Here is a 144179-nt window from a genome sequence, read left to right as displayed (position 1 = left end):
CTCTGACAGGCGACATGTTCGTAAGCATCCTGTCTGATCACCTGCATCCATTTATGTCAATTGTGCATTTCGACGGACTTGGGCAATTCCGGCAGGACAATGCGATACCCCCAACCGGCCGGCGTGGCCGTGCGGTTCTGGGCGCTTCAGTCTGGAACCGCGCGATCGCTACGGTCGCAGGTTCGAATCCTGCCTCGGGCATGGATGTGTATGATGTCCTTAGGTTAGTTAGGTTTCAGTAGTTCTAGGGGACTGATGACCTCCGATGTCAAGTCTCACAGCGCTCAGAGCCATTTGAACCATTTGCGATACCTCATACTTCCACAATAGTTACACAGTGGCTCCAGGAACAATCTTCTGAGCTTACACACTTCCACTCGCCACCAAACTCCCCAGACATGAACATTATTGAGCTTATTTTGGATGCCTTACAACGTTCCATTCAAAAGAGTTCTGCAGCCTCTCGTACTCTAACGGGTTTATGGACAGCCCTGCACGATTCATGGTGTCAGTTCCCTCCAGCACTTCTTCAGACATTAATCCAGTCTATCGTTGTGATGCGGCACTTCTGCATGTTCGCGGGCGGCCTACATGATATTAAGCAGGTGTACGAGTTTCTTTGGCTCTTCAGTGTATTTTTTTCTGTTAATGATACACCCTATGTCACAAAAAGCCGACGCATGATGAAAGAATTATCCGAGTGGGACGGAGAAGATGTATTGACGCCATAACAGCAGATGTGATTTACATGTACAGCAAAAAAAGGATATTACAATTTCAGAAAAATTGCATGATTTACTCGAGAGAAAGAACTTGACCAATTGAGCAAGTCAATAACGCGATGGACCACCTCTGGGCCTTACGTAAGCAATTATTCGACTTGTCATTGAATGGTACATTTGTTGCATGTGCTCCCAAGGAATATATCGTGCCAGACTCTGTACAACTGGCGCGTTAGATCGTCACGTTTTCGGTGGTCAACGGGGCTCACTTCGAAGCGGGACTCTTCACTAAAACCAATTCAACATCAGTCAATGAGAATCCAGGCAGAAGACTTGTCTTGAGACGTCTCGGACAGTGGTGGGATACCAGCCCGACTGTCGGCCACCATACGACCCGACAAACAGGAGTAATGATCTGGGTCCCTTTTTTTTCCTTAGCAGGACCGCATTGGTTGTCACCCGCAACACTCTTCCAGCAGAGCGGTACGTCGACGATATTGTATGCCCCGGTTTTGCTGCCCTTAATGACAAGCCACCCTGAGCTTACATTTCAGCAAGATAATGCACGCCCGCATACGCTGAGAGTTTCCAACACTTGTCTTCGTGCTTGCCAAACACTACTTTGGCCAGTTAAGCCTTCCAATGTCTCCCCAACTGAAAAAGTTTGGCGCATTATGGGGACGCCATTGCAACCATCTCGGAATTTTTGACGACGCGTCGCGCCAAATGGACAGAATCTGGAATGATGTGCCTCAGGACGTCCAGCGACTATATCGATCGCTGCCAAGCCAAATAACTGATTAGATAAGGGCCAGAGTTGGATCAACGCCTTACCGACTTGCCCAACTTGTGAAGCGTTTTATCTTGAATATACCGTCTAGTTTATCTGAAACTGTATCACTTGTTTGCCTGTACATGTACATTACATCTACCGATCTCCGTCCCATTCGGATAATTCCGTCGTGTTCAGTGGTATTTTAGTCTTCATGGTGCAATATAAATGTAAATACCATGATCTTAACACTACGTGTTATCACAAATTATTTCTTTACATGTCATTTGACAGAAAATAAATGAAGCTACTAACAGTGGTGAATCTTCAATAAAATGTGTTAAATAAGAAAAAATAGTGTTTCCATAGTCATGGACACTGCAAGAAGAAAAATCAGTACATAGTTTTAGAGGTTTCCAATTCACTGAAGATTTATTGTTGCAATAGGGCACATGAAGTTCATGAAATGGTTACACTTACAGATCAATAGCACAAGTGATTCTGAGGTACCAGGTAACGACCCCTACTGAAACCCCCCACATTAGTATGCCTCCACAGGCGGTAATGCAGATGCTGACTCAGGAATCAAGTCGATCTACAGATGGCGAACACTGTCCTGGGATACTTTATGCCACGCCTGCTCGACCTGTTCACGTTATTCTTTAAGAGGTGTTGGCTGACAAGTCACTTCCCCATCACATTCCATACATGGTCGATTGGAGGCAAGTTCGAAGAACGTACTGAATGTCTTGTACACCACATTGAGTTTCACGGGCAGTGTGTAGGTTAGCATTATCCTGTTGGAACAACACATCACTTTCCTGCTGCAAGAACGGCAAAAGAACGTGTTTAACAGCATCCTGCACGTACCGAGTGCTGGTTAGCGTCTCCTCCAGAAACAACAAAGGGGAACGAGAGTAGTAGCTTATCGCACACCACACCACACGGCCTGTGGTGGGGACAGTGTGTCTCGGAGGAATGCCCTCTGCAAGACATCGCTCACCAAGTCTAAGTAGTATGCGCAAACGACCATCACTTTCATGCAGGCAGAAACTGCTCTCATCGCTGAAGACCACGGCGCGCCATCCCATCTTCGAAATGACCCTCTCACAGCACCAGTTGAGCCGTGCAAGTCGATGCTGTGTGACATGTGTGGGAGACGGGCTAGCGGTGTGCGTGTCCACAGTCCCCAGCTAATGACCGGTTCGCAACAGTTCTTGTTGACACGCGAGGGCCCACGAGGCCTCTCACCTGGTCTGGGGTTGCTGCGCCATATGCCACTGCTGCCCTTACAATACGACGACCCTGGCGTGCGTCTGTGCTGCGTGCGCGTCCGGAACCTCCTCTACAGGTGTGACAATCTTGACTTGGCCATTGATACCACCATCGTTCCACAACTGACGCAGCACGTCCAACTTGTGTGACAGTTCCTCGAAAGGACCATCCCACCACTCCGAAGGGCACAATTTAACCACCTGCAATGTCACTGATTTGACTGTAGGAAGCACGGGTATCTCTCCGAGCCATGTTTGCCTGCTTGCTTCACACGTTCGCATCATGTTGAGCCTTCTGGCTGCGAGCATTCCGTATTAAAGGGCAGACACCGACGGCGCTCTGGTAGCTGTGCCACTAGACTACCTGTTGGACGATGGCGTTGAAACTGTTATTAGTACTTTACTATTGCCCACGTGGCGTATACTGCCGTCGGATCAATATCGTTGTCGTCTTCCCAGGTGTACTATTTTTTTTCGGCAGTGTATTACGAAGCTATCATGGACCAAAGTGAGCTTCAGCCAAAACAGTGGGGCTTCTGCTGTAATTTACTGAAGTTCCGCATATCAGCATCAATGAAACGGTTTCTTTCCCTTATTTGCTGCACACATTTATAGTGAAACAATGTTCCTTAAGGAGAATGAATCTCCAGAGATTGGAACTCCAAGAATGAAGTTTGCGGCCTCTGAAATTTGTTTTTGAACTATATTTCGCTCATGAATACATAGCACAATTCCCATTTTGGCTGTGTATTCGCAATGAGTATTTTTACCTATAAATAAACTTACTATAAATCAGTAATTTTCTCTTAAGAACAGTTTTAATGATGCACTGTAATAACAGAAGGTATGATTAGGTTCAAATCTCTGTCAAGACCTATATTTTATTCGGAGTTGGAATATTTGTCTTTTGCTCCCTATGTTTTTATTTGATTTTGTACTTAAATGGATTCATGACAATTTTGCGTCATTGTCATATGTCAAGAGAAGCTTAAAAGTGCATAAGCAGTCAATACCTTGCGATACTGTTCCTGTCGATGTTTCTGTCCTGAAATTACCGAGCTATAGATATAATTTTATATACTGGTATCGGTACCAAATATCGCGTCGAATCTATACTCAAACGCCCCTAAATACACCCATTTTTTCGAATTTCAGCCTCGTGGTCATTGCACACGATATAAGATGCCAGAACTGCTGTATTTCCTCCCTTGTCTAGAAAAGTGGACTTTTGGATTTTTGGGATTGCGGCTCTTCGCGGCACACAGTGCCTCTCTTGTAGCGCTTCTCAGTGGAGTCTGTTGAACGTCTCTGTCTCAACACAGTCATACCGAAACGTGCAGGTTCTCCAATTCTTCTGTCAATCCAAGTTTTCTTAACTTACGAACGATACTGAAGAGCTGTTGAACCGAGCATTTCATAAGCGACCTCAAATGTGAGTGTATTAATGCTCCTTCTGTTCTTCTGATTTAGTCTGTCTGGCATGTGCCTTGCTCACGACTGACTTCTACAATCGATAGTAACTTATCGTCGCTGGGTTGTGAATAATGACGCTTCACAGTGTAGCCCCACGCTTTTCTCTTCAACCGTGTGTAAATGCGAGATGACATCTACAGTATACACAAGACACACAACTCGACACTGTCGGAATACAATGTAAGTAGAAAACATCTGGAGCCTATCATATAATGTAAACGCCTAGGAGTAGCTCTATGAAATGGATCCAAGACATGACAGTATCTTTTAAGGGAGGATACAGGGCGCTTTAAGTTTCGTGTACTTAATGCTAAACAGAGCAACACACTTCAGACCAATGATTATCACTAGCAATCGCAAGCTACGCGCTTTTCCTTGGAATTACTAACTCCATCAATTTTAACGTCATTTTGTAGGATTTTACATGTCGCAAGGCCACAGATATTCTTGAGCACGGCACCCATGCAAGTTTACGTTATTTCCTTTGTACAAAAAGCATTTGGTACATGCGGGATATTAAGAGTCTTAGTGACGCCATTCTTTCTGGGATATCAGCTGCTGGGTCGTTGAAGCAAACTGTTGTCAACCAAATTTATGTTAGCAGAAACTGTATGAAGTACGCCCCTTTAAATAATTTTTATGTATTGGCACAAACACGCTCCAACGTAGAGCCATAAAACAAGGTGGACTAAGAGTTGTCACATGCTATTATGAGTAGCAAGTAATACTCGCTATCTGATTGGCCAGTAATATGCAATTTCTTATGGCTTAGTAAAAGCCTTTGTTATGCCTCCAGTCAGAATTCTGCGTCAATACCCGCAAGTAGGCAACAAATGGGACTGTATGAAATATTACTGTTTCAGTGTGCTAGTTTTTACACGATCATCATCCGATGAGCTTTTTATCGAACAAATGTCAGTAACAGGGAACGTTAAATGAACAATGAATAAATATCTTCTCGGTTTTTCAAGCCACGTCACTTCGGCTAAGACCTCCGCAATTTCGACTGCTGTGTCCGATATCGTCATCAGGAATAACTACTGACTCAATGAACAATGATTTCATTATTTATTAAAACAGTCATGCTAAATTGTGAACTTTTTTGAAAGGACGTAATTCAAGCAGTAAGTCAACTGTAAGAAATTATTACTTCGGTACGTCACAGTTGGTATAAAGCATGACTGGCGTTCGCATATCTGTCCGAATTTCTGGCGGGACGGTTCCTCTGAAAAAGGACACTCTTAACTCATAGTTGTACTCTTCTGTCTCTAATAACCCGGTTGTGCACTGAACTGAACTCTAATCTCCCTTTCTCACGTCTGTGACAGAGACCCCGCTTTTAATGTTTATTACACGAGAAGGAAATACTTCGCAACGAATGTCATCAGAACTGTGTTTAGAAACGAGCGTTGTTGGAATGTCATGATCAAACCTCAGAGATTAATGAAGAGTTACGGCTCAAAAGCAAACTGAGAGCCGCGCTATAAATTACATCGCGAGTAACCGTGCACGCATAATTACGACCAGCAGGTTCCGGAGAAGAAATACTGACGGCGCAACAGCAGTCCGCAAAACTGAGTGATGAGACAAGAGTGGCCAGGTGAAAGGAGAAGGAGCGATGAGGTTCCGCTTCGCGATTCGATACCAGTCCTAAGACCATGAATGGAATCATTGCCTCGCATTATCTTGTCTCTGACTGAAGTAACGCAGGAGAACTATGACGATAAAAATAGGCCATGGAGGGTGGGAATACGGTGGAGACCCCGAATACGCTGGCAATTTGCCACAGTTGTCTATATTCAATGAAGAAGAAATTATTTTCGAATCTTTGTCAGCAACTGTTGAATATTCAAGAAACGTGCTGTCAGTCATACGACATGCCTGATCATCTAACAATAACACTGAGCGTTTTCTTCAAGTCTTCAGCTGCTCAGCACTTCGGGCTTAACCAGACGCCATAACATGGCTAGCTTCAGTTTGCCTCCCACGGACCGTGTAGATTGCACTCAAATTTTTCTGAGTGATCTAGTGAGTCGTGACACAGGGTGACAGTTGTTCATCTAAATGAAATAAAAACGTCATAACTTCTCGAAAGTTTGCGTTCGAACGTTCAAACTGCACGGTTGGCCGCGGGGCATTTTGGCAATTAGTCTGCGCACGTATGTAATGCCGGCCGCGGTGGTCTCGCGGTTCTAGGCGCGCAGTCCGGAACCGTGCGACTGCTACGGTCGCAAGTTCGAATCCTGCCTCGGGCATGGATGTGCGTGATGTCCTTAGGTTAGTTAGGTTTAAGTAGCTCTAAGTTCTAGGGGACTAATGACCACAGCAGTTGAGTCCCATAGTGCTCAGAGCCATCTGAACCGCACGTATGGTTTGGTAGCGACGAAGGCCACTTTCATTTGGATGGTTTCGTCAATAAGCAAAACTGGCCCTTTTGGGGGAGTGAGTATCCACATTTCTTGACCAGGAAGTGTCTTCACCCTCAACGGGTGACTGTATGGTGTGCAGTGTCCAATCACGGAATAATCGGTGCGATATTCCTTGACGGCAAGATGACTACCGAACGGTACGTGAAGGTTTTGGAAGGTGATTTCATCCAAATTATCCAAAGTGACTCTAATTTTGATATTATGTGATTCATGCAAGACGAAGCTCCACACCATCGAAGCAGGAGAGGGTTTGATGTCCTGGAGGAGCACCACATTCTGGCTCTGGTGCACCCAGAGGTCACTGGCTTGAGCCTCGATTGGCTGCCTTATTCTCCGGATCTAGACACACGCGACTCCTTTTTGTGGGGGCTATATTAAAGACAAGATGTACAGCAATAACATCAAAACCATTGCTGAGCTCAAAACAGAACCGAAAACCGAATATCAGTAGTGACATTTAGATATTGAATAAAGAATGTGCATACCGAAGTTTGTAAATAATTTACGTTTTTTTCATATACTTCAATAATTGTGACGCTTCCTTTTTTACTAGGTTGGCCACACATACCGCAGCCGGTCTTTGGCTTCGCCAATCAGCCTCACCCATCTTATTCAGTCCATGTTTTCTCCAGCCAGTCCCATTGTTCTCACATCCTCAATGGTCCCGTCAATCCACCTCAGGCACGGTCTTACACTTCGTGTGTTAGCTCTCAAGACTTCTTCCACCACTTGCCTCGTCATCTGGCCCTCTTGTCGCATTACGTGTCCACACCACTTTCAATGTTCTCTCTTTAACCACAGCCACAACGTCCAGCGACTTGTACAACTCTGCAATTCGCGGTTTACCTTTATGTCCAGTCGTTTCGAACACTCAACTAGTCCAAAACTCTGTCTCAGAAACGTCAGGAGTTCTCTTTCTATCTTTTGGGTCAGAGGCCAAGTCTCTGCTCCGTATGCGATCATTGGCTGTGTTATAGTCCTGTAGATCCTAATCTTCGTAGATCTCGATAGAAACCAGGACTTGAGCTTTCCGAGTGCAGACCTCCATCTGTTTCCCGAACGAATTTTCGCCATTATTTCCTGGTGTATCTTATTCCTTTCACTGAATACTGCCTCCAGGATATCTGAACCCTTTTACCCTGTCACAGATTTTACCGTCCACATCTAAAGGTCTGCCATCGCTCTCTCTCCTCAATACCAGGTATTTGGTATTACCCACATTCATCTTCAAGTCTGCTTTCATTACGCCATCAATTAACACTCTTGCCACCTGAACCGTATCTCGCTCATTCTGTGCCATTAAACCTACACTACCAGTCAAAAGTTTTCGATCACATATCACAACACTGGTTTAGTGATTAAAAGAGGGATTTCGTTTCGAATACTGTATCATACCCTCGTTCTGATAATAATACAGGTTTAAACGTGTAAAGGCTAAGCAGCTCTGTTGCGTATCTCACTGGTTTTTCGCACAGAGGAGCGCTGATGGGTATCCACAACAACACTGACGTGCCTTTACCAAAGACGGTTGCACTCTAATATGCCCCATCCCTTCAGCAGCTTGTGTAGCAATCAGTTCTCATTAGTTCACACCACGCTGTCTGCATCTAGCAGTGTGTTTGTGTACCTTATCAGGAACTGAAGAATGTCCTGTAACTGTAGCTCTACACCAGGAAGGGTACACTAGTAGGACGATAGTAACGAATGTTGGCATAGCCCGTTCTACAGGCGGTTCATAGCCCAGTCTACAGGAGGTTCATAGCCCAGTCTACATGCGGTTCATAGCCCAGTCTACAGGCGGTTCATAGCTCAGTCTACAGGCGGTTCATAGCCCAGTCTACAGGCGGTTCCAGCAAACTGGTGCCAATGTAAGTGTGTCGCAATCCGAGTAACATCGTACAGGGAAGATCAGTCCACAGAGTAACACTAGAGGACACGCATAGCACTTGAAATTCGCGAGGAAATAAATAGTTGGCGAGCAGCTGCAATCTCTGTCTCAACAGTGCAACGCTGTCTTCGTGAACGGGGTTTAAAGAGGCACATAGCAACCAAATAAACATAACAATGCAAACAAAATAAGACGAAAAGATTGCAATGGGCACAGCAACATAGAAACTGGAGCGTGAGGCAGTGCTCCAAGGCCTAAGTCTGAATTATCTGGAAGCCGTCGTCGAATGTTTGTTCGTCGAGTTCGTCAAGAAAGTATGGAATGTGTGACGCCAATGGTGAAGCATGGTGGAGCGCCGATCATGGTGTGTGAATGTTTTGCGGGTGGTGAAAGCGGTGATCTAGTGAGAGTTAATTGAACATTAAAGGAGGAATGGTATCACGCGACATTGATCAACAATGCAGCTTCACCTGGCAAGAGAATTATTGGTTGTGGGTTTGTTCTGCAGCAGGACAACGATCCTAAGATGCTTCTGACTTGTGCAGGGGTATGTCAATAAAAAAGGGAAATGGGGGAATGAAGAACATGATTCGGCCAGGTCAGTCACCTGGCTTAAATCCCATCACTCCGTAGGGATGAACTTGACAGGCAGGTCAGAAAACGGAGGTCATCTAATGTTGACGATCTATGGAATAATTGGCAGACGTATTGGACTGCAATACCTGCAAGAACACTACAACATCTTGTTTCCAGTTTGTGCAGATGTTCTGAGGGGAAAGACTGGATACTTTGAACAGGCTAAAATCTAAACCATATTGTATTGTACCCAATGACAGAGAGAGGAAGTATTTATTTTTTCGGTTTGTAGTTTTTATGATGTGTTCGTACCTTAAAATATAAATTATATTATTTTTACCATGTGAGATAGAAAGCTTTTGACTGTTAGAGTACAAAATTCGCGTAGGCCATCTACCCAGCTGAATTCCTGTTTCCAGGCGTGTTACCTTTCTCACTGCTCTTTTTAGAATCAAATTAAATAAAAGTCTCCCTATCGCACTCCGGTGCCCATCAACAAGTTCATCTACATCCACATCATACTCCGCAAGCCACCTAATGCTGTGTGGCGAAGGGTACTTTCAGATCCCTTCAACCCTGTTACACTCGCGGATCGCGCAGGGGAAGAATGATTGTCGGTAAGCCTCTGTATTGGCTCTAATTCCTCGAATTTTCTCTTCGTGGTCAATACGCGAGATGTATGTGGGGGGAAGTAATACGTTGTCCGACTCCTCCTCAAAAGTGCTGTCCCGAAATTTCAGTAGTAAATCTCTCCGTGATGCACAACGCCTTTCTTGTAACGTTAGCCAGTGGAGTTTGTTTAGCATCTCCATAACGCTCTCTCGCCAGCTAAACGGTCCCGTAACGAAATGTGCCGCTCTCCGTTGGGTCTTCTCTATCTCCCCTATCAGTCCTATCTGATAGGGATCCCAGATAGATGAACAATACTCAAGAATCGGACGAACACGCACCTTATAAGCTACTTCTTTTGTGGATGAGTTACATTTCCTTAAGATTCTTCCGACGAATCTGAATCTTGTGCCTGCTTTTCCCACTGTCTGCTTTATGTGATCATTCCACTTAACGTCGCTCTGGATAGTTACGCCTAGATATTTTACGGCAGACGCTGTATCCAACTGTTTGTCATCAATAATGTAGCTGTACAGTAGTGAATTTCTTTTCCTATGTATGCGCAATATGTTACATATATTTACGATCGGGGTCAACTGCCACAGCCTTCACCATTCACCAATTCTCTGCAGGTCGTTCTACAAGTTCTTACTACGTTCTGGCGATGCTACTTTCGTATACACAACTGCATCATCTGCGAATAGCCTTAAAGAGTACCCGACTCTTTCTACTAGCTCATTTATAAATATTGTAAACAACAACGGTCGTATCACACTTCCCTGTGGTACTCCGGGTATTAGTCGGCCACCGTGGCCGAGCGGTTCTAGGCGCCTCAGTCCGGAACCGCGCTGCTGCTACGGTCGCAGGTTCGAATCCTGCCTCGGGCACGGATGTGTGTGACGTCCTTAGGTTAGTTAGGTTACCTTTACGTCTGTCGATTTAGTTCCGTTAAGAGCGACGAGTTCTATCTGCAAGAAAGTCTTGAATGCAGTCGCCGGTCCGCTCCAGTACTCCGTAAGCTCGTATTTTTTTCATTGATCAGCAATGCGGGACTGTGTCAAATGCCTTACTGAAATCAAGGAACACGGCATCAACCTGAGCTGCGGGTCTCATGGAGGAACAGAACGAGCTGAGTTTCGCATGATCTCTGTTTGCGGAATCTATGTTGATTTTTATAGAGGAGATGTTCATTTTCCAAGTTTGTCGTAATTCTTCAGCATAAAAATGTTCCATAATTCTACAACAGACAACAGATAGATGTCAACGATATAGGTCTATAACTCTGTGGATTTGTCATACGGCCTTTCTTAAAAATCTGGAATGACCTGAGATTTTTTGCAGTGATTAGGTACCTTTCGTTGCTCAAGCGATCTACGATAAATTACTGCTAGAAAGGGAGCAAGTTCTTCCTCATAATCTTTATAGAATCTTATAGGTATCTCATCTAGTCCTGAAGCCTTTCCGCTACTAAGCGATTATAGCTGCTTCTCAATTCCGCAATCGATTATCTCAATATCTGCCATTTCGATGTTAGTACGACGATTGAAAGGAGGGACAGTGTTATGATCTTCCGCGGTGAAACAACTTCGAAAGACCGAATCCAGCATTTCGTCCTTCTCTCTGTTTTCTTCCGTTTCGGTGTCGGTGTGGTCGCTGAGAGAACGAATAGATGATTTTGACCCATTTGCTGATTTTACGTACGACCAAAATCTCTTAGGGTTTCTACTCAGGTCGGTTGACAACGTATTACTTTCAAAATCATTGAACGCTTCTCTCACTGCTCTCCTAACGCTCATTTTCGCTTCGTTCAGCTTTTGTTTAGCAGCTGGATTTTACTTCTCTTGAATCTAAGATGAAGTGCTCTTTGTTTACGTAGAGCTTTTCTAACACGTCAACTTCTCTCACATCTTTCCATTCACTTCCACCGTGCATGTTGTCTCTTGTGTACATGCCTCTGTTAGCTCTATTTCTTTTCTGAGAATCTGCGCCCGTTCCAGTTTTTTCCATATTTTTTGCCTGTTCAGACTATCTGTCCACAAAAAGACAGTGAACGCCTCTGCGAAATTCCAGCTCTTTAATAGCATATACCGTATTACATGTAGTTGGACTACGGTTGATTTTCCCTTTCTAAACACACTTAGAATATAAAAATAAGCAATGTCCCTGGCGTACCGCAGCAAACTTCTTCAGCGAGGATAGGCGCAGACCTCGAGACAAGGATACTGAACTCGTATTCGCCACCGAGAGAAGCGGCACGGTGTTCAGAAATGTGACCTGCATATGTGAGGAAGAAAATTTAAATACCCTCCACGCTGCCCAGGTTTCCGTTCTGCTTGGTCGCCCTAAATTCGCTTAAGGCGAACGCCACAATGAATCTCTCGAAAGGGCCCGGCTGATTTCCGTCCTCACCTTTTATCAGTCCATCAGTGCTTAACACTCATATACAACCACTCTCTCAACGAAAGATCCATATCTAAGGCCGGTATTACACTATCAAATTTATTTGTCCAATATCTTTGTCAAATATCTTAAAGAAATTTGATGGTGTAATAGGGAACTTTGTCACATGTCGTCAAATATTTGGTCAAATCTAGGGCCTCGCTGCAGATATGATCAAAGAAGCCGCTTGTCTTCTGTTCACTGCAATGTGACATGTAACCACGTGGAGCGCTAGCATCGCTGAAGCGTTCTGTCATCTGTAGTGTTTTTATAAACATTGCGGGTAAATACAATTGGTGTGAACCGACAATTACAAAATTAATAGAGATGTATGAGGCTGATGAGGCGGTTTACAACGTGAGGCTCCCTGAATACAAAAATAGATTAAGAGGATTGGTTGGAGACCTGACCTGACCTAACCTCACCTAACGTAACCTAACTCTCTCCTGTAGCAATGAATCGGAGTGTTACAGTGAGACTGTCTTATGCCGATATAGCAGTTCTTAAGTGAGTATTGTGCTCTGTGATATGAGAGGATACACTCCATTGAGCACATACAGAAATGTATGCCTATCCATTCTTAAGTAATTGATGTACGACTTAACATCCTCCACTATAAGCTCACGTAACAAGTTTTGTTGAATACTTTTATCGTGACGTCGTGAAACCCACGGCTTCACCCAGGTACGTTTTCTTCTTCTTTTTTTTGCCCGCTTGTCTTCCGCATGTGCACACAGTGCAATTGTGGTACATGCATCTGCTGCGATTAATAAATTGTTGTTGTCGGCCATCTTGAACTTTGACGAAAAATATGACAGTCTAATGCCCCCTTTAAAGCGCCACGTCAAAGATCTTTGTCAAATATATTTGGCGAATATTTTATCACATCGTTGATCAAATCTTTGACAAAGAAATTTGATAGTGTAATACCGGCCTAAGGACTGGAAAATGGATAAGTCACACTAATACCCAAAAATGGAAGTAAGAGTAATTCGATGAATTACGGACCCATATCGCTCACGTCGAATTCCAGTAGAATTATGGAACATACACTGTGTTCGAACATTATGAATTATCTCGAGGAAAATGATCTGTTGATTCAGTCAGCACGGATTCACTAAATATCGTTCTTGTGACAACACAACTAACTCTTTATTCGCACGAAGTATTGAGTGCTGTTGACAAGAGATGTCATATTGATTCCAAATTTTTAGGTTTACGAAAAGCTTTTCGTGCCGTTCCTCACAAGCGGCTTCTAATCAAATTGCGTGCTTATGGAGTGTCTTCTCAGTTATACGAAGGGATTCAGGAAAGTCACAGTTCGTAGCAACTGACGGAAAGTCATCGAGTAAAACAGAAGTGATATCTAGGCTTCCCCAATGAACTGCCATATGCCCTCTGCTGGTCATGGTCTATAGAAACAATTTAGAAGACAATCAGAGCAATGTTAGATTGTTTGCAGATGATGCTGTCATATACAGTCTTGTAAAGTCATCGGATGATCAAAACGAATTGCAAAATGATTTGGAGAACATATTTGTATGGTGTGGAAAATGGCAATTGACCTAAATGATACAATGTCTGACCTCATCCACATGGGTACTAAAAGGAATCCGTTAAATTTCGGCTACGTGGTGTATCTCGCAAATCTAAATGTTGTCGATTCAGCTAAATACCTAGGAATGACAGTTATGAATAACTTAAATTGAAACTATTACAGAGATAATGTTCTGGGGAATGCAAACCAACAACTACGTTTTATAGGCAGAACACTTACGAGATGCAACACGTCTACTAAACACACTGCCTACACTAAAACTGTCGGTCCTCTGCTAGAGTACTGCTATGCAGTTTATGTGATCCTTACGAGATTGGATTAGCGGAGGACACGATAAAGTTCTAAGCAGGGCAGCTCGTTCTGTAGTACCGCGAAGTAGGGGAGAGAATGTCAGAGACATGATACGCGCATTGGGCTGGGAGTCGTTAAAACAAATGTATTTTTCGTTCTGTAGAGATCTTTACGCGAAATTTCGATATCCAGCGTTCTCCTCCAGTGTGAAAATAATTTGTCGATGTCTACCTATACAGGGAGAAGTGATCATTGTAATAACATAAGAGAAATCACGGCTCACAAGAAGAGATAGAAGAACTCGTTTTTCGCACGTACTATTAGATAGTGGAACGGTAGGAAAATAGTGTGAAACTGGTTCGATGAACCCTCCGTCAAGCACTTAAGTGTGAGTTGCAGAGTACTTATGTAAATGCAGTGCAGATGTAGACTTCGCCTTCGATGGGCCGAAAAATCACAATTTTACTTCCCTTTTTTTCTGCATTCCGGAAGAGCTTCTTTGACCTTCCACGTTTAGGTTTCGCTTGCTCTCTTCAGATCGGTTAAGGTTGGTGCGTTCCGGATTGGATCCTTTGAAAACGACACGGCCAAATTTCTTCTCGTAAGCTTACCCTGCGCCAGAGTGTGCTCCGACTGTAGCGACTTTGACGACGATGGAAAGTTTTAAACCTAATCCCCAATTTGCAGGCCTATCCAGCATTGAATACGATTCCACATCACGTACAAGGTGGACTCGTTTAGTGTAAAAACTGAAGAGAGCAGGCAAAAAGCTGAAATATTAAATGCCGTATTTAAAAGTGGATTTTTGCAGGAAGATACTATCTCACCAATGTTTGCCCGCAGATGATAGATGCTGATATTAGCACTCCCGTTGTAGAAAATCAGTTAAGGCGAAGAAGGCACGAAGGGCTGATGCAACTCCATCTAAACGTTACACTGAATACGCTACGAAGGTAACTCCTATTTTAGCTGATTCTTCTTGCAAATCCATTGCCTAGCTACAAGTTCCGCGTGACCGCAATAGGCATGTCACTCTCATTTACAAAATGGATAAAAAATCGTAGTATACACTTGTTGCAGACCAACAGCGCTGACGTCCATCTGTTTCAGGCTCATAGAGCATATTAAAATCTCAGAAGGAACACAATTTTTTCGAAAAAAATCAGCTTGGTTTCAAGAAACACCACTTGCATGACGCACTGCTCGGTCTACAAAATTGTAGAGGCTTGCACGCTCACTTTTTGACGTACTGCCTAGAAAAAAGCCTCAGAGTAAACGGATCCTGAATTTCCGTCCTGAAGCGAACAAACGCTGCAGGTGTCAGGAGAATAACTACAGCAGTACCGATCTTACTTTTGCGTTCCAACAAAAAATGTATGGGACTACGAGTAACGACGGGTGAGACGTGACAGTCAACATCCCCTCAACTTGGTAGTTCTACGGGATCCTAGTTATCGATGAGCAGCTCAAGAAACAGCTTGGCTCTCTTCCTCTCCGAAACAAAGCCATTATCAAGGTTGGGTGTGATGTATTGCGGTAACTGTTCGTTTATATGGTATGTGCACTATGTATATCACATATATACTATCTGAGCAGAAGTATATGGACAACTACAAGTGGATATTATTACGGGGTGTGTCCACCCTTCGCCTTTATGATAGTTTGCACTCTACTGGCGACACTTTCAATGACGTGTCTGAATGTCCGTGGATATGTGGCAGCCCAGTCTTCCTCAAGACCGAAACGCATAGGGTACAGTCATGCTGTACGCTGGGATCTGGAGCGAAGTCGATCTGTAACGCATCGCAAAGGAGCTGCATTGGTTCGACATCGGTACTTTGTGCAAAATGGTTCAAATGGCACTGAGCACTATGGGACTTAACATCTGAGGTCATCAGTCCCCTAGACTTAGGACTACTTAAACCTAAGGACATCACTCACATCCATGCCGCGTGGTTCCGGGCTGAAGCGCCTAGAACCGCTCGGTCACAACAGCCGGCGGCTCTTCGTGCAGGCCAGTCTACTTCAGCAATACCATTGTGCACAACTATTGCCTGAGAGACGCTGCACTGTCACACTGATACAAGCAGTCGTCGTTTCTGAACAGTTGTTGTACTGAAATGGAATGCCGCGCGGCTAAGGCCTCCCGTCGGGTAGGCCGGTCGTGTGGTGCAAGTCATTTTAGTTGACGCCACTTTGGCGACTTGCGTGTCGATGGGGATGATTTGATGATGAGGACAATACAGCTCCCAGTCCCTGTGATGAGAAATTCTCCGACCCAGCCGGGAATCGAACCCGGGCCCCATGCATGGCAATCTGCCGCGCTGGCCACTCAGCTATCGAGGTGGACAGTTCTTGTACAGTATTCAGTTCACGATGCTGTAAAATGCTTCCGTAACCATCTGCATTTAGCGTCTTCTTAAGTGTGATAACAGAACCATACCCTAACCAAGAAAAACACTCCCATACCGTAACGCCACGTCTCCTGTTCAGCATTTTACTTTTGACACTACACATGATGACGGGTAACGTTCTCCATGCACTCCCCAAACTAAAATACTTGCATCGGATTGTCAAAGAGTACAGCTTGAATCATATCTCGAAACAACTCGTTTCTAGCCATCCAAAGTCTACTGGCGTCGGTCTTTACATCACCTGAAGCGCGGCCTAGGAATGGCCACTGTAGTGATGTGTGGCTTATGACGGGCTGCTCCGTCGTTACACCCCTTATGACGGGCTGCAACCCATTTTTTTTAACTCCCCAGGCGCAGTCAGTGTGCTACCTGGACTGTTGGTGGCACACTGGAACTCACTAGTGATTCCTTCCGCCGATTTGAGAAGTTGGTTCGATGAACCCTCTGCCAGGCACTTAAATGTGATTTTCAGAGTATTCATGTAGATGTAGATTTGAGGAGTCTTTTTTAGGCTCACTCTCCGCAACGCCCGACAATCCTTGTCCGTCAGTACGTGAGGTATGCCTCGTCTTTGTTCCTTCTCTTTCCCATTTCGCAATCACCTCTTCGGCAGTGGACTTGAGCAATTGTAGAAGGCTTGTAACGTCCCTGATGGATCTGTTACTCAGGTGACAAGGCTACTTCACGTTCCAAGTGACTCGACCCTCCTGACTGACTCATTCTGCTGTCACTACTTTGGCACCGACAACACAGAACTCGCCGTGTCCTCTTATACTGACGGGTCGACCTCTCGTGACACGTAGTGGTCACTTCCTCACTACATACGGTGTGCGGGTCAGATAGTGTAACTTGTAACGGAAGATCCTCCTCTAGTATTAGTTTTCCTCAAGAGTAGTTGTCGATACCAGTATTATTATTTGAATTTTGGACAGGTCAGCCGGCTGTTATGGCCGAGCGGTTCTAGGCGCTTCAGTCCGGAACCGCGCTGCTGCTAAGGTCGCAGGCTCGAATCCTGCCTCGGGCATGGCTGTGTGTGATGTCCTTAGGTTCGTTAGGTTTAAGTAGTTCTATGTTCTAGGGGACTGATGACCTCCGATGTTAAGTCCCATAGTGTTCAGAGCCATTTAAACCATTTGGACAGCTCAATATTATCTCAGCTCCTTTTCTGAAACATTTAATATAATTTTATACACGGTATGTTATATTTGAAGCTAAAATTCATGAAAAGGAATTACTTTATTTTTGATGTTATAAGCGATAAGTACTAGTTCTGAATGAAGAGTTTACAAACATTTGAAAATACAGTTTATTTGACAATGTTATAATTTCTATTACCAATTACGCAATATAGTACTGTTTATTAAGTTTATTTCTGGATTCATTACCGAGCGAGGTGGCGCAATGGTTAGACACTGGACTCGCGTCCGGGAGGACGACGGTTCAATCCCGCGTCCGGCCTTCCTGATTTAGGTTCTCCGTGATTTTCCTAAATCGATCCAGGCAAATGTCGGTGTGGTTCCTTTCAAAGAGCACGGCCGACATCCTTCCCCATCGTTCCCTAATCCGATGAGACCGATGACCTCGCAGTCTGGTCTCCTTCCCCAAAACAGCCCACCTCTGGATTCATTTATGAAATTATAATCAAAAGTAATAATGTAACAGAAACTCGTAGCAATTCATTTGTTATGAAAAATGGTAAATTCTTTGGAATATGGTTATTTCCACAGAGAGAGAGTGTCGTAATCATGCCTCTGATGTGATCGGACGTATTTTCGTATTTTGTGCAAACAATGTATTTTCGGCTTTGTTAATGTGAAAAATCAAAAGACTGTACGATATTCTAAAACGAGGCAAAATATATTAACGTAACAACAAAAATTCTGCAACAACAATCTTCAAATTTATTTAGATCAGTTCGGTCGTTAGGACCTAAAATGTGAGAATTACAGCTTCAAGAATCAGGTGCCTAGACAAGCACTCGAGGGAACTCTAGGTGAAGAGATAAGTGAAGTAGAAAGTTTATTGTGATCTTCGCTCTCCTCATATCTTCATAAAAGACTAATGCGGCCAGCAGCTGCAAGCGGGACGGGGCGGGCAGATTACAAACAGCAGGCAGCAGTGAGCTCCGCCAGCGGGTCACCTGATCCCCTCCTCAGCTTTCGCCGTGCTGGCTGTTTCCTCGGCCTACGGGACGACCCTCCCGGTGTTCCCGCCGGCCGTCCACGCCTTGGCCTCCAGTACAGCCACAGTCAGCGGCGCCAGCCTTGCATGGCGTGGAAGATCCGGGCGGCCGCGTGGCAACAGCTGAGGGTCTGCCGAGGCGTGGCGGGCACCCGGCTTAAAAATACCCCGGCACGGCGAGGCGAGGCGAGGCGAAGCGGAGCGTGGCTTTGTTTTAAAGGAGTTCAGTGTCAGGGCTGGAACGCACGGCACAAACACTCTCACTGCCCTCCTAGCGCAGGCGAGCCGACTAACGGCCGACGGCCTGCTCCAGTCGCGCCCTCCCCACCTACTCCGCGGTCACTTACCTTACCAAAGATACGACCTCCCCGTACACCTGCACTGTGTGTTACACAAACACTGGTGGAAATGAAAAACGTTATCCGTGAAATCCCAGTCCAATACTCATCAAAGTCTGTGGAGGCATTAAGACACTACTGGCCATTAAAATCGCTACACCACGAAGACGACGTGCTACAGACGCGAAATTTAACCGACAGGAAGAAGATGCTGTGATATACAAATGATTAGCTTTTCAGAGCATTCACACAAGGTTGGCGCCGGTAGCTACAACTACAATGTGCTCACATGAGGAAAGTTTCCAACTGATTTCTCACACGCAAACAGCAGTTGACCAGCGTTACCTGGTGAAACGTTGTTGTGATGCCTCGTGTAAGGAGGAGAAATGCGTACCATCACGTTTCCGACTTTGATAAAAGTCGGATTATAGCCTATCGCGATTGCGGTTTATCGTATCGCGACATTGCTGCTCGCGTTGGTCCTGAACCAATGGCTGTCAGCAGAATATGGAATCGGTGGGTTCAGGAGGGTAATACGGAACGCCGTGCTGGATCCCAACGGCCCCGTATCACTAGCAGTCGAGATGACAGGCATCTTATTCGCATGGCTGTAACGGATCGTGCAGCCACGTCTCGATCCCTGAGTCAGCAGATGGGGACGTTTCCAACACAACAACCACCTGCATGAACAGTTCGACGACGTTTGCAGCAGCATGCACTATCAGCTCGGAGACCATGGCTGCGGTTACCCTTGACGCTGCATCATAGACAGGAGCGGCTACGATGGTGTACTCAACGACGAATCTGGGTGCACGAATGGCAAAACGTCATTTTTTCGCATGAATCCAGGTTCTGTTTACAGCATCATGATGGTCCCATCCGTGTTTGGCGACATCGCGATGAACGCACATTGGAAGCTTGTATTCGTCATCGCGATACTGATGTATCACCCCGTATGATGGTATGAGGTGCCATTGGTTACACGTCTCGGTCACCTCTTGTTCGCATTGACGGCACTTTTAACAGTGGACAATACATTCCAGATGTGTCACGGCCTGTGGCTCTACCCTTGATTCGATCCCTGGGAAACCCTACATTTCAGCAGGATAATGCACGACCGCATGTTGCAGGTCCTCTACGGCCCTTTCTGAATACAGAAAATGTTCGACTGCTGCCATGGCCAGCATATTCTCCAGATCTCTCACCAACTAAAAACGTCTCGTCAATGATGGCCGAGCAACTGGCTCGTCACAATACGCCAGTCACTACTGTTGATGAACTGTGGTATCGTGTTGAAGCTGCATGGGCAGCTTTACCTGTACACGCCATCCAAGCTGTGTTTGACCCAATGCCCAGGCGTATGAAGGCCGTTATTACGGCCAGAGGTACTTGTTCTGGGTACTGATTTCTCAGGATCTATGTACCCAAATTGAGTGAAAATGTAATGACATGTCAGTTCTAGTATAATTTATTTGTCCAATGAATACTCGTTTATCATCTGCACTTCTTGTTGGTGTAGCAGTTTTAACGGCCATTACTGTCACATAAAGTATATTAAATGGACAAACATTCCACTCGGGACTGGTGAACGTCAGCAACAACAGTATGTGGTAACCAACAAGGTTAGCAACAGGCTCTTAAATTCTTATTGGAGCCCCGTCGTAGAGCGGCACCTGTGAGGAACTGGTACGTCGACAGTGATATTTACGAATGGACTGCTCTGTTCAGAGTCCCGATCTGGACCCAGTAGAAGACATTCGCGATGAGTAACCCTGTCGAGCTCGCTCCAGACCGCAGCGCCAAACATCACTTACCTTCTCTGCTTTTGCTCTTGAGGACGACTCGGCTGCCACTCCTCCACAGACGTTCACATGCCTCACTCAAATCGTTCACCACAGAACTCAAGCCGTCATAAAAGCAAAGGGTCAAAACACATTAATGTCCATTAACAGGTGTTGTGAAAGTATTTGTATGCAGTGTAGCGATGTATGGAAGTGAAACGTGGACGATACATAGTTTAGACAAGAAGAGAATAGAAGCTTTTAAAACGTGGTGCTACAGAAGAATGCTGAAGATTATATAGGTAGACCACATAACTAATAAGGAGGTATTGATTGGATTGGGGAGGAGTTTGTGGCACAACTTGACTAGAAGAAGCGATCGGTTGGTAGTACATGTTCTGAGGCATCAAGGGATCACCAATTTGGTACTCGAGGGCAGCGTGGAGGGTAAAAATCGTAGAGGGAGACCTAGAGATTAATACACTAAGCAGATTCAGAAGGATGTAGGTTGCAGTAGGTACTGGGAGATGAAGAAGCTTGCACAGGATAGAGTAGCATGGAGAGCTGCATCAAACCAGTCTCAGGACTGAAGACCACAACAACAACAACAAATGTGCGGATACTTTCGATCAGTGCATGCACACACACACACACACACACACACACACACACACACACATACACACATACACAGGCGAGCGCGCGCACGCATAGTATGAAACTCGTGAAGGTAGCTTATTTTGGGTTTCTGTGTTACGTATCACACACTGTGAATCCTGGGGCGCCGGTTTTGTACCCCAATACAAAAGAAAGCAGCTACTATTAGGTGCGAATATTACCTAAGTAACAATTTAATAGCTCATGATTTCAAAATGCTAAAGTCAATTCTTTACAGAACAAAATGCTAAGGTAAATTCTTTACAGAAGTATGGGAAAACTGGTAGAAGCCGACCTCGTGAAAGATCAATCTGGATTCAGGTGAAATGTAGGAACACACAAGGCTATACTGACCCTACAACTTCTCTTACAGGACAGGTTAAGGGAAGGCAAAATTACGTTTACAGTATTTCGAAACTTAAGAGAAAGTTTTCAACAAAGCTGGCTGCAGAACTCTGTTCGAAATTCTGAAGGTATCAGCGTTAAAATACCGAGAGCGAAAGGCTATTTACAACTTGTACAGAAACCGAACCGTAGCTCTAACAGTCGAGGGGCATGAAAGGTAAGCAGTGGTTCAGAAACGACTGAGATAGGGTTGTAGCCTATCCCTGATGCTATTCAATCTGTACAGTAAGCAAGCAGTAAAAGAAACAAAAGAAACATTTGGATTAGGAATTTAAGTCCTGGGAGGAAGAAATAAATACTTTGAGGTTAACCAAGGACACGATAATTCTGTAAGAACAGCAAAGGACTTTGAACACCTGCTGAACGGAATGGACAGCGCCTTGATAGGGGGATAAAAGATAAACATCAATGAATTCAAAACGAGGATAATGGAATGTAGTCGAATTAAATTATGTAATGCTCAGGAAATTAGATTAGGAAACGAGATACCAAAAGTAATAGATGCGTTTTGCTGTTTAGCCAGCAAAATAACTGATGATGGCCGAAGAAGAGAGGACATAAAACGCAGACTGGCAATTCCAAGAAAATGGTTCCTATAGATGATAAATTTATTAACATATGATACAAATTTGATTGGAAAGTCTCTTCTGAAAGTATTTGTAAGGAGTGTAGCCTCGTATGTAAATGAAACATGGACGATAGGCAGTTCAGACAAGAAGGGAATAGAAGCTTTTGAAATGTGGTGCTACAGAAGAATGGTTAAGATTAGATGGGAGGATCGAGTAACTAACGACGAGGTAGTGAATGCAACTGGGGAGAAAAGGAATTTGTTAAACAACCTGACTAGAAGAAGAAGTCGGTTGATGGGACACATTGTGAGACATCAAGGGATCATCAGTTTAGTAATGCAGGGACGTGTGTGTGTGTGTGTGTGTGTGTGTCTGTGTGTGTGTGTGTGTGTGTGTGTGAGTGAGAGAGAGAGAGAGAGAGAGACAGAGAGAGAGTGTGTGTGTTTGCGGGGGGTTCAAATGGTTAAAATGTCTCTGAGCATTATGGGACTTAACATCTGAGGTCATCAGTCCCCTAGAACTTAGAACTAATTAAACCTAACTAACCTAAGGACATCACACACATCCATGCCCGAGGCAGGATTCGAACCTGCGACCGTAGCGGTCGCTCGGTTCCAGACTGTAGCGCCTAGAACCGCAAGGCCACTCCGGCCGGCTGTGTGTGTGTGTGTGGAGAGGGGGGGGGGGGGTAAATTTCGTAGACGGAGAGCAAGAGATGGATACAGCAAGCAGGTTCAGAAGGATGTAGGTTGCAGTAGGTACTGGGAGATGGAGAAGCATACACAGGATAGAGCAGCACGGAGTGCTGCAGCAAACCAGTCCTCGGGATGAAGACCACAGTAACATAACGCCCAACTATGTCTTGTGAGATTTGCTGATCTCTAACTACTCAAAAATTTCCTAAAGTGAATTACAACGTAATGTTGTTGGCGGCTTGAAAGCTTTCTTGTGGGAAACCTGTAATCTGTAACGACGAACTGTTAGCGCACGGCTCCCCTCTCCACCCTCCCGTTATTCCGCGCGCTCCACCGCACTGCCTGCGAAAGCAGTGAGCTACCAGCCCGTCCCTCCCTCTCTCTTTTCTCTCGCCACAGACTGCTAAGTAAGAGGCAGCCGCACACAGTTACATCAGTGCCGGCGCTCTCCACTCTTACAACACAATCACTTTCGCCCCACTTAACTTCGGCAGACCCCCCACAATTACGTTCGTTTTTTATAGCCTACTTTCCGCCTTTACGTTACAGTTAACTAGGTGAAGGTAACTTGGTCATCGATACTTGCATGATCAAGTTACCGTTCAGATGCACTTCTGCTCACAAACTATTCTTCCGAGCCCACAGTACCTAGAAGTAAGATTTTGCTCTAATCCTTAATTTTTCTGCATGGAATTAGAAATCAGGTTAACTGGTAGTATTTCACGGACGTGTAAGGCATGGTCAACTTCGACTACAAGAGCAGACTCGCGGCCGACTCATGAGGAAATCCGTAAGCTACATCTACACTGCGCAGGACGGCCTATACGAACGATTTGCGAGACAATCTGAGCAGCCGCCTTAGGTTTTTTGCAGACGACGCTGTCGTTTATCGACTAGTAAAGTTATCAGGAGACCAAAACAAACTGCAAAACTATTTAGAGGAAATAGCGGAATGGTGCGAAAAGTGGCAGCTGACCTTACACGATAAATCAGTCCAATCTAAAAGCCGTAAATTCTACTAAATACCTAGGTACTACGATTGCGAAGAACTTAAATTAGAAGGAACACACTGAAAATGTTGACGGAAAGGCTAACCGAAGACTGCGTTTTATTGGCAGGACGCTTAGAAAATGTAACAGACCTACTAAGAAGACTGCCTACACTACGCTCGCCCGTCCTCTTGTAGAATACTGGTGCGCGGTGTGGGATCCTTACCAGATAGGAGTGACGGAGTACATCGAAAAAGTTCAAAGAAGGGTAGCACGTTTTGTATTATCGCGAAATATGGAGGAGAGTGTCCCTGAATTGATACAGGATTTGAGCTGGACATCATTGAAGGAAAGGCGTTTTTCGTTGCGGTGGAACCTTGTCACGAAATTCCAAACACCAACTTTCTCCTCCGAATGCGGAAATACGAGATTTGGTTGACAGCAACCTACATAGGAAGGGACGATCACCACGATAAAATAAAGGAAATCAGAGCTCGTACGGAAAGATATAGGTGTTCGTTCGTTCCGCGCGCTATAAGAGATTGGAATAATAGAGAATTGTGAAGGTGGTTCGATGAACTCTCTGCCAGTCACTTAAATGTGATTTGCAGAGTATCCATGTACATGTAGTTGTGGTAGAGGGTACTTCAGAGTTTTTGTATCAGCTCTAATTTCTCTGATTGTCTTGTTGCGGACATATCGCGAGATGTTTGTGCGAGGACGTAATACAAATATACTGACCGACCATTCCTGACTCGTATGTTCTCCGAATTCCAACAGCAAATCTATTCGTTCTCCGTGACGTCTGATACCTGTCTTCTATTGTCTCTCACTGGAGTTTGCTGATCATTCCCGTATCGCTCCCGCACCTACTAAACGACCCCGTGACGAAACACGCCGCTCTTCTTTCGATGTTGTCCGTCTCTTCTATTAAGCCAAAACGTTAAGGGTACCAGGCTGATGAGCAATGCCTAAGATCAGATGGAACGAAAGTTTTCTAAGCCACTTCTTTCCTAAGTGAATCTCATTTCCATTCTTACATTGAATCGCAGCCTGGCATCTGCTTCTCCTACAACTTATTTTAAATGTTTGTCTCACTTTAGGAGCCTCTGGACGGCTCCTCCTGGGTATTTTACAGATGTTATTTCTAACGATTCATCACCAATAGCGTAATCGAACAGAAACGGTTCTCTCCGCCAATTTATTCGCAATACGTTACACATATTTAAGTTCATCGTCAACTGCCAGTCAGTGGACCTAACGTCGATCGCCAGGCAGATCCTGTTACATTTCGCTACAGTCTTCTGCTGCTGTCACTTTTCTACAGATAACAGCATCGTTCGCATACAGGCCCACGGGGCTTTGGACGTTGCCCACTTACGTCATTATAACGCCCTCACTAGAGGCAGCTTTGAAATTTTGTCGGCCACATTCCATCAAGACCAACGTGTTTAGTTCTACCTGCTGACAAGTCCTGAATCCAGTCACAAGTATGCTGGCATGTTCTGTAAGCTCGAAAGGGACATACGACGAGGTTATTAGAGGAAAAGCGTTTTCGAAAAGGGAGTGGAATTTAAGTACAAAAATAGGAGCTAGAGTTTATCCATTACACTGTGTTTTGTCAGAGATGAGGAAGGACCTGTAACTGCAGTTGAAGAGAATGGATAGTGTCTTGACACGAGGTTATGAACATCAGCGAAAACAGAACAAGCTTAATGAAGTGTCGTCGAATTAAATCAGTCTATCCAGAGTAAATTAGACTACGAGATGAGGGATTAAGAGTAGTAAATGAGTTTTGTTATTCAGGCAGGATAATAGCTAATGACGGCAGAAGTAAAGCGGATGGTAGACTGCCATTACCGGGATAAACTTACATGTAAAACAGACAGACGTTTTAGATCAAATATAAATTTGTGTAAGAAAATTTTTCTAAGGCTATTTGATTTGCATGTATCCTTGTATTGAAATGAAACATTGAAGATAAATAATAGAAGAAGAGAATAGCTTTTGAAACGTGATTGTATATAAAAACGCTAAGGATTTGAACCTTAATCATATAACTTAAGCTTAATATATGAAGCTTGATCATATAACTAACTATAGCCCCCATGAACCATGGACCTTGCCGTTGGTGGGGAGGCTTGCGTGCCTCAGCGATACAGATAGCCGTACCGTAGGTGCAACCACAACGGAGGGGTATCTGTTGAGAGGCCAGACAAACGTGTGGTTCCTGAAGAGGGCAGCAGCCTTTTCAGTAGTTGCAGGGGCAACAGTCTGGATGATAGACTGATCTGGCCTTGTAAAAATAACCAAAACGGCCTTGCTGTGCTGGTACTGCGAACGGCTGAAAGCAAGGGGAAACTACAGCCGTAATTTTTCCAGAGGGCATGCAGTTTTACTGTATGGTTAAATGACGATGGCGTCCTCTTGGGTAAAATATTCCGGAGGTAAAATAGTCCCCCATTTGGATCTCCGGGCGGGGACTACTCAAGAGGACGTCGTTTTCAGGAGAAAGAAAACTGCCGTTCTACGGATCGGAGCGTGGAATGTCAGATCCCTTATAGGGAAGGTAGGTTAGAAAATTTGAAAAGGGAAATGGATAGGTTAAAGTTAGATATAGTGGGAATTAGTGAAGTTCGGTGGCAGCAGGAACAAGACTTCTGGTCAGGTGACTACAGGGTTATAAACACAAAATCAAATAGGGGTAATGCAGGAGTAGGTTTAATAATGAATAGGAAAATAGGAATGTGGGTAAGCTACTACAAACAGCATAGTGAACGCATTATTGTGGCCAAGATAGATACGAAGCCCACACCTACTACAGTAGTACAAGTTTATATGCCAACTAGCTCTGCAGATGACGAAGAAATTGAAGAAATGTATGATGAAATAAAAGAAATTATTCAGATAGTGAAGGGAGACGAAAATTTAATAGTCATGGGTGACTGGAATTCGAGAGTAGGAAAAGGGAGAGAAGGAAACATAGTGGGTGAATATGGAATGGGTGTAAGGAATGAAAGAGGAAGCCGCCTGGTAGAATTTTGCACAGAGCATAACTTAATCATAGCTAACACTTTGTTCAAGAACCATAAAAGAAGGTTGTATACATGGAAGAATCCTAGATATACTAGAAGGTATCAGATAGATTATATAATGGTAAGACAGAGATTTAGGAACCAGGCTTTAAATTGTAAGACATTTCCAGAGGCAGATGTGGACTCTGACCACAATCTATTGGTTATGACCTGTAGATTAAAACTGAAGAAACTGCAAAAAGGAGGGAATTTAAGGAGATGGGACCTGGATAAACTGACTAAACCAGAGGTTATACAGAATTTCAGGGAGAGCATAACGGAAAAATTGACAGTAATGGGGGAAAGAAATACAGTAGAAGAAGAACGGGTAGCTTTGAGGGATGAAGTAGTGAAGCCAGCTGAGGATCAAGTAGGTACAAAGACGAGGGCTAGTAGAACTCCTTGGGTAACAGAACAAATATTGAATTTAATTGATGAAAGAAGAAAATATAAAAATGCAGTAAATGAAGCAGGCAAAAAGGAATACAAACGTCTCAAAAATGAGATCGACAGGAAGTGCAAAATGCCTAAGCAGTGATGGCTAGAGGACAAATGTAAGGATGTAGAGGCTTATCTCACTAGGGGTAAGATAGATACTGCTTACAGGAAAAATTAAAGAGACCTTTGGAGATAAGAGAACCACTTGTATGGATATCAAGAGCTCAGATGGAAACCCAGTTCTAAGCAAAGAAGGGAAAGCAGAAAGGTGGAACGAGTATATAGAGGGTCTATACAAGGGCGATGTACTTGAGGACAATATTATGGAAGTGGAAGAGGATTTAGATGAAGATCAAATGGGAGATAGGATACTGCGTGAGGAGTTTGACAGAGTACTGAAAGACCTGAGTCGAAACAAGGCCCCCGAAGTAGACAACATTCCATTGGAACTATTGACAGCCTTGGGAGAGCCAGCCCTGACAGAACTCTACCATCTGGTGAGGAAGATGTATGAGACAGGCGAAATACCCTCAGACTTCAAGAAGAATATAATTCCAATCCCAAAGAAAGCAGGTGTTGACAGATGTGAACTATCAGTATAATAAATCACAGCTGCAAAATACTTACGCGAATTCTTTACAGACGAATGGAAAAACTGGTAGAAGCCGACCTCGGCGAAGATCAGTGTGGATTCCGCAAAAATGTTGGAACACGTGAGGCAATACTGACCTTACGACTTATTTAGAAAATAGATTAAGGAAAGGCAAACCTACGTTTCTAGCATTTGTAGACTTAGAGAAAGCTTTTGACAATGTTGATTGGAATACTCTCTTTCAAATTCTAAAGGTGGTAGGGGTAAAATACAGGGAGCGAAAGGCTATTTACAATTTGTACAGAAGCCAGCTGGCAGTTATAAGAGTCGAGGGGCATGAAAGGGAAGCAGTGGTTGGGTAGGGAGTGAGATAGAGTTGTAGCCTCTCCCCGATGTTATTTAATCTGTATATTGAGCAAACAGAAAAGAAAACAAAAGAAAAATTCGGAGTAGGTATTAAAGTCCATGGCGAAGAAATAAAAACTTTAAGGTTCGCCGATGACATTGTAATTCTGTCAGAGACAAAAGGACTTGGAAGAGCAGTTGAACGGAATGGTTCAAATGGCTCTGAGCACTATGGGACTTAACATCTATGGTCATCAGTCTCCTAGAACTTAGAACTACTTAAACCTAACTAACCTAAGGACAGCACAGAACAGCCAGTCATCACGAGGCAGAGAAAATCCCTGGCCCCGCCGGGAATCGAATCCTGGACCCCGTGAACGGAATGGACAGTGTCTTGAAAGGAGGATAGAAGATGAACATCAACAAAAGCAAAATGAGGATAATGGAATGTAGTCGAGTCAACTCTGGTGATGCTGAGGGAATTAGATTAGGGAATGAGACACTTAAAGTAGTAAATGAGTTTTGCTATTTGGGGAGCAAAATAACTGATGATGGTCGAAGTAGAGAGGATATAAAAAGTAGACTGGCAATGGCAAGGAAAGCGTTTCTGAAGAAGAAAAATTTGTTAACATCGAGTGTAGATTTAAGTGTCAGGAAGTCGTTTCTGAATGTATTTGTATGGAGTGTAGCCATGTATGGAAGTGAAACATGGACGATAAATAGTTTAGACAAGAAGAGAATAGAATAGAGAAGAGAACAGAAGCTTTCGAAATGTGGTGCTACAGAAGAATGCTGAAGATTAGATGGGTAGACCACATAACTAATGAGGAGGTATTGAATAGAATTGGGGAGAAGAGGAGCTTGTGGCACAACTTGACTAGAAAAAGGGATCGGTTGGTAGGACATGTTCTGAGACATCGAGGGATCACCAATTTAGTACTGGAGGGCAGCGTGGAGGGTAAAAATCGTAGAGGGAGACCAAGAGATGAATACACCAAGCAGGTTCAGAAGGATGTAGGTTGCAGTAAGTACTGGGAGATGAAGGAGCTTGCACAGGATAGAGTAACATGGAGAGCTGCATCAAACCAGTCTCAGGACAGAAGACAACAACAACAACAGAAACAACAACAAATGAGGAGGTACTCATTGGAACAGAGGATAAGGGAGTTATACGCCAGAACTTCATTAAAAGAGGAGATAATTCGATAGAAAACGTTGCCAGACGTAAGGGAATAAATGTCTATATGCAGTACAAACGGAAGTCAACTTACATATTAAGTACCTCTGTGTCGGAATAATGGTCTGGAAATGAAACATTTTACACGCAAGTCATGGTGTCAACGAGATGTCTTTTGACAAATACTTAGAAGCTGCATAGCACCAAGCATACAAGACTGCCTCCTCCGTTTCGGTTTTAGTTAGGGGAGTCACTGTAGGAACGTTAAGTGTGACGCACGGCATGGTCTCCGCTTTGCCGTAATTTCGTCTCACCGACACGGCAGCTGTTAGTTGCCTTTTTAAAACCGTGTATTCCGGATGCTCTAATTTGTCCGCGGGGTCTAAGGCACCTTGCCAAAGTTCCCGCGGCTCCCCACGTTCGAGGTTCGGGTTCTCGCTCGGTCTTAGGTGTGCGTGTTGTCCTTAGCGTAATTTAGATTAAGTAGTGTGTAAGCCTAGGGACTGATGACGTAAACAATTTGGTCCCATAGGAACTTCCCACAAATTTCCAATTTTTTTTCATTTGTCGGCATACCCCCGAGGGATGGCTTTGAGGAGGTGTTCGTAGTATTAGCATATTCCCGCAGGAGTTTCTGTGTGGACCTATATGTACGTTACTTTTCCATACCTTGTCTGAAAAATTTCCTGAACTTCAGGATATACGTAATAGAAATGAGAGACTGTGTCAGTAGGGAGCAGCTAGTATAGCAGATCATCTTTAACACGTCTGTAACCAATCATCTGTAACACCAGCCCTGGCTGCCTGAAATCAGGAACGTGAAACAGTCGTCGGCGAATGTTCTGGACTCGCTGAAGTGGTACAACGGACATAAGTTTGTCGCGTCGTGGAATGAGGAACCGAGGAATACGTATGCATGTTGCAGACACGATTTTCAAATTGCAGTGTAGTGAGTTGGCTGAGCCGTGTGATGAGTTTTGAAGGCACGCCTGTTAGGTTGTAGGGCAGTAAAGAGCTGGAGGAGGCGCTGATCAAAAGTGGAAGAGGGAATGGTGATTAGTATTTAACACCCCGTCAAAGAAAATATCTCGGCATTCACCTGATAGGTGACTGAGGAAATCAAGATGAGAGAGCCTCTAGAATGCCAATTGATTTCCTGATGCACTGTGTCAACTCGTTCGATTCCTGAAGTGGAACTAAACTGTATTGTTGCCTTATAGACCAACGAGTTTTGATTCTGTCCTCTACACTAAGACTACTTTTTCTAGTTCCAGAGCCGTTGCGAGGAATTAGTTGTGAGGTTAAGTGGCGACTATTAACTGTGTATAATTTTGCTGTTCAGTAGTCTGAGACACGGTGAGACAACCAGAACGCGCACAGAGCAGCGTGCCGGCCGATTAACGTTGTACGAGTGTCGCAGGACAGAGTGAGGCTGACGACAATGCTTACAACGCTCTACAAGAGACGAGACATTGTTTCGCCTTCTACATTTTTTCTTTATCGGTCATGTACTAATTACGGATCGTGATCGAACTGTGCGACCGACGACAGTAGAGTTCTTCAGACTTGGCGGAAGAAGGACGGAGCTTAACACCGTTAAAACGTACATCTGAGCTCCGCGCCACGGAAATCTCACGTCCGTGACCGCAACGCGGACGCCACGGCCGTGTGTGTGTGTGTGTGTGTGTGTGTGTGTGTGTGTGTGTGTGTGTGTGTGTGTGTCGCGAGCATATCGCGGCATCGCTGGCGGCTCTCCAAGCCTTGCGTGCGGGCTGCACACGAGCAGTCCGCTCTCTGACAAATTGCCATTTCTTAAGCGCTCTGCGTGACGAAGTCGGCCGCGGCAAGACAGACCATTTGATCCGCTGTCGCGAACGGAACGTTTTGCCGCCGTACTTGAGTGATCGTGTGCGCCAATTCCACCTTTCATCTGCGTGTAACAGGACGCGAATTTCGCGATTTTGATGTGCAGTTGCGCCACAGTAGAGCATACAGCTTCGGCGAGCCTGTGAACGAGGGTAATGCGGAAAGATTTCGCTGAACCAAGTAAAGAAGGAAGAGGGATTAGGGTTGACCACCCCGTCGAAGACGATGTGAAAAATATGGAGCACTAGCTGGAATCAGGAAAGGATAGAGAAGGAAATGGGCTAAGTCCTCTTCAAAGCTACCATTCCGGCGTTCGCCTCCAGAGTAAACGCAAACGACAGGGAACTCACACTTGTGCGGCTGGAGGCGTATTGTAATGGCCGTCCTGCCGACCGCGAGTCCAGCACCGGTTCATTCGTCTGTCCAGCACATCAGTTGCAGTGGCCTTTCTGACAGACGTACATAAATCCGGAGAAGTCGTGACGAGATACGCAGCTGGAACGGGTCTCTCGGAGGGAAGGCACCAGCTGGCCGCATACGGCGGACCGCCTGTGGACCCCCCCGGTCTGCGGAAACCCTTCCCCGGTGCGGAAGCCCTTCCCTGGAGGTGAGCCTCGTAAACGGCCGCTGCCTGTAGCTGAAGCGCCCCTTTGTCGCAACGCAGACATTTGAGACTCGCCGCTCCACGCTGGTCGCTCGCTCTCGTCTCGGTACGCGTTGCGCAAGCGAGTGGCCGAGCCATGCCGTGTCCTGCAGCTGAGTCCCAACCAACACACTGAGGTAGACCAGTAGCAGAGCCGTAAATAAACTCCTTGTCTTACGCGAATTTCGCCTTCCTGCAGTTCACCCAATACTCGTGTTGAATGAGGACGAAGGCTGCAAATGATCTAATTTCGCTGTCTTCTTTAACGGTCACTACCTATTTAAATTACAACTGATATTCTGTCGTGGCCTAGGGGTATTTCCCACAAAAATCTGTAATCTGTGTGGCCAATGCCCACAAGCGATTATGTATTGGATTTACGCCGCGTCTCACACATACTACAACTGATTCTTCCTTGCACTGCCACCTCCATTGACCAAAGTACGGTATAATTCATTCTGACAAGTGCGGCTACCTAGTGACTATAGCATGCACAAAAAAAAAATTGGATAAGCATTTGAAGACGATTTGGTGGATTATGTACTCATGCAGTTCTTCAACAGTTTTATGGCTGCACTGATCACAATTATAAAATTTTAAAAAATTTGAAATCGGCCTCTGCACATGTTTAGAGACGAACACTCTCGCTTTCTTTCCAGACAATAATCCTCAAACTCGTTCCACATGCGAACTCGTAACTCGACACACACACACACACACACACACACACACACACACACACACACGCATGCAGATGTAGCGATACAGGGTGAATAAAGTTCCGCCACAAAATGTTTCCCATAATTTCGGACAGTAAAAAGCAGTTCAGTTTCCCTGCCGGAATGGCATGCAATGAAAAATATTTAAGGCATTACAGTGTTCCGCTAGCCAATTCGAAATTTAAAAATTTTTAAGAAATACATTTGCTGCAGCTCTTCATGCTAATCAATCTTGTGAACTCCGCTTCGCCTCTGGTTGACTAATGCAACCTGCTTACTGTATCAATATCTCTACCCCCCCCCCCCCCTCCCACATATATATGATATACTGAATGCTGTTGCCAGGATCTCTGGTGTCACTGCATGGATTTCACAAATGAAGCTCTGTTGTAAATCTTCGAAGCTGTTGTGTGAGTTGTGTGGTTTGTTTGTGTGACCTTGCCGTTTATACTACCCTAGAGAAAAAAAGTCAGGTGGTGTTAAATCAGGTGACCTCGGAGCCCATAGTCGTTTCGAAATCACTCTGCCGGGGAAAGGCGATTCGACTCCAGCCATGGTCGCTCGAGACGTGTGGCATGTGGCGCCATCCTGTTGGTACCAGCCGAGGGTAAGTTCTTCATCGTCCAGTTGGTTCACAAATTCCCGAATCATTTCGATGTAAACTGCACTTGTCTCAATAGACTCGAAAAAACCTGGTGTGATGATGTGAGACTGTGATACTACACAGAACATGCCAGTCTTTCGTCAATGCAGCAGATGACCGACCAATGCATGTGGATCTTCATTACACCACAAACGTGTATTCTGAGAGTTTACATAGCCAGACAGGAGGAACCACGCCTCATCACTTAACCACGTGTACTGCCCCTGAGCAATAAATGGTTGAAACTAAGGGCAAAATGTAACCCGTTTGTCTTTGTCATTGACATTCAGTTCCTGAACAACCCTGAATCTGTATGGATACATGCCACCTTTCTTCACAGCTTCGCGACATTCCACATTCCTGAGATTTCGTAGGAGAGGCCAACAATCGTTGTTTCACGTCAGTCACTTATTCTTCCGATAATGACAGCCCACCCCGGACATGAACATCCAGAATCGTTCCGCTGCTCTCCAAACTATTCGACAAACATTCGCTGACATGTCTTAATGGAACCAGTAATCCAATATTGTTTCACAAGAAACACGCGCTCATGGACAGAATAGCGATACATTGTCACTAAACACTGGACACTGGACTCCAGCCACGGCACAACGACGCGCGGAAACACACTGTTGCGTGAAACGATGTTATAGAGTGCACTGTTGCCACGTCAATTTCTGCGGATTTGCTACACATGTTCGTGGGCAGGAGCGGTGGCAGGGGGGGGGGTGGAGCTATAGCCCCCCCCCCCTCCCCATGGAGTATCGTATTACAGTGGATAAAATTACTTCAGAAATCAGCGAATATATTACTTGAAGAGAGTCAATCTTTTTTTTATAATTATGCATCAATATAGGTTGTAATATGTTTCAAACACATTTTAACAAAAGAATAATAGCGGCAAATAGCCCACTGTCTAAACCAATAAATATCATTCAACATAAAATGGGCGTCTTATTATTCATTAATATACATTGTATGTATATTAATATACCATTTACAATGATCAAGAAAGCTAAATACGCCGGCTACGCCTACAAACACTTAAAATTGCTGACCCAAGACAAAAACTTCGAAATCGCCCAGCACCTGGGTCAAATCGTATTATTCTCCCGGGCACTCACATTCTGAAGACGCGTTCCAGTGCTGGCAACGCCCAAGATTTCCTCACCATCTTATCACTTGAAGGTCTTACTCCAGCATACTGTTTAAAACACAGTGAGGATGAACTGATCCAGGCATCCGAGAAATATGAACAGTGTTTGTGGAGTTCTCCACTTTTAATGAAAGGAGGGCTGAAACTATGGAAGAAAAAGTAGATTGATGAAAGTAAGGGACCTGAAACAGCAACTGAAGCTTTAAAGAACTGTGACAAGCAGTTTTTCCCAAATGTATATGTTCTACTTCAAATATTTTAGACTATTCCTGTCACCACAAGCACTCCTGAACGAAGCTTCTCTACATTGATACGAATAAAGACTTATTTGTGTAACACAATGGGGCAGGTGAGACTAAGTAGGTTGGCTCTTGGCAAATATCCATAAAGAAAGAGAGATGCACATTGAAAATATCATTGACATATTCAGTAAAAAGAAACACAGACGAATAAGCATGACAAATTAGGCAGAGGACGGAAATATCGAGTGAATTTTGTTACATAATTTTTTTTATCCATCTAAAGTACAAGTTTTTTTTAATTCATATCATCTTCTGTATCTAGAAAATTAATGAAAATTTATTTGTTGTGAGTCGGCCTTTTTATGGTTTATGTAATATATAAAATCTCCCATGTTAAAATAGCTTTCTTTCACCCTAAACTCCAAAACAGTTACCAAAAACTACTTTAAGCAATACCAAATTTTACCAATTTGTTGGTGGAGGACCCCAACTCTCCTTTTGCTAAGCGATATTCCATTCCCCCCCCCCCCCCCCCCCCCCCCATGACCGACTTTTAGAATCGCGCCTACTTGTGGGGCCCCTTTCCATTGGGAGACGCTGTGTAACATCCCTTCAACGATGGACATAAACATAAGTAGGATTTCTTTGCCAGTATAGACAATTTTTGCTATATCAATACGCAAATGTCCCAGAAATCTTGTTAGTTTTTCTTTCTTTTTTTAATGACTCATCCTTAAAGAGGTAGCTTTTCCTCAGGAGATTCATAGATGCCTGATGAAATGAATAAAAACACACAATCCTCAAGCGTAACTGGAATCACTCAGAACCGCCATATGTCACATCCAACCAGACTAAATTAAGACGAAACGACCACATAAGCGGAGCTGTAGGGAGCCACATGTCCGAAAATTTGTTGGGAAATTCCTAAGCACTAATTAACCCTCGAAGAAGCTCGTTACAAAGAAGAGAAAATAAAACTTGTGAGATAGATTCATTAGTATTGTCTGTTCGTCTGCAAGAAATATAATTACGAAAATTTCCCATTTGTTAGTGGTTTGTTCAGCTCGAACGACAGAGAACTGGAGATGCTGAAAAGAACGAGAAGTGCGAAGTGCACTACATAAATGCGGCCGCTTCCGGCGGCGGAGGTTCCAAAACGAGTCAATGTAAGAGCTACTTCGTCCCACATTTCGTACAAGGATTGTGACGGCAAAATTAGAAACCCTTGCGCTTATTCGGTGACGTACTGCCATTCAATCTCTCACATACATCTCGGGAAATGACCACAAAAAGATAATCAAAGAAATCAGAGCTCATGCAAAAACTTTCACGTACCATTCGCGAATGGTACAAGGACGGGGGAAAATGACAGCGATACGAAAAGTACCCTCCAAGACAAACCGTAAGGCGCCTTGCGTAGTGTACATATAGATTGTGACTTCCTCATGATGTGACCACGAATTTGCTTTCTAGTCAAAGTTGGGCATATCTTACACGTCCGTGAAATACTAATAGTTTCTTATAGTTACGTTCAAGAAAATGAAGGCTTAGAACAATATCTGCCTGCTAGATACTGTGGACGCGGGAGAAAAGAGTGGTAGCAGTGTGTCAGCCAAAGTGCATCTGAACGTTAAGATGACCAGGCAGTTGGCGATGAACTCGAATTCAATATGCAGCGGGTACAGCGATACTGTCTTGTATAGTCCAGATGAAGATCTGTTATTCGGGGAGGCTCTTCTGTGAACCTGTCGTTTACAGCATAGGTATGGAACTGTTTTCGAGTGCCGGTGAACGTACTGAGCGGCTGTGTGGCGTGTTTTCCTTCTGCTTCTGTAAATTAGTACGAGACCGGAGAAGAGGAGAGTGTTAAACCAGCACCACATGGGACACCGAAGTCACTGTCCCTCTGTCAGAATCTGGTCCCCATCAACAGAACATCTCGTAAAAAACAGAGAGATTTAACGCATGGGACGAAGACAGAATTTCGACAAATGTAAACACTGTATTGCAAACGCATTTCGATTAAATAACATCCCCATTTCGTTACCTGGTGTAATCTGAAGCTGGCAACCTGTTTATACAGTGGTGAAACTGGGCTAAGAGTGACGCCCGGCGTAAACTTACGACTCTGCTCCACCCCCACCAGCCGACAACTCGTTTGGTTTTGTTAAATCCTTATCGCTATTTAGTGTTTAGCTTGTTCATTCGTTTAGCGCGTTCACCACGAACTTAAAAGTAGGTAAATGGTACGTTGCACTTCGACAAGTACGTTACGCATGGTGTCCCACCGTAAGATTGAGCAACAAATTGGCGCACTGTCAGAAGACAGTACATCTTCATGGGTTCCTGCAGGCAGAGTTTTGCTGTGGTGTTAACATGTGCATCATAGCTTGGTTGGTCCACTGGGGACCGAACCGCACAATAGCGCTGGGTTCGGTGTGGGGCGGCCGTGGGGTGAGTGGACTGCTGTAGCCTGTTGTGGGGTTGTGAACCCCTAATGGCTACGGCGGGGAGGAAGCCTCTCCGTCGTTTCTAGGTCCACAGTTGCGTACAGTACAAGCTTAGGATTCCGCGGCCGTTGCCACAGTCAATAAAATTCTTACGGGTATATGACCGCATTGTCAGTGTGTCAAATTTTCCGACGTTTCAGCCACTGTTTTAAATGTTCATGCTAAACGTCCTGAGAAATGCCGATTGCAACAGTGGCCGAAACGTCGGAGAATTTTACACACTGACAATGTGGTGATGTATCCAGAGGAATTTTATTGTTAGAAGACTTATGTTGAAAAGTGGTATCATAAAACTTCTTGGAAGAGTAAAACTGTGTGCCCGACCGAGACTCGAACTCGATATCTTTGTGTTTCGAAGAGAAGCGCTCTACCGACTGAGCTAACCAAGTACGACTCACGACCCTCCTCAGAGCTTCTATTCTACCAGTACCTGGTATCCTACCTCCAGAACTTCACAGAAGCTCTCCTGCGAACCTTGCAGAAGTAGCACTCCTGGAAGAAAGGGATGCTCAGAGGTACTGTGACCGTTCTTGGTGTAGTATAGTAGTTAACATTCGCACCAGCGCTTCCTTTCTTCCGGGAGTGCTAGTTTTGAAAGGTTCGGAGTAGAGGTTCTGTGAAGTTTGGAAGGTAGGAGGCGGGGCGCTGGAAGAACTGAAGCTGTGAGGACGGGTCGAGAGTAGTTCAGCCGGTAGTTCGGTCCGAGACAACGAACTTCAGTGGACGTCATGTGACGTCCGCTACGACAAAATGCGACGAACAAAATGACAAAAAAGAAAAAAAAAGTCGGTACAGCATTTGCCTGAGAAAGGCAAAGGTCCCGAGTTCGATTGTCGGTCCGGGACAAAGTTTTAATCTAAAAAATGGTTCAAATGGCTCTGAGCACTGTGGGACTTAACATCGATGGTCAGCAGTCCCCTAGAACTTAGAACTACTTAAACCTAACTAACCTAAGGACATCACACAACACCCAGCCATGACGAGGCAGAGAAAATCCCTGACCCCGCCGGGAACCGAACCCGGGAACCCGGGCGTGGGAAGCGAGAACGCTACCGCACGACCACGAGATGCGGGCAAAGTTTTAATCTGTCAGGAAGTTTCATATCACCGCACACTCCGCTGCAGAGAGAAAGTTTCATTCTGGAAACTGGTATCATGTTTCTGCGTCATTGTGGAATGTAGTGAAGTATTAAATAAATGCTACGTGGCTTGTCATAATACGTTGTAGCTTGAAGTCTGCTCGCACGATTCCAAAATGTCGAATTTTTCGCTGTGTCATTGGCGATCAATGCAAAGAGGTAAGAAAGAGTACTGCTCACATTTACGATGCGCCAACTCGCTTTCAATAACAAAAGTGGTTTCGTTAAGCAGATAAAAATATAGAACAATCGTCTCCGTATCAAGGTGTGGTACGTGTTATGGAACTGTTGCTAAAGCACGGGCCAATGTGAATCTCAAGTCTCCCTTTGATATAGCTCCGCGCCCTTCCGTTGTTAGTATCCTCAATCTAATTCCCTCTTCTTCTTTTTCTTCGTACCGAGCGAGGCAGGAGGGTGGTTGGCACAGTAGACTCGCTTTCTGTAGGACGACAATTGCAATCCTCGACCTCCTGCGATTTCCCTACATCGATAAAAGCGAGTGGCAGGATTTCCTTCCCCAATCCCAGCTTGTGTTCCGTCTCTAATGACCCCCTCGTAGACAGGATGCTAAACTGTAAATCTTCCCTCCTCCTCCTCCTCCTTCTTCTTCGCCCTTTCATTTTGCTCTCCCTCATCCTCTTTTCTTTTCTCTCGCCTGTCGCGGATCTACGCCCCAAAGGAAACACCGCTCAGAGCTCTCGCCCCGGCTGCCACACGCTGTCGTAGTTACGGCACTGCCTTTACAATGATTACTGTTACTTCTGAAGTGTCGACGCGAACGTTAACTACTACACCAAGAAAGGTCACGGTACCTCCGAGCATTCGGTGTCGCATTCGTCCAAACGTGCAACGATGCGAGGATCGCATTGCAAGCGTTACAGCGGCAGATTATACGACAACCGCGAGTATACGAGTCCACGGCGACCGTGAACTAGATACCGTTTGCGGCAACAGAAGCAATGCGAACAGAATCACCTGAGGAAAGTAACACACTGACGTAACCTTTCGCGTCCTTCACAGGAACTGCTCGCAGTGTTTTCACGCATACATTACACTCGCCATTAGAATGTTTGCATTTCTGGCACACTTCGCTACCCATACACGACAATGGCCATTGTTCAGACTGCTGCTGAGAGTCCCGGAGTGCTGAACGCTTTGTCATGGACGTTAGGCGAACGGAACCGTGCAGTTTATCAGTGCTGGCGGTGATGTGTAACAGACCGACGAGCGCACAATAACGTTACGGGCGAAGCCAATAGCCAGTCTTGATTCGCCGACGCCCTTCATGCTTTAGGGTGAATACTGGGGCTCGCATGTAACCTTCTCCTCTCGGAAAGCACAAAGGGCTAAGCTTTCTTTTCCTGTGGAAGGAACAGTATGTAAACTGTCCTACACCGTAACGCTCTAGCACGCTGTGGGACGTCTTGGACTGGAACCTGTTACAGAGTCACGCCACCCAATGATCAATAGCTGTACGATGCCACAGTTCTTCCCTCTACCTACATCTACATACAAGCCGTGCAAGCCACCGTACGGTGCGTGACGGAGGGCACCCTACGAACTATTAGCCACTTCCTTTCCTGTTCCACTGGCTAACAGAGCTTCATATAAGCCATAATTTCTCGTATCTCACCTTCGTGGTACTTACGAGCGATGTACGTTGGCGGCAGTAGAATCGTTCTGCAGTTAGCTTTAAACGCCGGTTTTCTAATTTTCTGAATAGTGTTCATCGAAAATAGCGTCGCATTCCCTTCAGGGATTAATATTAGAGTCCCCGAGTCATCTCCGAACACTTGTATTCTGATCGAACCTACCGGTTGAAAGGTCTCTATTGGATTCCTTTCATGCTAATTTTTTAAAACTGTTGTCATTTTCGGCATACATTCCACTGCTAAATTTACTGTGGTGTTTCTGACTATCTGGGAGGAGACTGAGCAGTGGAACGTGTTACTTTTACACATAATCAAGAACGATCTGTCACACTACTACACTTTAAAAAACAGTTTATAGGTAATTCATGTCACACAGTCTCATACGGAACCATAGGGAGCTGCCTCTCTGGTCACTTCCGTTTGTATCTGTTAAGCACCCTCGCTAGGGGCCCAGGCAGTCTGTCCCCGGCGAGCGTCTGAAGTGGTAATATCTCCGGCCAGCGCGCTCTGCTAAGTCCGTAGGACAATAGATTTCTTAAGTTCAGCCTAACTGAAAATTTAATCACCTTTACTTCATGTTTAGATCTAAAATATCTAATGTTATCTTAAACTGCAACGCAGTGTAATTCGAGTGTGAAGTTCAGAATATCTTCCAGAAGTTGCTTTGTCCATACTTTGTGAGTAAAGTGGAACCACGTGTGGATGACCCGTAACTCTAAATAAGATCATGTATCTTAAACGCGAATGTGCGTGAGATTATAACGTCTCGTCTTGACAATATTTTTCAATATAGCAATTTTTCTTTATGTTCAACCCATATGGGGTGTACTTTGTGAGACCAGTACCACGTGCTTATACAATTCTTTGACCCATCAGGTTAATAGTAAGACGATAGTAACCAGTTCGAGGTTTTTCTTTTATAAATTGCGTTCCGATGTAATTTATTTTAACTATCAAAATTATTGTGGAGTTACACTCTTTGTGTAAACCAAGTTGACCACGTGAAGCATGTAGTGTAATCATCAAAGTAGCCCTTAGCTATTCTTTTCGGGAAAATTTCACAGAGAGTTAGTATGAATTTAGTATACCAGTGTGTGGTAATTTCATGACGGACAGAATTGCGCTACGAACGTAACTTCTTTGGGTAAATATTGAATCGGTTGGTTGTGGTTGATTTCCTCTTGCATATGTTTCAACGTTCTTCGTGTGTTATTTTATGAATGCAGTGTTGTATGCAGTCTCCCAATCTTGGCTCCATATTTGATGTGTTCCGTAAGATTACAAACTCACATTTTCACAATCCTAAATAAGGCACCAGTTTAGTTATGAATTAAGTTTAATATGCTGAAATTTTAACGGAACAATGATCAATGTTAAAATAAATGTCCAAATATAAACTGATTTATTTCTTTTTATTTAAATTGTCTTTTCATATATATATCACCGGTTATCGTAAGATGACTACTAACAGATTATAATTAATGTTAGTCTGGTTGGGAATTTGGCAAGCTAGACTGGATACCTGGTGAAACAGTTGCTCAGTAATGCAAGGTTAACTTCCCCAGATAGCTCACAGCTTTTAACCCGCTTTTATTGTTTTGAAAATCAGCACCGCTTTCAGAACAAATTAATGCATCAACATTACACGGTTGCAAATCTAGCAGTCCGCCTCTGAATTGTTTCGATGTCTTCTTCTTTAATCCTGCTTCGTACGGATCCCAAACACTCTAGCACTAATCGAGAATGGGTCACACTTACGTCCTATACGTACGCCCTATATGCGGGCTCCTTTACAGACGAACCACACTTTCTCAAAATTTTCCCAATAAACCGAAGTTGACGATTCACCTTCCCTGCCACAATCCTCACATGCTCATTACATTTAAACAACTTCACAAAAGAAGACGAAGTAAATATTCCAGAAGTCGATCGAGAACAGCTGCCAACATGAGTAACGTGGTAGTGAATCATCTTAAATCACTTAATAAAAGCGACCGATGACCATAGCAGTCTGGTCCCTTCAATCACACAAACAACCACTTAATAAAAGCAAGTCTTCTGGTCCAGACTGTATACCAATTAGGTTCCTTTCGGAGTATGCTGATGCATTAGCTCCATATTTAACAACCATATACAACCGTTCGCTCAACGAAAGATCCGTACTCAAAGATTTGAAAGTTGCACAGGTCACACCGATATTCAAGAAAGGTAGTAGGAGTAATACACTAAATTGCAGGCCCATATCGTTAACGTCGATATTCAGCAGGATTTAGGAATATATATTGTGTTCGAACATTATGAATTACCTCGAAGAAAACTGTCTATTGACACACAGTCAACATGGGTTTAGAAAACATCGTTCCTGTGGAACAAAACTATTTCTTTATTCACATGAAGTGTTGACTGATATTAACAAGGGATTTCGGTTCGATTCCGTATTACTGGAAGGCTTTTGACACTGTACTACAGAAGCGGCTCGTAGTGAAATTACGTGCTTATGGAATATCGTCTCAGTTATGTGACTGGATTTGTGATTTCCTGTCAGAGAGGTCACAGTTCGTAGTAACAGAAGAAAAGTCATCGAGTAAAAAAGAAGTGATTTCTGGCGTTACCCATAATAGTGTTATAGGCCCTTGGCTGTTCCTTATCTATAGAAACGATTTTGGAGGCAATCTGAGCAGCCGTCTTCGGTTGTTTGTAATGACGTTATAGTTTACCGACTAATAAAGTCATCAGAAGACCAAACCAAACTGCAAACCGATTTAGAAAAAAATATCTGAAAGCTGGGAAAAGTGGCACTTGACCCCAAATAACGAAAATTGTGAGGTCATCCACATGAGTGCTAAAAGTAACTCGTTAAACTTTGGTTACACGATAAACCAGTCTAATCTAAATGCCGTAAATTCAACTATATGCCTAGGTATTACAATTACGAACAACTTAAATTGGAAGGGGCACATAGACAACATAGTGGGGAAGGGTAACCAAAGACCGCTTTATTGGCAGGACACTTAGAAAATGTAACAGATCTACTAAGGAGACTGCCTACACTACGCTTGTCCGTCCTTTTGTAGAATACTGCTACGCGGTGTGGGGTCCTTATCAGATAGTATTGACGGAGTACATCGAAAAAGTTCAAAGAAATGCAGCACGTTTTGTATTATCGCGAAATATGGGAGAGAGTGTCACAGAAATGACACAGGATTTGGGCTGGACATCATTAAAAGAAATGCGTTTTTTTGTTGCGACGGAATCTTCTCACGAAATTCCAATCACCAACTTTCTCCTCCGAATGCGAAAATATTTTGTTGACAGCGACCTACCTAGGAAGGAACGATCACCAAGATTAACTAAAGGAAATCAGAGCTCGTAAGGAAAGATACAGGTGTTCGTTCTTTCCGCGTGTTATACGAGATTGGAATAATAGAGAATTGTGGAGATGTTTCGATGAACTCTCTGCCAGGCACTTGAATGTGATTTGCAGAGTATCCATTAAGATGTATGTGTAGAAGTGTGACGATTAGGTGTGGCCTGCCATTCACTAAGAGCGCCATTGGCAGTAGTCTTCCATCAACCCAGTCATCCAGAGGCAACTTGAATTTGGACTGTCGAATGTCGTTCCACAATAGTGACATTGATTGTCCTGTGACGTCCAAAACAGGACGGCAACATAAACCGGAAAGAGCATTTTCGTCGCCCTGGAAAGACAGTCGTATAGTTGGATTTTTTCAACTGTTTCAAAGTGACACAGCCTATTAGCCAACTGGTACTCGCCATAGAATCTTAAGCACTACCACCAAAATTGTTCATACTTTAACGAGGCGCCAATGGAAGGATCGTTCATACTTTCGTGACTAGCAGAGAGCGTTATTTACTAAGACAAGTCGTTTATCTTCGGTTCTGACTCGGGTACATATGATTGATTGCATGTGCAGTACTATGGGGCGATGGACGTACGTGTAAGAACGAATTCACGCCAAACTCGATTTATGGACATATTAGACGAAAGATAGCTTCCAGCGTGCTTAGCCGAGTTGTTGATTCCATTTTGTGTAGAATATTCCAATGACCGAACCAGCTGTCTTCTTCGGGTGCTGCGAGAGATGTAGCTATGTACCCGTATATTCCTTGCCGCGACTGCAGTAATGGTTCAGTCTGCTTGGAGTCCAGTCAACAAGCACACGCAACAACACTACTCGTAACACAAGAAAAACAGAACTAGTGTGCAAAAGCACACCGTTAATTCACAAGTGCATGGAAACGGTCCAACAAGCTGCTAGTAGGGGATGGGACTACCAGCAGTAACTGGAAGACGGAAGGGTCTACTGAGAGTGATACGGGGGACCAGATGACGGAGCACGTGATAGACTGTCCACTGTCACGTAATGGATGCGCACTTGGCACTCGTTAACACCAGCAGAGATTATCATCATGATTTCTAACACAATCCGTCTTTTATTTCCTCCTTCTTGGTCAATTTTCCTGAGACTGTGTGTGGCTGATGGAAGAAGGCGTTGGTACGAAATTGCAAGGGAACCTATAAAAATATAAATAACACAAAATCTGAAAAATGGAAACAGTAACGTGAAAATGAAATATTTGCGAATTATTTAAAAATTAACAAATTTTTCTGTGAGAAAATTGTATAAAAAATAAAAGGAGTATGCCACAATTCGAAAATATGTGGTATAAAACTCATTATCTAAATGTTACTGCAAAGCTACTAATAATAGAACCAGCAGAACAGTGATAAAGGTCAAGGCGGTGTATCTAAGTGAAAAACATTTATCCGTCGAGTGTTCGATGACTAATGCAGTTTATTTTGAGTGACAACAACGAACTCCATGGAGGAGGACACGTCCAGGGATGGCAGAGCTGGAATTACGAGACGCTTGAAGAACAGCCTGCTCGACTTAGCGCGCTGACACCGCAGATCATATCTGCCCTTCCGTTTTATTCTGAGCCAAGATGACTTCTTGTACGTGCCCACAACATTGTCGTACATCAGTACTCCGCAAACAACTTTAAAGTGCATGGCAGAGGTTGCTTGCCTGCATGCATCTGTGTGCAAAATTAAGGACGAAAGTAACTGTACCAAGATGTGTCACTGCCAAGTAACGTAGCTCGGTGAAACACACAGTAAAAAAAGTGCTACAGTACAGAGGACAAAGTATCGAAGAAATACGCTATGGGATGAATAAAAATGACGTTTCTGTTCAAGGGCAGTAATTATACAGGGTGAGCACAAAGTTTTTCCCTGATTATAAAAATTTATAACAGAATAATCGTTTGACATAATAAGTTACATTTGATGCCATTACATAGGTTAGTGTTACTAGTTTTTGTGACCAATAGATGGCGCTAGTGCTCCACGACACCGACGCGGCCTGTTAGGTGACGTTAGTTGCTGACGAAATGGCGTCGGAGCAGGAGAAAGCGCAATGTGTGCTTTGGTTTCACGAAACGAAATCGCCCATCAGTGTTCAGCGTAAATTTCGGGCTTCTTATGGACGCAGCCCCGCTGACGTTAAATCAATAAAGCGATGGCATGCAAAGTTTAACAAAACAGGCGGCGCTGAAGATCGTCCTCGAAGTGGCAGGCCTCGTGTGAGCGATGCAACAGTTGATCGTGTTCGGCAATTGTTTCACCGGAGTCCGTCTAAATCAACTCGCCAAGCATCACGTGAACTTCAAATACCGCAAGCAGGAGTGGCGAAGATTCGTCATGAAAGGCTTAGGTTGCATGCTTACAAAGTGCAAATCGTGCAGGCTTGCAAGCGAATGATTTGCTGACACGTGCTGAATTTGCAACTGAGATTCTCAACAGGATTGCTCGCGCTAACGATTACTTAAATCGCATATGCTTTACCGATGAATCGACCTTTCATATCAGTGGAATGGTAAATAGGCATAATGTCCCTATATGGGGTTCAGAGTCTCCACATACCACTGTAGAGTTGCAGCTAGAAAGCGAAAAAGTGAATGTTTGGTGAGGCCTCATGCATAACAAGGTTTTTCGACCGTTTTTCTTCGTGAAAAAAAAAATCCATTACCGCTAATATTTATGAGATGTTTTGCAACAGTTCATTGCCCCACAGTTAGAAGAATATCAGCCATGGAGCAAGATGGAACACCCCCCCCCCTCCCCCACTGGGCTTTGGTAGTGTGTGAGTTCCTGGATGAAATATTTCCGGATCGGTGGACTGGAAGAAACGGCCCGATACCCTGGCCACCCCACTGGTTGGTCCAAATGGCTCTGAGCACTATGGGACTTAACATCTAAGGTCATCAGTCCCCTAGACTTAGAACTATTTAAACCTAACTAACTTAACGACGACACACACATCCATGCCAGAGACAGGATTCGAACCTGCGACCGTAGCAGCAGTCCGGTTTCCGGACTGAAGCGCCCAGAACCGCACGGCCACAACGGCCGTTGCCACCCCACTTTCCAGACATTACTCCCTTTGACCTTTTTTTTCTGGGGCTATATCAAGGACAGAGTCTTCGTCACACCAGTTGCTGACGTCGACGAACTGAAGGGTAGGATACAAGCTGCTATGGGTACTGTGACAAAACACATGTTACGAAACACCTGGCGGGCACTGGAATACCGTCTCGGCATTCTCCGAGCTACCGAGGGGGCACATTTGAGGCTTACTAACGTAAGTGGTCTTAAAAATACTACAACACTAACCTATGTATCGGCATCAAATGTAAATTATTATGTCAAACGGTTATTCTGTAATAAATTGTTATAATCAGGGCAAGACCTTGTGCTCACCCTGTACTTAAGTCACCGTGATTCGTGGTGGTCCCTGGACATTAGAAAAGGCGGGGCATGGTTCTAAAAAGGGTGTGTGATCACCAAGAAGGGCGACGCGTGCTCTGCAGCTTGGTCCCATGCTCGCCACAATGTTGGGTACGCATTTCTTGCAGCAGTGCCTTCCGTTCCGCCTCCACCGCGGTTGACAAGTGCTGCAGTTCGTTGGTGCGTGTTGACGTCTTCCCAACGAGCCCCACGTGTGCACCAGGCAGGCCAGTCAAGTCACCGAATATCCTCTCGTTCCAAAAGCTCCTCCTCCACCTCGTCCTCCTGCGCAAATCGATGCAGCTGCGCACTGCCATCCAACCAAATGACGTCGGGACGGAATGCACCTCTGAAAAGACGTACATGGGGCAGTAGCACATTGTCACAATAACACTGATCGGCGAGTGTGCCGTGTTCAAACGCTTGTAGGTCAGTGCGCCTACGCAACGCTATGCTTACCACACCATAACACCAGTGCCAACAAAACCATCACGTTCGACAATGCTCCTGGGTGCATTACCTGCTCCTACCTCTCTCTGCACGAGGGTAACGTAATGTCGAGTCTGTGTCGCACAATAAAAACCTTACCGACATATTCCATAGCTTAGTACGAAACTTAAAAATACGATAAATATTAATGAGCTGAAAGCATATGTAACCACATGGTAGAATACACAACTTACGAATTACCCCCATTTCTGTCCCAATAGCTTGGCAAGACTGTGCGATTTTTATCTTTGTGACACTTTACGACGGAAAAGCGTGTTGTCATAGTGAAAATTTGTTACTAGTGTGGCTAATATTGTGCAGAGAATTTTCGCAAACTCCGAGGAACGGCCAGCGTAATGCACCGATAAGCCGACAGTGATGAGACTGATAGCAAAATTTGAAAAAGCCGTTTAGACTTTGATACCCCTCGAGACGCCTTCGTTTCACTCGGTGTGCGCAAAACATCGCCATCGTTGAGAGACAATGTTGCTCTAAGTCCGCTGGAGTCTGTTCGCCGACGTTCACAAATATTGGATATCCCAAGAACTAGCATGCAACGAATTCTGAAACAAGATCTGCACATTTTGACCGATGAGATCCGACTGACACAGGAACTGAATCGAAATGATCACGAAAAGAGCCGAGCATTTGCCCGCTGGGCGCTTGAAAAACGAAGAGCGCACAACAATTTCGTTAAGAAAATAATGTGTAGTGAAGAGACGCACTTTCTGTTGAATGTCTTCGCGAAAAAGCAAAACTGCAGGGCTTGGGGCACATTAAACGCTCGAGTAATCATGGAGAAGCCACTACATCCACAACGAGTTAGTGTGTGGTGTGGCATTGGGGCTGAGGGCGTAACTGGAGCGTACTTCTACGGAGACTGTGCCACAACGCATTAAAAGTGGACGGCAAACGCAACCGCAATATGCTGAGACACTTTTTGTGGTCTGAACTGGATCGTGTGAATTCTCAGGAGGTCTGGTTTCAAGAAAGCGGCGGAACCTCTCACACATCGATTGCAACAATGAAGTTGTTACGAGAGAGATTCCTTGGCCGGGCGATTTCTCACAACGGGGACGTGAACTGGCCACCCAGATCTTAATGATATGGCACCTTGCGGTCTCGTTCTGCGGAGGTATATGAAATCTCTTGCGTGCGCCAACAAACCGCAATTACTTCCATATCTCATGGCAGAGACTCAGCGCGTAGTTTCAGAAGTAGAGGGGCAAGTATGCTGGAAACTTACGAAAAACTTCGTCGAAAGAACGAGGCAGTGCCTGCACGGTCGTGGAGGGCACTTGAGTCGTGGGCGAGAGCTGCCAAAATTGCACCACTTTTGAGATTTTTATTTCTTTCACCATAAACAGTCTGTTATGAAATTATTTAAATAACGCCTTATTTTACCTTATTTTACCATTTGGTGCATGAATTGTACCACCGTTACAAAACTATGTCCATGAGTTAAGAGATATATAAGTCTAAGGAAATTGATCTTTTAATTCTTACATCACTATTTGCAGCATTGTAACGTAACGTTTTCATTGCTTTCGCCATCCCTGCACACTTTGCGTGAATCCACATTTTGCATTTCACGCATCTGATCATCTATTCCATTCGATTTTCCTCCCGCATCTCGCAGCAGCATGCCTATGTTTCACGCATGAGTTTCTGTGGTAGGTTCCCCGCAGAGTTTCAAAAACACTTTCTTTTCACAATGGGAGCCGTGGTTCCAGATTTCATCTGCGTTGCTTCAGTTAGGTTTGTTTTTACATTACGTTGTATTAATAATTCTGAGAGCCCTTTTTAAAGCTCACTACGCGACCATCTTTCTTACATGGTACCGGTACAATATCGGAAACTTACATCGGCACATTATAGGCAACGCCGCCACTGTGGCAGTTTCTTGCAAATGAATCATAATGAATAGAGATTCATGACAGTCTGAAAACTGAGGTTACTACATGTATATTCGCCTATAAATAAAACATTATGTTGGCACTTAAAACAGTAATTCTCTTCGCTACGTACATGAAAAGCTACACTCTAAGACAAAGAAAACGACGCACCTCTAAAGAGTTATCCGAACGGGAGGAAAATCGTTAGATGCGATGTAAATGTAAAATCAAACAAATGATTACAATTTCAGAAAAACCGAATGATTTATTCAAGACAAAGAGCTTCACAAATTGAGCAAGTCAAGAACGTGTTGGTCCATGTCTGGTCCTTATGCAAACAGTTATCAGCTTGAAACTTCCTGGCAGATTAAAACTGTGTGCCGGACCGAGACTCGAACTCGGGACCTTTGCCTTTCGCGGGCAAGTGCTCTACCATATGAGCTACCCAAGCACGAATCACGACCCGTCCTCACAGCTTTACTTCCTCCAGTACCTCGTCTCCTACTTTCAAAACTTCACAGAAGCTCTCCTTGCACTCCTGGAAGGATGGAGATTGTGGAGACATGGCTTAGCCACAGCCTGGGGAATATGATATGATATGAAACATATCAGTGCACACTCCGTTGCAGAGTGAAAATCTCATTCTGGAGTTATAAGCTTGCTACTAACTGACAAAGCTATTGGAAGTCCTGCTGAAGATATCGCGCCAAATTCTGTTCAACTGGCGGGTTTGATCGTCAAAATCCCGACGCAGTCGGAGGGCCGTGCCCGTAGCGCTCCAACTGTTCTCAATTTCGGAGACATCCGGCGACCTTACTGCCCAAGGTAGAGATTGTGGCGTAGAATATCGTCGACCTAGCGCTGCGATGTAAGGGTGTCGCGCATGACAACCAAAGGGTTTCTGCTGTGAACAGAAATGGCACCTGAGACCGTCACTCCTGGCCGACGGGCCATATGGCAGGCGACAGTCTGACTGGTATCCCACCACTGCCTGGTCCGCGTCCAGATGGTCATCGGGACTCAATTCGAAGCGGAACTCGAGACAAATCTACTCCAGTCAATGAGATTCTACGTCGAAGACGTGTCTGGAGAAGCCCCAGGCATTGACTGTCGCACGCCATACGGCCCGGCAACCTGGAGTCATGGACTGGGGTGCCATTGTACTTCATTTCATAGCAGAACCCCTTTGGCTGTCACCCGCGGCATCCCTTACAGCACAGAAGTATATCGACGATATTCTACGCTTTGTTGCCCTTCATGGCAAACCATACAGGGCTTACATACCAGCAAGGTAATGCCCTCCTACACACACTCAGCGAGAGTTACTACTGCTTGTATTCGGGCTTGGGCAGCGAGATCGGCAGATCTCTCCGTAATTGAGGACGTTTGGACCTTTATGGGTATTCTACGATCTGAAGCGCCAATTGGGCAGAATTGGACAGGAGGACATAGAGCAACTCTATCAATCGTTGCAAAGCCGAATAACCTGCTTGCATAAGGACCGTATGTGGATCAACAAGTTACTGACTTGCTCAATTCGTAAAGCTCTTTCTTTCGAACAAATGAGTCAGTTTTTTTGAAACAGTAATCGTTTGTTTTTCTGCGCATGTACGTCAAATCTACCGATTTCCGTCCGATCCGGATAATTCCTTCGCGTTGCGTCTTTCAGTGATTTGTGTCGGTGAAGGAGATGTCTATGCCGGGAGTGCCAAAGATGGCGGACTTTGTCAAACCTTAATGGCAGACATTTCACAGTTCGTATAGAAATTAATAGTAGCCAGAGGAATCTTGATACCTTAAAAAGAAACATGTACATTACCATTATTTGCATGACGATTCTGATAGTGTAATCAGATTTTCAATATCTTTATTAGTTTAAAGTTTAGTATCTGACTGTAAATTATACAAGAAGGCCTGACAGCCAGCAACGAATTTCCAAAATCTAAATGGTTCATCCGATTCTGTCGATCGACGTGTCCTTAGAAAGCTATTACTGTAAATCTAAATTGGTATGACTTACAGGCATGTAACTTAAGTAGTACATGAGTTATTGGAGGTCAAAGTGGGCGATTACTATCGATCGCATCAGGCCATAAGTACTCCATAGTTACACGAAAAAACGATAGCAGCATGCTTATAAATATATTGATTCCTCTGTGTCTTTGTTAATATCCGATATATGTTATTCATGAAGAAACTGGTCAATTATTTACTGTGTTTTAGAAAGCACAGAGACATTAGGCTCGTGGCCTGCCTTTTGCTTCTTTTCTTTTGATATATGTTTATTTAATTTGTTTATGTGTTCAATAATGTGTGTTAGAGCTTGTTTATGGTCCATCCGTAGGAATATTTATTTAATTTCAACTGTTTACATGTAATTCCAGTATTTCGTATATGTTTCATTATGTTGTGAGTGTGCATTGGTTTGAAGAGCGCTCTAGCCAATCACAGCGCTCGTGGATGGGGAGACTGGATCGAAGGCGGAAAAGAGCATCGTTTGGAGAGAGGACACGTGGCAGTTCTGGACGACACGGGGGCAGACAGTACAGCGCGACCGACGCACAGTCGGCTGAAACACTTGGACAGCGGAGAGTTAGCGCGTGGTCGCGGAGGATAGAAATATTTCGGAGTGCCGACCAGTGCTGTTGTGTGATTTCCGTGGCTTCTGCAGTGAAGATGCAGTGTGCGTTTAGAGGTGAATATCTCGCGAGCTGTGTTGTTGATCATAATTAATTATGTGCTGTTGGAATCTATTGTTTCCCTGTTGTTCAGCGAATATTTTATTTAATTGCTGGACCATCGACAACAATAAGTGTTTTGCAGAAATATAGCGCTTTCTCAAAAGTACTTCTACTATTGTTACTCATCTTTTAAAGCCGCAAAGAGAGTACCTGCAGATTTTATTTACTTGCAATCTTTTATTTATAAAATTCGCAATTTCCGAGTGATAGGAACCTTTGACCATTCGATTCATGTGTCTATTCATATTGTATACTGTAGACGCAGCAGTATTTGGCTTGTAATGCGGCAACTACGTATCCCAGCCCCTAGACAACGAAACCAGCCAAAACTTTTAATATTTCAACTCTTGAGTCGGAGGGTGTAGTTATTTTTGAAAGCCCGAATACTTCATACGCAATCGCAAGTAACACACTCTGTACTTGTGCGTATATTATTTAATTTGTATGTTATTATGAGCCCAAATGTTGCTTTCTTTGTGGGACATACTTTGTTACGGCAGCATGGAGCCGCTACCTCTACATGAGGAGTCTTCTGTCAGAATATGGCACCAGCTGGAGGGCTCCCGTGCGGCACTCACGTGAGCGTCAGCTCCGCAACTTGTCCACCTACTGTCCATTCGCCGTCCTCTTCGTAAACAGAGCCCAGCAATGACGGGCCACTCGGTCCCACCACGACACGGTGGCACGATCGAGACTCGGTTGGAGACGCGTGCCGAATCCCTCTGTCTAACCAGCCAGTTTCTACATTTTATTTGTGACCGCGGAATTGCTTCACGCCTGAAGGCAGTCACGAAGCGAGAGCTGAAACAATGCCTCGCCGCGCACCCGAGGGCACGCACCTAATTTACACGGCCTGGCGCCCCAAGTACAGGGGGACAGGACATGATAACAGATAAATGTCGCAGTATTACCTATTTATGTGACTCTATAAAGAACCGCACTCCCACTGCAGCCGCCCGCAAAATCTATTGCATACAGCTGTTCGAGAGCGAGGCAAGGACTCGTGGTGGCGAATTCCGCGTTTTATTTTCTCATTGTCAGCGGTTACGCAAGGCGCAGCACGTATTAACTGGCCGCAGGAGCGGATATCCGTGTCTGGCTGGGGTCTCCGCAGCCTTGTTCTGTGGTTTCGCAAGGCTCGAATCTCACTGGAGAAACAAACTTCTCAATTATACAGCAGTAATTGTTGTATACTGCAGGGAACCATAAGCGTGTTACGAAACGAGACGGCCGTGGACGTCAGAAACCGCGGCGTGGTGCCGGGACACGTGTCTCCGTGATAAATGACGCTCGTTATTGCAGGACAAGCACACAATCGCGCTAGGTGCATTGCATCCGGAAACGCCAAATGCGTAGCAGGTAGTCATAAATGTAGAATGACGCTTCTCTTGGTATAATAACACAACGTATACAGGGTGGTCCATTGATAGTGCCCGGGCCAAATATCTCACGAAATATGGATCAGACGAAAAAACTACAAAGAACGAAACTCGTCTAGCTTGAAGGGGGAAACCAGATGGCGCTATTGCTGACCCGCTAGATGGCGCTGCCATAGGTCAAACGGATATATACTGCGTTTTTAAAATAGGAATACCCATTTTTATTACATATTCGTGTAGTACGTAAAGAAATATGAATATTTTAGTTGGACCACTTGTTTCGCTTTGTGACAGATGGCGCTGTAATAGTCACAAACTCATAAGTACGTGGTATCACGTAACATTGCGCCAGTGCGGACTTCGTGATACATTACCCGTGTTAAAATGGACTGTTTACAAATTGCGGAAAAGGTCGATATCGTGTTGGTGTTTGCCTATTGTGATCAAAATGCCCAACGGGAGTGTGCTATATATGCTGCTCGGTATCCGGGACGACATCATCCAAGTGTCCGGACGGTTCGCCAAATAGTTACGTTATTTAAGGAAACAGGGAGTGTTCACCCACATGTCAAACGTCAACCACGACATGCAGCAAATGATGATGCCCAAGTAGGTGTTTTAGCTGCTGTCGCGGCCAATTCGCACATCAGTAGCAGACAAATTGCGCGAGAATCTGAAAAACTTCGATGCTGAGAATGCTACATCAACATCGATTGCACCCTTACCATAATTCTATGCAGCAGGAACTGCATGGCGGCGACTTTGAACGTCGTGCACAGTCTGTCACTTGGCACAAGAGAAATTACGGGACGATGACAGATTTTTTGCACGTGTTCTGTTTACCGACGAAGCGTCATTTACCAACAGCGGTAACGTAAACCGGCATAATATGCACTATTGGACAACGGAATATCCATTATGGTTGCGACAAGTGGAACATCAGCGACCTTCGCGGGTTAATGCCTGGTGCGGCATTATGGGAGGAACGATTATGGCCCCCATTATATCGATGGCAATATAAATGGTGCAATGTATGCTGATTTCCTACGGAATATTCTACCGATGTTACTACAAGATGTTTCACTGCATGACAGAATGGCGATGTAATTCCAACATGATGGATGTCCGGCACATAGCTCGCGTGCGGTTGAAGCAGTATTGAATAGCATATTTCATGACAGGTGGATTGTCGAAGCACCATACCATGACCCGCACGTTCAGCGGATCTGACGTCCCCGGATTTCTTTCTGTGGAGAATGCTGAAGGATATTTGCTATCGTGATCCACTGATAACGGCTGACAATATGCATTAAAGCATTGTCAATGCATGTGCGAACATTACGGAAGGCGAACTATTCGCTGTTGAGAGAAATGTCGTTACACGTATTGCCAAACGCACTGAGGTTGACGGACATCATTTTGAGCATTTATTGCATTAATGTGGTATTTACAGATAATCACGCCTCAGAAATGATAAGTTCACAGAGGTACATGTATCACATTGGAACAACCTAAATAAAATGTTCAAACGTACCTACGTTCTGTATTATCATTCAAAAAACCTACCTGTTACCAACTGTTCGTCTAAAATTGTGAGCCATATGTTTGTGACTATTACAGCGCCATCTATCGCAAAGCAAAAAAAGTGGTTCAACTAAAACATTCATATTTCTTTACGTACTACACGAATATGTAATAAAAAATGGGGATTCCTATTTTAAAAAAACGCAGTTCATATCCGTTTGCCCTCTGGAAGCGCCATCTAGCGAGCCAACCATAGCGTCATCTGGTTTCCCTCTTCAAGCTAGACAAGTTTAGTTCTTTGTAGTTTTTTCGTTTGACGCTTATTTCGTGAGATACTTGGCCCGGTCACGATCAATAGACCACCCTGTAAAAGTACAACTACATTCATATGACTACTCTGCAATACACAATTAATTGCTTGGCAGAGCGTTCATCAAACCACCTTCAAGCTATATCTCCTTCGTTCCATCCTCAAACAGCGTACGAGAATAATGAAGATGTAAATCTTGCCATGAAAGCTCTGATTTCTCTCATTTTATTACAGTCATCACTTCCCCCTATGTAGGTGGGCCACAAAATGATATTTTCGCTTTCGGAGGAGAAATCTGGTGAAATTGCATAACAAGATGCTGCCGCAACGAAAAACTCCTTTGTTTTAATAATTCCCACCCCAATTCGCACATCATATTCGTGACACACTGTTCCCTATTTCGCGAAAGTACAAAACGGCTGCCATTCTTTGACTTTTTTAATGTCCTCGTCAGTTCTATCTGGCGCGAATCCCATACTGCGCAGCAATATCCCAGAAGAGCAGGGACAAGCGTAGTGTAGACGGTCTCTTTAGTGGACCTGTAGCATTTTCTTAGTGTTCCGCCAACATCAGAGGTCATCAGTCCCCTAGAACTTAGAACTACTAAAACCAAACTAACCTAAGGACATCACACACGTACATGCACGAGGTGGGATTCGAACCCGCGACGGTAGCAGCAGCGTGGTTCCGGACTGAAGCGTCTGGAACGGCTCTACCACAGCCACCGGCTACTGAATTTAAAGCTCTTAGATTTGTGTGATTTATCGTGAGAACGAAATCTAGCGGATTCCTTTTAGTAATCAAGTGGACGACTTCACACTTTTCCTTATTTAGAGTCAAATGCCAGACAGATAGCTGCTGTGATACTCTTGTAAATCGTTTATACAGATCAACAACGATATAGCGTCTGTAACACTTCTCTGGGGAACCCCAGATCTTCTCTTTCCCATAATTCTTGCAAACTGTAACCTTTCTGACAGGAAATCTTGAATGCTGCCTCACAACTGAGACGATCCTCCGGAGGTAGTGGTACGATACTCTTTAGGCACGCAGATTTTGTAATAAGATTGCAGCGACACACAAGGCATAAATGTTTCTTATTGACACAATACTTCATTATTTTTTAAGGAGGTAAATTCAGTAAAACTAATGAGCAAAATACACAGACACTGACTTTCACTGCCTACAATTTAATGGTAATTTTTCATCGAGAATTCAAACAGAAATTTGCTATAATTTTTTTCTTCACTGTTACCAGGAGTACCAACGGACCAGTCTGGAGTTTATGGCTAACTGTAACTATCTCCTAAAGTAAAAGTCCGACTGCTTTGTATATTTATGGTGACCAAAGTATATCTGGCTCATATCTTCAGTCTCATAACAATCGCAGTGAGACGACAACATAGTATGATTGCTACGGAAAAGGAGACGGGAGTAACTACGGTTGAGTTTCAATCTGGCTGTTGTGATCACAATCAGTCTACTGACCAGAATGAGATTTTCACTCTGCAGCGGAGTGTGCGCTGATATGAAACTTTGTGGCACATTAAAACTGTGTGCCCGACCGAGACTCGAACTCGGGACCTTTGCCTTTCGCGGGCAAGTGCTCTACCATCTGAGCTACCGAAGCACGACTCACGCCCGGTACTCACAGCTTTACTTCTGCCAGTATCCGTCTCCTACCTTCCAAACTTTACAGAAGCTCTTCTGCGAACCTTGCAGAACTAGCACTCCTGAAAGAAAGGATATTGCGGAGACATGGCTTAGCCACAGCCTGGGGGATGTTTCCAGAACCGGGCGTGAGTCGTGCTTCGGTAGCTCAGATGGTAGAGCACTTGCCCGCGAAAGGCAAAGGTCCCGAGTTCGAGTCTCGGTCGGGCACACAGTTTTAATCTGCCAGGAAGTTTCAGTCTACTGACCGTTTGAGCGTTGACTTTATTTTCTATACGTCACTTTTCGGGCCACTATGCGAGTCTAATTACCTGTATGGGCAGAATTTGAGAAGATCGCCGGTCGTAAATTGGTTGTACCATCCAGAACCGTTCTTGTCACTGTTCTATTGGGAAAGAGGCAAATTAAGTGGTCTGAAACATTACTGAAAACCTGCCGCTGTCGATTTCCATCACTTCCTTGTAGACGATTCTTCTTCTTGCTTAGCTGGCCGGAGTGGCCGAGCGGTTCTAGGCGCTACAGTCTGGCACCGCGAGACCGCTACGGTCGCAGATTCGAATCCTGCTTCGGGCATGGATGTGTGTGATGTCCTTAGGTTAGCTAGGTTTAAGTAGTTCTAAATTCTAGGGGACTGATGACCTTAGCAGGTAAGTCCCATAGTGCTCAGAGCCATTTGAACCATTTTTTCATGTTGCTTGAAGCGTAACACAGTCCTTTAACAGAGCATTAACACTGAAATAATATTTCTGAAAGAGAAACTAGCTGAAATTTTTTTTCTTACATCCAAAGTGTAGACGGCTGTAGTCGTGGCTACTCTGTGCGCTATCGTTAAAGTGCTAATCGTTCGGAAACACAGGAAAGTAAGAGGGGAAATCCGAAACTCTTTGCCCCCATTTTTACTAGCGAGAGTAAGGTACATGATATTCTACGTATGTTACACTATTTTTCGATATAGCCCACTTGCCAGTTCACACATTTGTCAAACTGCAGCACTAAATTATGAAATGCTTCTGGTGGGATTCGTCCGGCTAACTATGGAGCCATCGTCAGACTGCTGTCTCGACCTCATCGTTACTTGTGAACCGCTGCACCCACATACGATATGCCAAGCTCCTGGGAAATTGCCGCGATCTGTAAACTCTGGTCTGCTTTCATCATTGCAAATATCGTCAGTCAGCGACGAACGGCGGCCTCCCCGACAGCTCATTATCGCGAAAAACCTCACGGCCTTTGTCGAAACCACAACACTTCGAAATTCTCAAAGCGAGACAGTTTACCCCGTATGTGGGCTGAATTTCCCTGTAGATCTCGATGGTCTTTCGTCCCTTGCTCCACTGAAAACGAATTACACTTCGCTACTTTAACGCTGTGGACGTGTGAAGCACAACCGCCATCTTTAACAATGGACAGCAGCGCCGTGCGGCGGAGCTACTGGCAGGTAAGGTCGGCACGAACCGAGGAACATCCAGCGCTGGGACTGGATACATTGACTTCAAATTTGGAGCCGTAATTTGGCTAACACAAATAGGGGCAAAGACTTCCTGATTTGCCCTCGTAGTACACTTCAGGCCTATGCGACTTTTGCCAACAAGGTGTTCTAGTTTAATTTGCAGCGGCGTAAATTTATCAACTCACTAAAATGGAGAACCAGACGGCAGGATAAAGACCAGCAAAGGGAGAGCCCGGCTGGGGGAACTGGGTTTTAAGTGTGTTGTTCCGGAGTGTTTCTTACTCCTGTGGCCGACTTTTAACCTGTGCCTGCGTATTCACTGTCTTCTCTGTGTTTTAAGAATCGCCAATTGTGTTTTTTAACTTTCTGGTGACTTGTTTTAACTGTCCCCCATGAACGTCTCCATGTCAGTGTATATTTTACCTCCATTTTCTCCCCTTACTCTGTCTTATGTTCCCCTTTTTTTTAATTCCTTATGTATGTATCATTTTATTCTTGTTTTTGTTGTCGTGTCACTCGCCTGAAGAGCGGCGGATTGTGCCGCTGACAGCCCTCCCCTGCCCATGTGGGGCAGGGGAATTAAATCACAATAAAGAAAAACAAAAAAAACCGGCTGGGGAAACGTAGCCACGGGCGAACGGAGCAGGTTGGGGTGTCGCCAGATCTCGCACCGACCGCTGGCGTGGCGGAGTAACTTGTGGTGAGCCCAGCGTGCGATTTACAGCGGCCACAAACTGACGCATAGGACGCTCCGTGGTTGAAGTCGAGCAGGCGTCGGGGCTTCCACGTGCCACCCTGTCGACAGCGTGCTGTCAGTGGGATCAGTGGAAAACCGTCACGCCAAAGTCAGCTGTCGTGAGCAGCAAAGCGTTGTTCGCAGGTATCGGTACTCAGGTTGGAGAAGACCAATCTGGTAGTATGGTCAGAGTAAACGTTGCCAAATAACCACCTGTCGTAAACTAACCATTGTGCGAAGTAAGGCTCGAAAACGAGGATATAATAACTGCTTTGTTTCTCTTGTGTCATTTATCGTCTTGCTAGTTGCCGTGATTTTTCCTACTGTACGAGGTGTCTTCAGAAAGTACACTACTCGCCATTAAAATTGAAACACCACAAAGATGACGTGCTACAAACGCGAAATTTAACCGACAGGAAGAACAGGCTGTGATATGCAAATGATTAGCTTTTCAGAGCATTCACACAAGGTTGGCGCCGGTGGCGACACCTACAACGTGCTCCCATGAGGAAAGCTTCCAACCGATTTCTCATACACAAACAGCAGTTGACCGGCGCTGCCTGGTCAAACGTTGTTGTGATGCCTCGTGTAAGGAGGAGAAATGCGTACCATCACGTTTCCAACTTTCATAAAGGTCGGATTGCAGCCTATCACGATTGCGGTTTATCGTATCGCGACATTGCTGCTCGCGTCGGTCGAGATCCAATGACTGTTAGCAGAATATGGAATCGGTGGGTTCAGGGGGTAATACGGAACGTCGTGCTGGATCCCAACGGCCTCGTATCACTAGCAGTCGAGATGACAGGCATCTTATTCGCATGGCTGTAACGAATCGTGCAGCCACGTCTCGATTCCCGAGTCAACAGATGGGGACGTTTCCAACACAACAACCATCTGCACGAACAGTTCGACGACGTTTGCAGCAGCACGGACTATCAGCTCGGAGACCATGGCTGCGGTACTTGACGCTGCATCACAGACAGGAGCGCCTGCGATGGTGTACTCAACAAAGAACCTGGGTGCACGAATGGAAAAACGTCATTTTTGCGGATGAATCCAGGTTCTGTTTACAGTATCATGATTGTCGCATCCGTGTCTGGTAACATCGCGGTGAACGCACATTCGAAGCGTGTATTCGTCATCGCGATACTCATGTATCACCCAGCTTGATGGTATGGGGTGTCATTGGTTACACGCCTCGGTCACTTCTTGTTCGCATTGACGGCACTTTGAACAGTGAACGTTACACTTCAGATGTGTTACAACCCGTGGCTCTGTCCTTCATTCGATACCTGCGATGCCATACACTTCAGAGACGCATGTTGAAGGTCCTGTACAGGCCTTTCTGGATACAGAAAATGTTCGACTGCTGACCTAGCCAGCACATTCTCCAGATCTCTCACCAACTGAAAACGTCTGGTCAATGGTGGCCGAGCAACTGGCTCGTCACAATACGCCAGTTACTACTCTTGATGAACTGTGGTATCGTGTTGAAGCTTCATCGGCAGCTGTACCTGTACACGCCAACCAAGCTCTGTCTGACTCAATGCCCAGGCGTATCAAGGCCGTTATTACGGCCAGAGGTGGTTTTTCTGGGTACTGTTTTCTCAGGATCTATGCACCCAAATTGCGTGAAAATGTAATGACATGTGAGTTCTAGTATAATACATTTCTCCAATGAATACCCGTTTACCATCTGCATTTCTTCTTGCTGTAGCAATTTTAATGGCCAGTAGTGTACACTTTTACGACAGTCCACGTTCCTTCTGTTGGAAGCTGCACTACACTTCAAAAGTGACACAGTTACAAGACATTGTTTACCAAAATAACCACCAGGTCTCTGTAAACAGCGGTTGGAACATTCTACCAATCGTTCAGTTCCTGGAAGACAGAAATCCACTGCTTGAAACCAGAGCCATTCTAGAACCGACTTGTGAACGTCTTCGACGTTTGAGAATCACTCCCCCGGCCCCGCCCGCATCTCTCAGATCTTCTTTCAGTCTGCGAAAAGATGGAAATCGCACGTCGCAAAGCAGGGCTTCGCGGCCACTAGCGGCGCCGACCTCTGTACCGCCTTTGTCAAAGTGATGGCAACGTGTCACTTGGGCTGGACGCCAGAACGACACGAACAGTATCGAGACTGGGCTCACACATACGAGTAGGTACCCAGACAAACCCTAATCATTTTTTAAAAGCTATATACTGTTTACAAAACTACCATGGCCATTTGAAAATACTCTCAATTACATCTAATACGTTTGTCCCATATGTGCCTCAACTGTTCGAAAAATCTATTGTAGTCATCTTCAGAAACGGCTGACAGTTCCTCTCTCGCTTTTTCTTGACTTACTCACTGTTGTCAGATCGGTTTCCTTTCATGCGTCTTTTCATGTGTGGAAATAAGAAAAAGTCGCACGGAACCAGCCGAGGCGAGTAAGGTGCATCGGGCAACGGAACTATGCCAATTTTATTCAAAACCTGTCTAACGGAGATGGCTGTGTGTGCAAGTGCGTTGTCTTGGTTGAACAAGCAGTCTGGTGTCTGCCACAAATCGGGTGTTTTTAGACGAACACTGGTGTGCAGTCTTCTTAAAACTTCCATATAAACTGTTTGATTGACGGTATGACCTGAGGGGACAAACTCTGAATGAACTACGCCATTGGCTTCAAAAAAAAAAAAAAAAAAAAAAGCAAATGAACGTTATTTTGATATTTTATTTGACTTGACGACATTGCTTTGGACGGGATGACGATGACGTGTCTGCCAGTGGGTATGCCTGTTGCTTCGTTTCTGAGTCGTAACCGTGGCTCCATGACTCACCACCACTGATGACCATTGACACAAAATGTTGATTAGTTTCACGTTGTTGTTTCACAGCACGACATGTTTCAACTCGATGTTTCTTTTGATTGTCAGTCGGAACCAGAGGAACAAACGTGGCAGCAATCCTTTTCAGTCCCAAATCTTCCGTTAAAATTCGCTGAACCGAGCATCAAGATAATTCACTAATCTCTGACAGTTGATCAGTTGTCTGTCGACGGTGTGTGAACACAATCTCGATTTTTTTCAGTATTTTCGTCGATTCGGGCAGGTGATGGGACGTCCAGAACGAGGTTTGTTATCAGTAGACATGTCACCATTTTCAAATCGAGCAAACCACTCGTAAACTTTAGTTTTTCCCGTAGCGTCATCTTGGTACGCAGTTTTCATCATCAAAACAGTTTCAGGAGCATTTTTACCGAGTAGAAAACAAAATTTCACAACTGCACGTTGTTCACTTAAACTTGCCATCATAAAAACCGAAAGAAGAACGAAACAGCGCTAGCAAAAGCAATCACTGCGGATGAACAGGACAAGCCAGGCTGACAACACACGCGGCACTGAACTGGCAATGGGTTGCGCTGTACAAGCCTGGCGGCGCAAGTGGGTACTACACAAACTCCGCCCACCAAAATGTTATTCCGGTTTTCCTGGGTACCCCCCTCGTAATGTGCTACGTATTTTTTGTTGTACTGCTGCACCAAAGAACAGAATTTATCTGCCTTACGGCTCGTTTTCATTGCCGTTAGTTGTTATAAACGTCAGCTGTGGTTCTTCCTAGTGAATCACAACTACGATACAAAGTTTCTCAAAGTGTCATATCTCTTGATTTTTTCCAGCTTTACGTCCCGTTATGCTTGCGCCGTCCTTATCAAATAGTTCACGTGGCTCTAAGCACTATGGGAGTTAACATCTGACTTAGAATTACTTAAAGCTAACTAACCTAAGGATGTCACACACATCCATTCCCGAGGCAGGATTCGAACCTGTGACCATAGCAGCAGCGCGGTTCCGGAGTGAAGCGCCTAGAACCGCTCGGCCACAGCGTCACGTCAGAAACCTTTTCTAATGAATCAGCCCAGTACAATTGACTGCTCCGCCAATGTAATGCATTTTTATACCTTGTATACGAGGTTCGAGCGCCATCTGTAAATGTGCATACCGCTATCCCACGAGTTTCGTCACCTCTGTGTACGTTCGCGAAAAGACAACGAAGATAAAGTTAGGGGGATTCGAGGCCACACGGAGGCTTACCAACTGTCATTCTTTCCGCCAAGCATAACGAGGGGAACGGAAAAAAGGGGGAACCGACGCTGGTACATAAAGTACCCTCCACCGCACACCGAAAGGTTGTTTGCGGAGAAGAGGCGTACGTGTAGACGTAGAAGAGATTTAGGGAAACACTGGAAAATCTGGGTGGCCAGACGGAGAATGGAACCGCGGTCCAGCGCCTTGCTATTGCTCGACATGGGTCGGCGGCTGGGTAAAGAGCACGGGGACGGGCGAGGCGTGAACCCGCGACCTCTGCGCCGGAAAACCCGGCTCCGGCTGGGGTCGCGCGCCGCAGGCAAATGCCAGTGGCCGGCCGGCCGCGGCTGCCAGTTAAATGTGGCCCAGCCTCCACCAGCGCCAAGGACGCCGCTGTCCCTCCTCTCTACCGAAAGCCTTTCTTCTCCTTTCAACAGGCACCCTGCATAGCGCAACGCGTCGAGTGCCGAGTTGTGATAGCAGTAGTTAAGTACTTCTAAGTCTAGGAGACTGATGACCTCAGATGTTGTTAAGTCCCACAGCGCTCAGAGCCAGAAGAAACCATATTACGCACGTCAGTATTTATGAGGTCGCGTCTCCTGAACTATGGGCCGTACAGTGACACAAATTTGCCGGCACATTTAGTGATATATGTACATACGGTCTACAAAATAGGTTGCAAACAGAGTGAGCTGCAACGAAGTACTTCAATAACACGTTGTGCCTGATGGGGAAGTTTTACGGCATGTACATGGAAAATGGGGTATTGTATTGTATGTTAACGGGGACCTAGAAACGACGGAGAGGCTCCGTCCCCGCCGCAGCCGCAGCGGTCCACAACCCCACGACGACTACCGCAGTCCACTTCACCCCACCGCCGCCCCACACCGAAGCCAGGGTTATTGTGCGCTTCGGCCCCCGGTGGACCCCCCAGGGAACGTCTCACACCAGACGAGTGTAACCCCCTACGTTTGCGTGGTAGAATAATGGTGGTGTACGCGTACGTGGAGAACTTGTTTGGGCAGCAATCGGCGACATAGTGTAACTGAGGCGGAATGATAGGAACCAGCCCGCATTCGCTGAGGCAGATGTAAAACCGCCTAAAAACCATCCACAGACGGGCCGGTTCACCGGACCTCGGCACAAATCCGCCGGGCGGATTCGTGTCGGGGACCAGGCGCTCCTTCCCGCCCGGAAAGCAGTGCGTTAAACCGCACGGCCAACCGGGCGGGCTAAAATGGAGTAAGCGATAATCTCCTTTTCCTTTCACTACAGTGTGCGAGAGTGCCAGAGAGAAAAATTATCTTAAAAATTTGAAACTAAAAATTACGTCGAGTTTGTTGCAAGTATCTAAGCGCACTCATTCTCAAATAGTGGATGCATAAATCTGGGTATTTTCGCAAGGTGACACGTCAGTTTATGACGTAATATCTCATCAACTATTTGTCGTACTCTTTAGGAACCTTCGCGGGCGTGTGGAGAACAACTCACCAAAGTTTCATGGGAGACGCATGATTGGTTTAGGAACGCATAAACACGGGAGGAAACATTCATTTTCATTTTTATTTATAAGGACGATAAAGACGCAGATTATACGGGTAGAATATTGCAGCCCCTGCTGCGCATTTCCTGTTCGCCTCACCTTGACCGTCAGTTTGCCTGCCTGCAGGGAGCAGTGCCAGCCGCCGCTGCGCCTGGACAAGTTCCCGGCGCCTGCCACACGGCCACAGAGCGGCTGCAAACACGGGGGCGGGCCCTGGACTGCCCGGCTGCTGGCGGTGGCGGTGGCGGAGGCGGAGGCTGCTCTGAAAGCTGCCGTGCCGCCGGCGCAGTCCGTACTGACATGGGATCGCCTCAGATTTAGTGGATAGGCTTTGAAAAACTGAACACAGATCAATCGAGAAAACAGGAAGAAGTTGTGTGGAACTATGAAAAAAATAAGCAAAATATACAAACTGAGTAGTCCATGCACAAGATGGCAGCATCAAGGACAGTGTGAGCTCAGGAGCGCCGTAGTCCCGTGGTTAGCGTTAGCAGCTGCGGAACGAGAGGTCCTTGGTTCAAGTTCTCCCTCGAGTGAAAAGTTTACTTTTTTTGTCTTCGCGAAGTTATGATCTGTCCGTTCGTTCATTGACGTCTCTATTCACTGTAATAAGTTTAGTGTCTGTCTTTTGCGACCGCACCGCAAAACCGTGCGATTAGTACACGAAAGGACGTGCGTCTCCAATGGGAACCGAAAACATTTGATTACAAGATCATAGGTCAACCGATTCCTCCACAGGAAAACACGTCTGATATATTCTATACGACACTGGTGACAGCATGTGCGTCACATGACAGGAATATGTTGTTGACCCACCTAACGTGTACACTTGGCAAATGGGTAATAGCATTCTTCTACCTTGTCCGATTTAGATTTTCTTGTGGATGTGATCATCACTCCCAAAAAAAGCGATGAAAACAAAAGAGTTTGTCACATAAACTGGAACAAATGAATGCAACAGTTCCACAGTCGCACAGTTTTCCCTGTGCTCTGTCAACACATGTTTTTAACGTTTTCAAATTTTTTCGTGTGTAGACCGTCAAATCCTGCATATGTCCAAGCAAATCTGAACATGTCCTGGAATTTTGGAAAGCAAAGCTGATTATGTGTAACTGCCTGAACTTTGATAACTGTCTGAAAATAAGAAATTAAACATTTCACGCATGTGCAGACTTGAACCAAGGACCTCTTGTCCGCTAACCACGGGATCACAGCGCTCCTGAGCTCACATTCTCCTTGATGTTACTTATCGTGCACATGGATTACACAATTTGTGTATTTTGCTTATTTTTTTCCATAGTTCCACACAACTTTTTCCTGTTTTCTGGATTGATCTGTATGCAGTTTTTAAAGGCCTATCCACTGTGCCAACAACTTATAACTAAATCTGAGGGGCGTGCGATGGTTCCCTAGTGAGTAACGAGTGTGACAGTGAGAGACTCAGCGATAGCCTGGGACTCAACGGCAGCCCGTAGCTGTAACTGCAAGGAAATGGTTGCTTCGTTGTCGGAGCCACCTTTCGCAGCTTTGAGGATCCTGACTCGTCAACGCTGTGAAAGCTATCAACTCCAGCTTACTGCTGAGGTGTAAGGACGAAGGTACAGAAGTTAATTACTCCGCCGTAGTCAGATGATGCGGATGCACTCGGCACGTCAACCAAATCGTCAACTTTGCACTCTATGCAGTACCTGCTCAAACATTCCCAGGCATGCCAATGTAATGCGGAATTCATCACTAGATGTCACGAGGTATAAATGATCTGTCCGTAACAAAAGGATCTGTCAGTAGACATGCAGTAACAGCATAGCAGGTCTGTCAGGAGAGGTCAGTGGCTACGGAGGTGGACTTGTCATTGGATGCCACATGAGCAAAAAATCCGTCAGGAACATTTAACACCTTCTAAATATGTGCAAGTCAACAGTCACTGAGGTGGAAATGCGAGGGATCAAGCTCAGAGAAACAAACACTAGGCAGATTTCACGTGGTGATGGACATGGAGGGGCGAGCATCGCGGATAGTAAAAAAAGAAATCGTGCGAAATCAGCAGAAGGAATCAACGCTTCAATCAGTCCAGCTAGCACAATGACTGGGCGTAAAGAGTTGATAAGAACGGGGCAGAATATTGGAGCATCACCTTGTGAGTCACACATTTCTGTAATCAATTCTAAGCGACTCTTAACGTGGTGTAAACATCGACGCCACTGGACAATGTATGACTGGAAACGAGCGATTTGCTTGATGAATCACGCTGTCCCCTGTGGCAAACTGACGACAGGCTTTGGGTTTGGCGAATGCCTCCAGTCGTGTCTTGTACCAACAGTGAAATACAAAGGAGATGGTGCCACGGTATGAGGCCGAATTTCTTGGTTAGGGTGTGACCCCCGTATAGTGTTTAAGAAAACGCCACGTTAAGAAGGGTATGAACAGATCTGACAGCAATGCGTACTACGTGCAGGAGAGGAGCAGTTTGTATCTGCATTACAGCGTACCCTTTCATAAAGCAGCATTTGTGAGGCACCAGTTTGTGCACAACAACACTCCTAAATTTGGCTGGCCTACCCAGAGCGCCGACCTGAGCCTAATGAACACCTTTGGTACGAGTTAGAACGTCGACTTCGCATCAGACCCCAGCGCCCGACATCGTTACCGTCTCTGGTTTCGGCTGTTGAGGAAGAATGGGCTCCCATTTCTTCCAGACATTCGGACACCTAGCTGAACGTGTTCCCATTACAGTTCAAGTCGTCATAAAGGCCACGGGCCAACACACACCACACATTAATGTCCACTAATAGTGTGTAGATACTTTTCATCAGCTAGCGTACATCCAAGCGAATACTCTTTCACCTACACTAGAATTTCATTTTCGTCTCGGATATATCGTCCCAGATTTACCTGGCTCCGACCAATGCTTTCTGGAAATATCGTTTCCTTGTAAGGGAAACATTGGGACCGGAAATCTTCGAAGCCCTCTCAACTAGGAGACGTACGGCAAATGTACCATAACAAATGAATGATACATACATTAAGGAAGTTCTCTGGTCGATGCCATGAAGAATGAAAAGTCCCAGATGACGAGATGATGGAAAACGCAAAGGTGACAATTCGAAAACGATGAAAGTGGAGCATCCGTGCGTGTCACTAGGGACTGTAATGCGTGGCAGAGCCTGACCGTTATCCAGCAGTGGGCGTCATATGGCTGGTGATGCTGGTCATGAAGTCGCTGCTCTTATCGCTTATGGCTACTGCGACGATGAGGTGGTATATCCGAGGGCCGTTCGTAAAACATACTGTGCGCTGTGAACTGGCGCGGAGGTCACAAGCAACAGGTGGTGGCAGCGCTGACTCTGGGATCAATGCCCGCGTTGGAACCACCTGTTGATGGTCAGACTGCTCATTACACAGCTGATGAAGCTGTCGCTCGGCCCTAGATGCGACCAGGCGCAAAAGAATAACCTGAGACATCTAGTGAGTAAGTTTTCCCAAAACTGTAAAGACACAAAAAATATTACGGTATACTGATAATTTTTACTTTATGGACCGTCTGACTGAATGAAACACAATTTTTGCGCCATACGCGTTTGGGCTTTATTTTCTGCAAGGTATCTTCAGTAGCCCGGAATATGTATATTTTTTTGATATTTAGTTTACATTTTGTACAGTGTACGTATAGTTTATAAACAGTTCTGGTGGTTGTTCAAAAATAGTTCAATGGCTCTGAGCACTAATGGACTTAACTACTGTGGTCATCAGTCCCTTAGAACTTACAACTACTTAAATCTAACTAGCCTAAGGACATCACACACATCCATGCCCACTGACGGTGTTGTAACTGGCCCACAACTGTTAGCGTTTGGTTTGAAGAACATTCCGGACAACTGGAGCCAATGGTTAGGACACGCAGCTCGCCCGACATGAATCCCGTCGAACATTTATGGGACGTAATCGAGAGGTCAGTTGGTGCGCTAAATCTTGCCCCGGCAATACTTTCGCCATTACGGACGAGTACAGAGGCAGCATGGGTCAGTACTTCTGCAAGGGACTTCCAACGACTGGTTGAGTCCGTGCCGCGTCGAGATGCTGCACTACGCCGGACAAAAGGAGCTCCGACACCGTGTGCCATCTCAGTGTACTAAAAAAGAATAAGAGTTCCAAACATTAAACCACTTGAAACTGCTGGAGTTCACTTTCTTTGCCAGGCTCTGTTCGTCGCGGTCGAGTCCTACTGAAGTGAAGCTACGCGCCAGTTTGCCAACGTTGGAGGTCGTTGTGCTACGCGCGACAGCTAGAGAGCAGCGTGGTGTCGGCACACGGAACGGTGTTCCCGCTGAAACAAGTGTTTGTGTCGCGTGTGCAGAGCGCTCTCACCTTGCAGCGGGAAAGAGGCGACGAGCCGCGTCCCGGGCCGCTGGCCGCTGCGGCAGAACGCACTACACTGAGCGCGGTCCCCTGCACTGTGCTGCAGCGTCCCGCCACAGCGTCCCGCATCCCAAAGCCCGGGCCGGCGCCGCCGCCAGCGCGGGGTCACTCACTCACTCGCGTGCGTTCAAAATAGCGGCCGCGCCAGGTAACTAACTCCTGCCCCTGCCAGGCTCCCACGCGCACCTGTCTCTGTACTTCGAGCCACGCTGCAGGCACCCACAGTTTGTAGCGCACTGCAGGCGCCCTGGATGTCAGCTAAAACCAGCTCCGAAGGCTGTTTCGAACCCCCACATGCTGTACTCAGCTGCGCATTCAATAGGAGAAGGGGGTCACGGGGTTTATGACCTTCCAGTTTTCAAAAATAATATCTTTTACATTTTAACGTATAGCAGTTCCCAGTTTTTCTCGGAGAATAAAGCTGCATGAAAAATATACTATGGAAAACAGTATAGGTTCAAATACACTCCGGGAAATTGAAATAAGAACACCGTGAATTCATTGTCCCAGGAAGGGGAAACTTTATTGACACATTCCTGGGGTCAGATACATCACATGATCACACTGACAGAACCACAGGCACATAGACACAGGCAACAGAGCATGCACAATGTCGGCACTATTACAGTGTATATCCACCTTTCGCAGCAATGCAGGCTGCTATTCTCCCATGGAGACGATCGTAGAGATGCTGGATGTAGTCCTGTGGAACGGCTTGCCATGCCATTTCCACCTGCCGCCTCAGTTGGACCAGCGTTCGTGCTGGACGTGCAGACCGCGTGAGACGACGCTTCATCCAGTCCCAAACATGCTCAATGGGGGACAGATCCGGAGATCTTGCTGGCCAGGGTAGTTGACTTACACCTTCTAGAGCACGTTGGGTGGCACGGGATACATGCGGACGTGCATTGTCCTGTTGGAACAGCAAGTTCCCTTGCCGGTCTAGGAATGGTAGAACGATGGGTTCGATGACGGTTTGGATGTACCGTGCACTATTCAGGTCCCCTCGACGATCACCAGAGGTGTACGGTAGGAGATCGCTCCCCACACCATGATGCCGGGTGTTGGCCCTGTGTGCCTCGGTCGTATGCAGTCCTGATCGTGGCGCTCACCTGCACGTCGCCAAAGACGCATACGACCATCATTGGCACCAAGGCAGAAGCGACTCTCATCGCTGAAGACGACACGTCTCCATTCGTCCCTCCATTCTCGCCTGTCGCGACACCACTGGAGGCGGGCTGCACGATGTTGGGGCGTGAGCGGAAGACGGCCTAACGGTGTGCGGGACCGTAGCCCAGCTTCATGGAGACGGTTGCGAATGGTCCTCGCCGATACCCCAGGAGCAACAGTGTCCCTAATTTGCTGGGAAGTGGCGGTGCGGTCCCCTACGGCACTGCGTAGGATCCTACGGTCTTGGCGTGCATCCGTGCGTCGCTGCGGTCCGGTCCCAGGTCGACGGGCACGTGCACCTTCCGCCGACCACTGGCGACAACATCGATGTACTGTGGAGACCTCACGCCCCACGTGTTGAGCAATTCGGCGGTACGTCCACCCGGCCTCCCGCATGCCCACTATACGCCCTCGCTCAAAGTCCGTCAACTGCACATACGGTTCACGTCCACGCTGTCGCGGCATGCTACCAGTGTTAAAGACTGCGATGGAGCTCCGTATGCCACGGTAAACTAGCTGACACTGACGGCGGCGGTGCACAAATGCTGCGCAGCTAGCGCCATTCGACGGCCAACACCGCGGTTCCTGGTGTGTCCGCTGTGCCGTGCGTGTGATCATTGCTTGTACAGCCCTGTTGCAATGTCCGGAGCAAGTATGGTGGGTCTGACACACCGGTGTCAATGTGTTCTTTTTTCCATTTCCAGGAGTGTAGTTCTGGAACCGCGCGACCGCTACAGTCGCAAGTCCGAATCCTGCCTCGGGTATGGATGTGTGTGATGTCCTTAGGTTAGTTAAGTTTAACTAGTTCTAAGTCCTAGGGGACTGATGACCTTGGAACTTAAGTCCCATAGTGCTCAGAGCCATTTCAACCATTTTTTGAAGATCGGACCGCTGCGAGACGTGCTGGAAGACGCTCAGCGAGGATCTGGAAGATACCGACAAGGGTGCGGAGCAACGCCGACTCCAGTGCAGTGGGTAGCTGAGCTAGGGTTCTCGGTTGAGGATACAAGGTGCGAACAGCCCTGAAGATGTGACCCCACAGATTCCCAACTGGATATAAATCCGGGGCATATGGTGGCCACAGGGAACTACGACAGACCCATCCTGGTGCTCTGCCCACCAAACACGTACGCTGCGAGCTGTGTGGACTCGCTGCATTATCCTGCTGGTAGACGCCAGCCTCAACAGGAGTAACAAATTGCATGCAGGGGTGGACATGCTCTCCAAGGAGAGATACATACACTACTGGCCATTAAAATTGCTACACCAACAAGAAATGCAGATGATTAACACATATTCATTGGACAAACATATTATACTAGAACTGACATGTGATTACATTTGGATGCATAGATCCTGAGAAATCAGTACCCAGAACAACCACCTCTGGCCGTAATAACGGCCATTATACGCCTGGGAATAGAATCAAACGACGGGGCTCCAATAAGAATTTAAGAGCCTGTTGCTAACCTTGTTGGTTACCACATACTGTTGTTGCTGACGTTCACCAGTCCCGAGTGGAATGTTTGTCCATTTAATATCCTTTATGTGACACTAATGGCCGTTAAAACTGCTACACCAACAAGAAGTGCAGATGATAAACGAGTATTCATTGGACAAATAAATTATACTAGAACTGACATGTCATTACATTTTCACTCAATTTGGGTACATAGATCCTGAGAAATCAGTACCCAGAACGAGTACCTCTGTCCGTAATAACGGCCTTCATACGCCTGGGCATTGGGTCAAACACAGCTTGGATGGCGTGTACAGGTAAAGCAGCCCATGCAGCTTCAACACGATACCACAGTTCATCAAGAGTAGTGACTGGCGTATTGTGACGAGCCAGTTGCTCGGCCACCATTGACCAGACGTTTTCAGTTGGTGAGAGATCTGGAGAATGTGCTGGCTAGGTCAGCAGTCGAACATTTTCTGTATCCAGAAAGGCCTGTACAGGACCTTCAACATGCGTCTCTGAAGTGTATGGCATCGCAGGGATCGAATGAAGGACAGAGCCACGGGTTGTAACACATCTGAAGTGTAACGTTCACTGTTCAAAGTGCCGTCAGTGCGAACAAGACGTGACCGAGACGTGTAACCAATGGCACCCCATACCATCACGCCGGGTGATACGCCAGTATGGCGATGACGAATACACGCTTCCAATGTGCGTTCTTCGACGTCGCCAAACATGGATGCGACCATCATGATGCTGTAAACAGAACCTGGATTCATCCGAAAAAATGACGTTTTTCCATTCGTGCACCCAGGTTCATCGTTGAGTACACCATCGCAGGCGCTCCTGCCTGTTATGCAGCGTCAAGGGTAACTGCAGCCATGGTCTCCGAGCTGATAGTCCATGCTGCTGAAAACTTCGTCGAACTGTTCGTGCACATGGTTGTTGTCTTTCAAACGTTCCAATCTGTTGACTCACTGATCGAGACGTGGCTGCACGATCCGTTACAGCTATGTGGATAAGATGCCTGTCATCTCGACTGCTAGTGATACGAGGCCGTTGGGATCCAGCACGGCGTTCCGTATTACCCTCCTGAATACACCGATTCCATATTCTGCTAACAGTCATTGGATCTCAACCAAAGCGAGCAGCAATGTCACGATACGATAAACCGCAACCACGATAGGCTACAATCTGACCTTTATGAAAGTCGGAAACGTGATGGTACGCATTTCTCCTCCTTACACGTGGCATCTCAACAACGTTTCACCAGGCAACGCCAGTCAACTGCTGTTTGTGTATGGAAAATCGGTTGGACACTTTCCTCATGGGAGCATGTTGTAGGTGTCGCCACCGGCGCCAACCTTGTGTGAATGCTCTGAGAAGCTAACCATTTGCTTATCACAGCATCTTCTTCCTGTCCGTTAAATTTCGCGTCTGTAGCACGTCATCTTCGTGATGTAGCAATTTTAAAGGCCAGCAGTGTATTTCCTATTTATCAAAACATTATGTCACCATGGTGCAATAAATGACTCGCAACCTTCTAGCAAATAAAAGGAGAATCGCCAATCGGTTTCTGTGGTGACTTGATGAGTCGCTGCCGCGAGCGGGACGTTCCAGATTTCGGCGGCCGCCAGCGTGGAGCTGGAGCAGCTCAGCCAGTTACAGGTGCCTGGTTACGACAGCGCCGCCATTACGTCACCAGCCGCGGTTCGCGGCGCCAGCAATGCGATGCAGGAGCAGCTAGCCTACCTTCTCTCAAGGCGACCCGGCGGCCGCTTCTTCCGAGAAAACGTGACGTCACAGAGTACCGCTGTGACGTCCTGACCCTCAGCTCTTATTACACAGGACTCTCTGTGCTCGCCTCCAACGCCTGTTTAATCTCTTTTTCTGGGAATCTTGCCCGTGGGTTACCTTATAACAATTGCGTTTACGCATATGGCTTACCATCCCGTGTGAAGCGTACCGCAGAAATTCCTGTTGTTTCTTCCTGTTTTCAGGTATTCCCCTTTTCAAAGTGTAACAGCAGAGCTTTCTCCCAGGCAGTGTTGCGAGAAGAGCTGTGGATCACTCCACAGAGAGTACGTTATGTAGTTGTTATACGTACTGCCAGCTACCTACTTTTCTCTCGTGGAAGAAATATTATGGTTTTGTTATGAACTTTTTCCTTTGCTACTTTTGATACAGACAAACGAAAACGAAGACTCCAGCCAGCAGAATTTATATCTTCCATTTTAGAACACACGAGAGTTACTGCATCCGAAATTAAGATATAATACTCAATATGTGTGGTGTGAGTATGGTGGAGAGGGGGCGCTACGTAAGTAGAGTGCGATAACATGGGGATGTGAATCGGAGAGAAACCGTGCTCAGATAGCCGAAGCGCTTAAGACGGCCGCTTGCATAAAGCGGGAAATCCGGGTTTAAGACTGGTTCGGACACCACTTTTCACTAATCGCCATTGAATTCACTATAATGCCCAATTGCGCCGGAGGTCAGAATTTATTTTATTTCATAATAGAAGACTCATAGTAGGAGTAAAGAATATACCGGAAGAAATTGGAGCAGTTTAGGTAAAATGGTTAAATCATATTAAAAGAATAATGTAACAAAAAAACACCCCATTGCATGTATGGTTTTGTTTTCCTCAATGTATCCCCGTTTTGCCAGCTTAATCTTGTGATCTGCCCATTCCTGACCTCAGCCTATTCAAGAACTTCCAGGCTGGTCAATTCTCATCATGACCAGCGCATAAAGATTCTGAAATTTTTTTCAAAAAGAAAGGTTGGATGTCTCAGCCCTCAACAGCTGCAGCCTGGCTTTTTCATCAGTGCTAGTTGGTTTCTCCGATGTTCTGACGAAACTTTTCCTTGACCTTACTCGTTGTGGGTAGGGTTGTTGCCGATGCATGGGAAGCGTTTTTTACTGCTCCAGTTTCGTTCTTTCCTTGTTTGCTGCTATTTCTCTTCGAACTGGAGGTGGAGCAATTCATGCAATGTGGTAGAGCTATGCGACTGGAGCTGACTTCAAGTAGCCTGTCATTATTCTGCATATGTCGTTTAGGGCAGTATTCACCTGTTTGGCGTGTGTTGACTCATCCCAAACAAGACAGGCAGTCTCTGCAGCGGAGTAGAATAATGCCTTTGCATAAGTTCGAATGGTTTCAGTTTGGCTGCCTCACTGTGATCCGGCCACTTTTCTCAGTAGGTTATTCCTGGCGGAGTCTTTTGGTTTGAAATTCATGCAGTGTTTTCTGAACGTCAGAGATCTGTCGAGTGTTATTCCTAGGTATTCTGGAATGTCACAGTGTTCCAATTTAACCCGTGACCATTCTATCTTTAACTTGTTTTCCCTATTTCCCCCATTTCTCAGATGTAAAGCAGACATTTGTGTCTTTGGTGGGGTACACGAAAGGAGCCTCTTCGAAGATTGCGACTGAGAAAATCAGTCTGACGTACCCTGGGCGTCAAGAAATGATGGCTGATCCTTTCACACCAGAAACATGGATAGAGTACATGTATAGTGGAAAGACCACTTGTGAGATACATGAAATCACAACAGTCTTCAAAAGACTAATCCCTACCAGAAGAAATTTTTACTCTGTAGCGCGGACCGTGCGTTTATTTGAAACTTCCTGGCAGAATCGGGACTCAAACCCGACACTTTCGCGTTTCGCTGGCTGTGACTGCAGACTTACAGTCTGCAGTCACAGCTGTACTTCCGGCAAGTACCTTGTCTCCTGCCTTCCAAACTTCACAGAAGTCCTCTTGCGAAACTTGCGGGACTAGAGCTCCTGGAGAAATGAGTTCTAGTCGTACAAAGTATGCAGAAGAACTTTTGTTAAGTTTCGAAGGTAGCTCTGTGACGGTGGTGTCGTGATTCGTGAAAAAAAAGGGGAGGTGGGGAGGAATGGGAGGCTGGCGGAGTATTTGCCTGCAAAAGGCGAAGGTTTCAGGTGGCAGTACCAGTGCGGCAAGAAGCCAGGGGGGGGGGGGGGGGGGGGCGCAGGACGTGCTGCCACCTGGCCGAGGCGCGTGTGAGTCTGTCCTCCACTACCTCCGAGGACGGTTGGAAACAACCAGTCGTGCGAACTCATATTGCAGTGAGATTCAAAACCTCGATTCTGTGGGCTCCGCTCTGTGGACAGGTATGTGCTCAACCATTTTATTTATAATTTGACTTAGAGCTGCATGAAATTCGTTCAAAGAACTGTATTATTGATATGTTAAAGCATCTATTTCCCAGTTTTCATGTTCTGTCTGTATTTCGTAATGGCCATTGGGGCCATTTTGCAGGAACCACAGTGTGTGAACCAATTTACATACGTTTAATTTTAGCTAGAATCTGTTCAAGATTTGTTTTTCAGGATGTCGCGTGACAACCCTAAAATATCAAGCCAAGGGCAAAAGGAAGACGTGGGGCCCTTTGAAGATGGCTGAACCATCACTGCTATGAGGGAGAAGAAAATGGGAACTCTAAAGGCTTTCAAAGTATGTGATGTACCCCGCTCTGCCCTGCAGACTTGAAGTAAGAAAACAGATCTTACTCGAACTGCTGCAGCCAGTGCTTCATTATGTACGTACGTATTCTGTTTTAGGGCCACGTCTGGAAGAAGAGCTTGTTTCTTACTTGTTGAATATGGAACAAACGTATTTTGGTTGCACTTTATCCGGTTTGAAACAAATAGCGTTTGCTTTAGCAGAGAGGAACGATATTAACGCATCTTTCACCACTAACGCAACTAGTAGGAGTTGGGCATATCAGATCTTATTCCGAATCGCCATTCATCTCGCCTATCGATCGACTCTTAGCCAGGATCGTCGCGAACGGTTCACACAGAACCTCCAACGGTAAACCTTCTAACAATTTCAGGTTATATTTTCGGAATTCCTTCTGTTCATTCCTTCCTCATCATATGCACAATCAAAAACTTCGACTCCTGCTAGACCTTTTAACATTTCCCCACCACCCACAACTGCAAACAAAACAAGCAATAGAGGCCGGAAATCTGCAAAAGCTTACTTGATTACAGGATCACCGTACAAGGAGCAACTCACAGGTTCCTTGGCCAGGTCACTAAAGAGGAAAAGAAAATTGAGGCAGATTCAAAAATCATATAAAGAAGGCAAGTGAAACAAAAACATCTACGGAAGAAAAAGAAAGTAGTCGTATCTTCGTCTGAATAATTATCTAATGAGGATGAGCCTATCCTAGACGACGAGGAAAGTGATTTTGAGCTTTCTGAAGACCGCACGCCTTCTGGGGCAGAAGTATCGTGAAACCAATTTTCAGCAGACGTTAACGGAAAAATTTGGATTCAGTGTATCCAGTGATATATGTGGGCGCATACTGAATGTGCAGAAACGGATAATGATTATTACAAATAAACTTGCACTTCAGACTTGTTTTTAAATATTTTTCCTTCATGTTATAGGTGGCCCGTATTTGACACAAAGAATCGGCGTTATTGTATTGGTTTTTTAAATAAATTATTTAAAACAAGAAGAATGTCTTTTAATTATTTAATCACTCATAACTTTGAAGGGCACATGTTATTGTAACGCCCCAGGATCTCTTCATCAATTTAATCATTAACAGAAATATGTTTATATCTAAAGACGTTAGCTAACCTATATTTAGACCGACTGCTCTACTAAAAGTCGCAGACATGGTTGAGTACCAAATGTTCTGTGATTTAAGCTTTGCTTTGTCCCGTGGCCAGGGACCTAACTAGCGTAACAGGCGTCTAGGCGAAACCACGAGTTTGCGTCCCGCTCCTCCCATTTTTTGCTTAATCTTCATCTCTGCTTAGTCTGTCTATTTCTTTGTTAACGTCATCAGCGCTACTTCAAAAGGAATTTAAAGCTACATATCTGAATAGTCGCTTTTTTTATAATACAATTCAAACCATAGAACAGCTCGCTGTTCGAAGTCGCATATCTTGCAACAATACTGCGTTTGGTTTTCCATTGTTTGATTGCTAAACAGTGCAACAAACCAAACAACAAGCGGTTAATGTACTCTTTAACTTTCGTTTTGTTGGCCCATTTGGCATAACAAGAATGGCTGCTCCATCTAGCGACTGGAGACGAGGAACACGCGGCTGCGCTCCCTGCCCCATGTTAAGAGCCCACGGTTCTTCTTCTTCCTCCCTCTTCCCCTTTCATTTTGCCTTTCCATATTTTGATTTGTGCCGTTACAAATCTGGGCCTCCACGCAATGGGCACCCATGAGGAGCTGCCCGGCTGTCCCAGCCTGCCATAGTTGGGACACCGTCTCTGACCCTTTCGACGACCTGTTCAGGAAACTTTGGAGCACCAGTATGTCTGACCGTACTCCACTGCAAGCTCCTTGGCTCGTGTGCCTGTGGGTTTGCTAGTAGCGTTCTCAAACTGACTAGGCGTATCTCTGTCCGCCGGCAGCAGCGTCTACCAGGCGCCGGCAGACACCGTTTCGGCTCCGGGGTCAGGTCGCCGATGGCCCAACCTCTGAGGAGAGGACTCTGAGCAGGCGAGATGGAGGTCGCGCGTGCAGGGGGCCGATACGCGGCTATCAGCGGCTCGCGCTCGGCGACTCCAACTTGGGGCGCTCTCTGGCCGTCCGATGGAGTCCATCACCCGCTAATGCTGTCGGCCGCCTACGCCGTGAGTACGAATATTAACGTTGTAGCTCGTCTTACGACATCATCGATGTGCGACGGTTGCCCAGAAAGTAATGCATCGCAGTTTCTTTTCCTTCAACAATTATTTATTGAACATAATGAGAATTATACACACGAAAGAATGTTGTTTTATCTACACACTCTCTTTTCCAAGTAATCTTCATCTCGCTCTATGCCCTTCCTCCGGCGTGAAACAAGGGCGTGTGTGTCCTGTCGGTTGCCCCCCTTTTAACAGCCGTGTACCGCAAGTCTCTAGAGGAACGGAAGGTTCCAAATGATTGGAAAAGAGCACAGGTAGTTCCAGTTTTCAAGAAGGGTCGTCGAGCAGATGTGCAAAACTATAGGCCTATATCTCTGACATCGATCTGTTGTAGAATTTTAGAACATGTTTTTTGGTGGCTTATCATGTCATTTCTCGAAACCCAGAATCTACCTAGAAAATATTAGATACAGGCTCTCAGGTAGATGCCATTTTCCTTGACTTCCGGAAGGCGAACAGTTCCGCACTGTCGCCTGATGAACAGAGTAACAGCCTACGGAATATCAGACCAGCTGTGTGGCTGGATTGAACAGTTTTTAGCAAACAGAACACAGCATGTTGCTCTCAATGGAGAGAAGTCTACAGATTAAAGTAACCTCTGGCGTGCCACAGGGGACTGTTATGGAACCATTGCTTTTCACAATATATATATAAATGACCTAGTAAATAGTGTCGGAAGTTCAATGCGGCTTTTCGCGGATGATGCTGTAGTATACAGAGAAGTTGCAGTATTAGAAAATTGTAGCGAAGTGCAGAAAGATCTGCAGCGGATAGGCACTTGGTGCAGGGAGTGGCAACTGACCCTTAACGTAGACAAATGTAATGTATTGCGAATACATAGCAAGAAGGATGCTTTATTGTATGATTATATGATAGTGGAACAAACACTGGTAGCAGTTACTTCTGTAAAATATCTGGGTGTATGCCCACGGAACGATTTGAAGGGGAATAATCATATAAAATTAATTGTTGGTACGGCTGGTGCCAGGTTGAGATCCATTGGGAGAAAACGTAGTCCATCAACAAAGGAGGTGGCTTACAAAACACTCGTTCGACCTATACTTGAGTATTGCTCATCAGTGTGGGATCCGTACCAGATCGGGTTGACGGTGGAGATAGAGAAGATCCAAAGAAGAGCGGCGCGTTTCGTCACAGGGTTATCTGGTAAGCGTGATAGCGTTACGGAGATGTTAAGCAAACTCAAGTGGCAGACTCTGCAAGAGAGGCGCTCTGCATCGCGGTGTAGCTCGCTGTCCAGGTTTCGAGAGGGAGCGTTTCTGGATGAGGTATCGAATATATTTCTTCCCCTTACATATACCTCCCGAGGAGATCACGAATGTAAAATTAGAGAGATTCGAGCGCGCAGTCGTTCTTCCCGCGAACCATACGCAACTGGAACAGGAAAGGGAGGTAATGACAGTGGCACGTAAAGTGCCCTCCTCCACACACCGTTGGGTGGCTTGCGGAGTAGATGTGGATGTAGACGTACCAATCCCTGTCCTCGTGGCGCAGCCAGTGCTTCCCTGTGTGAATCACCTCTTCATCGACCTCAAAATGTCTTCCACGAATGGCATCCTTTAATGGCCCAAACAAGTGGAAGCTCGCTACAACACGTCAGGCGTCACAGGCGTGGATGGTCTGCCCGACCGCTGCATACCGTGGACCTCCGTCGAACCGCCTTCTGATGACCTCACCCTTCGTACGCAGCTATTAACTGTACTTCTGTCGACAGCAGATGCTCCATACACTTTGTACAAGCGTTTGTGAATATTCCCCACAGTTTCTTTCTCTGCAGTGAGAAATTCAATGACGGCACGTTGCTTGTAACGTACTTTACCTACAGACGCCATTTTGAAACTGTCCTGCAGCTACGGTATCTGTTGGAAGTGACGGAAACTTGGGGCGCTCACTCAGGAGACTTCAGATAACACATACGTAACGTTTCGCATTCGAGCATTGTTTTCGGTTGAGAAAAAAATTGCGGTGCATTACTTTTTGGCCAACCCTCGTAGATTAAGACAACTAATATTTTCTTTACAATTAAAATTCGATGTTTTTTATGATACAAACATGTTTCGCTTTCTCGCGTCGGTCAGTCCCAGTGTATTTTACATAATTACCAGGGGAGGCGTGCGAAACTTTCGGACAGCTTGATAAAGATATTTTGAATAAGTGTAGTCGTTGGGATAAGGGTTGTTGTAGGAATGAAGAGAAAACGTCTTTAAAAATGAATCGAATGGCGTGGAATAAGAATGATGGATTTATGATACATTTTTGTATATACATTTCACTGTGTCCAAAAATGTGTTTTGTCCCAGAGATACCTCTTTGTATCCCTGTAAGATTAGAATGGATTGAGAAAAAGAGGTGTTGACCTGAAAAATAATACATATGACAGAAATGAATATTCCAATTTTGAACAAATATTAACATATTTATATCATTACAACAGTTTTAATGGACGGTCCTCCACACTTGTAGCTGTGCGTTCGCTGTCTCAACAGCAGTACTGACAGACGTGCTGTAGCTGTAACCACCGCAAATAAAAATCGCTGTAGAAGCCATACCAACATCTCGTTCCTGAAAAAGGGCATTAGATTTTTGACTAGCTGCACGGGCTATAGTCTGGATGATGTAACATTAACCAACACGGCCTTACTATGTAGGCACTGTGGCACGGCTGAAGGCAAGAACTAAATGCAACCATTATACACACATCAAAAAAAGTTTTGCATCACCTCGATTCCGACAGTTTCGGAACTTGTAGAGTGCAGAAGATTGGAATAGAGATCAACATAAACATCATTTCCGCCCTTTTTGTTGCTCATGAAAGCCACACATTACATGTCGTACCACCATAAAGCGAGGCCTTCAGAGGTGGTATACACATTGGTACCTCTCACATCCAGTAGCACGTCCTCTTGCGTTGATGCCTGCCTGTATTCGTTGTGTCACTATCCACAAGTTCATCAATGCACTGTTGGTCCAGATTGTCCTATTCCTCAACGGCGATTCCGCATAGACCCGTCAGAGTGGTTGGCGGGTCACGTTGTCCATAAACAGGCCTTTTAAATCTGTCCCAGGCATGTCTGGAGAACATGGTGGCCACTCTAGTCGAGCGATGTCCTTATCCTGAAGGAAGTCATTCACAAGATGTGCACAATGTGGGCCTATCGCCTATCGCGAATTCGGTTTATCGTATCGCTACATTGCTGCTCGCGTTGATCCAGATCCAATAACTGTTAGGAGAATATGGAATCGGTGGGTTCAGGAGGGAAATACGGGACGCCGTGCTGGATCCCAACAGCATCGTATCACTAGCAGTCGATATGACAGGCATCTTATCCGCATGGCTGTAGCGGATCGTGCAGTCACGTCTCGATCCCTGAGTCAACAAATGGAGACGTTTGCAAGACAATCATCTGCACGAACAGTTCGACGACGTTTGCTGCAGCATGGACTATCAGCTCCGAGACCATGGCTGCGGTTAACCTTGACGCTGCATCACAGGCAGGAGCGCCTGCGATGGTGTACTCAACGACGAACCCGAGTGCACGAACGGAAAAACGTCATTTTTTTCGGATGTATCCAGGTTCTGTTCACAGCATCATGATGGTCGCATCCGTGTTTGGCGACATCGCGGTGAACGCAAATTGAAAGCGTGTATTCTTCGTCATCGCCATACTGGCGTATCAGCCGGCGTGATGGTATGGGGTGCCATTGGTTACACGTCTCGGTCACCTCTTGTTCGCATTGATGGCACTTTGAACAGTGTACGTTACACTTCAGATGTGTTACGACCCGTGGCTCTGGCGTTCATTCGATTCCTGCGAAACCCTAAATTTCAGCAGGATAATGAACGACCGCATGTTGCAGGTCCTGTACGGGCTTTTCTGGATACAGAAAATGTTCGACTGCTGCCCTGCCCAGCACATTCACCAGATCTCTCACGAATTGAAAACGTCTGGTCAATGGTGGCCGAGCAACTGGCTCGTCACAATAGGCCAGGGTGACGTACTCGGAAACCGCCGATATTTCGACAGTTGCACACCCTGTCACTTCCAAGGCACAAATGCAGCAAGAGAACTAAAAACCGCGGTGTGCATAGCATTTCCAGAACGTAACACAAACACACACACACACACACACACACACTGTAAACATTAGCACCATGACACAAATCCTGGAGTCAGAAGGTATCAGTTGAGCTAGGATTAACTCTGCCCTCTCGTTTTTGACGAGGTAGAGAGCAAGATTCTACGCAGGATTTAAGCAAAAATCGCCACCGCTATTTATAAGGTCACTTGGTCACTTCCCAATATAATGTCAACTGATCCCTTAACATCACTATCCCAATAGCGGGAAGTGCATGCCAGAATTTCCGTGTTTTTGTATTCCATTCGATGATTTGTGGCAAGACGATGTTCCGCAACAGCAGATTTGCTCGGCTGTTGTAAACGTGTGTGACGCTTATGCACAGTAGGCTCTTGTCAGGAGGCAACGGACCAGCGACCACCCGAGATAGCAGTGACCAAGAAACCAAACCTAGAAAACTAAAGTTATTACCAACGCACGGTATCTTTCATCATATCAGGCACAAAATGACAAATACAGTGCTCTTCTTTCGTGATACAGGGGATAGGCAAAATAGTGTGAAAACCTGTACTTATTTGGGAATGGTTTATTAATTAGGAGCCGGCCGCGTTGGTCTCGCGGTTCTAGGCGCGCAGTCCGGAACCGGGCGACTGCTACGGTCGCAGGTTCGAATCCTGCCTCGGGCATGGATGTGTGTGATGTCCTTAGGTTAGTTAGGTTTAAGTAGTTCTAAGTTCTAGGGGACTAATGACCACAGCAGTTGAGTCCCATAGTGCTCAGAGCCATTTGAACCATTAATTAGGAGTTGGACCCCCATTTGGCCGTAATACAACTGGGATTCTTCTAGTAATAGTGGCATATAATGACTGTATAGTCTCCAGCGGAACGTTAAGCCACTTTTCGATCAGAACCTCTTCAAACTCCTGTAGTGACGAGGGAGGCAGAAATCTGCTCCGGAGTTTGCGCTCCTGTACCGCCCACAAAGGTTCGATAACATTCAAGTCCGGAGACTGTGCTGGCCAGGGAAGACGCTGCAGTTCAGTTGCATGCTCCTCATACCACTATGCTACTGTCCTGGCTGTGTGAATGGGTGGATTATCGTACTGAAATATGGCATCAGTGTTGGGGAACAACATTTGAAGCATGGGGTGCAACTGATCACCTAAAATGTTCACATAAACGTTGGCTGTAACATGGCCTTTGAGAGTAACGATGGGACCAGCAGAATACCATGATATGGCTGCTGACACCATCATACTCCGTCTCCATGCTTAACCGTTGGAATCGAGCAATGAGGACTGTAGGCTTCGTTTGGCGTCCTCCAGACGTAAACCCGGCCTGATGTTGGAAACACCCTAAACGTTGACTCGTCGGACCGTATGACGTGTATCCAATGATCAGCCGTCCAGGATTTATACTCGTGATATCATGTTTTACGCGTCTTTGCGTTGGTTGTCGTCACTAATCGTTTCGGTTTAGCAACTCGTCCACGAATATTCGCTTTATGCAGTTCTCGACGGACAGTGTCGATAGATACGGGATCTCGAAGATGGCTATTGATCTGTGCAGTCAGTTTAGCCGCCGTAGTTTGGTGTTGTTTTGACAAAATTCGTGTTAGCGTACGGCGATCTCTGACATTTAGTTTTGATTTGCACCCACTATTACGTTTACGCAATGATGTCTTGCTATGTTTTGTGTAGGCTGTGGTGACTTAAAACAGTCGGCTGCCTTGGTTACCGTTGCTCCAGCTAATCGGATCCCCACAATCTGGTCTCTTTGGAACTCTGTTAGGTCTTTCATTGCACGCGCGGGATTAGCCGAGCGGCCTTAGGTTGGTCCCAGCGCAGGTTCGAGTCCTCCCTCGGGCATGGGTGTGTGTGTTTGTCCTTAGGATAATTTAGGTTAAGTAGTGTATAAGCTTAGGGACTGATGACCTTAGTCAAATAAGATTTCACACACATTTGAACATTTTCCTTTTCTTTCATTGCACGTCGACCTCGGCCTCGGAATACAAATACGAAGTGTGCACTACTCGTAAACAACCTGCACTAATGCCTAGACCGTACTGAACACGCACAGTGCACTGCGACAAGTGGCTTACCTGCGTTGATGGCCGTCAAACACACCCATCCCATAACTACCACTGTTCACATTATTTTGCCTATCCTTTGTATGTATCACATAGGTTATAACAGTAAGTGGTTCACTGTAGTAGAACCTGATGATGAAGATGTTTGGTTTGCGGGGCGCTCAACTGCGCGGTTATCAGCGCCCTTACAAATTCCCAAGCTTTGCCCAGTCCAGTCCAGTCTCGGCACTTTCATGAATGAGGATGAAATGACGAGGACAAAACAAACACCCAGTCATCTCGTGGCAAGTGAAAACCCCTGACGCCGCCGGGAATCGATCCCGCGACCCCGTGCTCGGGAAGCGAGAACGCGACCGCGAGACCACGAGCTACAAATGTGTCAGCGATCTACCAAGCAGTGGAAACTATAATCAAATGAACCTATATGGTTCCAGAGACTTTTTCAAGTCACAAACATAATAAACGAAGTATATATGCAGACTAAAGCGACGAATGAACAACGTGCAGCTGCGCAAAGCCACCGTGCCAGTCTGGTCATCTGCCTAGCGAGCGCGAGACCCGGTTTCGAATCCCGGCCTTGGTACAAATTTTCATTCGACGCTTCACTCTCCACATACACATCACAGACGATTGAGTCTTAAAAAGGTCCCTGGAACCATCTAGTTTCATTTGATTAAAGTAAGAAATAAGGGTGCAGTGCCGTACAGCTATACATTGCTCAGTCGGTAAAGAGCTATCAAACGGAATGGGCTAGAGAGAGTCATTATGCCCCGTCTATGTTTAATGGTGCGATATCAGCTTTGGACAACAACATTAACTTGTGACTGGATTACTTTCAAGGACTGCCCTCCAGAAAAATTTGAAACTGTTTTCAGAGCAAGCCCCAAAATGCAAGACTAAAGAATGAAGTGTTTGTACAATAAGACAGCTACGAAGCACCAAGCAAAGAGGCATGGGCGAACCATCGAGAAAGAAAGGATTTAAATACACAGGCTGTAAATTTGGACTGGCGAAATCTAAGTCAAGTAATCATGCTTCAATTCATTCATTTGAAAATGGAACGACGTAACCGTGCACACAACACACCTCAGAATGTAGAACTAATGAGAGAAGAACAAACATCGCAGCGAGAAAAAAAAAAAAAAAAAAAAAAAAAAAAAAAAAAAAAAAAAAAAAAAAAACGGGAGAGAGAGAGAGAGAGAATAAATGGCGAGTAATAAACAGACAAACTATGAAACGTGACAGACACTTAAATCTAGCTCGTTTTTAAGCTTCGACGTTTCCTTAAGCTAAGCAGACACTGATTACTGCTCCAAGCCCCGCCTCTCCACCCCCCCCCCCCCCCCCCCACTTCACTCTTTTATGGATTTATAAACGACAAGGACATCTTGCCTTACGGCCTGCTGTCAGAGATATTTACGTCGTTAGTTTCGTCTCATATATCATAATTTCGAATACCAGTGCATTATAATTAAAGGTCAGGGCTCTATTCTAAGATCAACGCAAATTACTCGACGATGAAGCAAACAGAAACGGCCTAGGAAGAACCACGTTGGTGGCAAGAAGACAAAGAGGAACAGTCTATTGGTTCAAATGGCTCTGAGCACTATGGGACTCAACATCTTAGGTCATAAGTCCCCTAGAACTAAGAACTACTTAAACCTAACTAACCTAATCACATCACACACACCCATGGCCGAGGCAGAATTCGAACCTGCGACCGTGCAGTCACGCGGTTCCGGACTGCAGCGCCAGAACCGCACGGCCACCGCGGCCGGCAACAGTCTATTAGCGAAACATATCGGCGCTTCATCTGTTCTCTGTTGTGTACAGGAGTGAGATGAAACAACAAAGTATTTCTTACTTAGGACTTACACAGTATCTGACTGGCAGGCTTTATGGCATAAGTTTCGTATAACAGCGGCCAGTTGATATTTCAAGGTCTTTCACCACTACTAAAACGCTTCAAGTACATTATGATAGGGTAATCAAACAAATTTTCTGTTTAGCCCCTTTAAATAATATGACTGTACCCGATTTCTCGGCAAAACATCTGAATCAAGGACAAATGCAAATTGAAACTGTTTTTCATGGAAGTTGCTTGGCTGTAAGCAACATATCAATAAACAGCACAGCATTAAATCTATTTCTCATTCTCCTTCCTGACACTGCTCACACAAGCTCAAGTGGACTTTCGCATCCATAACATAAACACTTACTGACAGATGCTATAATGTAATAATACTTTATGAATCTCTCCAGCTTTTACTTGCATGTTACACATCAGCAATCAGAAAGAAACTCGTACGTACTTTTTATTTATTTATTTATTCCAAAATATAGAAACCAATAAAGCAACTACCTGCGTCAGTAACTAAGCCTTATCTCTTCCATGTTTGGCGGTATCGTTCATATTTTTCTGTTAGTTATATTTAGCTGACGACACCTATACTCGATTTAATTTGGCATCATAATATCAAGATCTACTATCATCGGCATACGAACAAACTAAAGCATATTTAATTAACGATGCTTAATCCACATGCGCAATGACAACCTGTTAAGACTTCTTGGATAAGACACTGTACTACCCCGTGTGTAAGGCGTTCCCTTTTACAAAACGAACCATAAGTTTCGAGCCGTAAATACATCATAGACTTCACATCACCGGCAAAACACGTATCTGCTAGCTGGTCCTCGTCTGTTTCTGATGACGGATTCCTATCTTCATCAGAGCAGATGAATGTAGAAAACTGCTTGCAGTCGAATAGTACTTGCCTATCATTCTCTTCCGAGCCAAACATTTTGACCTCCCCTCTTCCTCAACAAGTATCACAGAAACTATGACTCTCTCACTATGGGACTTAACATCTGAGGTCACCAGCCCCCTACAACTTAGAAGTACTTAAAGCTAACTAACCTAAGGACATCACACACATGCATGCCCGAGGCAGGATTCGAACCTGCGACCGTAGCGGTCGCGCGGTTCCAGACTGTAGCGCCTAGAACCGCTCGGCCACATCGGCCGGCCTCGGATAATCGGTTACACGTAATGTGACACTGCGATATCAGTGTTTCCCAAATAAAAGCAGATATTTCTCGCGGTATTCTCCTGTTAAATTTGGGGGCAAAAACTGGAGAGTGAGAAGAAGAGCATCCGACGTCACTGGCTGTGGACCCATTATCAGAGTCCTCGAGGCGTCTTGCGAAAGCAACCAGCCTTATCAAAGGCCAGTTAACGCGCTGCAAGGGTAACGCACCCGGAAATATGAGGCAAACTCGTTTATAATGGGATCCCGCGGCCCGCGTCATTCTATGTCGCCACGTCGACATACCATTGAGGATGCCTAAACGATCTTTAGAGGCCAATCCTTCGTTCTGTAAAAGACCTGACATGGAATATTTTCTTAGTAGCGGAGCACTTTTTTCGGTGGAGAACTCGCTGTAATGCCAGCGATTGCTGTACTGTTAAAAATACAGAACACTGCTGGTCGACTCGCTGGTAAAAGTGTTGGAAACGGTAATTCCAGAGTTACGGCCGCATCAGCAATATCTCTACCTGTAGCATAAAATGACGTTCTTTCGGGATGAATTTGTTCCAGTAACAAAACCCCATATAACACCTAACGCATCTCCTTGTTCGCTCGTGACTCATTTTATGATTGTGTCACACGACACAGAAAGACACCGTTTCCACCAGGCGGTCTGGTTAAAATACGAATCTTATTTTACATTACTGGAGGAGACTGACGCCGTGAATCCTGCAGGGCTGTCCATAAACCCGTAACAGTACGAGGGAGTGCATATTTCTTCTGAACAGCATGTTGCAAGTCATCCCAGATATGCTCAATAATGTTTATGTCTGGGGAGTTTGGTGGCCAGCCGAAGTGCTTAAAATAAGAAGGGAGTTCCAGGAGCCACTCTGTAACAATTCTGGACGTGTGGGGAGTCGCAGTGTTCTGCTGGAAATTTCCCAAGTCCGTCGGAATGCACAATGGACAAGAATAGATGCAGGTGATCAGACAAGATGCTTACGTACGTGTCACCTGTCAGAGTCTTATCTAGACGTATCAGGGGTACCACATCGCTCCAAGTGCACACGCCCCAAACCATTACAGAGCCTACACCAGCTTGAACAATCCCCTGCTGATATGCAGGGTCCATGGTTTCATAAGGTCGTCTCCATAACCGTACACGTCCATCCATTCGACACAATTTGAAAGAAGACTCGTCCGACCAGGTAACATGTTTCTAGCCATCAACAGTCTAATGTCGGTGTTGACGAGCCCAGACGAAGCGTAAAGCTTTGAGTCGTGCAGTCATTAAGGGCACATGAGTGGGCCTTCAGCTGCGAAAGCCCATATCGATAATGTTTCGCTGAATCTTTCGCACGGTGACACTAGTTGATGGTCTAGCATTGAAATCTACAACAGTTTGTGGAAGGGTTGCACTTCTGTCATGTTGAACGATTCTCTTCAATCGTCGTTGGTCTCGTTCTTGCAGAATCTTTTTCCGGCCTCAGCGACGTCGGAGATTTGATGTTTTACTTGATTGCTGATGTTCACGGTACACTTGGTAAATTCCTCACTTCATCGCTACCTCAGAAATGCTGTGTCCCATCGCTCAGGTGCGAACTATAACATCACTTTCAGACTCACTTCAATCTTGATAGCTTGCCACTGTAGCAGGAGTCACCGATCTAACAACTGCGCCAGGCACTTGTTGTCTTATACAGGCGTTGCCGACGGCGGCGCCGAATTCTGCCTGCATATCTTCGTGTTTGAATACGCATGCCTTTACCACTTTCTTAGGCGCTTTAGAGTAGAACACGCCAGCATATCAGCTTTAGTCAACGTGTACTCATATTTTCATTAGAGACGAAAATGAAGTAATATTCCAAGCGGCCAAAATTACGTTTTTATCAGCACATACACGTTGTTTACGTAAGAGAACTGAACAGGAGGTACTGATTTCGTTTGCCAACTTCTGCGGACCCATCTTCGCGTTTCACGATAGAATGTAATCGCACAGAAATACGTATGTTAACAACATCCCATATTAATCACAATACTTCCTTTAAGCTGAAATGTCGATTTCCAAAAGCAAAGCAGAGGGAAGGAATTTGTACTAGATCTTTCATTTATTCATTTTCAGTGAACTGATGTTCTGTTGACAGAGATATTATTAGAGACCCAGCAATAACGAGAATTGGAGAAGAAATATCAGAAGGAATTCTCCAATATGTCAGCCCAACATTCTCCAAAGGAAACATAAAAAGAAATACTCCCAAGCTACCCCACGACGTGGAGGAAGACGTTTCAACTCTGCTTTCTCTCACTGTGAGAGGTCAGTTCAATACCCACCACGGCCCGATCTAAAAAATGTCATCCACAGCAAAACTGTGTCTGAAGAAAGCTCCTTGCTAAATCTAATAATTGTTTCGAATCCGCAAAACAGTGAGAAAGAGAAAAACCGCCACACCCGGACACTGTTCGTTTCGTTCTATATTCACTCGACATTTCCGATTGTGCAGTCCTGTCTCTCTCACCGTATTATCGTGCGGTGCATTCCACAGTAAGACTGGCACTCTTTCTCGTTCGTTTTCCGTCAAAGTTTTCTATGAGACGCCGACTATGCGGTAGTTCATAATCTACACCCCGTTGCATTTGCATTCTGCCTACTCTCAAACGACGCTGAATTTCTTCAGAATCTAAGACGGATTACGAAATGACAGCTCTCTTCGAATAATAAACGTAATGTAATGCCAATACCATGGTCGAAGAACCTGCGAGTATCCGATTACAAGATTATGCGTCTTTACGAACAGTCTGGGTGATGTAATTCTGTGGCCGGGAATATCTCCAGATGTGTCCCCAATAGAACAGATGTTGAGCCAATTCCATGCTAGGGTATCCAGGGTGTCAAGTACCAGTTAAAACAGGTGTGGGGCTGATTGACTCAGGATAACATAGAACGGCTTTCTGGCACCCTTCCCAACCGAATCAAGGCATGCACTCAGGTCAGAGAGAGTGCTACGTCATACTGGTAAGTGTGTAAATTTGATTCAGTTTTATAACAGCAGAAATGACATCACATACGATATCAGCTCATGACGTTCCATTTCGTTTCCTCCTTCCCTTCTGCACGCTTCACCTACTTTGTCAAGCAGTGAGTCTCAGACAGGAGAGTTCGCGCCTTTTTCGTAACAGGTCTCCTGGAGGGCGCCCACCTCCTGCGCATTTCCAGTTTCCGGCCTTTATCGCTGCGGTTTCCTAACAAGGGGGCGCCCTGCGGTTTGTCTGGTGCTGTCGACGCCCTGGAACAGAGAGGCTGCGATAGCGCTGTAGCAAGCACCTCGTGTTCCCACCAACTCTGAACACCAACCACGTTTAACGGCGCTGCGCCGCATGCCGTGCAAACAACTACATATCACGATATACGAGTTATTAGCCTCAGTCCCTTTGGAAAAGAATTTTGATAGGGTTACTACTCTGTTCAAAAATGGTTCAAATGGCTCTAAGCACTATGGGACTTAACATCTTGGGTCATCAGTCCCCTAGAACTGAGAACTCCCTAAACCTAACCAGCCTAAGGACATCACACACATCCATGCCCGAGGCAGGATTCGAACCTGCAACCACAGCAGCACCGCGGTTCCGGACTGAAACGTCTAGAACCGCTAGGTCACAGGGGCCGGCATCTGCTTTTTCAGCTTTAAAATACGTAATTTAGGGTTTCTTATTTATCTTGCGTACAATGATACGGAAAGCAAGATAGATTTATAAGGGATGATTAATTGAAACCCTCAGCTGCCGACAGGTGTTGTTGACATACACGGGAAGCGTGCAAGAGGTAAGTCCGTGCCGTCGCACTATCCTCTGTGCCCTCGGTGGCTCAGATGGATGCCGGCACGGTAAGTCAGCGTGTTCGGTCAGAGGGTTAGCTGCCCTCTGTAATAATAATAATTAAAAAAAAACTGAGTTAATGGATCAAAGACGAACTGAAACGGGTGTCTTGTGACGTCCGCACCGACACACCGAGAACATGCAACGACCGGAGCCGAACAAAATGAGACTAAAAATAAATAAATAAATAAATATGGATAGAGCGTCTGCCAGGTAGGCAGGAGATCCCGGGTTCGAGTCCCATTCGGGACACATATTTTCAGCGCTGCCGATCACGGTATCTCAACGACACCTGTCGGCAGCTGAGGGTTTCAATTACTTATCATTTATTCTAGAGAAGCTGCACGGTCATCAGTGGTATCTGATCTTTCGAGAACAGTTACTATCTTCGTAGATTTTTAATTTGGAAACGCTAATGTTGTAGTTATTGTGACTGCACGCTTACAATGAACAGCTGCGGTCTGTCCTTACGCCTCTTAACCGAGCTACATGTATGTTCCTGGAATTTCGCACCACACTGAAGATTTTTTCATATATTATAAACTTAAGTTTATATAATTATGCACAAGCTTTTGGAACGTGGTGCAACAGGAGTTTGTTAACATTAAATGGATGGCATCACTGTAAGATTGAACAGCCAACTGATTGCACATAAACATTAGATAAATTGGCCTAGGTGTCTTCATCAGAATGAACAGTTGCTAAATAGTCTGATGTTGTTCCCAGCTGGGTACACGTGGCAAAGGCTAGAACGTTTTGTTTAACTTTTAACTTGAGCACAGTTCCTCCAAAATCGGACTACTGCTTTTCAGCAATGCAATTTTACGATTCAGCAGCTGTTCATTCTGATGAGGAAACGCTTAGTAGGTGTCGAAACTTAGGTCGACGTACCTAACGTTTACGTGTAACCGGTTGGGATGTTCATATTGAAACTAGTATACGGTAGCTGAATAACAATCATATTCAAAACTGTAGCCCTAAATGGGTGCATCGGACAGCTGACGAGGAGGTAGTGAATTAAACTGACGAGAAATTATATTTATGGCACAACTTCACTAAAAGAAGGCACCGGCTGATGGGAGACATTGCGAGGCATTAAGGATACGTCAGTTTGGTAACGGAGGGAAGTCAGCGTGTGCGACGTGAGTTAATTAGCTAGTTTCATTTTCCATGGATCATTTACACGCTAAATCGTAATGATGTGGAACGAGTCATTTTACATTCACATCACAAATTTGTAAATATGGCTACATACTGAACATTAACATTTTTTAAAAATATACAAACGTGAGTTAGTAATTCCTAAATGCCGCGTTTTGTAGATTACAATAACAGAAATTATTCTACTGAATAACAGAATCTATTCTATTGAACAGGAGTAGTTGTCAACGAGAAACTTTTTCAGTTCGTTTTCAAATTTTGCTTTGCTCTCTGCCACATATTTTATATCACTGGGTAATCAAAATTTTGCTTGCAACGTTGTGCATCCCTTTTGTGCTAAATACAACCGTAATGTGGAGTAATATCATTTTTCCTTCTGATATTGTAATTATGTACACCACTGTTCCCTTTGAACAGCAGTAGATAATTCACAACAAACATAATGCGGGAATAAATGTGCTCTGAAGCAGCAATCAGAATGCCCAACTCCTTATACACATGTTTACAACATGATCGTGGCTGGATATCGCATATTATTCTTATACCACGTTTTTGAGCAATGCATACTTTCCTTCCTAAAGCTGAGATACCCCAAAACGTTATCCCACATGACACTACTGAATGAAAACATGCAAAATGTCAATTTACTGATTTGTCTCTGCCCAAGACATGCAGTTATTTTAAGTGTACATGTGGCTGAACTAAGTTATTTTAGGAGTTCTAAAACGTGCTTTCTCCAGCATCTCGTCAAGATGCACACCTAAAACTTTTGAAGTTTCCGCCGTATTTATTATGTCTGCGCAATGCGTTGCACTTACCGTTACTGTGGTACCTCTATGTTCAAATCAAATGGTTGTGAAATCTTGTGGGACATAACTGCTAAGGTCATCAGACCTAAGCATACACACTACTTAACCTAAATTATCCTAAGGACAAACACACACACTCATGCCCGAGGGAGGACTCGAACCTCCGCCGGGACAAGCTGCACAGTCCATGACTGCAGGCAGCGCCCAAGAGCGCTCGGCTAATTCCGCGCGCTGGTACCTTTATGTGTGCAGAACTGAATATTCCGTGTCTTTTTAAAATTGAGAGTGAGGCCATTCGCAGAAAACCAGTCAACGACGCTATTTTGTCGAAAACGCACATTTTGAGACAGCGGCTCTGTACAAAATACAGGTCGATTCTTGCAGAGAGGGAAACAACAGTCAGCTACTTTTAATAATGGTATTCATTCACATAAATAACGCCGTTACCGGCTTCAAAGTGACACGTTCATAATCAGACGACGGTTCAGTTAAGAAAAATATTTATTATTGTTTAAAGCTAATGTAAACCGTAACAAATATGAATCATAACTTTAAGAGGCGTCTGATGATGAATAGTCAATAATACTGAAGAAAATTTTACTATTCTTTATGTTATTTTGTGTACGCTTGGATTGATTACAATACCAGTGTCATCCGCAAAAAGAACTAATTTTGCTTGTATGAGGAATAACAGTGAACCTAAGACTGAACTTTGGGAAACCCCATACGTGATTCCTCCCCAGTTTGAATAAGGTCCCCCAAACTACATTCGTTGAATTACTAAATACAACTTGCTGCATTGTTCCGGTCATAATGATCTGTTTGTTGGCTATACCACCGATCCCTTAAAACAGCAGTTTATCTAGGAGAATATTGTAGTTCGTACAGTGAAATGTCTTTAGATAGGTCGCAGAAAATATCAACCGGCGCTAGTTTGTCATTTAATGCTTGTAAAATTTGTGCATGAACATATAAATGACATTCTCAGAGGAGCAACTCTTCTGAAATCGAAACTGTGATTTACTGAGGATATTACTGTTGCTCATATGGGATACTATTCTACAATACGTCACCGTACCAAAAATTTTAGAAAATTATGTCAGTTGTGAAACAGGTTGGTGGTTATTGACATCTCTCCTACCAGCTTTCTTGTAGAGGGGTTTAACAACGGCATATACGGCATATTTCAGTCTCTGCGAAAGAGGGTGGTGGAGTGCAGGTGGAGACCAAAATGTAACTACACCAGCTGTTATACAGAGATAAAGACGGTCTGGATAGAGTGACTTGGAATCACAACAGTGTTCATACTGAAGACAATAACAGGAACACACTGTTTCACATGTTACTTGTTTAAAAAAACACGCAGTGGCGTCTAATATAATTCCATATACTGGAGCATCGTTTCTAACTCGGAAGGAAATCACTTTATGGGGCTATTTTTTTTTATATTTAATGTATAACGTTTTAGGTACAATACTTCCACTGATGTCATGCATGCAGAAGTAATACGTTAAAAGTTGTTCTCAAATGGTACGAAAATGTGTCAGAATTATCGTCAGATAACTACCTGAATAATAGTTTTCAATTAAATTTTTGAGAAAAAATGTTGCACACAAATCACCCTGTACTGCTTAGTAATACATACAGTTATGTATGAAATATCTGTGTACTTGAATATTTACGTTCCCTCTTCTGTACTTAGTACGCTGCACGGCTCACATTTCGCTATGTGAAGTTTCTTATTGATTTATCAGTGCATGCTGGGTACGTATCAGCAGGTTTGGACAAATTGCGGTTTCGTCATAATCTGCTGTCATATAACGCTTGTTTTTCTTTTCTTTTTTGTGAGAGTGATTCATATATGATGTTGATCGTACTCCGTACCTTCATCCCTTTAATATGAAAAGCTTTGTGATCCGGAGAGTCAGTTCTTTAATAAGTAAGTTGCCACGACGTTAAGTCCCTACTTGAGAATTTGTTTAGTTGTTCACAGCGACTAAAGTAATATAAAAAATCCTAGCGGCAGCTGTAATTTGAAGCCTTGCGGAACATTCCTGTCGCTTTCGGCGGTCGAATAATCAGCATACCCGAAATGCAGCTGAATCAGCGCCTCGATAACTGGTGTACGTCGTGAACAGGCAGCGGTGGTACGTAGCCGTTATGTGGCACTTATTGCCCCCCCCTCTTCCCCCCTCCTCTCTCTCTCCCTCCTCCTGCAGGTGATGACAGCGAGGTAAGGTAGAGCACGGGTGGGAAACAATAGACCGTAAGAGTGCAGAATCCTCTTCACCGCCGAGCAAAGGGAGTAATGCAGCTCACGAAATGAAAGTGTGATACATAACGATGAACTTAAGGTACGAGACACAGAAAACGGTTTCATAAAAATATCGCAGAACAATGGGAATTATAATTACTAGTGGGTATGCGAGCTAATCAAAAGGAAAGTAACAATACAAATTTAACAGAATCTGAAATAGTTCAAGACGCTTCTGACGGTCGAAAGGGTTTGTTGTTATGAAGGAAGCAGACGATTTTCTGGTAATTGTAGTGATGTATATAGCAACTTTAAGGAGGTATGATTAGAGTTTCACGCCCAAGCGATGCAGAAAAAACAGAAAACGTTCTGGGTGTCCGAAGAGGAATGGTCAATATTCAGGGATATGACAGGGAAACTCATCTGAAGCAAAAACGTCGTATGGACGTACGCCCTATTCCGAATGGTTTCCAAGACAGAACACATTTAACGTGTATTAGTTTTTGGGATAGTGGTGCACACACGTGAGTCTTAGCCACACAATCTCTTTGACGTTTATTCTAGCCCAACCTACCTCGTTGCTTTCAATCTGTTGCTCTGGATGTCTTTCTATCATTAAATTAGCCCGTTGAATGTGCAGTTGCCAGTGGTGTGTTGCGAGTGAAGTGCTGTGAAGGACAGGAAGTGCACCATGGACCCTCGGATTAACTCTGTTTCTACACCCGCTGCCTGAAATGTAACTGTCGTGTAGCATTGTTGGCTGTTGTGTCCTACGAGGTTGGGGGTTGTCGTGGAGGGTGTCCTACCTCCTCTGCGTACACTGGCTCCTTTGCTTCGTTTGCGTATACATGAGATTTGTGTCGTATGTGTATCTGCAGAGTGTAGGTGGCTGTAACGCATGCGTATTATAATGCTGGTGCTGTGTGCTAAAGATGAAAGAAGGGAGGGAGTGGAACGCAGTACAGCCAACTGTTCTCGGATAGCGCCAAGGGTGCCGGCGAATGTAACGTCCCCATGCGACGAACGGATCACCACCAACTTCACGAGACTGCGGCCAGGTCTGAAATTCAATCCAGGGCATTGACGTAAAGACCGACGATCAGGAACTTTACGCCACAGCCTCTGCTCCCGTTCCCGGCCAAATACTGGCGGTGAAAATTTCACCCATTACCAGGATTCGGACCGGCTTACCTACGAGTCGAACGGCGCCACACGGGCGTACTTTAGCCAGCTCAGCTACAGAGGCGGGTAAGTAACTGGGGAGTCCACTGCCAAGAGTGGAAGAAGATTTGATGATCACTGTGCCTCATCTTCCACGCTTACTTCGTTCTAGAGAGTTTTAGAGCGCTTTGTTCGTTCTGTTCCACCAAGCTTAAATGTAAATATCGGTCGTTTTCCATCATTTTTACATTTCAGTCTCATCCCACTCTGACAATCAGGCGAGCTAAGAGTGTGCAAGACCAAATGCTTTTTTTTCAGTAGAAAATGTAGCGAGTCCGCTACCGTAGCTGAGTGACCAGCCCGTCTGACTGCTCTGCGGAGGACTCTGGTTCAATTCCCGATACTGCAAGAGAGTTTTTGTTGTTGCGAGGATTGGAACGGTATCCACAGCCTCGTAATGCCAAATGGGGGGCTACATCGCTCAGATGGTGATGTTCTTCTAAAAACAGCACTGAACTATTACTTAGAAGCTGAAGGACCTGCACTGAGAAGAAAAGATCAGAGGAGGAGAAAATGTGTTCTATGGGCTTGAATGAGATGTGGATACGAAACAATCGAGATGAAGGCAAGTGTTGAGGTGGGTAGAAGCAAGACAGAAGGTGAGGAGGAGTCTGATAGGGGGCGTGGGAGGGAGATGGGGGGGGGGGAGTGACTATGGTATCAAGAGGAGGAGGGTCAGGGAGAGATGGAGAGGCAAGAGGGAGAAGGGAGCCCTGGTGTATAGCGGGATAGGTATGGAGAAGTTATAGTTGGTAGGGCGGCTAAACATCGGAGTGCGTCTCACTTCCTAGCAGAGGGACTCGGCTGAAGTTCGGCAGCGATATAATATGGAGAGTATTGAGGTGTAGGGGCGGTGGGATGTGTTCGTAAAGGTGTGGCAGTTGTAATGACACACTCCGATGAAGAGGCATACAATACCTTAAGACTGCGCCAAATATTAAATTGAGAGGGATGTAGAATATAATCTCTGTAATGTGCATATTGGATTCTCTTTTGATTCATACTCTAACAAGGAGTTAAGAGACACTTTCGATTGTTATCTTGCAGGGGATAGACGTAATTTTTTGGTGTGTGCGGAAAGGCAGCCATCTTGTTAGTACGACGTGCATTCAAGTTCTAAGGCCTCCGATTTTTTTTCTCCGGACTGGAAAAAGATAGAAACATGCGCATTGTTTTAAAATGAGGCCGCGTTCATTGTCAATACGTCCCAGAGATGGCAGCACTGTACGGCAGATGGAATTTTACCGCCAGCGGCGAGAATAAGAACTGTTTTGAAAACTTAAAATGGCGACGTTTTCCTTACTTGAACAGCGTGCAATCATTCGTTTTCTGAATCTGCGTCGTGTGAAACCAACTGAAATTCATCGACAGTTGAAGGAGACATGTGGTGATGGAGTTATGGATGTGTCGAAAGTGCGTTCGTGGGTGCGACAGTTTAATGAAGGCAGAGTATCGTATGACAACAAACCGAAACAACCTCGGGCTCGCACAAGCCGGTCTGACGACATGTTCGAGAAAGTGGAGAGAGTTGTTTTGGGGGATCGCCGAATGACTGTTCAACAGATCGCTTCCAGAGTTGGCATTTCCGTGGGTTATGCGCACACAATTCTGCATGACGACCTGAAAATGCGAAAAGTGTCATCCAGGTGGGTGCCACGAATGCTGACGGACGACCACATGGCTGCCCGTGTCGCATGTTGCCAAGCAATGTTGATGCGCAATGGTAGCATGAATGGGACTTTCTTTTCGTCGGTTGTGACAATGGATGAGACGTGGATGCCATTTTTCAATCCAGAAACAAAGCGCCAGTCAGCTCAATGGAAGCACACAGATTCACCGCCAACAAAAAAATTTCGGGTAACCGCCAGTGCTGAAAAAATTACGGTGTCCATGTTCTGGGACAGCGAGGGCGTAATCCTAACCCATTTCGTTCCAAAGGGCACTACGGTAACAGGTGCATCCTACGAAAATGTTTTGAAGAACAAATTCCTTCCTGCACTGCAACAAAAACGTGCGGGAAGGGCTACGTGTGTGCTGTTTCACAAAGACAACGCACCCGCACATCGAGCTAACGTTACGCAACAGTTTCTTCGTGATAACAACTTTGAAGTGATTCCTCATGCTCTCTACTCACCTGACCTGGCTCCTAGTGACTTTTGGCTTTTCCCAACAATGAAAGACACTCTCCGTGCCTCAGCGATTTTCCAGTGATCAAAACAGATTCCTAAAGAAGTCTTCGCCGCTGCTATGGAATCATGGCGTCAGCGTTGTGAAAAATGTGTACGTCTGCAGGGCGATTACGTCGAGAAGTAACGCCAGTTTCATCGATTTCGGGTGAGTACTTAATTAGAAAAAAACTCGGAGGCCTTAGAACTAGAATGCACCTCGTATTTATGGTTTGCGCGACGAGCAGAGCAAGTCTTATTGTGTTGTGAATAAAAAAAAGTGAGAAGTATCTAAGTTTTACGAGAATTATTTAAAGCGACGTAGGATTGTATTCCTCGGTTTCCACCGTCTTCGTGAAGTGAACCGATGCCGACTCAGGAAGATACACACGGTCAACAAAGAGAAGAACATCGACGGCGACTAATGAATTAATCTTGTGGCAGAAGGAATAATTCTACGTCTAAAGGTGAGAATGAATAAATCAACAATGACGTAGAATTCAAAAATGTAATTAATCGGAATGGTAAATTATATTAAGGCAAATTTCACGCAGCACTGAATTTGTCCGCATTCAAACCGGTCAATACAGTCAGTAAAAAAAGCCTTTCAAAAATTCTAGTTACAGTTCCATATCCATAATTTTTCCTCATTTCAAAAAATCAATAAATTTCATTTTTTTAAATTTATTTCGCCACACGGTATAATAGGAATTTATGACCAAAGGGGAAAGAATGACGGTATTGGAACCTAATTTCATGAGGTGGTAGAGCATCCGTGTGGTGGAACGTTAAATGGATACGGGAAGCAAGGCGGAGGACATGGCGTTCAAGGGTTTGGAGGGACTGGTAAAAACTCATGTGGTGTGGACATCCGTGCAACCTTTGAAATGGAGGGAATGGGTTAGGTCAAGATTTTTAGGTGTGGAGGATATTGGAGGGGTGCAAATCCCCTTAGTCTATTGTGGGCTTTCTGCTGAATGTTAGTAGATGGGGTTGCCATATTAGTTGGTGATCAAGTGTTAGTGCGAGGTATTTTAGGGCGTTAGGTAATTGGACATGGTGACTTTAAATGGTGGGGTAGAAGTGATCGAGGCGGAAGTTGTGAGTCGTTCGTTCTGTGCTTACTGCCTGGGTTTTGCAGGGGTTCACCTTGAGGAGCCACGATTGCCACACTCCTAAGCGGGCAGTATGTTTTCAGGGCTGACAAATATTCTGCCCGGCGATCCTTCTCGGTTATTTGCCTCCCACGTGGTATAATGCCGAATCCTTTTCGTGAATCTAGGACGGCAGTACCTACTGGCACAACTGCACCCGCAATTTGCGAGGCGTGGCGTGCGAGTGAGGCACGTCCTCGCGACGCGGACGCAAGGTCTGCGCCGACCTCTGCCGGGGGCGCCTCCACCTGGGAGACCTCGCCGGCGCCCTTATCTGCAGATGGGCCGCGCTATCGGCGCAGATAGGCTGCGCGTGCCTGCGTCGGAAGCAGCCACGGCCGCCGCCGCCGTCCACGCGTGTCCCGGTCACACAACAGCGGCCGCGCCGAACGCGTCCTCCAAGCCTGCAGCGTGGCCGTGGCTCGACCCCAGGCTCTCCTACACCGAGGCGAGGTCACAAAGGCTCTGGTAACAAACTCGGCTTCGCTTTCAGGAGAACTGACGGCTTCAGATCCCTGTCCCACCATCCACATCTAAATAGTGGTCCAACCTCGCGACTGTTGACTGAATTTCTTGAGCAAGTACAACAGCCAGACACATTTTATAGAGCTTCTTCACTTGTCCCAACACGCATTCGGAGTTTCAGCTATCCTCAGATGCGCAACACATTATCTAATCCTAAGTATTCGGACGCCTGCTAGAGGACTCCAATATAGGGCGTGTTGTGATAAATCTTTTGCATTTCTTCTATGTTTTCGTCTTCTTTAAAGGCAAAGAGAAAAGATGCCTACCGTCACGTATTTTTTATTTTCAGTTGTTAAAAAACAGAGGAATTTCTCTTGTACCAGTAGTAGGAAGGAAGGATTCGCGCTCAGCTAGTGAACGAGGGAGAAGCACGCCATTTTTAAGCGAGTAATTGTAGACCGCCATTTAGTCATAGGTAACACTTGGTTTAAGAATCATGAAAGAAGGTTGTATACGTGGAAGAACCCTGGAGATACTAAAAGGTATCAGATAGATTATATAATGGTAAGACAGAGATTTAGGAACCAGGTTTTAAGTTGTAAGACACTTACAGGGGCAGATGTGGACTCTGACCACAATCTATTGGTTATGACCTGTAGATTAAAACTGAAGAAACTGCAAAAATGTCGGAAATTAAGGAGATGGGACCTGGATAAACTGAAAGAACCAGAGGTTGTACAGAGTTTCAGGGAGAGCATAAGGGAACAATTGACAGGAATAGGGGAAAGAAATACAGTAGAAGAAGAATGGGTAGCTCTGAGGGATGAAGTAGTGAAGGCAGCAGAGGATAAAGTAGGTAATAAGACGAGGGCTGCTAGAAATCCTTGGGTAACAGAAGAAATGTTGAATTTAATTGATGAAAGGAGAAAATATAAAAATGCAGTAAATGAAGCAGGCAAAAAGGAATACAAACGTCTCAAAAATGAGATCGACAGGAAGTGCAAAATGGCTAAACAGGGATGGCTAGAGGACAAATGTAAGGATGTAGAAGCTTATCTCACTAGGGGTAAGATAGATACTGCATACAGGAAAATTAAAGAGACCTTTGGAGAGAAGAGAACCACGTGTATGAATATCAAGAGCTCAGATGGCAACCCAGTTCTAAGCAAAGAAGAGAAGGCAGAAAGGTGGAAGGAGTATATAGAAGGTTTATACAAGGGTGATGTACTTGAGGACAATATTATGGAAATGGAAGAGGATGTAGATGAAGACGAAATGGGTGATACGATACTGCGTGAAGAGTTTGACAGAGCACTGAAAGACCTGAGTCGAAACAAGGCCCCCGGAGTAGACAACATTCCATTAGAACTACTGACGGCCTTGGGAGAGCCAGTCATGACAAAACTCTACCAGCTGGTGAGCAAGATGTATGAGACAGGCGAAATACCCTCAGACTTCAAGAAGAATATAATAATTCCAATCCCAAAGAAAGCAGGTGCTGACAGATGTGAAAATTACCGAACTATCAGTTTAATAAGTCACAGCTGCAAAATACTAACGCGAATTCTTTACAGACGAATGGAAAAACTGGTAGATGCGGACCTCGGGGAGGATCAGTTTGGATTCCGTCGAAATGTTGGAACACGTGAGGCAATACTGACCTTACGACTTATCTTAGAAGAAAGATTAAGAAAAGGCAAACCTACGTTTCTAGCATTTGTAGACTTAGAGAAAGCTTTTGACAGTGTTGACTGGAATACTCTTTTTCAAATTCTAAAGATGGTAGGGGTAAAATACAGGGAGCGAAAGGCTATTTACAATTTGTACAGAAACCAGATGGCAGTCATAAGAGTCGAGGGGCATGAAAGGGAAGCAGTGGTTGGGAAAGGAGTGAGACAGGGTTGTAGCCTCTCCCCGATGTTATTCAATCTGTATATTGAGCAAGCAGTAAAGGAAACAAAAGAAAAATTTGGAGTAGGTATTAAAATTCATGGAGACGAAGTAAAAACTTTGAGGTTCGCCGATGACATTGTAATTCTGTCAGAGACGCCAAAGGACTTGGAAGAGCAGTTGAACGGAATGGACAGTGTCTTGAAAGGAGGATATAAGATGAACATTAACAAAAGCAAAACGAGGATAATGGAATGTAGTCCAATTAAATCGGGTGATGCTGAGGGAATTAGATTAGGAAATGAGACACTTAAAGTAGTAAAGGAGTTTTGCTATTTAGGAAGTAAAATAACTGATGATGGTCGAAGTAGAGAGGATATAAAATGTAGACTGGCAATGGCAAGGAAAGCGTTTCTGAAGAAGAGAAATTTGTTAACATCGAATATAGATTTAAGTGTCAGGAAGTCATTTCTGAAAATATTTGTTTGGAGTGTAGCCATGTATGGAAGTGAAACATGGACGATAACTAGTTTGGACAAGAAGAGAATAGAAGCTTTCGAAATGTGGTGCTACAGAAGAATACTGAAGATAAGGTGGATAGATCACGTAACTAATGAGGAGGTACTGAATAGGATTGGGGAGAAGAGAATTTTGTGGCACAACTTGACTAGAAGAAGGGATCGGTTGGTAGGACATGTTTTGAGGCATCAAGGGATCACAAATTTGGCATTGGAGGGCAGTGTGGAGGGTAAAAATCGTAGAGGGAGACCGAGAGATGAGTACACTAAGCAGATTCAGAAGGATGTAGGTTGCAGTAGGTACTGGGAGATGAAGAAGCTTGCACAGGATAGAGTAGCATGGAGAGCTGCATCAAACCAGTCTCAGGACTGAAGACCACAACAACAACATGAATAAGTGAGGAGTACGTATCTCATATGTGCACCGTTATGAAAATACAGTATTGTTTTATTAACAGAAAGGTCGTGTAAATTGTTATTTCAAAAAGTACGATAATTACAAGAACTGAAGCCCACCTGTGTGCTTTGGAAAATAACGAAGATCCGATAAGCTCAATGAGAACACGGTCAAGACTACGAAGGTGAACACGGCGACCAAACGTAGCATTATAAAGAAGGGTAAGCACAAATAAACCGCGGAGGAAGAAACTTCTTCCCCCTGCAAAATAATATGAACTAATGCGAACTTATTTCCAGGCATAGCTCAGCTTATTTTGCTTGTCATTCGTGCCGAAAAATTAATGTCATTAATTCAATACGTTTTAAAAAGCCATGTATTTCAACATTTTATTATCATTTATTCCATTATTTTATTATATTTAGTGTCCATCCTTCGACTTTACGGCTTGAGCCCCACTGGGGAAACTTTCAATGGAGTGTATGAATGTCTGTGCGGCAATGGGAGCCCATTCTTCCTCAAGAGCCGAAATCAGAGAACGCAGTCCTGTTACACATTACAGGCTGTATCTAAGTCGAGTTTCTAACACAGCCCGAAAGTTTTCCACTGGTTTTTGGTTGGGAGCCCGCCAACCATTGCCTCACATATTCCGTTTTACAACAGGAGGCATTGCCATGTTGATACAATCGTCGTGTTCAAACTGTTCCTCTACTGTGTTCACGTCCTTTTACATTTAACGTTTTAACAGCAAGAAAGCGACGACATCCTACGCAAGAAAAACATCACCTCCTCCGTAATTCGCTGTTGGCACTACACTCCAGGCACTCTCCAGGCGCAAACCGTTTCATTGGACTGACGCAGGTTACAGCATGACCGACCAGTACAAACTACCCGTTACCAGTCATCGACTACCCAGTTCCACCGATATTTCCACCAACTCTATCGTCTCTTAACACTGACAACAAAAATATATGGCTTATGAGGAGTAACTCGACCACTGAACCCCATTCTGTTCCACTCCTTAAGCACGATCTTCCTACCAGCTGTATTACTGTTAGGACTTTTGTAACTCACGAGTCATTCCTTCCGCTGATTTGCAGTCTGTCAGTATACGAGGTCTGCCTGTTCTCGCTTTAGCTGTGGCTGTCCCTGCGCACTTCCCGTTCCACTTCACAATCGCATCACCAACAGTCAACATGTGAAGCTTTAGAAGGGTCACAACGTGCCTGATGCATTTGTTACTCAGGTGAAATCCAATGACTAGTCCGCGTTAGGCAGAGTTAAGGTGGTGCAGTGGTTAGCACACCGGACTGGCATTTGGGAGGACAACGGTCCAAACCCGCTTCCGGCCATCCACATTTAGGTTCTGCGTGATTTCCGCCAGTTTGCGTCAGGCAAATGCCGGGCTGGTTCCTCTGAGAAGGGCACACCCGATTTCCTTCTCCATCCTTTCAGAATTCGACCTTGCGCTCCGTCCCTAACGACCTCGCTGTTCAACTCTAATCTTCCTTCCTGTCTTTAGGCCACGTCCAAAGTCACTGAGCTCTCTCGAACGATCCATTCTGTTGTAACCGCTTCTCCGCCCACAACACGAGACACCCCGCCTTCTTTTACACTGACGCATCCGACTCTCGACTGGTCACTCCCATGTTACATAGGCGCGTCCGGACACTCTTCATCACACAGAGTACATTTTCAGCGTCACAGTGCTCTTCAAAATGCGACATATTATTTTGTCGATAAACAGCATCAGATGAAACTGCGCGTGCATGTATGTCTTCTTCAGTCACAATAGTTTCTGTTACGAAGTTGGGAGGATCTGTCGTGTAGATTTTTTCTACTGACGTCGTGAGCGATGAAACTTGACTCTCTAATTGCAACAGTGTCAAGCACGGTATGACGAAAGCTAACCTTCGTTAACTTTATTTCCAAACATTTTTTAAAAATTTGCGAACTCCCAGCACTCTGGAATAGCTGTAGGCTAGGAACTTCTGTTAATCAGTACAAAGAAAAACCAGTCCAAAGCTGACAATTTCACTTTTTTTATTCACTCATGACTAATTTCGGGCCGAGACCAATTTTCAATTCATGGTAACATAGCCAAAAATGGTATTTTCGAAAATGCAAAATCATTTCAGAAATGCGCAAATGAACAGTTACAGTTATCTGTATGCGCTGCAACTGTTCCGTTCGCACATTTTTGGCATTCTTTTCCATTTACGGAAATACCATTTTTAACTATGTTACGTTGATCTAAAAATGGGCCCCGAGCCGAAACTGGCCTACGAGTGAATACAAAAATGTGAAATTTGCAACTCTGGACTGATTTTTCGTTTTATCGCTTTTTAAACATGTTCTGTTTGAAATGTTTTCCCTGAGCCTGCAAGAAAACTTGTTACAGAACTGCGAACCAGTATCCAAACACACTTGAAAACAAAGATGTGGATGGGAATTAAATATATAAATTATTTTTGCTCTTGGACTGTAGTCTTGTGCATGGCAGTTTACCTGACATTTGAAAAAAGTCATGCTTTTGTCAAATTACGGAAAATTGGAAATTTGTGGTAAGATCTTACAGCACCAAGCTGCTGAGGTCATCGGTCCCTAATTTAAACTAACTTACGCTAAGTAAAACACACGCGCCTATACCCAGGGACGACTCGATCCTCCGACGGGGAGAGCCGCACGAATCGTGACAGGACCCCCTGGACCGCGGGCTACCCCGCGCGGCTCAATTTAGGAAAATGACAGTAACTTGAGTTCGCAATGAGAACTCATAAGTAACAGCGTGTGAGTCATTGGCACTAAATCTTCCTTAGGAACTTCGATCTTCTTCAGACACGTAACGATAATAAACAAGTGCTTTGGTGTTTCATAAAGACACCTCACGTTCTGCCTTAATAGGATATTAACCGAGTTTGCAAATCGTTGAAGAGTGAACTTTTTCACCACTGTTTATAAAAAAAATTTATTCATATGGAATGAACATTAAGTGCCGTCAGTTGTAACATCTTCAGTGGTTGAAGATAACTGGTACAGAATTAAATTACAGTGTTGCGTTACCAGTTAACCCCTACCACTCTGAATAACAAAACCTTCCTTAATATTAAGATATAGAGACACTAAATACAATCAGCCCGCCTCCAGTAATCTCTACTAGGCTATAATCGCCCTTGTTGTTATTTCTATAATTATTTTTGCTCTCAACATATGAGAGTACGCCAGTACAGAAACAAAAGAGATTTCGGAGAAATCTGTGAGATATCAAGAGCAATCATTGACCTCTAAGAACGCACTGTGTGACCTGAATTATATTCCACAGACAGGCAGTTGACTCGCAAATCTCTGTTTTCTCTATGGATATCAGACTTGCTGAGTGCCTAGGAACGTACGTATAGAGGACGGTGAATACCAAGTACGTATGCATGCATAAATGAATGACGCTTGAGGGGGAAACAAACTATTCGGGAAGCTGCGAGTATTCCTGCGTTTCTGTTCCATGTACTGCGGACAGTTCGAAAGCAAGCCTGTTACAATGACCACATGTACGGACATGCGAGTAAATGCAGTCAGTTAAAAATGAATACAAACTGTGAAGTTTAGTGAGAATGGTGAAAAGTACATAATATCTTCTTTAATTGCTTAAACAGACAAGTAAAAATTGGATATCTTCTTGTACTCCTCAAATTCTTATCATAGCTTCGTTTGTTATATGTATTTGCTTGTCTCATCTCGCCGCATGTTTTTCTCCTTTGAATACAATCAGGAAAGAAAGGTGGAAACTTTAGTGAGTTCGCATTTGCATGTTTGTACAGGCATAGCACCAATGTACTGCTCTAGTGCACTGTCCATGATAGGTTTACAATCCTAAAAATTAACACTGTGTGGGCTACATCATGACGTAAATTTTATTGAAACAAAGTATAAGTAGTAGAAAAGTTGTCATTCCTGAACAATTTTAGTGTTAAAAAATAAAGGAAAACCTTAAGCTCCACACCTTACTTTTACTCACTTTAAAAGGCATACGGGTATTTTTTCATTTTAAATTTTTAAATTTAGCGTTCACTGGAATTTAGTAAAAAATTGAATAAAACAATGTGTTATCCTGACTCACTAACTTAGTTTAGGTAGTCATCTAGAGTACTGTCTCCTGATGTTATTTCAACTTTAACTTTATGCACCAGTAAACGTGCAATTTAACCAAAACTGTCTGAAAAATAAGGAAACACGTAATAAGTAAACTGAGCAATGGAACAAAAAAATAGAGCTCCCTTTTTGCTTTTGAATGAGTCCCATAATTTACTACATGGTATAGCCATTAAACTTATATGATAAATAGCTAAACTTTTTTCTCCCTTCCTTGTTTCCGATAGTGCAAAAAGCATTGAAACAATAAACAAAAAATTAAGAATCAAATTGGCGAAAAAGTTTAGACGTAATCATTCATTTAAAACGAACTCTTTGGGAGGGAGTGAAAAGTATAAACAAATACCTTATAATTTTCAGCTATAGATTTTTTTCTTGTCTGTATTATTGGTTTCACACAAGCTTTTATTTCACGCTAATTACAACGAGTTTAAGAAAAATGTAAAATTTTAGATTACACCGTAGCTGACGGTACAGCTTGTAATTGAAGAGTTCGCACCACATGGCTTCTGCGGAAAATATGAATTCGTCGCCTGATAACAACGGCTAATCATGACCCCGCACACTGTCCACATATGCTACAGGCATTAAAACTACAAATGACACCTTCGATCAAAAAACATGTAACTGAAATGATACGCAGTAATATTTCGATCGGCAGTAGTTTCCAAGTGGGAGGCACTCTAACACCCGCCCTACAGTCCTCATATCTCTCCAAGCGATTATCACGCCTTGCAAATTTCACACTTCTTTATTCACTCGTAGAATAGTTTCGGGTCGGGGCCCATTTTTATATCATCGTACCGTAGTCATAAATGGTATTTCCAAAAATGGAAAAACATGCCAAAAATGTGCAAACGAACAGTTACAGCGCATACAGATAACTGTAACTGTACATTTGCACATTTCTGACATGTTTTTGCATTTTAGAAAATGATTTGAAAATGGGTCCCGTCCCGAAATTAGTCAAAAGTTGTACGATTTGAGAGGACTTATAATACTTCGCCGCTCTTCCTTGGATCTTCTTTGTGTCTTGTGTTAATCGTAGTTGGTAGGGGTCCCACACTGATGAATAGTATTCAAGAAAGGGATTTGTAAGCTATTTCTTTCGTGGGCGAGTTACATTACCGCAAGATTCTCCCAATGAACCTGAGTCTGGCTTGTGCTTCTTCCTCTGTTTTCTTTTATGTGGCCATTCTACTTTAGTTCTCTCCGAGGATTAGCCCTGGGTATTGTACGGTAGTTACTGTACCCGGCTGCAAAACCCCGCGTGTGTTTCAAATGGTTAAACCGTGGCAGATAATGGATTAAAAGCTGGACAAAACCTTAAGGCCCGTGCTGAACTGCTGTGCACAACTGATTAACTAACGAAAATAATTTATGGCCCTAGCTGTAGATGCTAAAGTGGAAACTACATAATATTAAAATGAGCGTAACTGAAGCTCGACATAAAAGTTTTCTGGGTTTGGTACCGCGTCATAATGTAAAAACTACTGCAGCTATAGAAAAACCAACGTTTCGGCCACGATTGCAGCGGCCTTCTTCTGGGTCTGATTGCAGAGAGAGCTGTCGTAGTGGAAGAGGTTTTCCATGCGGGAGGAAACTTTACGGGGTACGTGAGGCGGCAATTTAGATTGCGTTTTCCTGCTTCGAAGTGTCCGCAACGTGACACTGTGCGCGATTTAATTCGCAAATTCCGGACAACGTGTTCACTTCACGGAGAACCACCAACTGATCGGCCCACGATTTTAACAGAACGGAAGCTTGACGACATTTCGGACATCATGTTGCGAAATCCAACCAAATCAGTGAGGAAATTAAGGCAAAAGGCTAAAGTCGTTCGTAAGACAGCACGTAAGGCCGTAACCAAAGACCTGGGGATCTATCCGCATCAAATTATTGCTGACCAACAATTCCAGCGATCTGTTAATCGACATGGATCAGACGTTTTTCGATAGAAGCTTTTTAACGGATGAGACTTGGATTCACCATCTGGCTACAATAACAGCCAAAATTCACGAATTTGGACATCAGAAAATCCGTATTCCTTAAGAGAAACGGCACAGCACGTAGAGGAAACAGGAGTGTGAGTTGCCAAAATGCGAGAGCGAATTAAGGAGCCGATCTTTTTCCATACTACTGTCACTTCCGATGTTCCCAGATAATTTATCCATTTATTGCCCTTTTGAATGAAAATGAGATCAATTATTCATTTTCCAAGAAGATAATGTTACGGCATACCAGCACCTGCGTCTTTTAGATGGAATCTCTGGAGGCAGAAAGATCTCAGGTCTCTGCGCTCACCGGATCCGTCTCCGTGCGACCATTTCCTTCCTGGGCCGTTTAAATCATCTGTGTATCAAAATAACCCAAGGACAACAAGAGGAAATGAAGAGAGCGAACATTATTGTCTGCATTCGATTATACGTGAAACGTTGGTAAAGGTGTTCGCTAATAAATGTAAAAGTGTGAAAGGTTTTGCCTCTCGCGGTGGCCGACCGGTTCTAGGCGCTTCAGTCTGGAACCGCGGGACTGTTACGGTAGCAGGTTCGAATCCTACCTCGGGCACTGATGTGTGTGATGTCCTTAGGTTAGTTAGGTTTAAGTAGTTCTAAGTTCTAGGGGACTAATGACCTCAGATGTTGAGTCCCATAGTGCTCAGAGCCATTTGAACCATTTTTTTGTAAATGTTTTCCTTCAAGAGAGAGGAAAACATTTCCAGCACCTACTGTGATTCTGGTGAGTACAGTGTATTTAATTGTAATCAACGTGACTAATTTCGTTGTTTTAATTGTAATAATGTTCAATCTCATCTCCAAACTTCGTGACGTTCGTCCTGAAACATTCAGCAGAGACGATTTCAAGAAATATTTTAATATTGTGTGTCCTTCGTCATCGCGAACAATTTATCTTTTCTAAAAAGAGAGTACAAAGCATGAGTATAGTACTAGCAGAAGTTAAGACCTTCTGAGGGGTTAACTCACACGTAAGTACAGAAAGGAGTCAGACACAAGGGAAACAACCTCCTCTCTTGTAAGTACTGCGGTGGAACTTAAAAACGAATTACAGAACTCTCCTTCTACTCCACTGAGAACTGTCTTCACAGAAACTCTTAAACTTAATATTTTAGATTATTTTATAACTAACATTAACATTGTACGACAAAGTTATATCTCAATACTAATTCATTTAGATTCCTGTAAGCTGGGTTTCCCCAGCAAATGGTCCTGTACTTTACTACAGTTCCGTGTTCTTGAAAAACGAACGTACCCCTCCATTGGAGTTTGACAACCTTTACACGGCCCCGTGTCGTTCGGAGCTCCATCCTAGGGTAGTCCAGCGATGGAATACTGCACGAGACGATTTTTTTTTTCTGTGACGTGCCCATCGAGCAGCCAAGCAAGTGCGTTTGGAACCAAAAATGGACACAGCGTGCTTTGCATATTTGGAACGCTACCAGCACTGAATCAGCTTTCTGGAGAACTGAGTACGCAGCACTGAGCTTGCATTCGCACAGTTTTTGCGTCAGTTAAGTACAGCGCAGCACGGCGCAGGCGGGGTACCTGCAGGTTACTGTTCCAGGGGAAGCGCTCGGCTCCGCGGCCAAAAGTGTGCAGCGTGAGAGACGAATGTCGAGAGTAATGTGTGCAGAAGCGGTCATTCATTAGTAAAACGGAACTCTTTGCACATCACAGGACTTCCAATATAGGAGTTCAGATACCAGTCCAGATACTCCTATTTATGATCCATATGTCCCACGGTTTCACTAAGATCCATAAGGTGGACGCCAGGGTGGTTCCTTTGAAAGGGCCAAAAACCATTAAATTACAATCTCTTCTTCACTGCCAGTCTGTGTCCAGTCAACTAACTGGCGATAGGGTCTTAAACTGTAGCCTCACTTCCTTTCTTCTCCCTCCTCGCCCACTCCTCTCTCTCTCTCTCTCTCTCTCATCCACGAAGACGTAAACGCATTTCGCATACCTATACACGATGATTAAATAACAAAAAATTGGTTTCAGTCGTTTATTAAACTATAAGAGCTACAAACACATTGCGCATGTCACTGGATACAGAATGGTTCAAAGTTTTATGCTCACGCAGATAATGTACCGTACATTCAGCATGAGCACCATGCGTTGCTCGAGAAACAGAGAAACGGTAATCCATTTCATTTCTCGCACGAACCAACATGTTCCTGTTTACTGAATCAACTGCTTCAACAGTCCCATTTCTCAGTTCTTGAAGAGTCGCTGCCATAACTAGAACAAGGACACTGTGTTTTATGCCCCCCTTACAGAAAAAAATCGCAAGGTGTGATGTCGCAGCGCGGAATAGCCGTGCGGTTTGAGGTGCCATGCCACACCACGGCCCCAGTAGTCTGGTCCCTCGAACCCCACAAACCCACCAACCAACGGACTCCGCGGCCACTCCCGCTGGAGGTTCGAGTCCTCCCTCGGGCATGGGTTGTTCTTCGCGTAAGTTGGTTTAAGTAGTGTGTAAGTCTAGGGACCGATGACCTCAGCAGTTTGGTCAGGTTAGGAACTCACACACATCTGAATATTTTTGGTGTGATGTCTGTTGACCTGAGAAGCCAAAAGTAATGAATAAGATCTTTTACAGTTTCTCTGCAATAAACGAGTGAAATCTGTTCTTTCTTCTTGTACCACTCAGTATTTCCTAAAGTCCTTCGACAAAATTCCCCCCGCCAACGCACCGACACATAAGGAAACGGTTATTTACTTTTCTGTAAACAGCAACCTCACTGCTAGATTTTATTCTTTTCATTTCTTTTATTTGTCGTCTATTTCCTTATTAGTGACTAGTTTCAGTGTCGCATTCTCATTTTAAGGCGCCCGTTCTTGTAATCAGCCAAGAAGTCAGACTGGAACTGACATCATCGGCTATGAAATTTTAGTCTAACTGTGGTCAGTAATTACGCCAGATTCCAGCTTGACAGCTGGACTAATTACAAAAATGGGCGCTTGAAAGCGAGGATGCAACATTGTAAGCAGCCGCGAAGAATGAGTCATGTGTAGCTGCTATTTCCAGAAAAGTGAGCTATCGTACCACAAATAAAAATTCTCCTTCTAGATCGCGATACGATTATGAAGAATATCTTTCCAAGTACCTGATTGGCTTAAGAGTTCTTGATGACCCAGAACGTAATCATGGGGCCTATTCTTAATGATTAACGGCGCCGCTAGTTGTATTTTAAAGCAGTGTTACTAAACATGTACTAAAATAATAAACGATTGTAGCGGCGGCTGTAGGGTGTCCAAAAAGCACAATTTTTCGGCGATCGGTTCTCTCATCAACATCATCAGGTGACGCACATTTGGCGGTAGAGCCGATGGCCGAAATTTCGTGCTCTGTGTACACCAACAGCAGACACTACACTCGAGGACTATTTTGACATAGAATGCGCCGGGAGAAGTTGGACAACCACAAAAACATGCAAACAAAAGAAGGAAGGTTGAGACTTAATGTGCTGTCGACAACGAGGCCATTCCCTGAGTATAGATCTTTAGATGCAGATATAATGAGTAATTCTGTCATTAGCTCGCAGATGACACTGTTGGCTGGTGGAAGGTGTCACCGCTAGATGTCTGCCAAGGAATCCATAAAGCGCGCTCTTGTTTCACATTTTACAGTAAGCAGCAGCTCGCCTACCATAAGGCACCGAGTGAAAGCAAAATAATGTGTGCAAAGTGGTGAAAAGAATCTCACAGCTCTCTATGACAGCAAAAATGGCATCACTCCGAGCTTTGTCTTATCGATTAAATATCTAGCCATTACGCCGAGGACCGTTAAGGCGTGGCGTGAATGCGTTATTCAAGTACACACAGTGCGAACGAAAAAATCGTCCTGTGAACTACACCGAGTACTGCAGTAACCTTTGGAATGGTCGTCGTGTTACATTGAAGGAAGCGCCTCAATGAATTGACAGCCACGCTGCTGCGTACGGAGGGTACTGCAGAGACGGTCATTATACCATAACGGGAAGATGGCCTGCTGGCTAAATATACAGTACCTGCGTTCAGACAAACAGAAGAATGACGCTATGGCTGTATCGTATTTTGAGTGTGGGCAGCACAGGGACAAGACAAGAGAGATTCAGGGTGCGCTTGAGGCAGACAATCTGCCATTTTTGTTTCGATCCAACCAGTGTCGGCTGGTACAGAATTTACCTTACTACTAAAAGACGAGCTTTTGTTTCCCTAAAGTTCGTCACTAGAGAAACCTGGGTTGCCTTATATTCACAGATGAGACCTTGATAGCTGAAATTAACGCTTTTACATAATGGAATAATTTTTTTTTTAAATTTTGCTTCGGAGTATTGAACCGTACTGCGAACAGTTCGATACAAATATAGAAACGTATATACAGATAAATCACAATATAAATAGTTTGAATAATGACTAAATTGTTTGACAATTTCCTTATATTTTCCATACTTACAGCTAACGAATCTTGACAAAATGGAACACACATTAAAAAAAAGTCAACAGAGATTGTAAAGCGTAAAGAGTACACTTTGTACGTTTGACGGAGGTTCGCGGATACCTACACGTGCTGCCAGGCAGTTGGGCACGTCACTCTTCCTCGAGCTAACAGTGTCCGAAAATGGTTCAAATGGGTATGGGTCTTAACATCTGAGGTCATCAGTCCCCTAGAACTTAGAACTATTCATATCGTTAAGATAAAAGTTATTTTATAAAGAGTGTGCCGGTATGCATTTGAATAGTTTTCATTTGAGAGAAGGAGAGCTTAAATCTATGGGTTCAGTTTATAGTAATGTTTAATGAAGGAACTGTATTAAACATCTTACAGATGTATAAGTTCGTAGACGATAGAGAAAAGTATTTATATGAATCTGTAGCGAAAAGAAAATACAAAAACACCAAAATAAAAATTTTTAAAAATTAAGAAAAACATTAATTTACTACAGTCTTAAATTGGTCATGAACGACCTCACAGCGTTGATTCATGTCGTGAAAGTTTTACATTGTGGTATAATCGTAAAGTACATTCAGGCCTGTCTCACTGTCAGATAAATACGTTAATGGTGGAAAGTACCCTCCGCCACGCAAGGCACAGCGCCTTGCCAAGCCCTCAAGCCGACGTAATAGAAGGCTGACGGCGCCCGTGACGTCGCGCGGCAGCTAAATGATCGGTTCTGCCGCGACGTGTTTTCACCTTTGCGAGATTACGCGCGCGCCGACATTAGCCACCGTGCGGCGTAATCAGTTTCATTGTCAACGCCGAGCGGTACGAAAACAAAGCGGGCCGAGACGACTCAGAGGAACGCCGACGGCGCGCATCCGCAGATAAAACTCACAAACTCTGGCCCTCGTCTTGCGTAACCGTAACGGAGCCTGCTATTTACTATCTCATAGGCGGTTTCCTGTTTACATCTCAAAAGCCGTTGATTCCCCAGCGCGTTCTCAATATAATATTGCCACGAGCTGCGTTGTAGGCAGTGTGTACCATCCCTGGCTGGGTTGCTGCGGGTCTCCAGATCAAACCTGACCACTGGCGATCATTTGTTACTTAGTATTAATCATTTCTGAAAAGTTTTTCAAATATCTTACGTTTGAAATGTTTGTATATACTGGACTATTGCATGCTTGCGTAGATCCACGCATCCTGATGTATTCTATGTTTATATAAATAGCTGCACTCTCCGTCCAAGAGTTAAGCTCTATTCTGGCTCTTCGTTGATACGAAAGAGTGCTTTCACTAATATGTGCTGTTTCGTTTGCCGTGTTGCTTTCGGATTTCAGTCTGAGTGTGGTCACGACGTCACACTGTCTTGTGATGCGCATCGCCAGCTGGCAGAAAAATGACACATTTTTACAATAAGCTGATAGTGCAGGTCTACTATAAATGATTCATTCGAATCCAAAGTTCTATACCTTTCAAAGTATTACATCTACTATTCTGATTGACGCATGAATACAAAAGTAAACTCTCAGAGTTTGCCTTGCGTCCACGCGGGCAGTGCGTTAACAAAACCCACGAAAGAAAAAACAAGAAAAGAACTTACGTGTGGTGGAATATGCGAGATGTTTAATCACTTCTAACAGCGCAGCGTGCAGTCTGAAGGAACTGTGGAAAAGAACCGCCACGGAGTTTTGTGGTTAGGTACCGACAATTTAGCGGACTGGTTGTCTCTGTAAACACAGCGTCCGCGCTAGGTGCGGGCAAACCTGATAACATCCTACACCTCTTCACCTCAAATATCTTCTCGCGAAGTAAGTAGCCTATTTCACCAACAAAGGCAATGCCTGCTCAGACCGTATCTGTTATCTCAAGTCGTGACAGCTAGTGAACACCTTACCATAACCAGGCTCAGATCACTTATTTCCCAAAAATTACAGCCCGACTCTTCTCCTCAGTTGTGCCGGCAGAGTTTCAAAACGTATAATCCCTAGAATGCCACAAGACTTCCTCACAAAGCAAATAACATCACTATCCCGCAACAGTCTGCTTTTCGAGTCAACACTTTGGCTGGGTGAGCACATATGTGCACAGCGTCCAATTAGGCAAGGTACCGGAGCCATAGTCTTGGACATCGAAGCGGCTTTATATATGGTTTGGCACGCGGGTCTCATCTACAGACTCATCCGCTGTAAATAGTAAAAATCATTCACTCCTTCTTACGCAATATGCAATTTTATGTTACCATTCAAAACTGAAATATGGCAGCAGGAGTCCTTCAATACTGGATCACGAGACTCAGCCTCTACGCAACACACAAAAACAACATTATGCACCACTCTGGAGGCTCCCTATCGCGGGTGATACGACCGCTTACAGGAGCAGTTCTGACTTCGCTCAGGAGCACTTGGAAGAAACATGACACTGGTGCTTCCCTGGAAGATCACATAAACTCAAAGAATACCCCAATATGTCACTTTCGTACTCAGTGTGACTGACATTCTATGGAAAATTTATTACAAATATTTAGGTATAATTCTCGACTGCCATTTGACATGCGGGATACATCTGCAACACAGGACAAGAACTCATGAAACAAATGTACCCCCTCAAAAAACGAAACGGCCTTCCGATCGAGAAGAAGATCAGTCTGTTCCATATATTCGTCTGCCAATCACTTAACATATCCTAAATCTGTGCAATGGCTGAGGAGGCAAACATCTAGAGGGTTCAGTCGGTGCAGAACACAATCTTTCGCTTAGCCATTGATGCACCCGAGCCACCTTCCTAAAACTCATATCTAAAATATAGCTGCCGAAAAAAAATCATCCAACATAAAGCAACCTCCCCTGATGCACTAATAAAACATTAGAAACAGTCCCACCCAATCCCAGTGGCAAATTTCCATTAATATTACTCAATCGTCAAATCAATTTCTAAATCCTAATAGGTAAATGTATGTCTCCCTGTCTATCAGAAATTGTAAATTACCACCCCTAAACGATCGCAAACCTACATCTACCGCTACGTGAGTACTTTGCAGTTCACAATTAAGAGCCTGGCAGAAGGTTCATCGGGCCACCTTCAGACTACTACTCTACCGTCCACTGTCAGAGAGCACTTAAATCTTGCCGTGCAACCTCTGATTTCTCTTATTTAATTACGATGATTATTTCTCGTTACGTAGGTAGGCGCCAACAAAATATTTTCGCATTCGGAGGTGAAAGCTGGTGATCGAAATTTCATGGAAAGATATCATCGCAACGAAAAACGCCTTTGTTTTACTGACTGGCACCGCAACTCGCATATATTATCCGTGACTCCACCTCCCATATTGCGCGACAACATAAAACGATCAGCCGTTCTGCCGTTTTTTGAACTTTCTCGATGTTCTCCATGAGTCCAGTCAGGTAGGAAGGATCGCATACCACGAAGCAATACAACAGAAGAGGAACAACAAACGTAGTGTTGGCAGATTGTTTCGTACACCTGTTGCATTTCCTAAGGGTTCTGGCAACGGAAATGAAATGATCACGTGACGTCGTCGGCCGGGAGGCCCCTATTCGGTGGCCGAGCGGTTCTAGGCGCTTCAGTCTGGAACCTTGCGACCGCTCCGATCGCAGGTTCGAATCCTGCCTCGCCCATGGCTGTGAGTGATGTCCTTAGGCTAGTTAGGTTTAAGTAGTTCTAAGTTCTAGGGGACTGATACCCTCAGCCGTTAAGTCCCATAGTGCTCAGAGCCATTTGAACCATTTTGAGCCCCTATTCGGGGAAGTTCGGCCGCCGAATGCATGTCTTATTTCATTCGATTCCACATTGGGCGACTCGCGCACCGATGATGAGGATGAAATAATGACGAGGACAACACAACATCCAGTCGACGAGCGGAGAAAATCTGCAACCCGGCCGGGAATCGAACCCGGCCCCGCTTGCATGGGAGGCGAGCACGTTACCCTCCAGTTCTCCCAATAAAACGTGGTGTTTGGTTTACCTTTCGCACAACATTATTTATGTCATCGCTCCAATTTAAGTTTTTTGTAATTGTGATCCCTAGATATATAGCTGAATTTACAGCCTTTAGATCAGTGTGATTTATCGTGTAACCGAAATTTAACTTCCTCATTTTAGTTGTCATGTGGATGACGTCAGACTTTATTATTTAGAGTCAACTGCCACTTTTCGCACCAAGATATCTTGCCTAAATTATTTTGCAATTTGTGATGGCAACTGTAATCTTCTGTTGTCTTTACTAGATGGTAAAGATAGCATCATCTGCAAACAGTGTAAGAGGACTGCTGAGATTGTCCCCTAAAAGAGGGCTTAAACACTTTCTTGGAGAATGTCAGATACTGCTTCTGTTTTATTTGATGACTTTCCGGCAACTAATACGAACTGTGGCCTTTTGTGTCAGAAAATCACGAATCAAGTCGCACAACCGAGACGACGCTCCATAGGCATGCAATATGAAGCCGCTTATGAGGAACAGTATCAAAAGCCTTCTTGAAATATAAAAATATGGGATCAATTTGAGATACCCATACGATAAAACTCATTATTTTCTTAGAATAAAAAGCTAGTTGTGTTTCACAAGAACTATATTTTATGAACCCGTGCTCACTACTTGTCAATAAATCGTTTTACTCGAAGTAATTCATAATATTCGAACACAATACATTGCGCTCCAAATCCTACTGCAATTTGACGTCAGTGATGTGGTTCTGTAATTCAGCGGATTACTGCTATTTCCTTTCTTGAATATTGGTGTGACCTGTGCTACTTTCCAGTCTTTGGTACTCATCCTCCGACACAAGGAAGGAGAATAATTAAGTTGTGGGTTTTCAATGGTAATGACTCTAGTTCTCGTCAGAGTCAGCGATGCTGTGTGGGCAGGGCGTATTAGCTTCAATAGCAGCGGAAGCCGAAGAGTTTAACGTGCCGTCCACGACGAGGTAACTAGAGGTAGGAACCGTGCGACTGCTACGGTCGCAGGTTCGAATCGTGCCTCGGGCATGGATGTGTGTGATGTCCCTAGGTTAGTTAGGTTTAAGTAGTTCTAAGTTCTAGGGGACTAATGACCACAGCAGTTGAGTCCCATAGTGCTCAGAGCCATTTGAACCATTTGAACTAGAGATAGGGCAAAAGCTCAGACAGGACGGAGTGGCCGAGCGGTTCTAGGCGCTACAGTCCGGAACCGCGCTGCTGCTACGGTCGCAGGTTCGAATCTTGCCTCGGGCATGGGTGTGTGTGATATTCTTAGGTTAGTTAGGTTTAAGTAGTTCTAACTTCTAGGGGACTGATGACCTCAGAATTTAAGTCCCACAGTGCTGAGAGCCATGTGAACCATCAGACGGGATCACGATGGGCAAGGAAACCACTCGTGACCTTAAGGAGTTCAAGTATTCACCTTAATCTGTTTAGGAGAACAAGGAAAACCCTAAATCTGGACGGCGCGATGACCGAATGCTAGTCGAGAGCGCTAATCACTGTGCGACAACGCTCGGTAACTTTAATATGCGAACTCCTAGTAAAGCAATACCGTGTCCAAATCAACATGCAACTGAATCATTCTCTGTACCACATTTTAAGGTGCGTGACAGAGGCAGAGGGACTCGTGGCGTTGCGCTGCGTGCGGGTGGAGAGGAGGGACGGCTGACTCGGTGCCTCGCACCGCCCCCGCAAGACCGCCACGCTCCCACCCCCACCCCCACTCTGTGCGAACGACCTGTCGCTGGTCTTCCGGCCTGGAGGAAGCACGCGTCCAATGCAAGCGTGCGTCCGACCGCTTTGCTCCGTGCTTTAAAGGTCAACACGTAAGTGGCGTTCCCGCCAGAAACACAGTTGTTTGCTTTTCTCTTTGTCCCTAATTTCCTGTTACGTCACTTCCGGCAGCATTTATGACTCACAGGCAGCCCAATCGGTCCGGCCCGGGTGCTGTGTTACATTATCGACTCAAAGGGCCGTCACGCGGCGAACTAACGGTAAATCACAGCGCACAGGGGGACAGGCTGGACGTTTCCCACTTGCCTCCGTCCTCTTCTTCTGCAGGGGACGTTATCATTTTTGTCTTCTTTTTCTCTTCCTCTGCTCCCTTCGCTATACACTACTTCACCAAAAGTAGCTGGACAGCTAGTTGTGGACATTAAATGGGGTGTGCCCCCCCCCCCCCCTTCCTTATTACGGCATGAATTGTGCTGGAAACATTTTTAGTGAGGGGTCAGAATGTCTATGGAGGAATGGCAGCCCATTCTTTCTCACAAGCCGAAACCAGAGAAGCTAGTAATGTCGGAAGCAGGTGTGCGGAGTGGAGTCGAGGTTGTAGCTCATCACAGATATGGTCCCTTGCAGAGCTGTATTCGACCACGAAGTTGTGAGCGGGCAGTGTTAAGTAGTGAATGTGAGGCTAAGTGTGTAAACGCCGTCGGATCACAAGCGCAGTGGAGCTACATACCTCAATCAAGTATCCACGACATTTTACAGAATGTTTTGAAGAAGAAAAAGGTGTGTGCCAAGTGTGTCTCACGAACCGTGCCTCCCGAATAAAAACAACAGCGCGTGAACGCCGGCCGCGACTTCAACGAAATGCAAAGCGCAGACAGTTCTTTTCTGGAGAAAATCATCACAGGTGGTGGAACTTTGTGTCGTCAATACAAATCTGCCACAAAACGAAGAAATCCATAAATTCACATGAACAGTCGACTCTTTGATAACATATTCGACATCCAAACCAATGCGGCGCGCGAGTTAAATAATATCCCAAAGAAATTCTGACAATTTCACACAGTTAAACGAACGTTCTGTGCGTTGTAATCAATAGGAGTGGGGGGGGGGGGGTTATGTAGAACACCTGAAGCACTAACATCAATATATTAACTATTCATTACTTTCTGTGAATTCAGTCTCGAAAGTTTTAGGACTGACGGTATTAACAGATGTCTGCAGTGATGATTACTTTGAAGGTAACCTCACGAACAGGTGCCGACAACGGCGGGTATACCAGCCAATAACTGCAAAACTAATTGCCTTGACAGAGCGAGGTGGCGCAGTGGTTAGCACACTGGACTCGCATTCGGAAAGACGACGGTTGAAACCTGCGACCGGCCATCCTGATTTAGGTTTTCCGTGAATTCCCTAAACCACTTCAGGTAAATGCCTGGATGGTTCCTTTGAAAGGGCACAGCCGACTTCCTTCCCCACCCTTCCTAATCCGATGGCACCGATGACCTCCGTGTTTGGTCCCCTCCCCCAAATCAACCAACCAACTAATTATCTTGTGGTTAAAACTTAAACGACTTCTCATATATTCTAATTGGTGTTTCGTTTTCCTTATGTTGTATGCTATCGCCCTACACGGTTGCACGGATCGACACAGTATATCGGCAGATTATGTTGCATTACAATGTGGTCATCATGGGTCTCCACACTCGTATGACCGCATCTCGTGGTCGTGCGGTAGCGTTCTCGCTTCCCACGCCCGGGTTCCCGGGTTCGATTCCCGGCGGGGTCAGAGATTTTCTCTGCCTCGTGATGGCTGGGTGTTGTGTGATGTCCTTAGATTAGTTAGATTTAAGTAGTTCTACGTTCTAGGGGACTGATGACCATAGATGTTAAGTCCCATAGTGATCAGAGCCACTTGAACTACACTCGTATACGGAGCAATGAAACACTTGGGAACGTCGTGTTACCGTATTCGTGACGACGACGGTCCCAATGCTCGTTCAACAATCAAAATGAAGGTTTGCCGTGAACTCCCAAAGTCACTTACGGCGACTTTCGCCACGGTTCCTTTGGAAGGACACGGTCGATTTTCTTCCGCAATCTGACATTCTGCACCGCCTCTGGTGGCGCTGTCGTCGGTGTGATGTGAAACCCTGACCTTCATGGCTTCCTCCTACGCACTTATTGTACGGAATGTACGTTAGATTACGAGGTCTGTTCGCGGAACGTTCGTAATCCGCTATGTTGTTTGTTCTCATGAAGATGGCTTCAATATCAGTAAACAACAACAAAAATGTCGTTCGTCACTGCTAGTCGTCGAAAACAATGAGTTTAAATTTTATGCGGCTGACGTCGATAGAAACAGCAATGTATCAGCAGAAAAGCTTCAGAGCCTGGTGTAAAGACTTCAGCACCGAAAATGACAGGCTGGTGGAAGGCTGCCTTCAGAGTTCGGAGATAACGGAGGTGTAACGTGTTTACAAAATTTTGACGACCATGGATGTGGACTAAACACTTACGAATATGGTGCCAATGCCATTTTCCTATCCGCATAGACCTCCACCAGCAGGCATGCAAGCCATTAGAAAAGTTTGCTAAATTAAAAAGGAAAGTTAGTAATTGATGTACCGACGGGCGAAGAGGTGATAAGAGGTAGAAGAGTGCGCTAGCCTAATCGATCCATCTGTCACATTCATTTTTCATAGAATAAGAGGTTCAACGAAGACATATTTTTCTTGTGTCAGTGCATGTTATACACATAAACTGGCATTCCCGATTTCGGCAGTAGACATGTTCTAAAAATTACAGGGGAATCATACAATTACTTTAGGTCGAGATGCGCGACTTGTATCCGTAAACACAGTCCATTAGTCCGCTGCATAGTGTGTCTTTCATCCGGGGACACTGATTTGAGACACTGCATCTTCATGTTTGTATTCACCAGCTACCTTATTAGGCGTCTATGACGTGGCTCACAAGAGTTACCTGCCTCATTTACAATCCAGGTCACAATTGGTTCTCTCGCTCTCTTGTCACAAATACGAACTACCAGTATATCCTGTTAGATATTCATGCTGTATAATGGGGACGACTGAGTCATTCCATCGGGTATAGGAAAAGGGAGAGCCGGCCGATGTGGCGCTTCCGTCTGGAGCCGCGCGACCGCTACGGTCGCAGGTTCGAATCCTGCCTCGGGCATGTGTGTGATGTCCTTAGATTAGTTAGGTTTAAGTACTTCTAAGTTCTAGGGGACTGATTACCTCAGATGTTAAGTCCCATAGTGCTCAGAGCCTCTTTTTTTTTGTTGAAAGGGAGAACTTCTACGTACACCTATACGAACGGTAACCACGGTATCATACACAGACGGCATCTGTACCGAAATGTGTTTGAAAGAGACAAAGGTAACACTGTAAACGCACTGTTATAATTCCACAACGAAATAAAGTATTTCTGCCAGGTCAAGATTTCTATCTTTTTATTTCATCTTCAGCTTCAGACAGCGGAAGCAGTAATGCGGACACTAAACGTGGCCTCTTATGCAGATTAGCGTCAACTAGATGCACTCTGGACCTGTTTTATGCAGCAGACAGACAGACATGATTTAACAGCTATTTTTTGGCGTCTGCCCTTTCGGCAGGCACGTAGCCTTCGAGAAAATGTAATGACTTACGAGATAATATTGGCAAATTTCTGACTCCAGAGGAGTACTTATTGCGTAAGCTACAATTACATATTGCGTAGCACAGAAACAAAACTCGCTTTTCGGGCGTAGTGCCGGTGAAAAAGGAACGAGCCGTATTGACGGCCTTCTGTAACACGGCCTTCTCGACGGAACAGTCCTGTAATGTGCGCGAGGCGGTCTGCAGAAGATGGCCTTGCAGGTGGACAACACCCGCGCCTCGGGCAGAACCTGAGCTAACGCCGGCGCTAAACTCACGGCGCTGGCGCTAAGTGCCGACGTGTCCGTGTCCGGAGCCAGGGACTAACAACAGGGGCCACACGCCAGCTGAGTGCGGCCAGTAAAGGCCCCGGCTCCCGTGTATAAAACATGTTCAGGCCCAGGCTCCCGTGTATAAAACATGTTCAAAATTTCTAACTACTTTACGAATGAGTTAATGTCTTAAATATTTGACGTTAACCATGTAGGCGAGGAAACGTTTAGGAAACGTATGAAACTACAGGGTGTGCAGAAAAGGGCTCCCTGATTTCAAAATTAAATATCTCGAAAACAAAGATCGATAGAGGAATGCAGTAAACAGTATGTTTATTGTGAAAGCTGTAAGGAGTTTATACAGCAGTTTGAAGTAATAGTTACAAAAGGTGCTAACAGATGGCGCTGTACGCTTTACAGCTCATATCAGCATACATAAATGAAATAATCGTATGAAAACTATCTTTCCAAACAATCACATCAAAATGTTTTCAAAATGTTCACCATTGGCACAACAGAGGTGGGGCAAACGAAGAATGAAATTCGCCATCACATTTTGTAGTGCCTCAACCAAAATGGATTCACATGCGACAGAGATCGCCGATTCAAGCTCGTCCAGTGTGGCGGGATGCTTCGGGTAGACCATGTCTTTCACTGTGCCCCACAAAATAAAGTCACAGGGAGTCAAATCCGGCGAATATGGAGGCCAATCCATGCCTGCACCAGTAAATTTGGGATACTCCAAAGCAATGACTCGATTCCCGAAGTATTCCTCAAGAAAGCGAAACACTTGTTCGGTCTGATGTGGTCGGGCTCCATCTTGCATAAACCATTCAGTACCTGGTCGATTCTCTAACGCTTGCTGTGTGGCGACAAATTGTTCCAAAATTGCAACGTAACATGCACCAGTGACCGTTTCTGGAATGAAAAAAGGGACAATAACGCCTCTGCTGCATACTGCAGCCCACACAGTAACTTTAGGAGAATACAGGGGTTTCGATTCACACCAATATGGCTTTTCGGAACCCCAAAATCGCCAGTTCTGCTTATTCACGTATCCATTCAGGTGGAAGTGTGCTTCATCTGTAAACCAGATGCAGCCAACATCAAATCCTTCACTATCAATCATTGTGAGCATCTAATTAGCAAAGGCAACGCCTTGTTGTACAGCTCGTACGGGTATGGCCTGGTGCGTTAGAATTTTGAATGGAAACATGTGTACGCTCTTTCTGAGTATTTTCTGCGTGCTGGAACGCTTCAAACCAGTCTCAGATGCAATTCTACGGACGGATGACATTGGATTTCGCTGAATAATTCCAGAAACTGTGGCGATATTTTCAGGCGTAACTGCGGTTTGCTTGCGGCCAACATGCCCCCCTAGACCGTCACTTACGCTGCCTGTTCGTTGAAATTTTGCAAAGAGCGTACGAATGGGTTTCGCATCGGGTCCTTTTGGAACATTAAATCGTGCTTGAAAACATCGCCTTGTTGCCGTAGGACTCTCTTCTAACATGTGGTACTCTAGCACCAGAAAAACGCGTTGTTCAATGGAGTACATGGTTTTAATCTCTTCCTTCCGTACGCTAACCTCCTTTCACGTTTCAATAGTGGAACTGATCGCTCTGGGCTTCGGATCACTATTTATACTAGGCATTACGTATGGCGAATACAGAGCCATCTGTTATCAGCTTTTGTAACTATTATTTCAAACTATTGTATAAACTTCTTACAGCTTTCAAAATAAACATACCGTTTACTGCATTCCGCTATCGATCTTTGTTTTCGAGATATTTAATTTTGAAATCAGGGAGTCCTTTTCTGGACACTGTATGTCTAAAATTTCTTGTAAGTTGCTACGTGCTCTCATTATCCAACAAGCTAGTTTTTCACACATGTCAAGAAGATTCAAATGGCTCTAAGCACTTACTTACTTGCCGGCCGCGGTGGCCGTACGGTTCTGGCGCTGCAGTCCGGAACCGCGGGCCGGCTACGGTCGCAGGTTCGAATCCTGCCACGGGCATGGGTGTGTGTGATGTCCTTAGGTTAGTTAGGTTTAAGTAGTTCTAATTTCTAGGGGACTTATGACCTAAGATGTTGAGTCCCATAGTGGTCAGAGCCATTTGAACCATTTTTGAACTTACTTACTTAAACCTAACTAATCTAAGGACATCACACACATGCGACTGTAGTAGCAACGCAGTTCCGGACTGAAGCGCCTAGAACCGCTCGGCCACAGCGGCCGGCCCACATCTAAATGTTTGTATCATCCTCAATGCTTATGATGTCATACCTCCTCAACTACGTGTGGTACAACGATATAATTTTGCACTTGTATTCAGGGGTATATGTGCATACTGTGTGTGAAATGCGTCGCGACTACAGTTAGTAACTAAAACATCATGCTTGATACGGCAGTTTTACTGCACGAAGAGGAAAAATGTAGTAGCCGACAAACTTCTTTCCTGCCATCATTTTGTGGGTTTCGGAAAGGTTTGAAATTGCGAGTAAAATTTGTTGGAAGTCGCTAATTGCTCTCATTCTTACACAGAATCTGGATAATTTGCGCTCCTTGAGTTACGCTGTCCAAAGACCATACAGGGAGTTTCCGTTAAGAGTCATGAGACGCATTTCCTCTGGTATTTCGCCAGATATTTACAGCTTCGTTTTTGCACTGAACACGTTTGGCGACACCGTCTCTGGCGGGCCGCTTGAATGAAAGCGCACAACGGCCTGATTGGGTAACTTCAATGCTACGTAACTCTGAAACGGCACCACATATCGATTTTTTGTTGTTGTTAAAAATGATTTCTCCGCACAACCTACACTGAAACACCATTACAAGCTTTCCAGACAGTTTCTGATAGCGCTGTAGATTCTGATTGATGATGGGGCCTAGCTAATAAATCAGAACGGTCGTAGAAACGGCTCATCAGTGGAACCGTATGAAGTACGCTGCCTGCACAAGACCTTTAAGAGAAGGGACTGAGATCAGGATCTGATGTTTCTTGGGCGACGTCGCATTCGTGATGGGGAAAGAAATCAGGCACGTGTCCTTCAAAAAAAATAAATAAATAAATAAAAAATAAAATAATGCCGCTCTTTCAACTTGTGGTGTCACCGCCAGACACCACACTTGCTAGGTGGTAGCCTTTAAATCGGCCGCGGTCCGGTAGTATACGTCGGACCCGCGTGTCGCCACTATCAGTGATTGCAGACCGAGCGCCGCCACACGGCAGGTCTAGAGAGACTTCTAGCACTCGCCCCAGTTGTACAGCCGACTTTGCTAGCGATGGTTCACTGACTTCTACGCTCTCATTTGCCGAGACGATAGTTAGCATAGCCTTCAGCTACGTTATTTGCTACGACCTAGCAAGGCGCCATTATCAGTTACTATTGATATTGTAAATCATGTAATGTCAAGAGCGACGTTCATCCTTAATGGATTAAAGTTAAGTATTCCACCAGCTACTTCCGTTTTCCTCAATTCTAATTCCCTTGCCATGTTCCAGACCTCACGCCAGCCTGCGTGGGCTAAAACGCGTGCATTTCGGCCTCCTTTACTAACACGGTTGGCTCTCCTGCCAACCACAACACAACTGACTGATTTCGAAAAACTATGGGAAAACCTGAATTGCGATAGCCAGAGGGGATTCGAAGCAAGGTCCTTCCAACTATGAATCTCGATCACTGCACCACCACGCTTGTGTCGTTAAGAGGGCTGGCATTGGTAACTTTTTTCTGTTTTTAATTACAATTTTGTGTAAGAATTCGTTTGTTATCCAATCCAAGTACGCATCCATTTCTATAGTTTAATGTCGTCACTATATTGAACTCACGCGGTAGTGAGACTTGCAAAATAGAGATTGTTGCCAGATCAGGAATCTGAACGGCCAATCCCTCTAGTTTGAGAGGTAGCGATGTTATTCCCGAAGAGGAGGAGCTGGAACATAAGAGATGAACACAGAATTTGGGATGTTTGTCCGCCGCAAAGCCAGGCGAATCAGCGCCTAAATACAAAAATAAAAAAATAAATAAATAAAAGTTAAATTATGCAACAAGGATATACTGTATTGCCCACTTCTTTCAACAATTATAAAAATGACGTCATCGATAACTGCCTGAAATTAAATCACACAGATGCTGAATATTGACAAGAAAACAGTTATAAAAGTGTTACTGTATGCGCACTCAATCAATGAAATAAGGAGGGAAAGCACCGGCGCCCTGACCAAGGAGAGGCCCATCCGCACCGACAGACAGCCGAGCGCGGTGTCATCGTCCGCCAATGGCGTCGCTGCAGGCCGCATGGAAGGGCGCCGGGTAAGCACACCGCTGTGCTGGCCGTACTCTTACCCTTCACTGGCGTCGCAGGCTGAGTGCACCCTGTTCCAGTCCCCCCCCCCCCCCCCTACCCACACACCACCACTACAAAGAAAAATCCATGGCGGTATCAGGATTCGAACCCGGGACCTCTGCATGACTGTTAGCCACGTCCCCAATCGACCTTCCTTTACGCCAACCAGTTCAGCTACGGAGGGGGACATTTAAATATCTTACGCAAGAACTACTACGTCGAAATTCTGAATCTAAAACTACTGTACTGTTTGTCCACAATAAGTTGGTGACTGGCGAGGTGGCAGTCGGGAACGGTCGCTCCCTACGGCTGCCCCTTAACTGACACTTCTTGACAAATTTATCAATGAAAAGCGAATGTTGATAAATGTACGACTTACGACACTATAAATCGAAAGTAAAAAAATGATTTTTGGAATCTGTCCGCACACTGCACTTATTACATGCAGCGCAACAGTAATGTTCACAAAGTGTTATTAACTGTGCCTGCAGTAGCCTTTCCAGTCCTGTGCAATTTTGGCCTAAGCCTATTCCGTTGGATGTAGATCGCAGTTGCATGGCGGTAAATGCACTACTTTGTGGTCTCTGCTCTCAGCGATTTTATCTACGTACACTTTCACGGCTCGTTGGTTTTCCTTTATTTTATATAAGTTCAGCCTTCCTCATCGATTCGCTGCAGTTTATTCGCCTGACTCGCAACCACTCTAACATCATAATCCTAAAATCGTATTTATTATCCACGCAATCAGAGAATTGGGTGGGATATTACGAATGTCCATATCTGCAACACCGCCCAACAACACAAAAAAAAAATTAAAAATAAAAATCTACTTCCGCTAGTTTCGTCAAATTCCAGAAGTTCACATGTTAATGGAAACAGTTTCTTGTATTAAATTTCCCTAAAAATTGAAACTGTGTGCCAGACCGGGTTCCCAGGTTCCAGTCTCGGCCCGGCACACAGATTTAATTTGTTGGGAAGTTTGAAAGCAATGCACGCTCCGCTGGGAGGTGAAAATTCGTTCTAGTTTCTTGCATGTTCCTGCAAGTACTTCCCGAATTTGTCTGCTCGTGGAAATTCTTCTCAGAGTGCGAAAGCAGAAAGCATTGTTGAAAAGGAGAATGGCATGAAGACAGATGCGCCGAAACAAATGTACCGCTGGAACCTCTAAACACATGTAACTGGCACTAACAGTCAAGAAAGTGCGAAATTAGTTTACCGATCAATTCCTTTCACCAGAAGGCAAAGTAGAAAGGCAGTACAGAGTCTTCAAATTTTAGCAAATTTTTTTTAAATGTTACTCTAAACATAAATGCATTACATTTGCGATAAAAGTAGTAAATACTGCTTGCAAAAATCGAAGAGTAATTAAAAGACAGTCTCTCGGTGAGATGCCACGCCGCGTTTTTGTTTCCTGTTATCGAATAATTGATAGTACAATAGACAAGAGATGTTCGAAGTTTGCATACGACATCCTCAAAGTTTTCAATCTAAGTGAAGTCCTCTCATTTTAGTTAATTGAATAGTGTTTCGTGTTAGCATCATATGTACTCCTCTAGTATTTTTATTTTTGTGTTTTGTCGCGATTTTCATACATTAATAATAATGAAACAACAGTGGCGACTGCTCTGGTTTTTAAGACACTTTTCTAACAAGTACTTGCGGCCTGTTCTGAAATAAACTTGCACCAGTGACGTCCCTCACGCACAGACATAATTATTTAACACACCGCCATGTTACATGCTACAATACGGAGCTCTCTAGCGGCAGAGGGTTGCAACTTGCGTCAACGAAGCGGGAAAGTCGACCGAGTACTTCGACCATGAATATAATATACTGGCACTGACGTCATTTTCGTGGCTCCAACATCTCTGGGCCGAAGTCACGTGAATGTTGGCAAAACATGGTTGATTCGTGTTGCGCTTATGGCTATACTCAGCGTTTTGTCGTGGGAAATGGCATTACACTTCACGTGTAAGTGTTTCTATGATACAGCAGATGCGTTTATTGAAATCTGCTGACATAACTTTTATATGTATTTTACACTTGAAATAGAGTATCACGTACATCAAAGTTTTGAAAATGATGCCTGTAAAGTCAGACTCATATTACATTTTGCAAAGTATCTGTGATAATTCGGTTACAGAAGTAAGTATAACTGTTTCTCGTTCTTACTCATAGGTTCCCTAAGGATGAAAAAACCGAAGGCAGCTTTGAATACAGGCCCTGAAAGGAAAAAACTTCAAAGTCTCACCTTTCATCTAAAATATCATTTTCTTTAAAAAAAAATGATAGTTTAAGCTTTTGTAAAAATAGTGGGAACTGAACGTTTGAGGTGCACCTAAAATTGATACTCTAAAATGGACCAGCTCCTAAAGCCGTCAATTTTGGCACCTACAGTTGACATAATTCCCACATCCCATTTTCTTTTATAAGTGACTAGAGCTCAAAACGCTGCGAATCCAATGTTTCAAGTTTTGACACGACATTTCACTTTAATAGATAGTTTATAGTAATTTCGTCCCACTGTCCACCAGAGTTGTTGGATTTTGTAAATGGTACTGTGAACAAATCCAGGTCAAATGTAGTTCTGGCATAATTTTTCGCAAATAAATGAGAAATGTGGAGAAAATACGATACAAACGTAGGATGGCAGACAGCTGATTTGAAATCCCGCCACGTTTTGCCAACAGTCCCGTGGCTTATATTGTAGCCACACCAGCCCTATAGCTTCTGCACAGCAAGGCCAGTCTACTAGTGTCTATGGTCGAAGACCGAGTAATATGCGTGACATGCAATACCTCAACCGATATTGCGAACAGAATAAAAAATTCCGATGCATCACTTTTCAGCACGCCCCCTCAAACAGTGTTACAGACAATCTAATGAAAACGTGGTCTAGGGAGACTCTTGACTGGCATCTATGTGCTAGTAGGGCTCGACGACGCCTTAAAAGCGGAATCAGGCGTGTAACTGATGTTGGTACATTTTTAATTCTGACAAAGATTTGCGGCGCCGGTGGAACCTTTAAGTTTCTTAGCGGATGTTGAAAATAACGTTTACATGCTGGCGACATTTCGCTGAGCCAGCCCCAAGCATATCGCTTTGCAACCTCATGCATGAATCATGAACCTTTGTTCAGTATCAAGATCGACACCGAAAGCTGATCTGTGAAACGTTTCGTCAGTGAGTTGGGCATCCAGGCTTTCTCTTCACTTAAGTTTCATCGCTAACAGCATCAACTTATGGAAATTCCACGAACCGGCTTTAAGGACGGACGCTATTAATTCTCTTAGGATCCCGACAAAATGCTCCCAGGCGTTAACCCTGTACTCAAACCCACTACACTTTTACATTTGGTGTAATGCACAAACTGACACTTCTCTACATGGAAAGCTAATTGTCAGTCTCTCCGAGGGGCTGTTATTTTTACTACATTTATCTGGATATTACTTTAGTTTTCAGCTGATAAAACTTACTCATTCACAATCCCATAATCCGAACACATACCCATCACTTGACCATGAAGCCAGGAAATAGGAGGAGCAGGTTTACAGTATCACATCCAATCGGAAACGCTAGATGGCATCTCAGCTTTCGAATGTGCAATTTCTAGGCGCAGCCAAAGGACTTTCAGTATTATTTTAATATCCTATCTCGGGAAGGAATCTGAGTTCAAGGCGCCTTCATTGGATAACTGAGAAGTTGCTTTAGTCGCGAGAAAGCTATAGAGCTGCCATCCTAATTGTGCTAATGGAGCATAATCCTTAGACAGTGATCTCATCCGCTTAAATAAGTCGCATACAGAAAAAACAGCAACTCCAGAATGCTGTAGGGCTGTGGTTCACAACCTTTCTGAGACCATTAGCCCTGAGTGTAAGCAGATATTAACTGGTATCCCCCCCCTCGTCACCATAATCAACATTGGCGCCTAGCTACAGTGCTTTAGAAACAAAACGAATATTCTTTAAACACTTATTTCTAACAACCTTCTTTTACAGAATGACAAAGCAGTTCTCAGTGTTTTGCGAGTGCTACCTACAACACCTCAAAAAAGAAAGCTAATTATCCACACTAAGAGTAGACGCTTGTTACAAAATATATTTCCTCTGCACCACTCCTCTTCCTACAGACTTGAGTAGACGCTTGTTACAAAATATATTTCCTATGCACCACTCCTCTTCCTACAGACTTCTATCTTATACCCCATTTAAAATCGGGAAAGTAGACGGCGCCGAGCTAAAAATACCGGAAAATTTGGGATGTGTGCCGGATTACCGAGTGTCGGATTAATGGCAGCCTTAACTATACTTCGTAAACCTCTTGATTGCTGGACTCCTTACTTCTGAGCTGGAAGTAACTGGAAGGCTTCAGGCTGCCAATGTTTTGTGTATCACCACTGCCACTAATAATAGCAACAACAACAATAATAGTAATACAGTTTGGGTCTATAGTGTTGTGTTGTTAGTTCATTGGTTCGAAGTGAATAATGCGACAGTTTCTCATCTACTGCAGAGACTTAGTACATCTTGGAGAAGGCATTTCCACAGGATATTTAAGCATACAGGGTACTTTTCCGGCTCAATATTTTGTAAAAATCAACATCTATTTCGTTCAGGCACTGTTTATAATGTACATGTTTTACATATTTTTGTTGATATCAGCTAATGCAGCACATTTTCTAAGCAAATTAGAAATATTTTGAATATTTTTAACCTGTTTAGGGTTATTAAAAAATTACAAAGCAAATGATGCAATTTTTTTTCCAAAATGCTTCCTCAAATTGAGGTACCACTTAAACCAATGTTACACATCTGAAGGAGACCAAATTTTTGACAGATATGCATGACATGATGGCTGAGGTACATAACTATTTAATTCCACCCATTATGAATATTACAAGGCTAAAAAAATATTCCATCTTACATTTTAATTTTTATAATTTTTTCCTAGTAAAATGTTATTTTTTCTATAATTTAGTCGATTCTTCAATAAAGCTTACGTCTACTAAGTAAGTATGGACTATTGCAGGTTACAGAAAAAAATAGAGCAATGCTTTATAAACTTTAGGAAATATTTGTAGCTACCTTAATTCTGAAAAATACAACTTGCAGGAAATTGCGAATGAAGATATGGGCCCAATTAAACTGTGCCTCAGACGTTCTTGAAGCATAGCATTGCTTTTTGGTACATTAAGAATCTGCTCCTATAGGGCAAAGTTCGTGAACAGGGTGGTCATCTGTGGACACATTAGCCGGCCGTTGTAGCCGTGCGATTCTAGGCGCTTCAGTCTGGAATCGCGTGACTGCTATGGTCGCAGGTTCGAATCCTGCCTCGGGCATGGATGTGTGTGATGTCCTTAGGTTAGTTACGTTTAATTAGTTCTAAGTTCTAGGCGACTGATGACCTCAGAAGTTAAATCGCATAGTGCTCAGAGCCATTTTTTTTTTTTTTTTTTTTTTTGTGGGCACATTATGAAAGGAGGTGGCCCATACAGCTTTTCTCATTGCTGTAACGTCATTCAGAGGTTCATTTTGTCCAATGGCCAGTCCATAATAACTCTGAAGAATGTCTATTTCAGTTTCTGTCAAACTGCGTAGGCCAGACAGAGATTTTCCATCACATAGCAACTTCTATTTCTCTTCGTAGCTTCCTTAATCTAGCACTCCCTCTTTTGCACATGTCCACAACACTCCGATTTGTTACGAAGGTATCACCATAAACATTGAACTCATTAATTTTATTGAAAGCTTTAGAGTCCCCATCGCGTAGGTACTTCGTATATCTAACGTTATAATCGGGCACCGACCTCTGAAATATATTTAGAGCTTCATCCCACTCCATACCTCCACTGTAACCATTATAATTCTTAGAAGTCTCATGTTCAATATGTCTTTCAGTGTTGCCATGGCAGGTGTGGCAGTACTTAGATAAGCACTCAACATCAACAACTTTCCCATTCACCAGAAAAGTAGTACTTACAACACTATTCAAGGAACGTTGTCCTCGACGTTGCCCTGTCCCATCAAGTGCAACAGCAGTGTCCCTGCTTCCACTGATATTTACAGTTGCTTCTACTGCACGTTTCATAGATGCTTTAGACACAACCGTCAAGGCTCCTAAAAGAATTTTTATGTACTTGCCAAACTACTGGGAGGAGAAAGGTCCACCAAACCACAAAACGTTTGAGCAGCTTTTTTTCGTTTTCCTATTGCACGCATTGCATACACTAACTTCAAATTCACATCATATGAGTTATGCACAATGCTCGAAGTGATTTTCGAAGTAGATTTATTGCAGGATATACACAGAAAGACTGTTTTTGACGCTAAACCCTTCCTGCTACTTTGTTGTTCAGACATTTCCAGACAGTCTACACCATTACATTGTTCACATTTCGCCACTTCCTTTATCAGAGAAGATAAGATGCCCACTTTAACAACAACAAATCCACTACAAACAGCGTCATTGTTTATATTAAAATTTGAGTCGCCAGGAGGTGTGCCATGTGAAGAACTGATACGTAGGTTACTTTCAAGAGTGTGGCTTGCTTTGTTTGTGAAATGGTTACCACATAATTTCCTTTTATTGAATTTCTTGGTGTGTGGCATAGTTCGCATTTATTGCACACTAAAGAATATGTACTTCCACAAATATATGTAGCACTTGGGCAACAAACATTCAGTAACACGTGAATAAACTGCTTCAACGAAACAAAGTAGGTACTAGCAAAGATAGTCATATACAGACACTTGAAACCTACACTGTCGCCAACATATACAATGTATCATATGTATAATTGCTGGAAACAGGAAGTTTACAGTTCTTTTGGAAATAATACTGGTTTCTGTAACAGAAATAAAGGGGGTGTGGCAGCATACATGACTGTAACTTTAAAATTTGGTATATAAATATCATTTTTCATTTGAAACTCTATAATATATACATCAATGTTATCAAGGAAGACTATAGAATTTAGTGAAGTCATAAAAAAAATTCGATTTTTCCACCACTTATAAGTACGCTGTATCCGTAAGCACATCACGTATTTGCCTCAATTTTACTGACACAGAAGCATGGTAAAAATTACAACATGTGCGTATAGTGTGTGGACTATCTGTGCATATATTCGTAGGATAAGCCGTAACCTCCAACACATTTGGTCACAGATTAATGCTAGTATGTAAAAAAAGTAATAATTTGTAACAAATGCACTCAGTATTACTGTCATAGAAAATAGTGATAGGAACAACAAAAATTAAGATTCGTAAGCGAAATACACGACCGTTTTTTTTTAGTCCTCTGAAAATTACATTTTACCCCCATGTTGCAAACTACTGCTATAGTGAAACCCTGCAGAGATTCTTCAACCATTGATGCAAGTTGTGAAAGTTGACCCTGAACATAAATAAATGCAGCGTATTGCGCACGACAAGCGAGGAGATCCGTTATTGATTGATGTTGTTATTGGCGATATGTGACTGGAAACAGTTACAACTATAAAAAACATAGAAATAACTATCTGGAGCGACGAGAAGTGGAATGACCACACAAAACCAGTACGAAATGAAGATTCACTAGAAGAATCTTAAGAAAATCGAAGTCATCCACGGAAGAAGTGTCTTACAAAACACTCGCCACGAGGGATTAACCGAGCGGTCTGAGGCGCTGCAGTCATGGAGGGATTAGCCGAGCGGTCTAAGGCGCTGCAGTCATGGACTATGCGGCTGGTCCCGGCGGAGGTTCGAGTCCTCCCTCGGGCATGGGTGTATGTGTTTGTCCCTAGGATAACTTAGGTTAAGTACTGTGTAAGCTTAGGGATTGATGACCTTAGCAGTTAAGTCCCATAAGGTTTCGTGCACATTTAAACATTTGAACACTCGCTCGACGCATTGCTCGGTGCTTGGTTGTTAGTCTGACACCCTTACCAAATTGGGTTAGTAGAAGAGGCACAGAAAATCCAAAGAAGAGCGAAGCGTTTCGTAACGGATTTGTTTCATATGTGCAAGAGCTTTACGTGGATGATTAATCAAACTCCACTCTGGCGGGCGCTTCAAGAGCGACGTTGTACCAGGTGGTTATAATTACCTACTTACGGAAGTCCAGTGGGCTATAATTATCGCATACAGTGACACTTGGTCATTACGATAATGCGTTAAAATAGAGCCCATTTACGGTGGAAAAAATGATTACACATTTGTGCCACCAGATGCAAATGTGGCGCTATTCAGCATCTAGCAAATAACTCCATTGCTCATATTGTAAAAACTGTGTAACTGACAGCCAGTAATGAAATCAACATTATGCCCGCTCCTAATACATTATATATAGAAACATTTCTATAAGTCGTTCTTCCCACCGCCCCCCTCCCCCCCATGAACCATGGACCTTGCCGTTGGTGGGGAGGCTTGCGTCCCTCAGCGATACAGATGGCCGTACCGTAGGTGCAAACACAAAGGAGGGGTATCTGTTGAGAGGCCAGACAAACGTGTGGTTCCTGAAGAGGGGCAGCAGCCTTTTCAGTAGTTGCAGGGGCAACAGTCTGGATGATTGACTGATCTGGCCTTGTAACAATAACCAAAACAGCCTTGCTGTGCTGGTACTGCGAACGGCTGAAAGCAAGGGGAAACTACGGCCGTAATTTTTCCCGAGGGCATGCAGCTTTACTGTATGATTAAATGATGATGGCGTCCTCTTGGGTAAATACTTTGGAGGTAAGATAGTCCCCCATTCGGATCTCCAGGCGGGGACTACTCAAGAGGATGCCGTTATCAGGAGAAAGAAAACTGGCGTTCTACGGATCGGAGCGTGGAATGTCAGAGCCCTTAATCGGGCAGGTAGGTTAGAAAATTTAAAAAGGGAAATGGATAGGTTAAAGTTAGATATAGTGGGAATTAGTGAAGTTCGGTGGCAGGAGGAACAAGACTTCTGGTCAGGTGACTACAGGGTTATAAACACAAAATCAAATAGGGGTAATGCAGGAGTAGGTTTAATAATGAATAGGAAAATAGGAATGCGGGTAAGCTACTACAAACAGCATAGTGAACGCATTATTGTGGCCAAGATAGATACGAAGCCCACACCTACTACAGTAGTACAAGTTTATATGCCAACTAGCTCTGCAGATGACGAAGAAATTGAAGAAATATATGATGAAATAAAAGAAATTATTCAGATAGTGAAGGGAGACGAAAATTTAATAGTCATGGGTGACTGGCATTCGAGTGTAGGAAAAGGGAGAGAAGGAAACGTAGTAGGTGAATATGGATTGGGGCTAAGAAATGAAAGAGGAAGCCGCCTGGTAGAATTTTGCACAAAGCACAACTTAATCATAGCTAACACTTGGTTTCAGAATCATGACAGGAGGTTGTATACATGGAAGAACCCTGGAGATATAAAAGGTATCAGATAGATTGTATAATGGTAAGACAGAGATTTAGGAACCAGGTTTTAAATTGTAAGACATTTCCAGGGACAGATGTGGACTCTCACCACAATCTATTGGTTATGACCTGTAGATTAAAACTGAAGAAACTGCAAAAAGGTGGGAATTTAAGGAGATGGGACCTGGATAAACTGAAAGAACCAGAGGTTGTACAGAGTTTCAGGGAGAGCATAAGGGAACAATTGACAGAAATGGGGGAAAGAAATACAGCAGAAGAAGAATGGGTAGCTTTGAGGGATGAAGTAATGAAGGCAGCAGAGGATCAAGTAGGTAAAAAGACGAGGGCTAGTAGAAATCCTTGGGTAACAGAAGAAATATTGAATTTAATTGGTGAAAGGCGAAAATATAAAAAGGCAGTAAATGAAACAGGCAAAAAGGAATACAAACGTCACAAAAATGAGATCGACAGGAAGTGTAAAATGGCTAAGCAGGGATGGCTAGAGGACAAATGTAAGGATGTAAAGGCTTATCTCACTAGGGGTAAGATAGATACTGCCTATAGGAAAATTAAAGACACCTTTGGAGATAAGAGAACCACTTGTATGAATATCAAGAGCTCAGATGGAAACCCAGTTCTAAGCAAAGAAGGGAAAGCAGAAAGTTGGAAGGAGTATATAGAGGGTCTATATAAGGGCGATGTACTTGAGGACAATATTATGGAAATGGAAGAGGATGTAGATGAAGATGAAATGGGAGATACGATACTGCGTGAAGAGTTTAACAGAGCACTGAAAGACATGAGTCGAAACAACGCCCCTGGAGTAGACAACATTCCATTGGAACTACTGACGGCCTTGGGAGAGCCAGTCCTGACAAAACTCTATCATCTGGTGAGTAAGGTGTATGAAACAGGCGAAATACCCCCAGACTTCAATAAGAATATAATAATTCCAATCCCAAAGAAAGCAGGTGTTGACAGATGTGAAAATTACCGAACAATCAGTTTAATAAGCCACAGCTGCAAAATACTAACGCGAATTCTTTACAGACGAATGGGAAAACTAGACCTCGGGGAAGATCAGTTTCGATTCCGTTGAAATACTGGAACACGTGAGGCAATACTGGCCTTATGACTTACCTTAGAAGAAAGATTAAGGAAAGGCAAACCTACGTTTCTAGCATTTGTAGACTTAGAGAAAGCTTTTGACAATGTTGACTGGAATACTCTCTTTCAAATTCTGAAGGTGGCAGGGGTAAAATACAGGGAGCGAAAGGCTATTTACAATTTGTACAGAAACCAGATGGCAGTTATAAGAGTCGAGGGACATGAAAGGGAAGCAGTGGTTGGGAAGGGAGTAAGACATGGTTGCAGCCTCTCCCCGGTGTTATTCAATCTGTATATTGAGCAAGAAGTAAAGCAAACAAAAGAAAAATTTGGAGTAGGTATTAAAATCCATGGAGAAGAAATAAAAACTTTGAGGTTCGCCGATGACATTGTAATTCTGTCAGAGATAGCAAAGGACTTTGAAGAGCAGCTGAACGGAATGGACAGTGTCTTGAAAGGATGATATAAGATGAACATCAACAAAAGCAAAACGGGAAAAATGGAATGTAGTCGAATTACGTCGGGTGATGCTGAGGGAATTAGATTAGGAAATGAGACACTTAAAGTAGAAAGGAGTTTTTCTGTTTGGGGAGCAAAATAACTGATCATGGTCGAAGTAGAGAGGATATAAAATGTAGACTGGCAATGGCAAGGAAAGCATTTCTGAAGAAGAGAAATTTGTTAACATCGAGTATAGATTTAAGCGTCAGGAAGTCATTTCTGAAAGTATTTGTATGGAGTGTAGCCATGTATGGAAGTGAAACATGGACGATAAATAGTTTGGACAAGACGAGAATAGAAGCTTTCGAAATGTGGTGCTACAGAAGAATGCTGAAGATTAGATGGGTAGATCACATAACTAATGAGGAGGTATTGAATATAATTGGGGACAACATGAGCTTGTGGCGCAACTTGACCAGAAGAAGGGATCGGTTGGTAGGACATGTTCTGAGGCATCAAGGGATCACCATTTTAGTATTGGAGGGCGGCGTGGAGGGTAAAAATCGTAGAGGGAGACCAAGAGATGAATACACTAAACAGATTCAGAAGGATGTAGGTTGCAGTAGGTACTGGGAGATGAAGAAGCTTGCACAGGATAGAGTAGCATGGAGAGCTGCATCAAACCAGTTTCAGGACTGAAGACCACAACAACAACAACAAGTCGTTCTTGGATTCAGAACGCCAGATTTGCACCTGGCAGCTGAAACTGGAACTAACTTTTTCCAGCATCAGCATTAATGCATTGGATTATCTACCAAGTTTCGCTGCGGTACAATAGTTGCAGCCTACACTGGATCTCTGTGAGTAGCTGCACTTTTATTACAACCACCCAGAGCATTACGGAGAGATTTCCTGTTGCAATACAGGGAGTGTGCGTTTCAAGGATAGTGTGGCAACAAATTATGTCCTCCCATGAAAGACACTCGAAATAAGCACGAGAGTATTAGAAAAATTAGATGTCACACGGAGCTTTACCGACAATTATTTGTCCCGCGCGTTATTCATGAATACGACAGGAAACAGGGGAAAAGATGATGGTATGAGACAGGGCTCTCCAAACTACGGCCCGCGGGCCAAAACCGGCCCGCGAGAGCCGGCAAACCGGCCCGGGTTAGCTGGCCGGACATCCCCGGTATCCGGCCCGCCAAATATTTGAGGTGGTACCTATACTGCCAACAATTGAGTTTTGAGGCCTATCGCGACCAATACACCGCGACATTGGCTCTGCTACTCGCTACAAGACTGCGTAACTGAACTTATTGTTGCGCCGCTTGAAATAACAATGCGTTGACATACTCTACCTCTGTTACGTCTTGCAGTAATAGTGTTACTAACAATGATTTTGAGATTTCGTTAACTTTGCAGGACGCTTTCGTGAAGAATGTGCAGCGATATACTTTTTTGTCGGTGAAATTCGCCGGAGTAAAATACGCCAGAATTTCGGTCAGTTACGCCCACCCATCAAAATTATGTAATTAAATAAAAATCGTAGTTCGTTTCAGTGCTAGCTATTCCCACAACCTTAGATTTTTGCGATTTCATCTTTCCTTTAGCCTTACATTACGGTGATCGTGGAGTGCTAGGGTGCTTTAATCCCACTAGGTAGATCTCGGCCCTTATGACTTCGTGGAGGAGTCAATGTGGCCCGCGGACTAAAAAGTTTGGACACCCCTGGTATAAGAAGTACCCTCTCCCGCACACCGCGAAGTAGCTTGCGTAGGACAGGTGCAGAAAAATGCGCGTGCGGCTTCGTACGTGAGCTGCCACCACGCGGCGCCGCAGGAACTCTAAGGCTCGTTTTGAGAAACAGGCTTCCGCGCTCGTTGGGTCTGAGACCGCAGGCCGGTGTGTCCACTGGCTGCCGCTTGCTCAACGTGGAGAGCGCTCCGCGACCGCACTCGGCGCGCTGGAGTCGCAGCGGAGCCTCCAGTGGCGACACATCACGGGGAGGCAAGGCAGCGCCAGCAGACGACGCGTCGCAAACACAGGTACACCCGCCGTGCCCCAGGCGTCCTCCACTGAGGCGCAGCTTTCCGCCACCGAGCGAACGAAAGCGCCCTGTCCCATAACAAGGCCATTCGCGGCCGTAAAGCTGTCTGAAAGGTAACTGGCTGCTGTTAACCTTGTACCTGATTTAAGGGGCACGAAAACGGCGCCTGCATTTAATGAGTCATATTTTAACTTCGTCCTTACGAATCTGACCTGTTGCGAAGTTTTCTACATCTGGCATTTTCATTAACGAATCACGCTGGCACGAGATGTTTGTCAGCACAGCACGATGCCATTTTTTGATTATCAACGTATGTAGTGTACACGGAACTGGAACAAATCATCTTACTGGTTTTTACCGCCTGCGCCCTTTAAATTACGTCACGATGTTGTTATTGTTGTGGTCTTTAGTCCTGAGACTGGTATGACGCAGCTCTCCATGCTACTCTTTCCTGTGCAAGCTTCTTCGTCTCCCAGTACCTACTGTAACCCACATCCTTCTGAATCTGTTTAGTGTATTCATCTCTTGGTCTCCCTCTACGATTTTTACCCTACACGCTGCCCTCCAATACTAAATTGGTGATCCCTTGATGCCTCAGAACATGTCCTACCAACGGATCCCTCCTTCTACTCAAGTTGTGCCACAAGCTCCTCTTCTTCCCCAATTCTATTCCATACCTCCTCATTAGTTATGTGAACTAACCATCTAAATTCAGCATTCTTCTGTAGCACCGCATTTCGAAAGCTTCTATTCTCATCTTGTCCAAAGTATTTATCGTACACGTTTCACTTCCATACACGACTACACTCCATTAACAAATTTCTCTTCTTCAGAAACGCTTTCCTTGCCACTGCCAGTCTACATTTTATATCCTCTCTACTTCAACCATCAGTAGTTATTTTGCTCCCCAAATAGCAAAACTCCTTTACTACTTTAAGTGTCTCATTTCCTAATCTAACTCCCTTAGCATTACCCGACTTAGTTTGACTACATTCCATTATCCTCGTTTTGCTTTTGTTGATGTTCATCTTATACCCTAGTTTCAAGACACTGTCCATTCCGTTCAACTGCTCTTCCAAGTCCTTTGCTGTCTCTGATAGCATTAAAATGTCATCGGCGAACCTTAAAATTTTTTTTATTTCTTCTCCATGGATTTTAATACCTACTCCGAACTTTTCTTTTGTTTCCTTTACTGCTTGCTCAATATAAAGATTGAATAACATCGGGGAGAGACTACAACCCTGTCTCACTCCCTTCCCAAACACTGCTTCCCTTTCATGCCCCTCGACTCTTATAACTGCTATCTGCTTTCTGTACAAATTGTAAATAGCTTTTCGCTCCCTGTATTTTACCCCTGCGACCTTCAGAATTTGAAAGAGAGTATTCCAGTCAACATTGTCAAAAGCTTTCTCTAAGTCTACAAATGCAAATGCTAATCTAGCTTCTAAGGTAAGTCGTACGGTCACAGTATTGCCTCACGTGCTCCAATATTTCTACGGAGTCCAAACTGATCTTCCCCGAGGTTTTTCCATTCGTCTGTATAGAATACGCGTTAGTATTTTGCGAATGTATATGTCTCCTAAATAACATTGCATTTAAATTAATACGCCCAGTCAATGCTTGATGTGATGTATCACATTCAGGTAAACACATAAGCAAAAATATCTCAATTAGGAAAAGAATATATTTTCTGCCGTGTACAGCATACTGTGCAATTCTTAAGAGCCATGGTAACGATAAAACTTTTTTCTCAAATTCGCCGTTTCCTGAGAGTATACAATCCAACCAAGTTTGTCAGACTTTACATCATTTTTGAAGATGCGGTCACCGTTTCGGGAAGGCTTTTGATACTACTGGGAAGAAGTAGCGATGCAGACAAAACATTTCTTGCGTTTTAGGACAGTTTGTAAGGGGGAGGAGGGTGGAGAGAGGTAGGGACTATTTTTAGTATTTTGGAAGACGAATGGTGACTTTTACGTAGCCATAAAGAAGGAGAAGTTACGAACCTGTGAAAAACCTTCGTAATACCGACTTTAAAATTATTTTCTTGAAAGCAAACCACCTGACTGCACTACGTTTTTTCCTTCCCCGAGAACTAGGGTGGGGAGCGCAGCCCCACCTGAAATGATCGTATTGATGGCCTGGCGTCCCCATCTGGGTAAATTCGGCAGCCGAGTTGCAAGTCTTCTCAATCGACGCCACAGTGGGCAACTTGCGTGTCGATGGTGATGAAATTATGATGAGGACAACAAAATAACACCCAGTCTCCGAGAGGAGACAATTTCCGATCCAGCGGGAAATCGAACCCGGGCCCATTGCTTGGCGATCAGACGCGTGACCGGACGTGGACAAGCTGCCACCCCCCCCCCCCCCCCTTATTTCCCCACGGATATGGACGCCCTAGAGTTAAGCTCTATATGTAAATAAGAAAAACAAAACAAGACGCTGATTCAGGGTTGGCTAAAATTCACAGATAAATGTATCCATGAAACTCTGCTAAAGCCAATATTACACTAAGAAACTGACTATTCCATCAATTTTCAGTAAATGGGCAGCCAAAGTTTTAATAACCTATTAGAATAACTTCGCACTACATCGAAGAAAGAAGGGAAAGTTATACGAATATGAGTTCCCTACTACTTGGTCCTCTAATGAAAGTTCATTAAAAAAGTATATCAATCCGAAGACTGTCTTGAACATCAAATTGCATAGTCCTGTTGATTGGGGTTCGCCGTTGCCTTTCTCCGAGCTTTGAACTAACTTAACCCATTCAGTTCTTCAGTGCTTCGATATTTTTTTTAATCCTTAATCACAGTTTCCGCAGTTGTGGCAAGTCACGATAGAGTGAGACAAACTGTAAAACAAACTCTTT

Source organism: Schistocerca gregaria, chromosome 7, assembly GCF_023897955.1.
Source record: "Schistocerca gregaria isolate iqSchGreg1 chromosome 7, iqSchGreg1.2, whole genome shotgun sequence".
NCBI classification, from domain to species: Eukaryota; Metazoa; Arthropoda; class Insecta; order Orthoptera; family Acrididae; genus Schistocerca; species Schistocerca gregaria.
This window is presented reverse-complemented; position numbering follows the sequence as displayed.